Source organism: Protopterus annectens, chromosome 12.part0 (assembly GCF_019279795.1).
Source record: "Protopterus annectens isolate FY-2018-M chromosome 12.part0, PAN1.0, whole genome shotgun sequence".
Classification (NCBI taxonomy): Eukaryota; Metazoa; Chordata; order Ceratodontiformes; family Protopteridae; genus Protopterus; species Protopterus annectens.
Genome location: NC_056746.1, coordinates 530,469,604 through 530,613,782, shown reverse-complemented (window position 1 = coordinate 530,613,782; position 144,179 = coordinate 530,469,604). Strand labels below are relative to the sequence as shown.

At 40.7% G+C, this 144,179-nt stretch overlaps 1 long non-coding RNA gene across 1 annotated transcript; it reads left to right on the top strand.

Moving 5' to 3' along the window:
* Positions 1 to 52,647: 52,647 nt before the first annotated feature.
* On the top strand, positions 52,648 to 106,442 carry LOC122816699. Its single transcript, XR_006367092.1, has 2 exons — positions 52,648 to 53,007; positions 105,616 to 106,442. It is a non-coding gene; the product is annotated as an uncharacterized LOC122816699 (long non-coding RNA).
* The last annotated feature ends 37,737 nt before the right edge of the window (positions 106,443 to 144,179 follow it).

Here is a 144,179-nt window from a genome sequence, read left to right as displayed (position 1 = left end):
GGTGCCCGAAGCAGAAGCAGTTTGCAAGTGCCGGTCAGCCAACTCTTGAAATTTTCGTTTTCGAGTTTCAGAACCGAAGTCTTCAAAAAAAAAAAAAAAAAGCTAAGTACCCCTTTGGGGATCCTTTTTCTTGCTCTAAACCAATGTCAGTAAAAGATAACAATTGTATTTCTCATGGAAAGCAAATACCTCATAGAGATTTTCATTCGCACTGCATTCCTTGCTTTCGCCCAGACCATGACGTCCCTCGCTGTCGGTTTTGTGCCTTATTCAACCCCCGGACTATTCATCATCGGTTTCTTTTTGGAGCAAATTATTTTGGTACTCGGTTTAACTATCCAGAAATGGCTTCGATAAGCCATCTGACTACTGACATTCCGAAAAAAACAAAGATAAAGACAGAGACAGACCCCATAGGTCCAAAGCTGCCGACGACGCTTCCATTAAGCTAGTCGCCAGTACTCAGGCGCTTTTGTAGCCCCTGATACCCGCTACTTCAGATTTGCAGGCCTCTACTGAGACCCATTCGGAGTCCGGTATGCTGTGAGATGCTTCTTCGACTATGGAACCTGCGGATGTCTCTACCTTGAATGGGTCCGGAGCCGCTATGCAGGCACCAGCTTCTGAGGGTGTATTCAGGCCTACTGACTTGCATTTCAAACCAATGCCATCTTCTTCCTCTTCAAGGCCTAAAACTCAACCCACGCTTCGAAAACCGACGTCCAAACCGCATGGTCAGGCCCATATGCCTAAAAAACAAATAAGAATGGCTGAAGACCTTATGACTTTAATTAGAGGAAGCCAGCCTTCTCCCTCTAAGAGACCTAGAACTGATTTTCCTTCTGAGTATTCTGATCCGGTTTCTGAAATTTCTGTTTCTTCTGATTACCAGGATATGCCCTTATCTACCTGTGAGGATTCTGATGCAGAGGATTCCATTCCCTCTGCTTCCCCTCCAGAAGATTTTTCTTTTAGTGAAACCTTGCACACTTTTAGGGAGTATTTCCGTTGGGAAAGCCAGGATTACTCTGACTCCAAAAAGAGGCTTAGGGAATTCTTACTCCTCCCTCAACACAGGCCTTTAGCTATCCCTCTTGTCCTGGACATTGTAGATGATGCCTTTTTGGAATCTGGCCTATCCCCAGACATTTTACCTCCAGCTCCTAGGAAGCCTGACCGGTATTACAGAGTACCTGACTCTCACAAGTTCCTCTTCAAGAATCCTACTGCGGACCCAATGATCTTTTCCCAAGGACCTAAAAGCATTAAGGCTACTACTGCCAAAAACCCTACCCCCTTTGATAGAGATTTCAAGGCCTTGGACAGATGAGGTAAGAAGGTATACACTTCTGCTACTTTGGCCATTAGGGCCTTAAACTGCCAGTTTCATATTTTAAAGTATCAGCAGCATATTATGGGACTACTTAAACAGAAAATTATGTTGATTCCTCACTGTGCTGAAAATAAAGAATTACAGGATTTAATGCATTCTGCTGAACAAGTTTGGTAAACATACTTTGCAATGTGGTTTTGACTCTTTAGAAGCATCTTGCAGGGCTGCTGTCACTGGGTCTGTACTTAGAGGGCATGCTTGACTTAAGGAGCAAAATTTCCAGATCATGTTAAAGCTAAATTACTGGATGCTCCCTTAAACCAAGACCACCTGTTTGGCAACAAAGCAGAAGTTGTCCTTAAAAAGATGGAGGAAAAAGCTAAATCTATGCAAACTGTTAAAGATTTCCTGCAAGTACGGCCTCCCAGATTTAGCAGGCATTGGCCTTCTAAGACTTGTTTTTTTCCTGTCTTTTCCAGGCCTTCTCAGTCCAAACCCAGGAACAGCAGACCACCTACGCTACAGTCTCAAGGTACTCACAGGCCTAAGCAGTGGGGGGCTCCCACTTCCAAAGCTGGAAGTAGTAAGACTCCCCCTTATGGAAAAATGTCACAATGACTTAATCTTAAACCTTCCAAGCCCTGCTCAGCTGCCTGCTCCCTTAGGGGAAAAAAATCGCCCTGCATGCAAAAAACTGGGAACTCATTACCCAGGACAAATGGGTTTTAAATATAGTTTTCCAAGGATACAGATTCCACTTCCACACCTTACCAACCCAAAAAGGTTGGCCAGACCTACCCCCAAATCAGTGGGCAGAGGCTCAACAGCAGGTTCTCTCTCTTCTAAGTGTCAGGGCTATTTAACCTGTCCTAGCAGAAGAAAGGGGACAATGTTTTTACCCAAGACTTTTCCTGGTACCCTGAAAAGACAGCTCCTGGTATCCTGTGCTGGACCTCTCTGTCCTAAACATCTTTTTGGTAATCACAAAATTCAAAATGCTAACACTTCAACGGCTGCTTCTTATGCTAGGCAAAGATGCCTAGTTGCCAACCTTAGACTTAAAGGAAGCTTACCTGCACATTCCAATAAGGGAATCTTGCAGGAAATACCTATGCTTCAGAGCAGGCTCCATGCACTATCAGATGTTCTTCGTGTTTCACTGTTGCAGTCATTACATTTGGGTAATCTGATGGCAGGTTGCCCTCAGTCGGCCTGAATTCCAAAGTCTTGGGTCCTGCGTCAGTTGCCGTCTTTTCTTCCATGACGTCAGGTCGTCAGGGGTATAAAACATGCAGCCGACACCATTTTCTTTAGTCTTTCTTGCCGCGCGGTGCCCGAAGCAGAAGCATTTCGCAAGTGCCGGTCGGCCGACTACTGAAATATTCGAGTTTGAGTTTCAGAACCGAAGTCTTCACTAAAGCTAAGTATCCTGTTGGGGAAACTTTTTTTCTTGTTCCATACCGATGTCAGAAAAAGTTAATACTTGTATTACTTGTGGGAAGCAAATACCTCAAAAGGATTTCCATTTGTACTGTATTCCTTGCCCAGACCCTGATCACAACGTGCCTGGCTGTCGGTTTTGTGCTAGATTTAACCAAGCACTATTTAAGCGTCAGTATATTTTTGCCGCAAAGTATTTTGGAAACAGATTTAATTACCCAGAAATGTTGTCGGATAGCAATCCGACTACTGGAGTACACAAAAACGCAAAGAAAAGGACAGAGAAAGGCAGTTGAGATCCAAAACCGACGACGAAGCTTCTTCTAAGCCAGTCGCCAGTTCGCCAGTACTCAGGTGCTTTCGCAGCCCCTGATACCTGCTACCTTTTGAGTCCCAGGCCTCTACCGACACCCATGTGGAGTCTGGCTTGCCACAAGATACTCAAGGTATTGGACCGACGGATGTATCTCCCTCGGATGGGTCCGGAACCGCTGAGCAGGCACCGGCTTCTGAGGGTGTATTCATAACTCAACATTTGTATATCAAACCGACGACAGCTGCAAAGCCAAAGACAAAAGCAACTTCTAAAACTAAAAAACTGATGCATGAGCCACATGCACAGTCCTCTATGCCTAAAAAACAGATGATCAAAATGGCTGAAGACCTTATTACCTTGATCAGGGGTACCCATCCCCCTCCAGATAAGAGGCCTAGGCAAGACACTGATTATGAATCTTCAGATCAGGTTTCTATTTCTTCTGATTCCTCTTCAGGAATTATCTCTACCTCCCTATGAGGATTCTGATGCAGAGGAGTCTATACCATCTGCATCTCCTCCTGAGGATTATTCTTTTGGAGAAACCTTGCATACTTTGAGGGAGCATTTTCACTGGGAGAGTCAAGATTTCTCAGAATCAAAAAAGAGGCTCAGGGATTTCCTTCTCCCTCAGCACAGGCCTTTAGCCATTCCCCCTGTTTTAGACATTGTGGATGATGTGTTTTCAGAGTCAAGCTTGACTCCTTAACTCCGGCTCCCAGTAAGCCTGACAGATATTACAGGGTCCCTGACTCTCATAAATTCTTATTTAGAAACCCTGCTGCTGATCCTGAAACTATTTCACAGGGTCCAAAGGGAGTTAAGGCCTCAACAGCAAAAAATCCTACCCCCTCTGACAGAGATTCAAGGGCACTGGACAGATGGGGAAAAAAGGTTTATACATCTGCAACCTTGGCAATCAGGGCCTTAAACTGTCAATTTCATATGTTTAAGTATCAACAACATGTTGTGTGATTGCTGAAACAGAAAATGATGTTGATTTCTGAATGTGCAGGAATTATTGCATGCAGCTGAACAGGTTGGAAAGCATACTTTACAATGTGGTTTTGATTCCTTAGAGGCCTCCTGTAGGGCCGCAGTTACTGGATCTGTGATTAGGAGGCATGCCTGGCTAAAAGAACAAAATTTGCCTGATCATGTTAAAGCAAAATTGCTAGATGCACCTTTACAGCATGATACTCTGTTTGGTATTAAGGCAGAAGAGGTTTTAAAGAAAATGGAAGACAAAGCTAAGTCTATGCAAATTGTTAAAGACTTCTTACAAGTGCAGCCACCAAGATTCAGTAGACACTGGCCTACAAAAAATTGGTCCTTTCCTCTGTCAGACAGAGCTCAAAGGGGCAAATCCAGATGCCCTAAGGGTTCCAGATACCAGGAGCAAGATTCATACAGGTCAAAGCAATGGGACGCTTCTACCTCCAAATCTGGAGGAGAAAAAGCGCAAACCTACAGAAAACAGTCCCAGTGACTTCCCTCTGCCTACACCAAGCACTTATCTTTTGGCAGCACCCTTAGGGGGAAAATTAGCACTTTTTGCTCAAAATTGGCAGTTAATAACCCAGGACAAATTGGTACTAAACATAGTATCACAGGGATACAGATTCCATTTCCACACTCTGCCAATGGCAAATGGTTGGCTAGATCCGCCAAAAAATCAATGGGCAGAGGCACAGAAACAGGTTACGTCCCTCATGGATATGGGGGCCATTCAGCCAGTACCAGAATAGGAAAAAGGACAAGGTTTTTACTCAAGACTGTTCTTGGTACCCAGAAAGGACAAGGCCTGGCGGCCAATACTGGATTTATCGATTTTGAACACATACCTGGACATTCCAAAATGTAAAATGCCAACTTTGCAGCAGCTTCTGCCCATGCTGGGCAAGAATGCTTGGCTGGTGACATTAGACCTAAAAGAGGCATACCTGCATGTCCCAATAAGACAGTCGTGCACAAGATACCGCAGATTCAAGGCTGGCTTAATGCATTACCAATTCTCTGCACTGTCCTTTGGCTTATCTACTGCGCCCAGGGTCTTTACAAAGTGCCTGGCACCAGTAATTGCATTTAGCAGACAAAGAAGTATACAGATATACCCTTACTTGGACGACTGTCTCATTCAAGCAGAGAACAAGGACATTCTTCGACACCTGGCATTTGTGAAAAGGCTTCTAACATGCCTAGGGTACAGAATAAACAAAAATAAATCACAACTGGTACCCTCTCAAAAGATAATATTCCTGGGTGCAAGCTTGAATACAACTGCCCAGATGGCTTACCTCATGCCAGGCAAGCAAAGGCATCTGACTACTTACTTCAAACTGATGGCAACAAAAACCCAGTTATCTGCAAGACAAATTCTGCAGGCTTTGGGCTTCATGGCATCCTGCATCCTGATTCCATATGCAAGACTGCATATGAGGAAACTTCAGTGGTGCCTAAAAAGTTTATGGAGTCAACATTGTCACAGTCTGGAAACAATGATTCCTGTCATTCCCTGCCTACAACAAGAGTTTCTATGGTGGGCAAATGCATGTCACCAAAACATGGGACGGCCGTTCACTCTACCCCCTGCCAGCCAAACCTTAACAACAGACGCATCAGATTATGCCTGGGGGGCCCACATGGCAGGAAGATGCATTCAAGGCATATGGACCCCAAAACAAATGCATCTACATATCAACCAGAAAGAGATGTTAGCTGTTCAAAATGCCCTAACAGCCTTCAAGGACTTAATTCATCCAGGACAACTACTGGTAAAGATGGACAACACCACGGTCATGTGGTATATAAACAAGCAAGGGGACACACACTCTTACCCCCTTTGCAGATTAGCCATGGCACTGTGGGACACAGCTTTGACCTACCAAATACATCTTCAAGCTTAATTCCTGCCAGGAAAGCAAAATACTCTGGCAGATGATTTATGCAGAAACCTTATGGATCCTCACGAGTGGAAACTAAATCCACATGTTTTCAGCATGATAATAGAGAAATGGGGGAGCCCAGACATAGATTTATTTGCCTCTCCTCAAAATTATCAATTGAAAAGATTCTGCACAAGGACTTATCACAGACAAGCATGGAAAGTGGACGCCCTATCCTTCAGTTGGAAAAACCTATCAGTTTACGCCTTTCCTCCTCTGCCTCTTCTTCCCAAGGTCCTCCTAAAAGTCAGACGAGAAACCAAAGATGATACTAATTGCCCTGGACTGGCCCCACCAGTACTGGTACACCCAATTTTAATGAACTTGTCTCAATACCCAGCTTGGACCTTACCTCAAAGACCTCAACTACTGTCCCAGCAAAACAATCAGATCATGCACAATCAACTCCAGACACTGAACCTGGCAGCATGGCTGATCATGTAGTTATACAAACAACACCTTCTCAGTAAAGCTGTGATGGATGTCATTTTGGAAGCCAGAAGGCCTAGTACTAGAAAATCTTATGATAAATGGAAGAGATTCTGTGCTTGGAATCAAGCACAAGGAACTGATACAGCAGAACCAAATATCCCTCAGATATTACAATACTTAAATGAGATGCTTGACAAAGGCCTATCTTTCTCATCAATTAAAATTTATGCCTCTGCCATTTTGGCTCATTACAATACAGAGCCACCAATCTTTTCTCATCCTTTACTAAAGCAGTGACTTAGAGGAGCCAAAAATGTAAGGCCTCCCAGAAGATCACCATTACCTGCATGTGACCTCAATTATGTGTTGGAAAAGCTCACCCTGCCCCCATTTAAACCAGCTGCTACCGCTGATATAAAGTTCTTATCATGGAAAACAGCTCTGCTACTAGCAATTACTTCAGCAAGAAGAGCTTCAGAGCTACAGGCCCTCATGGCTGTAGAGCCTTTTATCATATTTTACCCAGACAGGCTGTCTCTGAGGACAAATCCAACATTTATGCATAAGGTGGTTTCCAGTATGGCTCTTAACCAAACAGTTCGTCTGCCAATCTTTTATCCAAATCCGCAGAACAAGGGGGGGAGAATTCTTCATTCCTTGGACGTACACAGACAGCTAAGATTCTACTTGAGCAGGACTAAAGCTCTAAGGAAAAACTGAGCAATTACTAGTGACATATGCTGCAGGATCAGAAGGAAAGGCTATTTCAAAGCAGACAGTTTCAAAGTGGATAAGTCACTGCATCCGTTTCTGCTACTTACACCATGGTAAACCTGTGCCCAAGGGCATTAGGTCTCATTCCACCAGAGCTGCAGCTACTTCAGCAGCCTTTCTCAGAGGAGTACCAACCAAAGACATATTCTAGAGGCTGCTACTTGGAGTTCTCTTCACACCTTTACAAAGCATTATCATTTGCCTCTCTACTCTAAGTCCAGGGCAGGCTTTGCCACTGCAGTTCTGCAGGGCCTTATAGCCGCACCTAATGCTGTTTAGCTCCATCCTCCCAACCATAGCTTTGGGATTCTACCCAAATGTAATGACTGCAACAGTGAAACATGAAGAACAGTACAGTTGTGTACACTTACCATAAATGTAGATGTTCGAGTGTATTCACTGTTGCAGTCCAGGTTACCCACCCGCCATCCCCCTGTCTTTCTGGAGTTTATCTTTCCTTCTCTATCTTCTGCAACCTATGTGGTGTATTTGCTTGTAGATGAAGGTAAAGTTTATATTGATGTGTGTGTGTGTGTGTGTGTGTGTGTGTGTGTGTGTGTGTGTGTGTGTGTGTGTGTGTGTGTGTATGTGTATATGTATATGTATATATATATATGTATATATATATATGTATATATATATATATATAAATATATATATATATATATATATATATATATATATATATATATATATATATATATATATATATATATATATATATATTTATATATTTATTTTTTGCTACCTTTTTATGGGCACCTGACATCTGGGGCAAGAAAAACTAAAGAAAATGGCATTGGCTGCATGTTTTATACCCCTGACGACCTGACGTCATGGAAGAGGAGACAGCAACTGACGCAGGATCCAAGACTTTGGAATTCAGGCCGACTGAGGGCAACCTGCCAGCAGATTACCCAAATGTAATGACTGCAACAGTGAATACACTCAAACATCTACATTTATGGTAAGTGTACACAACTGTACTTTCTCTGCAGTTCCCTTTGGCTTATCTACTGCGCCCAGCGTATTCACAGTGTCTAGCTCCAGTCATTGCATTTTGCAGGCAAAGAAATATTCAAATATACCCATACCTGGACGATTGTCTAATTCAGGCAGAAAGCCAGGACATGCTACTAAAACATCTGGCATTTGTAAAGAAACTTCTAACCTCACTGGAGTACACCATAAACGAAAAGAAATCTCATCTAGTACTCTGCCAACAAATTGTATTTCTGGGAGCAAGCTTGAACACAACTTCCCAGAATGCTTACCTCACGCCAGAGAAACAAGTTTATTTGACAGCCTACTTCAAACTACTGGCCACAAAGACACAGTTATCTGCAAGGAAAGTCCTGCAAGCCCTGGGGTTTATGGCCTCTTGCATTCTACTAATTCCATATGCAAGACTGCATATGAGGAATCTACAATGGTATCTAAAATGCCTATGGTGTCAACATTCTCAGTACTTGGAATCAATGAATGTTCTTTGTGTTTCACTGTTGCAGTCATTAAATTTGGGTTATCTGCTTGCAGGTAGCCCTCAGCCGGCCAGATTATCAAAGTCTTGGGTTCTGTGTCGGTTGCTGTCTCTTCTTCCATGACGTCGGGTAGTCAGGGGTATAAAGCATGCATCAGTCTTTCTTGCCATGCAGTGCCCGAAGCAGAAGCAGTTCACAAGTGCCGGTCAGCCGACTCCTGAAATTTTCATTTTCGTGTTTCAGAACTGAAGTCTTCTAAAAAGCTTAGTACCTTGTTAGGGATCCTTTTTCTTGCTCTAAACCGATGTTAGTAAAAGATAACAATTGTATTTCTTGTGGAAAGCAAATATCTCATAAAGATTTTAATTTGTACTGCATTCCTTTCTTAGGCCTAGACCACGACGTCCCTCGCTGTCGGTTTTGTGCCTTATTTAATCCTCGTACTATTCGTCGTCGGTTCATTTTCGCATCTAACTATTTCGGTACTCGGTTCAGTTATTAAGAAATGGCTTCGGTAAGCCATCCGACCACAGACATTCCAAAAAAACATAAAGATAAAGACAGAAACAGGCCGCATAGGTCCATAGCTGCCGACAATGTTTTCGTTAAGCTAGTCACCAGTTCGCCTGTACTCAGTGAGGCGCTTTTGCAGCCCCTGATACCCGCTACTTCAGATTCGCAAGCCTGTACTGAGACCCATTCGGAGTCCAGTATGCTGCGAGATGCTTTTTCGACTATGGAACCTGCAGATGTCTCTACCTTGGTTGGGTCCAGAGCCGCTGTTCAGGCGTCGGCTTCTGAGGGTGTTTTCAGGCCTACTAACTTGCATATCAAACCAACGCCATCTTCTTCTTCAAGGCCTAAGACTCAATCCACGCTTAGAAAACCGACATCCAAACCGCATGGTCAGGCCCATATGCCTAAAAAACAAATTATAAGAATGGCTGAAAACCTTATTACTCTAATTAGGGGAACCCACCTTTCTCCCTCTAAGAGACCAAGAACCAGTTTTCCTTCTGATTCTTCTGATCAGGATTCTGAAATTTCTGTTTCTTCTTATGACAAGGATTTGCCCTTATCTACCTATGAGGATTCTGATGCAGAGGGCTCCATTCCCTCTGCTTCCCCTCCAGAATATTTCTCTTTTGGTGAAACTTTGCTCACTCTTATGGAGCATTTCTGCTGGGAAAGCCAGGATTACTTTGACTCCAAAAAGAAGCTTAGGGAATTCTTATCTCCTGCCTCAACACAGGCCTTTAGTTATCCCCCCCTGTACTGGACATTGTAGATGATGCCTTCTTGGAATCTAGCCTGGCCCCAGACACCTTACCTCCAGCTCCAGGAAACCTGACAGGTATTACACAGTACCTGATTCTCACAAGTTCCTCTTTATGAATCCTACTGCGGACCCAGAGACCATTTCACAGGGGACCCAATGGCATTAAGACTACTACTGCCAAAAATCCTACCCCCCTGATAGAGATTCCAGGGCCCTGGACAGATTGGGTAAGAAGGTATACACTTCTGCTACTTTGGCCATTAGGGCCTTAAACTGCTAGTTTCATATGTTAAAGTGCCAGCAGCATCTTATTGGATTACTTAAACAGAAATTGATGTTGATTCCTGACTGTGCTGAAAATAAAGAATTACAGGATTTAATGCATTCTGCTGAATAAGTTGGAAAACATACTTTGCAATGTGGTTTTGATTCATTAGAGGCATAGCTAAATCTATGCAAACTGTTAAAAGATTTCCTGTGAGTACAGCCTCCCAGATTTAGTAGGCATTGGCCTTGTAAGAATTGGTCCTTTCCTGTCTCTTCTAGGCCTTCTCAGTCCAAATCCAGGAACAGCAGACCTCCTAGGCTACAGTCTCAAGATACTCACAGGCCTAAGCAGTGTGGGGCTCCCACTTCCAAAGCTGGAAGTAGTAAGACACCCCCCTATGGTAAACTGTCACAATGACTTAACCTTAAACCTTCCAAGCCCTGCTCAACTGACCTCGCCTTTAGGGGGAAAGATCGCCCTGCATGCAAAAAACTGGGAACTCATTACCAAAGACAAATGGGTTTTAAATATTGTTTCCCAAGGATACAGATTCCACTTCCACACCTTACCAACCCCAAAAGGCTGGCCAGACCTACCCCCAAATCAGTGGGCAGAGGCTCAACAGCAGGTTCTCTCTCTTCTAATTATCAGGGCTATTCACCCTGTCCCAGCAGCAGAATGGGGACAGGGTTTTGACTCCAGACTTTTCCTGGTACCCAGAAAAGTCCACTCCTGGCATCCTATCTTGGACCTATCTATCCTAAACACCTTTTTGGTAATTCCGAAATTCAAAATGCTAACTCTTCATCAACTGCTTCCCATGCTGGGCAAAAATGCCTGGTTGGCAACATTTGATTTAAAGGAAGCTTACCTGCACATCCCAATAAGGGATTCTTGCAGAAAATGCCTACGCTTCAGAGCAGGCTACATGCACTATCAGTTCTCTGCACTGCCCTTTGGCGTATCTATTGTGCCCAGGGTATTCACAAAATACCTAGCTCCAGTCATTGCATTTTGCAGGCAAAGAAATATTCAAATATGCCCATACCTGGACGATTGTCTAATTCAGGCAGAAAGCCTGGACGATTGTCTAATTCAGGCAGAAAGCCTGGACATACTATTAAATCATCTGGCATTTGTAAAGAAACTGCTAACCTCACTGGAGTACACCATAAACAAAAAGAAATCTCATCTAGTACCCTGCCAACAAATTGTATTCCTGGGAGCAAGTTTGAACACAACTTCCCAGATGGCCTACCTCACGCCAGAGAAACAAGTTTATCTGACAGCCTTCTTCAAATTACTGGCCCCAAAGGCCCAGTTAACTGCAAGGAAAATACTGCAAACTCTGGGGTTCATGGCCTCTTGCATCCTACTAATTCCATATGCAAGACTGGATATGAGGAAACTACAATGGTATCTAAAAAGCCTATGGTGTCAACATTCTCAGGACCTGGAATCAGTGATTCCTATCATCCCTTCTATAAACACAGAATTCCTTTGGTGGGCAGAAGCCTGCTACCTCAGCAGGGCTGCCATTCACTCTGCCCCCTGCCGCCCAAACCCTAACAGACACATCAGACTATGCATGGGAGGCTCACTTGTCAGGGCAGTGCATTCAGGGCAAATGGAACCCGAGTCAAATGCACCTGCATATCAATCAAAAAGAAATGTTAGTTGTACAGAATGCTCTGACAGCCTTCAAGGACCACATCCTTCCAGGACAATTATTGGTAAAAACAGACACCACTGTTATGTGATACATAAACAAGCAGGGGGGAACCCACTCGTACCCCCTCTGCAGACTAGCCATGGCTCAGTGGAACACAGCCTTGAGCTACCAAGTGCACCTACAGGCTCATTTCCTGCCAGGCAAGCTAAACTCACTGGCAGATGACCTAAGCAGAAATCTCATGGACCCACACGAGTGGAAACTGGAACCAAAGATATTCAACATGTTGAGAAACAAATGGAGGAGCCCAGAGATAGACTTGTTTGCCTACCCTCAGAGCTACCAATTGGACAAATTCTGCACAAGGACTCCATAACAATGGTCCCAAACAAACTGTGATATCTGGACATGTATTCGGGATACGGATACAGTTCTTTTTATATCTTGCAAGTACTAATACTGTCTTCAAAATGAGCTACTACTTAGCATGCTGACATGATCCCTGACAGAGTTATTCACCAAATATGAAACAGTATCATAATTCTCATAACCGAAGTCCTGAACATAATGTGATACCTGTACATTTGTCCAGCATACAGACACAGTTCTTTTTCCATCCTATAGCTAATAATACCGCCTTCAAAATGAGGTATCACTTATGATGAGATGTTCTGTGACAAAGTTATTTAGCACAATAGGAAAAGAAATCATAACTCTCATAACCATAATTGTAACCAAATTGTGATGTGTGTGCAGGATGGTTATTGACATATTCTCTTGTACGTGGCACTCTCCTTAAACAGTTGTTCTTACTCAGCATGTTCACCATCTCCCTACCTCAGTTATTTGCCAAACTAAGAAAAATATCATAATATATAACAATTCATAATCTGTTGTCTGTACCTACGCACAGCATACAGATAGTTATTTTACAATCTAGAAATTAAGTGTTACTCAACATGTGTACAAGTTCCCTTGCAGTTCTGTGACAATGGTGTTCATAAAATATAACAATAGAGTTTCTTACCATATTTGTCCTACTTGGTCATAGCTGTTGTCCATTCATTCTCTCTAGCTTCATGTAACCGATGTGGAGGTCAGTCAAGAACAACACAGTGCCATCCTGTGTTAGGTGAATGCCATCGCTTCTGTAAAGGTGAACATCTTCTGCTGTGATGCTGTCATGGCAGATTGTTGATCCACCGGCCCTGTGCATCAAGCCATGCATAAACCCATTCTGTAAACGTCTGGACTTGTGCATTGTCCGTTGACTGTTTGCTGTTTTCCGTATCTGGTGAGGAATTATGTCAGACCACACAAAATGACAATGTGGCCACCACAATTGCAGGTGTTCAAAAATTGTTCTGATTTGAAACCATAGCCTTCCAAGTGGGTGAGTGACGACATCATTCCCTCCAATGTGCAGCACACTTGTTGTTCTCCTGCTCACGGAACCGTGTCACTGTCACAAGGTGAATGCACCTGCACAGGAAAGAAATGCAAACAGGTTACTACTAATAATTGAAAGATGTATTGGAAGACTATACACAGACACACACATGTATGTATGTATATATATATATATATATCAGTAGCATTACCTGGTTAGCTTCTCCAAATCTTCACTCCTATCCACAGTGACATTATTCTTTTGATAAGGTACATAACTGGTGATGATGCAAAGGTACTTGCCTACCATCCTTGACAACACCAAATGACACACAATGAGTGATGCTGCAAAGGTACATACCTATTAGCTGTAAAAACACCAAATTACAAACAATAACTGACAAACGGGCACAGAAAAGGCACATGTAAAGAGGAAAAGCAGGGTAAGGACTGCCACTGTACTAAGATGCCAAGGACAGGCATGGGGCTTCAGATGGTGGGCATCTGAAGTGTCTCATGCTTGTGCTGGCTGCCCACTCAGACTGCCGGTAGCAGCAATGACTCCAGATTGCATGCATTGCCAGCACTCTGCCTTACCAGAAGACATATGAGCGTCTCTCAATTGCTACAAGTACTGTTAGACTTCAATGTCCCCTTTCCTCTTTATTTAACTCTGCCACTACTATATGGAGAGTATGTCAGATCTGGTAAAAGTATGTTCAATGTGATGGGCCAGAAAGTACAAAGTCAGTGTGTCCAACTGGGCCACTGGTGACCTAAGTTCTGGAAAAGGCTCATCTCACTGGTAGGGTTGGTAGGGGTGAAGAATGCAGTGAAGCAGCTGGAGGGTTTCAGGGAAAAGTACTGCCTGTGTGACTTTTAATGGTGACTAGGAAGCCTAATGTGGCCTGCATTACAGGGGGATGTAGCAGGATGTCACGACATTACTGCACATTCCACCTGCCTGGGGATTCTGAGTAGCTCTACACACCAAAAGATTGCTGATGCCATGTCTTGCACCTCCCTATAGGATCCTTCACTCATCAGGCACAACTAATAAGTGCCACAAGTTCAGTGCCCCAAGTAGCAGGAGGTTCACCCAGCACATCAGGAGAACACACCAGAAAACTATATAGTGACCGTGTGATACAGGAAATTACTACATGATGTGATGTTCAAGTGCAGTAGTTCACAAAAATATGAAGCATATAACCACAATCGGGAATTTACTGTGAATCAAACAAGTTGTAAAAATGACAGAAACAGGTGGGGGGATGACTTGAAATGACTCCATGTAGACAAAAACCCAAAACTGGCTTGTGCATTCATCAGTGTGATAACGACCTCTACTTATGTGAGTAACAGTGACAGCTGCTGAGAGTTTTACCTGTAAAGTGATACCGACTCAGTGCTATATTGTAACTGCAGTTATTGTTAACAGGATAATGAGCTGCATTTCATTACTTCAAAGTTCTGCGTGCTCAGTCACAGGTGATAGTTGCTTCACATAACCTGTTGAGTAGGCATTCGTTATATTACCTTGTGCAGCTGTTATGTAACATTCAGTAAAAAATAATACTTGGATATTACTGAGCCCTTCCTCCCACCTAATTTTCACACATGATTGACAAAGCAAGAAAAATGCCTAAATTAAGTGGTAGCTCCATGCTGTAGTAGGCAGCAGGTACTAACCTTTACCTCCGTCAGGCAACTGCTGAGTAAGATCAGAAAGAGAATTACAAGCAGAAATGTCAAACTTATCAAGGTCATCCATGTAAGATTTTGTCCAAAAATGAGTAATTCATGTTATCTCACCTAACCATCCCTCTGGTTAAAATAAAACGCAGAAGTAAAAAAAAGCAGAAATATTGTATATCGTATTACAGTAAAGAAGATAGCCCCCCCCCCCCCCCGTATATGCACACATACCAGAATGACACAATAAACTATGTTACCCAGTATTCATTTCAGCAGTCTGACCATGTATGCACAAGCACTTCCCTGATGCACAATGAAGTATTTGCCAAGCAGAATCCTAATTAGTCTCTCCAGGCATACACATGCACCACCATGAGACATTCACCCAAGCAACCCCTTCAATAAAAGACTGCAGTGTGCACAGTCACATTTGCTAATATGTGCAACCACCAAAATGAAGCATTCCCCAAGCAACCTGTTAAAGGAAATGATGCTAGCATGAGTGCCATAATGAAATATTTCATCAAATGACCCTTCAGTTACATGAACTGGCATGTACATGTAACAAAATGAACCCTCCACCCAAGCAATCGCATCACACCTGTAATGCAATATCTTGGCAAACACAATTCTGGTATTTCTCATAGGTTTCCATGTTTCCTGCAAAGTAACTTGTCATTTTGTTACACCAAGAATAACATGTATAGCTTTACTGTGAGTGACAATTTTGCCAGTAAATATGTGCAACAGGCAAATGCTAACAGAAGTGATCACCAAAAACTACTTCTAGCTGCTTGCATTAGCCAATTTTTATTATCAAAAAAAGCTGAGGAGTATTATATGTACAGTTTGACTCATCTCCAAATCAAGTATTTTAACTGGGTTAGCAGGGCTGAACAGCAGTTTTGGGAAAATCCTTAGTATGTCTAATCGAATAAAGGCTGCTTATAAAATACAACATCTGCTGAATACGGACGTAAGGCAAACCATGGCTAGTAATGTCCTACTGTAACAGAGAATGTCATTCCAGTCATTTATTTGCTGTCATCACATAACTCAATATTAATGCAAAAAAAAATAAAATAAAAAGGAGAGCATAATTCTAATTACATTTCTGGGCACCACTGTGCGCCAACTTTTCATGTGAAAAATTCTGGACATGTACATGAAAGCAAAAGGCATGCAATTTGGGTACCCCCCACCACACACACATACAGCAAGCCATTCTATAGTCTGACTACTTGACTAGTTCTCTATTTCTCCCCAGTTGCCATAAACACTGTTCACAACTCTCACTGTGCCTACTTTCTGCTTTACCTCTACAATGATTATAGATACTCGTATTAAATGTACACATTTTACTTCAAATCTTGTAGTACAAACACAGATGGAGATTTGCTAAACAAAGAAATAGTGTCACAGTGAGAATAGACTTGGCATCACAACTTCTTATACTCCCAAATAACGTCTAACAGATTATACCATAGAAGAAATGCCAACAGCTTGTCTGAAACAACCCATCACGTAGTTCTGAGTTTAGGAGAAGAAAAATCAGTCTAACTGTACACTACAGAAATGCAGTCATTCTACAACCATTCTGTATTCATTGTACAGTCAGTCCAGAGGACATGGCTGACCATTTTGTACAAAGCACACTTGCTTTTTTCTCAAAAGCACATGCAAATTACTAAAAACGTCTCCGTTTTCTAAGACTGCAAATTTATATATATAAACAAAAAATCTCGCTGTTGTGCTTCTTTGAGATACGATTCTATACAAATATTTTCTACTAGCACAGATTAAATATAAATAAGTTTGCATAAACAAATGCACATAAATACCAACAATAATAAGAACTCAAGAGCTCATGAGGTCCAAGGATCAGACCAAAATCAAGGGAATCAAAGACATTTGAAATTAGCAGCCAACTGCCAAGTACAACATACTCAATCTGTTTTATCAATTACGGTTTTCTGCATAAAATCGTAATCATGCACTTGCTTTAACTTGGCTGCACAACCTTAATAATTTGTTGCATTGCTCACGGAATGTGGAGAAACATGCAGACTTGACAATATTCTTCAGGGTAGGAAAGCAAAGCAACCCACCGGAGAGTCTCAATTTAACAGTCCCTGTCTTCAGACCTCATAGAAGGAACAAAGTTTTATTTATGTGGGTGCACGTATGTATATTTACATGTACAGATATAGTGCATACAGACTTGTGCTTATATACTGGAGTGTGCAAGAATTCGCTAACTACTGCAAGAAAGTATAATACCATAAACCACTTTTAATGGAGTCCCATAGTCTGTACGTAAATGACCACTTAGACATATCGACTTTTAAACTATATAGCTTTAGAACATCCACGTCTTTATATATTTATATATATATGTCTATATATCTATATATATATATATATATATATATATATATATATAAATATATATGCAAGCAAACCAAGTTGCCACCTCACTGCGGTGCGGGGGCTGTCAAATCCACACTACAATCTTTATTTACACTATTCAAATCACTAGACTTATAACATTAATAACAGATAAAAAACTGTGGGAATGACTTCTGATTATGTCCATTTAGAGAAAAAATGTAAAGAGCAACAGTTTACATAACCGCACATTTGATATAACTGCATAATTTCTTTTTTCTCTCTATAATCCGGGCATAAAAGCTATTAATACACATGATAAACCCTAGAACAATGCTGGCACTGACGCTGCTTATTACACCATAATGGTAATTTATAAATGATAAAAATCAGTTGGCTATAACCCAAGTGTCCACTAAATAAACTCGGTTAAAACACTTTCAAGCCAAAAGTCCTGCAATAACGTAGCAACAGCCTGTGGTGCATTTTTTTCTGCCATGAGCATTAACATGAAAGCAGTAAATCACATCACCTTAAACAGACTTGACTTTGAAACTTTTTTTACAGCTATTACAGGGCACAATTCTCTACAATGAGCACTTACCTTGATGTACTGAAGAGCTCCCTTGCAGTTGTACTGTACTTGCCTTTCAAGGTTCCTCACAGATGTGCATGACAAGCCGATTTTCTCGTAAATTTTAAATATAAACATGATGTTAATCCACACTGAAAATTAAGTTGAGAAGGTACCTGACAAAGTTCAGGTACTTTTTCAACTTAATTTGTAACAGTGGAGCTAAAACTTTACTACAAAGTTAACGGTGCTTGTGGAAGGCACTCTGATGGAACAGCATACCTTTTCATCCGTCTCAGAGAGCACTCTGATGTAAGCACAGAGAAACCCTGAGAAGTTACTCTGGGTTAGTGAGTTAATATAGAAGACTGTTTTACTCATTGCTGTGACTTCTGTCATGGGGGTATCTGATTTACAAGCTGTTATGATGAGTCATCCCTCCATTAGTTTTCACAAGGGCAGGGTTTCTTTGAGAACCAACCTTTCTTTTATACCTAAAGTGGTCTTGGGGTTTACCTTAAGACAAACTGTTAATCATCTTCCCTGAACCCAGTAACAAGGTAGAACAGATTTTGTAGCCTGATGGCCACAGGCAGCTCAGACACAACCTAGACAAAACTCAGTCCTTCACTTAAGTTGATTAGCTGTTTATCTGCTCTGAAGGTAAGAGGAAAAAAAACAGTGACAAAGCAGACTATTTCTAGATGGTTGTCTCACATTACTGCCTTTTGTTATACTCTCCATAAGACGCATCAGGCAGGGTTAGGCCCCACTCCATTAAGCTACATCCTTTTGTGCATGCCTTTACAAAGCACTACAAACTGGTTTCATTTTCCAGATCCAGAACAGTCTTTGCTAGGTCCATTCTCCAAGACTTTAGGATTTCTAATTTATTTTTCATTCTCATTTATTAGTTTCTAAGCCTGGTGCAGCGGTAGCATTGTTGTCTCACAGCAAGAGGTTCTCCCGTTCGATTCTCGACTGGAGTGCGGGGAGTGCCTTCTGTGTGGAGTCTGCATGTCCTCCCCGCAGTTGGGTGGGCGTTCGAAAGACATGCGTAAATGGGCGTGCCTTCGTTGAAGGTTGGACGTCAAGCTGGCACCTCGGCGTTCGTGAAAATCTACTGCCAATCATTAGCAGACCAGAGTTCCGCTGTGGCAACCCCTAACCGGGAAAATCCGAAAGACAAACAAACAAGTTTCTAAGCCATGGTAATCGACCCAAATAGCTTAGGCTACTGCAGCAGTAATCTCAATGTTGAATATAGTTCAGATGTGTAAGTAAACTTACCCCAGCAGTAGATGTTTTAATAGATCACTGTTGCAGTACCTGACCCTTCCTCCAGCCCCCTTATTTTCGTTGTGCCAAGATATGGATGTGGATGTATAGACCCTTCTGTGTGTAGTTTATTGTCGCGTTTAACATTATCCTTTCAGTGCTCTTTCTTATCTTTTTTTCTGGGCAGAAAAGCTGACTAATTTGGCATTCTTAACTGTCTTTATATTTGATATCTTCACAAGCTCCTGATAAACCACACATAAGGCACCCTTAAGTGTTTAAAAAAAAATTGCCCGGTCACTGAGGTAAAACCCAAATAGCTTAGGCTATTGCAACACTGATCTATTAGAAGAGCTACTGTTATAGTAAACTTATTTACACAGTTGTACTTTCCTGTTTCTTGCCAGTGCAGAAATAAATTGCTGGACTGTGCTGTAACTGTTACCTTTTTTGTAGTTGACTAAGGGTCTTTTGAAAGAAAATGTGCATCTGTATGTTTTTTTTTTTTCTGGAAAATTTTGATGCATTTCTTTGTGTAATAGAAGCTGCCCACTTTATCTTAAAAAGACTTTCACTGCATAAATATAACACATTGATGGGTATACCATGCATTTTTGATGCAGCTTTTTGTCAGAAAGTCCTGACTTACCTTTTCCTGCCTGCAACAACATAAGACTGTTTGAGCAAATTTACCCCACCTCTAGCAAAAGCATTCCTGTGCTTTTGAGAATTAGCCTGTCACATGTTGATATTGAGTAAAGTGCATCTGGGTAGTATGTGGCAAAACTGCAAGGATAGTTCCATTGCTAAAAAAATAAATAACCAGGGGAAGAAGCAGATCTTCTAGTCTGTGAGTACTGTGCCCATTAGGAGGGATGAGGCTGGAGCAGTTGGGCTTAGAATTCTGTCAGCTTGGGGGGGTAGGCTATGCTCGACAGTTCCCAGTCAGTCTTCAGTACATCACCAGTATTTTCTAATTCCTGGTGTAGTATTTATGGTCAGAACTGAAGAGCTGTAACATGGACTTGAGTGCATTACCGTCATTCAGAAAAAAAAATGGCAGTATTGTATTTGCAGTCAGGCTTCAGAAATGAAATGCTGTTACTTTCTGTGTGTGGCATAAATAGTTTAAAAGAAAAGTGATTTTTTGCTCTCGAAGTCCATGGTGAGGAGTTTTTATGGCACCAGGTACACAAATAGCTAGCCACACCGCTGGTTTGCTTCTTTATGAAAGTGGGTATTTCACTGTCCCTAAGAATGCTGAAAATTTTGTTGTACTGGTAGAGATTGTTGTACAAGAAGACTGTGTTCAAAACTGAGCACTCTAGACTTTTGGTAAAGTTTCTTTCAGATGCTATTTACATAGAGTACCAGCCATGGGGAAAGGGACCATATAGCTAAAGTTTGCAGTAGTACTGCTAATTCTCATACCTGTGAAAGCTGTAACCATTGAAAAGCATAGTACTAATGATGATATGCTTATGGAATATAATGACAAGCAGCAGAGACCCTCGTGAGAATACCAGTTCAACAAACATCAACAAATATTGTTAGAAAGCTCCAATGATATAAAAAAAGTGGCTAAGGCTGCAGTGAAATGAAGAACTGGAATATTGCCAAAAACATTTAACTAGAAAGCATACAGTAACAGAGTCAGTAGAAAGAAAGGTATTTCATAGTAAAATGTGTCAATATGATAATGTTGTAAAGGAGGAAGTAGAATTGAGTAGTATCATTGTAGAAGGGAAGGAATTTCTCATAAAAAGGGTGGCTTCCAAAAGAATAATATTTGAAGGTATAGAGAATGCACAGCTAAACTGTCAAGCTAAAACAGAAAGCTTCAGGAATGAATAATTCTAAGCAGTAGGGTGAATCAGCATAATGCAGAAAAAGGAAAACTCTACAGCAGGTATATTTAAAGAAAAGGTAGAAGTGAGGATGGATTTTATTCTTTGATACCATTTGCAGAAAGGAAAAGAACAAGAAAAAAATTAAAGATGGAAATAGCAAATCGCACTTGAGTACTGACTTCATCTGTCTTTCTTAGGAAAAGGTAGACACTGAGACCTCAGTACCTTCAACCTCATGACAGACTGTCACTGAAGAAGTTCCAAAGTTGACTAATCTCCAGGATTAAGGATATAATTAGATAAATTTTAAAAAGGTACAGTAGGCAAGGAAATGTATAGCTTGACTTGTAGGGAAGGAACTGAACATTGTTCCCAGTTTCTACCCATACTTTGAGTTACAATATGACAAGTTCTACAATATAAATATAGAAAGAGAAGTAGTAGTATGCCAACAGTTAGTGTCTGAACCTTTCAGAATGCTAGTAGAACATAGTCATCTACTAAGAGCGGTACATGGGAATGGACAAGATTAAAGCACAGATTCTAGCAAAGTTTTATTCACTATGAATAATGAAAGGAGTTGAACTTCTGTGCCATATTCCCCAAGTACCAGAATTCAGCCCCTTACCCAAGTTTCAAAAATCCTTTGATTCCATGCCTGCCCTATAGGTGTCATTTGAGCATTATTTTGTGGATATTCCTGGTCATTAGTATAATCCAACAATGGGTTTGAATGCATTTTGGTTATTCTGGACTATGCAACTAAGTACCCCAAAGCTATTTTGCTGTGTATGGCTACTGCTAGATCTAGAGTTTGGGATTTTAGTGTTGATTTTCAGAGTTGGGATACCTAAGGAAATATTCAAAGACCAGAGAGCCCCTTTTGTATCTAGAATAATGCACCAGCTGTGCTAGTGTTTTAAGTTCATGGAGATAAAAACCTAAGTGCACCATCTTATTTTTATTTTATTTATCCTTTGTTGACCAGGTTAGTCCCACTAGGCTAATAGATTTTTTGAGGGGAGACCCAAGGTCATATGTATATTACTATGGGAAATTTGGTGAGGGCATCAGGGAACTCCCCGTACACTTTGCAGTATGGGGAAGAGATTTGGTGTTACACATCCTGACTTCCTGTTTCTTGGCCAGGTGTGGAGGCAGCCATGAGGAACAGGGAGAAACATGGCTGCTGACTGCCAAGGCAGTTTGGAAATTAAATGTGTTGAAAATGAAGACAAAATGGTAGACTCACTACCAGAAATGTTTTCTCTGCTCCCACATCACCTGAAAACTTTGCTGATGGTGAGCAGATCGGTAAGAAGATTAAGCTAAATGCAATGGTGGAGATGAATTCAGAATACATTTTCCAGAAAAACTTATTTGAAACAGCAAAAAAAAAAAATGTGTTATTCCAACCCTCCCATCTGGAGAGTTGCAGGATGATTATCTGGAGGAGCTGGTTAACTAGAGTGAGCCAGAAAGTGGAACTGCTATGTCTTGGAATGACATTATGGAAAAAATAGAAGAGGGAGAAGAAAAGGAAAAAGAGCCTGAGAAGGTTCCAGAAAAAAGTCCTGTGTTCAAAAGGTGGAAGAAGGAGTTAAGGAGAAGACAGAGATGAAGTAAAGAAAAAAGATGTTGTTCAGGTGAGCAGTAAAAAAGAAAAAACCCTGGACAGATATGAGGTATAAGACGATGTTATGGCACCTCTGGGAGTAAAAGCTTGAAGAGGTAAAAGCTTTCATTTTAATTAACAAAGAAACTTTTTGTGACTTGTTTTTTTAAACTAGCCCTGCTGTGGAAAACTTTTGAGGGGCATATGAAAAAAGAAAGCAGACTTTCCATGGTCAGAATATGTTGTGCAAGCCTTTTTTAGCCAAAGAAAAATCTTGATTCAGTTTAGAACTGAAGTGGGAGCAAAGAAACTGAGGAAATATTTGTTGATAATATGTAAAGAAGTGGTGGACACTACTAAAATCTATGATGACAGAGGATTATGGACTGGGGGTTGGGAATGTGGAATAATTTTAAAAAATGGAAAATGACAGTTTGATACACATACCTAGTATTGTTAATGTACATGGCAGTAGAGGTTTTGTGAGGTACAGAGGAGAACCAAAGACTTGTTATTTTTGTGGAAAAAGTGATAATTTAATTAATGAATGTATGTGGTCAGACAGGTCATAATATAAAGAAATGTGAAGTGCAATTTAAGAAATGTGGTTTTACAGGACCTTCATGATTAGAATGTGAGGTAGAAATACAAGAAAGAGAAAAAATGCTATTACCAGGACACACAACACAACAAGAAAAAAACATAGAAATTCTATTTAATTTTAAAGGGAAAGACAAAGAGAGAAAAAAAGGAAAGAGAGACGGATGAGACAGAGAAAGAACAGGAAAGAGACGGATGAAACAAGTGAAGAAGAGTCAGAGTGATATATAGTTAAAGGCAAGCAACATTCAGTAGGAAAGAGAGAGAAAAAATATATAATGGTAAGAGAAGTAAAGGTAAGGAATAAGAAAATTATTCTAATAACTGTTCTATAAAGCTGAAAATATTAGCTTTGAACATGAACAGTATGATGAATAGAGGAAAATTAGTATTTTGCAATGGTGTGCTGCAGTAGATGCTCAGGTAATAGTGTTAGAAGACATTAGAATGCTAACAGAAGAAGAAAGGGTGCAAACAGAAAAGCTTTACAATACTGTTATCTGGAGTATAGGCAAAGAAACATGTCCAGGAATATGTATACTATTCCAAGAAAATATAAAAATATTAGATATTACAACAGTAGAACTGGGCCAGATAACAGTAGTAGATATAAGATGGAAAAATATGTATATAGACTAATAGCTTTATATGTGACAAAGAAATAGAAACAGTGTTGAATACTTAGAGAAAAATATATAAATGAGTTGAATGAGAGCTTGAATGATATTAACATTAATTCAACTACTGGTTTTGATGGAATTGAATATAGTATGTATAAAGAAATGCATGAATGGCAAAAAATGGTGTTTGTAGAAGTAATGAATGAATGGCTAGAAAGGGGAATTAAATATAAAGAAATTTGCACAGGTGTGATAAAATTTATATTAAAGAAATGAGATAAAGATGAAATAAAAATTGGAGACGAATTCCAGGAATAACCCAGATTATAAAATTTTCGTGAGAATAGTAACTAAAAGACTACAATGTAAAATAGAAAGATTATATGATCAGAATTTGAGAGAAAAGGAAAGGGGAGTCGAGACCTATTGTACATAATAAGGGAAATAATTGATATTAATAAAAAAAGTGGAAACAAAAATCATGATAGGTGATGTCAGTAAGGCATATGATAATATTGAATATAAAGTATTATGGGGAATTTTACAAGCATACAACATAAGTGAAAACATATTACAAGTAGTTAAATCAATATATGAATAAGAATTGTGAAATTGAATGTAAACTGTTGGATTGGACAAGATTTGAAAATAGTGTTATATAAAATAAGGATGTCCTGCTAGCAGTATGATCTTTACTGTTATGAACACAGTAATAATGGAAATTAATAAAATGCCAAGTAAATGAGGATATAGAATGAGGATGGAAATACAGTTATCAATAATGTATACTTTGATGATATTATAGTAATAGCAAAAAGTAGTCTGGATGGAAAAATATTAATAAAAAACTGATCCTTTAATGACGCACAAAAAAAAGTGCACAAAGCACCTCAGACTGAGCACTTTTGCCTGCTAACAGTCCGGCATCATCAGAGTCTTATTGGTGCAGTTCAAAATGCATTTAAATGAGAAACCAAGCACTGACATCATATCCTGCTAGTTTAAAATATAAAAAGACTTGGGTATTTAAATCCTTAGCATAGAAAAATTATTTACAAAAATGCTAACTGTTAAAATATACATAAAAATACTTTGAATAAGGTAAAATTAGCTACTATGTTTATACACAAACATAATGCCCTAAAAACATACATAGTCTTGGTTGTGCTAATTTCAAAAAGTTTATTTTCTTTGTAATAGACAGAGTACACATTGATGCCAGGGGAAGTGACCAGGATTTGTATTTGCAGGTGAAGGAAATGGAATGGCAGCTAAGGTTAAATCGGGCGTTAATGAGTCCATTTCCATGGCTGAGGTATTAAAAATGAGGGCCTAATGTGTATGTATGTATAAATTTGTGTGTTTCAGCATGCTTAAAGCATTTGTAAAATATTTGAAAGATATCAAGAAATATTTTTGAAATGTGTATATTATACATGCTATGTATTTCAACATCAGCTGAAAAATGCATTTTAATTCACAAGTGTCTCAGTAGTAAGAATTGTGTTTTTAGGGCATTATGTTTGTGCATAAACATAGTAGCTAATTTTACCTTATTTCAAGTATTTTTATGGGTATTTTAACAGCATTTTTGTAAATATTTTTTTCTATGCTAAGGATTTAAATACCCAAGTCTTTTTTACATGTTAAACTAGCAGGATATGATGTCAGTGCTTGGTTTCTCATTTAAATGCATTTTGAATTGCACCAATATGACTCTGATGATGCCTGACTGTTAGCAGGCGAAAGCACTCAGTCTCAGGTGCTTTGTTGTGTGTCATTAAAGGATCGTTTTGTCTAGCTACGCGTTGGTTTGGATTTCTTATTTCATCTTTGGGACTTAGCTCTGTTTCTACTGAGGGCCAGTTTTTGTCCTTGTTCTTGGTTCCATCACATTGGAAGAAAAGGTGGAAGAATTGACTTCCATGGTTCGTGAACTTACTGCTGGATTTAATTAATTAAAAAGGCAAAATACATTGGGACCTATCCTGATGACTAATCAAGAGGAACTTTTTACTTTACATACACCTGGTTTGGGCTCCCAAAATGCAGATCACTCAAATCAAAATATGGCTCCCCCTGCTATTTCTGGGCTGAATGTTTTATTCCAGCAGCCATGTTTGGAGTATACAGTGCAGGGAGAAAAGCAGAACAGCAATTTCAGATCTCTCAACAGACAGCTTTCCTCTTTTGAGAAATTGGCCAAGAACTAAAAATCTTTACAGTTGAACACTGCATTTTTGAAGGAATCTGCAAAATTAAAGCAAATACCGAAGGGGCTTTGGATTTGGAAGTTTCCTGCTGGAACTGAGAAGGGTTCACCTATGCATTTGGAGTTACTGGACTTAAAACTTGATTGCACAGAACTGGAGGTGATGCACATTGTCATGAAAGACAATGAACATTAAATGAATAAGTTAGAAAATGACATTAAAATTTTCAATTATAGTATTTTAAAGGATCTTTTGTTTGAGCAGGTGTCAGAAAAATATAATATATTTTCTGACATCAAAACTTTTGCTGACAATAATTATAAGAGAAAGTTGAATAAGCTGGATAGAGATAGGCAGGATTTTTTACTTAAAAGAGCATACCCTGACCCCCCTCTCATTAATATTTATGGTAATGAAAGTAACACAGAAGGTTATGTTGAGAATGTCAGTCACAATGAAAATACAAGAATGGTGGATGAAAGTGATGAATATTTTTTAGAAGAGGAACCCCCCATGAGACACTCCAAGCATCTAATGGACAGCATCAAAAGCAACGTGGTTGTTCCTTTCGGGGAGCACCCAGGGGTCATTCAGTGAGGGGGAGGAATTGGGGGAAGGGGGAGGCGTTGATGCACTTTGACAATGTTACACTGCCTTTTAATACTATATTTGAATGTGATACTGCTTTTTCATTCAGTAGTTATTTTGACAATGTGAACACCAGTAAATGTTGCTGGATCTGGAATCAGTGAAAATGTTTTGAATGGACCTACTTTGAAATGTAAAACTGGCACAATTTATAATTTAAGTGATTTTACTTTAACAGATGACTTACTTTGAGATGTAGAGTTTTAGGAAAAGGTTTCAACTTTGTGCCTGTATTTAGAACAGACATTGCAAAATTACTTGTTAATTTAAGACTGACTGTTTACACATCAGTTAAACTTAAGTTTATTTTTTCTCATAAAAATCAAGGTCCATTTAGTGAACCATTTACATTAAAATGCAGAAGTACTTTCCTACCTCCCAGCAACCCGATGATATATTTGAATTCCTTGTCAAGAATGACTTTAGGTAAATTGCAAAAAATAGCAGATTTAGATGCAACAATCTCACTAAAGAAGAGAATTTGGCATTGAAAGAATTATCAGCTAGCATGAATTACAGGGTGATGAAGCCAGATAAGGGGGTGGCATCGTGATTATGAAGCACATTGATTATGTATGCAAAATGTATCTTTTGCTGAACAACGAAGAAAATTGTGAAAGGGTGTCTTTAAATGAGATGCATAGGGCATATTCCAAAATTGACATCGTTACTTGATAACTTTATGCAAGATGCACTTACCCTTGATGAATATGATTTTTTGAAAGTGGATGTACCTAGGATTCCGATTATTTTCGGAATACCTAAGATACTTAAGAATGTTAGTGACCCTCCATTCAGGCCTAGTTATTTGAAATTTACTTATAGGGTTCATGTCCATAAAATGGATTTCCTTGATATTCGGTTAACTAAAGGTAACAATTCAGGAGAATTAGTTTCAAACATATTTATAAAGGAAACTTGTAGTAATACACTTTTACATTATGATAGTTGCCACCCGGAACATCAGCATAAGAGCATAGTGAAGGGTCACATGGTTCGACTGTCTAGATTGGTGAGTTGTGATTTAGATTTTGGCAAGGAACTTTACAAACTTTTATAGGAATGTCTAAGTAAAGAGGATACCCATGTAAGCTCTTGCTTGACACTCAAAAGGTCATTAGAAATTGGACCACTAAATTTAGACCTATTCTGAAGATTAGTGTGGACAATTCTGGGGACGATTGTGTTGGTAGGATGAATTTGGATACCAACTTGCATGGTAAAAATAGCTTTTATGCTATGGTTGTTCATACAGTCATGATGCCCCTGATCTAAGATGAAATATCAGTAGAGCTTGGAAAGGTGTATTTGATGCTGACTTTCAGAATAGACTTGGCCTTGAGCCCAAAATGGTTTATACCAGAGGCAGGGAATATCAAAGAGATCTTAGAAAAGGACACTGGTGTGACTTGGAGTTTGTCAGTATCCAAGATGCACAAGTGTGGTAGCTATTCAACATGCAGATTCATAAACGATGGACTGTATGTTCAGGTATGTTCTTATGACAAGACTTTGAGGTGTCCAGGGTGCTGTAACTGTAACACCAAGTTTGTGGTATACCTGACTACATGCACCTCATGCCCCACATTTTATGTGGGGAAGACGGTTAGGAGGTTGCATTTGAGAATTATGGAGCACAATAGAGATATTAGAAATGCAAAAACAACTAGTGCTTTATACACATATAGTGTTGGTTGTGCTAATTTCAAAAAGTTTATTTTCTTTGTGAAAGAGTACACGTCGATGCCAGGGGGGGTGACCAGGATTTTTGTTTGCAGGTGAATGAAATGGAATGGCAACTAAAGTTAAATGCCAAGGTTAAACTGGGCATTAATGAGTCCATTTCCATGGCTTGGGGTATTAAAAATGAGGGCCCAATGTGTATAAGTGTGTATAAATTTAAGTGCACTTCAGCATGCTTAAAGCGTTTGCAAATCAAGACATCAAGAAATATTTTTAAAATGTGTATATGATGCATGCTATGTATTTCAACATCAGCTGAAAAAATGCATTTTAATTCACAAGCGAGTCAGTAGTAAGAATTGTGTTTTTAGGGGATTATGTTTGTGTATAAACATAGTAACTGATTTTACCTTATTTAAAGTATTTTTATGTGTATTTTAATAATTAGCATTTTTATAAAGTCTTTTTTACATGTTAAACTAGCAGGATATGATGTCAGTGCTTGGTTTCTCATTTAATTGCATTTTGAACTGCACCAATATGACTGATGATGCCTGACTGTTAGCAGGCAAAAGTACTCTGTCTGAGGTGCTTTGTGCATGTTTATTTTTTTGTGTGTCATTAAAGAATTGTTTTGTCTAGTTACACGTTGGTTTGGATTTCTTATTTTATTTTTGTGGAGGTTGTCCATAGGAAAATTACCAGGAAAATGGGATAGAATATGTAGTAAATGTAAAGAATTGGAAACTACAGAACATGTTTTTTAATGTGAGAGAAGTCAAAAAACTGTGGAAAGAATAAGTCAACATGGTTTGTTTAAAAGTTGTTTAAATTTTGAAATGTTAAACATGAACATGATAGAGTGTGGCTTTTATGGGACAAAAACCTAGAATGAAGCTAAAAAAATTGACAGAATCATATTCTATGTAACATGAACAATATACAATGAAAGACTTAATGAAATCAGATATGATGGAAAATGGAGATTGACAAAAATAATGGAAAATGGTTTTGGTTGTGGATAAAAGAGTGGGGGGGGGTACTTAAAATGAAAATATCAATACATTGAATGGTGATAAAATATGTAAAAAATCTGAATTGTATGTATGTATACAAATGAAAAAAATAAAACTACACTTTGGAGCTGCTAGATGGTGCTAGAGAGCTTCTACAGCAGCAAGGAAGAGGCCCAAGGGAAAAGCTATAAATAGTTTTGGAGGTGGAAAGTGTGCATTTGTAGAAAAATGTGTTCAATATGGAGCTTCAGAATGTTAACAAAGATTCCTGTTTGATTGTTACAAATGAGTAGCGTTTATCTGTCTCCAAGGAGAAGGAAGTAAATGAATTGTTGAAGTGGTACAGATATCAGAACTAGCATCAGAAGGGCTTAGATGTCCATCCTTTCAAAATAATTGAGCAGGATGATCCATGCGAGATTTCTGCTGTTTTATGAGGTGAGGTGGCAGATTTCCATTCTCAGCACTTCCGAAAAAGTTATATGGAAGAGGAACCAGTTGATGTGACAGCAGAAATTGCAGGGGTTAAAACTTCCACAGCAGTGACAGAAAGTAAAATATGAAAGCAGCAACAAACTGAGAAGGTGTCTGTTTTTTTTGGCAGCAGATAATGCAGTAATTAAAACAAATCCAGTATTGGACAGCGGGTAAAAAAGGAGAGTAGCAACAAACTGTAAGTAGAACTTTTTATAAAGAGACAACCAACTGTGAAAATAAGGGCAAAAATTAACATTGTGGTTGATATTATTTATGGGACAGTTTGGTAACTTCTGTTATTTAAAGCTCAAGAAATTTGGTCTTTTATACATATTGGGACAGAAACTTTTGGTGAATTAACATTTAAAACTTATGATGACATTTCTGGAACTGTATAACAAAAAGGATGACATTTATCCAACAAACAATCATTAATTTTCTGGTAGCAACTTAAATGTTTAAAAAGTGTTACTTTGCAGTTTAGAACTAATGAACTGGGAGAAGATTATGTTAAAATGTATGCAAGGTCTTTGTGAATCTGTTGATAGTATTGTGAAAGTTAGAGAAGAGAGAAATAAAGGGGGGGCACTTTTCAATGGCTTGACAAGAGCAAACAGTAAATGAAAAAGGAGGAGGAAAGGGTAGAAAACTTACATGAAGAAGGACAACAAGAGGCGGGGGAGAAAATGAACTATGTGAAGAAGAAACTGCAAAAGAAAAAATATGGAGGGGGAAGAAATAAGGAGAAAGACTGCATGCAGGAAGAGAGACCAAGAGAAGGAATTAATGATAGTAATTTTTTTGAAGTTCTTGCCAGTGAAAAATCTGATTTTGAGGATAAAGGATTATTTGTGCATAAACCCAGGAAATTGGGAAAAGAGTGAAAATAAGAAAACAAAAATTTAAATATATTTTCCCTTAACTTAAAAAGAGAAAACAGCAATTTTACAGTACTTTCAGTGAATGTGAGCAGTATTATTAACACTGTAAGAAGGATGGGGATACCTGACCTGTGAACCAAGTGTGATCTAGATGCTGTTCTGTTAGAGAATGCAAGATTCCTGACAAGTGAAGAAAGACTGCAAACAGAAAAATTGTGGGTGGGAATATAATACGGAACTTAGGAAGTCTGGTGTGGCAGTTCTGTGTTAAAAATAAAAAGTGAAAATACTGGATATAACGTTGTCAAGGATGGGAAGGTTAACTGTTGTGGATGTGAGGTGGAGATGCAATGTTTATGTAATTATAACATTGTACACATGTACAGCTAGCAAGGAAAGAGATTCTGTTTCATCAAATATTTGACTGTGCTGGTTATAATTGCAGGGAACTTTAATTGTAGTTTGAGGGAAAAATATAAAAAAAGGAAATATGTAAAAAAAAAATACAGGGATTGATAAAATGTGGTAAATTAGCTGTGTGGAACAAGTCAGTGGACTTGTAGAAAGGAGGTGCTTGTATATGAAATTATTTTGTATTATCAGAAGGCATGGGTAGTAGATGGTGATACATTTATGACTGTTTTTTAAGACCTTTTAGCAGTATGGATGGAGGTGATTGAAGAAAGGGTGTATATTAAAATAAGAAATGGAATGAAAAGAATGAGAAATTATAGGAAGAATTTAGAGAGTGGAAGTGTTGCAGTTATGGAAGGAGCATGTAATCTTGAAAGATTTCTATAAAAACTGGTCTGAATGGTGGATTGAGTTTAAAAAGTGCCCCCCCCCCACCACCACCACACCCAGTGGTAGGATGATGCAAGAAAGTGAAGTATGGGAAAATGTATAAAAATATATTAGAAAATAATACAAGAGAGTATTATGAAATGGAAAAAGAAATATGTAAAAGATATCAAGAAAAATTAAGGTATCGTTGTTTAGGCAGAGATTATTTACAAGGGAGGAAATGTCTGTATATTTGGGTAAAATAGTAAAGGGACGATATCAGTATAATGAGGGAAGTGAAAAATGTTAGAGATTATAAGAAAAAAGCACACATTGAATAATATAGTACAGCATGTAGAATTTAGAGTGTGGGAAGGTTTGCAGTTGTGGAAGGATCATGTGACAGTGAAAATATTTCTATAAAAACTAGTCTGAGTGATGGATTGAGTTTAAAAAAGAAGTATAAAAAGTGGTGCCCCCCCCCCCCGTGCTAGGATGATGCAGGAAAGGAAGAGAACATGAAGTATGGGAAAATGTTTAGAAGTTTATTAGAAAAATAATACAAGAGAGTATTATGAAATGGAAAAAGAAATCAAGAAAAAGTAAGGCATTGTTTAGACAGAGATTATTTACAAGGGAGGCGATATCTGCATATTTGGGTAAAATAGTAAAGGAGAATATCAGTATGAGGGAAATGAAAAATGTAAAAGAGATGATTAAAAAAAGCACTCATTGAGTAATGTAGTATAGCATAAGAAAGAAAATCAAACAGAATGGAAAGTAAAAAAAAAATTAGAACAAGTTAAAGAAAAATTTGGAAAAGAAATTACTTTTAGCAAATTGAAGTACTTTGGAAAATAAACATTGATTCAGTATCTGTCTCTGATGGTATAGGGTGTGGAATGTACAAGAAAGTAATGGATTGTTGAAGAGTATTTTGTAAATGTACTGAATAAATGGTTGAAAGAAGGGTTTGTTTGTGAAGGGTTATGTAGTGTGATATTAAAAAATTTATATGAGAGAAAGATGAGAAGAACAAAATAAAAAAAAATGGAGACCCGCTCACACTAAATAGATTATAACATTTTTATTAGAATAATAGAGGACAATGGAAGGAATGATGAGAGAGATTATAGAAGAAAGTATATATGATATAAAAGGGATAGGATGTCAAAAAGTGTTATTGGCGGTGAGATAAATTGTGGATGATGTAAAATACAAGGGAGGATGTGAAACTTTTATGGTAGGTGATATTAGCAAGACATTTGATACAGTAGGACATGATGCTCTTTGGAATGCTAAAGAGATAGAATTGAGTATGTGCATATATCAGCATATTAAAATAATACAGTGAATGTGTTAATGAATGGATATCCGAGTAAAGAAACATGCATGAAGTATGGTATAAGACAAGGATGTCCCATGAATGGAATATCATTTGCAATAGTGATGAGTACAATAGTGAGTGAAATAGCTTATGAAATGAAAGATGCTAGATATGTGATGCAGAAGAAGGTGGTGATTCTAGTAGTTTTGACATACACAAACAATATAGGCATTGTAGTACAAAATATGTCTGAGAGAAGTGTTGGTTTGTCAGAATAGATGTTGAAAGGAAATGGGAATGACCTTGAATAAAAATAAAAGGGTTTGGGTGATGTGGTGAAAATTGGAGATGTGCATTTTTCAGTGAATGAAGTCCCTTTGCTAGGGATACAGTTTGGAGAAAATAGTGTAGTTATGATGCAGTGGGGAGGGTTTGATAAAAGAAATGAAAGAAATATGTCTTCTGTGGAGGATACATAGATTAGCATTTAAGAAAAAATGTTTATTTGGTGAGTTATGTATTAATGAGAAAATAACATATAAGCATTTGACACATGTGATCCCAGAAAAATAGGAAAATGTATACAGTGGTTTCATATGGGGTTCAGGATGAATCCCAGTGCAAAGAAGTGTGTTGTATATGAGAAAAGTTGAAGGGAGAATGTGGTTATTAAATCCAGTTATTTGTTTTCCTCCTTTAAACTTTAATTTAGTATTAAAGTGGGTAAAGGAAGAGAATGGGAAATTAATAGCAAGAATGTTTAAATACAAGTACAAAACATTCTGGTAGATAATGAGAATAAGAAAAGAGAAATATGCAAATTAAGAGAGTAAAAATTATCCATAAAAAATATGGAGAATATAAATTAATATAAAGAAAGAAACATGTGGTATAATTTAATGAAATAATAGTTTATTATGTAATTCCATTGGGAAATTTGACCAGTAAACATGATTAAAACCATTAAAGTAAGGATAAAGTGGTGTACCAAGATAGCAAGTGTGTCAGAATCTCTTGTGAGGACTGGTAATAAGTTACCAGTAAAGGAGACTATGCCATAAAAAAAAAACTGAAAGAGTGTTTATTTTGTGGGGAGGAAGAGACAACAGAGCATGCTTTTTTGAAATGTAAGATTGGTGAAATTCTGGAAAACGTTGTGTAAAGAATTTTTTGAAAATATTAGTGACCTAGACAGTATAGATAGGAATGTGATAAGAGCAGGAAGAAAGAATGTGTAAGAAGGGTAGATTAATTTATTTTATGTAGTATGGATTATTTAGAGTGAAAATTGAATACATTTGGTTTAATGAGAAATGGATTTTGCCAGATATATTGTGAAACATTAGATAATGGTTGTAGGAGGAGGAGTGGGGGTCAGTTACGGAAGAATAACAATGAGGATGTTGCAAGAAACATGATAAAGTAGAAGTATGTATGCAAGAAAAATTATAAATAGTAAAACAAAATAGAAGCTGGTGTGGGAATAGAACCCACAGCCTTCTGCACCAAAGGCACGTTTGCTACCTCATTCTCCAAAGATACTGACATCTTCAGTCAAGTGGGGCTGGGGACCATTTTATCCAAACATTGAGTAGTGTAGAGTGTGCAGAGAAGACTTCCGAGATGGCTGCACACAGATCAGTAGCATGATTAGTGCTCCCCAGTGTGAACACACACTATGAAGCATAGCCAGCAAAAGCTTTTAACTTAGGTAAAATTAATTTGCTGACTGATTACATTGTAACTGAAATACAGTAAGATTTTACTGAAGAAGGTAAGAGAAAATCAACCAAAAAAAAGAAGAAAAACTCTGGGAATAGTCTTGTAGCTTTTCAGCAAAAAGCAGTTAAAGTTTCAGCTTGCTTTGATACAGGAGAAAGGCTTCCAATAATTTAGAGGAAAAAATAAGTCAGGTGAACTTAGCGATGTCCAATAACTGAAACACTGGAAGACTAAAGTATGAAAACAAAAGTTTGGAAAAAAAAATAGACGCTTTTAACTAGCTATTCAGATGAACAGATAAAAACTGCAAAAATTAAGAAAAGGCTGGCTAAGCATGAGGTGCTTCAAGAAGAACTTTTCCCAAATAAATAAATAAGTACAATTAGAGAGCGGACTGAGCATACTTAGAATGTCTTGAGGTTTTTTTTTTTTTTTTTTGTTTGCTGTACAAGAAAAAATGGAGTGAACAGACTTCATTAATTTTATGAAAACGCAATTAAGCAATAAGACTGATTTTCCATTGCAGGATTTGTTAACTTAGAGGGCACATCTTGTCTATGCTCCAAATCTGGCCATGAGAAAGCAGCTAAGTCCTATATTAAATATGCAGTCATACCAGCAGAATGAGTTGCTCCTGGAAAAAAATGTAAAAGGGAAAAGTTTTTAAAAATGGGGACAGCAAATTGTTTGGAAAACAATTAGTCAGTGTACACCAGGCAGAAGAGAAGCAGGTTTATCCCAGCAATCAAGGAATGTTGAGAGGCAGGTTTGAGATTCTAAGAGTTGTATCCAGCTATTTTCAGAATTTTTTACTGGATCATCAAATACATTTTTTGATGTAGAACAGACCAAGGAGGAAATAAAAGTATACCTAACAAATAATAGCTAGCAGGCAGAAGTGTACTCTGCTACTCACTCTTCTGACATTAACAATGCCAGTGAAACCTTTTCCATTGTCAAAGAAAATGCTTGGAGTGAGAGAAAGAGCAAGCCAGGAGCTAACTTGAAGAATCAACCAAAGCTTGGACTTGAACCAGAGACTATTTTTGAGAGAGAGAGAGAGAGAGTTGATCAGGAAAGCAATCATCATTGTGAAATTAGCGAATAAATGGGAAACCATATGTCTCATTCATTGGATATAGGAATAGACATATGAAATGTGGCTTTGAAAAAAGAAAGACTAGAATTCAGTTCATTGTGTTAATGTGGATGAACTGTAAAGCATATACCCCACTTTGTCCTGATTATTTAGAAAGACACTGAAAGGATATTAACTGAAGTAAAACAAGGTTTGCTGTTAACATTTTTATAAAATTTTATGTGTATTGCATGTTATATTGCATGTTGTATAGTCAGGGGTATTTTAAATATGAGGAGGTTCACAAAAATCCACACAAGAAAATACGAGGAGGTGGAAGTCTTATCAGTGACTGCTATTGATATTAAAGCAAAAAAAAAAATACTTTTATAAGATATCAAAGAATTACAATGTGACCAGGAATGAAAGGCTGTACAGAAGCAAGATAAATAATGTAGTGATCTTGGGCTGCTGGGAAATGTAAAAACATGTATTTATTTCATTATATGTAATAATATAAATTCCATCTTTTATACAGGTGGCTATCCAAATTTGTCTTTGGTTTTGCTACTGACAAGCTTTTTTTAAGCAAACAAGATTGAAAAATAAGGTAAAATGATGAGTGGCACTGAAATTGGTAGTTATTTCTTTCTTATGTAAAGTTTTTAGCTACCTTTTTTCTATTGGCAAAGGCTTCCAGCAGGAGACAAGAAGCCTACATTTGCAACTAATTAAAGAGAGGTCTGAGCAAATTGAACAAAGATTCTTTCACACATCTGCAAAGTTGCTAGTTTTTTTTTTGTTTTGTTTTTTGTTCCAGTTGCTGTTACTTTGAGTCAAGAAATCTGTGGGTGCAAGCAGTTAATCATGAGAGATCTGAACACTGCTGAGTGAAGAGTTCAAATTACAGTGTAATTAGTATATAAAGGTACAACACTGCAAGCAGATCACTGAAAAGTAAATAAAGTTTGAAACTGTAGGAAGTAATAAGTTATACAAGTAGTTGCCTCCCCATTAGCTTTAATATTTTTATGCATGTAATGTAGCAACCTAGTTTGTTTATATAAAGGGTAGCTAGTACGCATTTTCTTAGAGCTAAAAATTAATGTTTACTAAAAGCATACATGTTTTTTAACATCTGGGAGGGGAATAGAGTTAAGAGAAGATGGCATTTAGTGTAAGTGAGAACCACTGGCTGTAACATGCACTTTAACACGGGTACCCTTAATTTTGGAATACGTAGTGTCTGGTTGCAGCTAACCATTTGGGGTAACTGTTGAGGAGTCATGTTCTTTTTTGAAAGTGTGCAGTTTTGTGTGTGTATGTATTCTAAGTAAAAAATGGATGGGGTGGTTCTGAAAAAAATCTATTTAACTTTTTGTTTGAGTATTTTTATTGAAGCAAAAACTCTGGAAAAATGTGACATAGATTCAAATGGAAGTGAGAAGAAGCAACTACACGAGATCAGCCTGACAAATGGTGGTTACATATAGGCTAAAAGCTGGAAATACATATTTAAAAGAGCTGTCACATATATTAAGTAAGCTAATTGCTTTCTATTTTAATGGCGACTCTCTCCATACTATCATGGAATATAAACAGTCTTACAGGTGTAAAAAAGTAGAGTGTTGAATTATACTAAGAAGTGCTTGGTGCAAATAGTAGAATTACAGGAGACACATTTAGATAGAGAGGAGTATGGGACTATGACAGATAAAGGGTTTCAGGGTAGACATTCAGCAGAATATCAGGGATAAATGAAAAGGGGTGGAACAGTAGTGATAAAAGACAAAATACTAGTCAATAATGGCAGATTTACGGTAGCAGGTTGCTAATTAACAGAGGAGGGGGGGTTGTGTTGGTATGTGTTTTTCACCTAAAGTTGCTGTTTTGAAGCATTTGAGAATTTTTGGAAAAAATAGTTGTAGCAAGGAATATTATTTGAGTGGGGACTGGAACCCGGATTGCTGTAGTGATGGTATGTACGGGGACCTAGAAGGCAAACATAACAAAAGATGCCTAGATTTCTGAAGGACATGAGAATAGTTGGTATGGAAGATGTGAACTCAGTAGTAGGAGCATGGACAGAATTTACAGATTACTCCCCAAGGTACAGTACCAGGGATAGACTGGATATCAGTTATGTTTCATAACAGCATGTGTGTTTAAATGAAAGCTTTTTACACTCATCCACTGACTATTTCAGATCATGCACCAGTAAAAACTAGGATAAAAATGTAGGGCAATGAAGTAAAAGAGACAACAAAGGTTTTGTACTTGTCTGTTAAAAAGAGTTTAATTCAAAGAATGGGTAGTAGTAGAAATGGTTCTAAAGTTATTAGGAAAGCTTGAGATTTCTTCAGAAGGGCAAGCTAGTGAGTAGGACAGTATGAAAATGGAGTTTAAAAACATGGCAGGAGGGGGGCAGAAGTAATGGGAATTATTTAGCAGGGTTGACAAAGATTAAACTGTTGTGTAGTAAGGGGAATGTCATAGAACAAGAAATGGAGCAACACCAGAATGATAGAGAAAATAATGGATTATTTGGGTAAGTTAATAGTGCTGTTTCTTGAGGAGGGTTCAGAAGCTGGTATATGTCTTCCCAGCACCTTTCGGGGTTTAGCTTAATATTGCTAACATGGACCTTCAAGTTAATTTAGTCGTGCAATATGAAGGAGAAACCCAGTCCATCCTAGTTTCGGATCCACAAATGACTACCTGGGTGGACGTGGAAGCCATGGTATAAATGAGTTGTTTCTAAGGTAGGGGACTGTTTCATTTGGCTCTGATGATGTCCCCAAAGTGTCATACGGGGACGAATGTGCTTAACCTTGTTTTGTGGATTATATGAATAAAGATTTTACAGCACTCAACTACAAGGATTTACCTGCTGTGTGGAGCTTATGATGTAACTACTGGCTATGGACATTCCTTTATTTTTTCTTGGTAACTTGTTTGATGCCCTTTACAAATTGATTTCTTTGAATTACTGGTGATTATTTGGGTAATATGCATGAGTTTAGAAAGGTTGCTGTTAAGCAGCTATTTTTTGCGAACTCCAAAGTACAAAAACTTTTAATACAACAACTTTGGCAACAGAAAGATGAAAGAATTGTTGCCAAACTTAGGGAGTTTGCAGCCTAAAAAATATCAAGAAGTCCTGTAGAGGTATTGGAGATATTTTGGAAATTTTAATAAAATTTGTATAAAGCATAGTAATGTGGAAACCAAGAAAAGGCACAAAGGGAAATATTTATGGAAGACTTGATTATTCCAAAGTCACAGAAATATTAGCCTCAACAGTTAACGGATAATATAGGAAAAGATGAGAGATAAAAATGGCAATAGGTTCATAGGGAAATACTAGGCTAGTTGCCCTTTTGGGCTATTGTAAGCCTAGACAATTTTCCATTCGGTGAGTGAATTATAACTATGCCATTTGTTGTTACATTGGTCTTACCCATCCATGAGCAATAGTTATATATTACATCTAGTGAGAATATCTGGGATCATGCCTTGGATAATGTGAGGAGACCCAGGCATGGGATAAAGCATATTGGAGATTTTTGCCTATTGGGATAACTGCAAGTATGGGTATACAACCTTTCCACAATCCCCCTTCCAGATTGTTACACGTCTTCTTGGATAGACCTGGTAGACCTAGACCTAAACTTTAAGACTTTCTCCATGCCTTCTCAGTACCGTGGTAATTGATGAGGGCAAACTTGATCTGAGGAGTAGTAGAGAATGTACTACATTATGGGAGAGTGGAGGAGCTCAAGCACTGGAGAGGCATTTGTGTAGAAAGTTGCTGGCTCAAATGTGCAATGATGACAAATAATCCATCAGTTGAGATGGACAGAGAGGAACAATAAGGATCCATTGTTATATTAAGTACACAACTGTTGATGTTAATTTCAGCGTTGTAATGACAGTATGGGATATCTTTGCTGTGGTAGTCCTTGGCGTACCCAAACACCAGAGACTTTATCCCCTCCTCCTTGACCGGCAGACTCCCTGTAGCTAACGTCAGGACACCTGGGTATGAGTCATCAGCCGGTACCATGTTATCAATTCATTCTTGCCATTGGATCCAGTTTGTAGTGTGTGTCAGTTGGTCTGTGCCAGAGATCTTCCAAAGCTAAGTGTCCCATTATGGAACCATTTCTTGTTTTCATTGAGTTGTATAATTAGATGTTCTGTAAGAGAAATTGTTGTTGAGTGTGGAAAGAAAATTCCACATTGAGACTTCTATACTCTGTATCTTTTTTTTGCCTGGGACTGTTCTCATTTTAATAGTCAAACTGTTAAGTATAGGGCTGAAGCATTAGCTCAATTCTTAGACAAAGAAAAAAGGTTTTGAGGTATTTTGTGCAGTATGTCATCTGTTAATTCTATTGACTTTGACCCCTCTCCTAGACTAAGAGAAAAGCATCAAAATCATATTAGGGTAGCAGGTGAGTGTTTTACCATCCACCAGTCTACCCAGCCTCTCTAAATTCTCTCTGTTTGTACCACAGTTTATGCTGACCTGGGTCTACAGCACTATTAGGTAGCCCTAAATACTGAACCAACCCCCTAAAACGCTAATATATTCGCTAAATTAAAGTAGCTATCCCTAATGAATACTGGACGCTTTAAACAAGTATTTACCCCATGTTATGCATTAAATTGCAAGCAAAAAAGAAAGTGTTACCAACCCCTAAATTGCTAAAGATACACTTTAAGCAGTAAAATAAAACATAAAAAGCCTTCTATAAATCCCTTACTATAAAATTCCAGTGTACTTCCCTATATTTGCCAGCTCTAAGATCCTTGTGTCTGGTTAAAATCACATCATGGCTCTCTAAAGATACCAAATCAAAAATCACACTCAGAAATAAGGCATGGGCTACATGGCATGCTACTAAAACCCCTCTAGATCAAATTAAACGTTTGGCACTTAAGAAATGAGACAAAAACATCCATTTTACTAGATAAAAAAACTACTACTTCCATCTCCAGCAGGGAAATCAAAATAACCCTCAAAAGTTCTGGGCAGGTATAAATAAACTACTGCACCCAGGACCCACTCCAACTCCCACAGCCTCTACTGATAAACTACCAGAGGATGTCGCTAACACCTTCAATAGTTTCTTCACCAAGACTATCCAGGCCCTAGCTAGCCAGTTAACTCTGAACTCCTCTAATATACAGGATGCCATTCCCAGTACTCAGCTCTCGTGTAGCTTCCAACCAGTCTCTACATCTTTCATTCATACCCTAATCAAAAAATTAAAACCTACCTACTGATCTTCTCCCTGCTGAATATCTGCAGAAAGCTGCAGATACCATAGCATACCCCATATCCATTCTAATCAATTGTACCATATAGAAGCTACAGTCCCCTCTATCTGGAAAATATCTCCTGTCATACCTCTCCATAAAGCTGGTAGCTCTACTGAACTGTCTAATTTTCGACCCATAACTGTCTTGTCACCTCTGGCTAAAATTATGGAAAAGTGCATCCATAAACAACTTCTGCACTATCTAATCCAGAACAACCTACTGGCTAACTCTCAGCATGGCTTCAGGCCACATCATAGCACCACCACAGCCCTCCTCACCTTCTCCAATGCTATAAACTATAACAGGAACAATAACAAATTATCCTCAGCCCTTTTCTTGGATCTCTCAAAGGCTTTCGATATGGTTAACCACCATCTACTCATCCACACCCTGAAAACAATGTCTTTAGGCAATCGCTCTCTCCAATGTTTCAATCTTATCTGTGTAATAGACAACAAGCCGTCCTATGGCAGAACAAACTATCCAACCTCCAACACCCTAGATGTCCCCCAGAGGTCTATTCTGGGACCTCTTCTGTTTTCCATTTTCATTAATGACCATCACACTGTCATCCCAAAAGCAAACTGCATTCAATACGTGGACGACACCACGTTGATCTGCTCTGCCACCTCCCAGCCAGATTTGCAGACAATAACTCAGAGTACTTTTAACTTAGTTGAAAATTGGCTTTCTGATCGTTGTCTGATTTTAAATCCCAACAAAACAAAGCTACTACTTTTCTCCCCCATTCAAAGGTCCCCGTTGTTATCCTTCTCCAGTAAGTCTAATAATGGTACCATAATCTCCCCAGACGTCCACACGAAACTCCTAGATGTTATTGTAGACAACAATCTTAAATTTGATGTGCATATCAATAAAACTATCAAAATCATTAATGAAAAAACTTGGCTCACTATATAGGATTAAGCCATTCCTAACCCCACCTGCTAGAACTGCCATTGCCCACTCCATCTACTCTCTACCCTTGTCTCTGCCTCCCCTTTACTTACCAACTTAAACAAAACTGAACTTAAACTCTCTAGCTGCTATAATCACATAGCTAGATTTGCCACTGGCCTGCCTACAGAACACATCACTGTAAAAACCTAAATAATCATGGATGGCTTGAACTACCCAGGCTAATTCAGTATCCTTCCCAGGCCTCCGCTGAAAATGGACATGTATCCAGTCGGACTATCCCGGTCAACAAATGTAAAATAAAAATAAATAAAAAATAAATTGTTGGGCAGGAGAATCTTTTGCAGTCCATTACACTGACTGAATGTGTGTCTGAGGCCCCTTCAGAAACCATTTTGAAGTCTGATATGCCAGCAGCCCCCTCTAGATCTACACAAGTTGAATGTCTTTTGTTATTGATTGGGTCAGGAGTCGCTTTACAGGCCTCTGCTTCCATCGCCCACATTAGGTCTTCAGAGAGGAAGGGCAGAATCCCTCAGGCTAAAGGAGTCATCAGCGGATTGAGCACTGGATGCTCCTGTTCACAGTAATTTGGACGACACACCCAGACCCAGCCTAAGGCCAAGATTAAAAAGACTGCATGTAGCTTGCCACAGCCTAGGCCTTCAGGCTCCCAATCCCAACAGGCCTAACAGCAGAATCTACTCAGACTGCCTGATGATCTTACTCGGTTTGAGACATCTTGACAGCATAGTCCTGCTAGAACCCCTGCTACTGTGTCATCGCTTGGGAAAAGGATGTGGGATATTTCCCTTGGAAATGCAAATTAATTAGCATATGTTGACCAAATTTCTGCTGGTTCATATGCTGATTCAAAGTGAAAATCTTGCTTCAGCTTCACCGCCTGAGGATTTCCCTTTTGGGGAGACACTCGTTAAAATGAGACAGTACTTCCACTGGAAATTTCAGGACTACCCTCAATCTCAGAAGAGGGTTAGAGAATTTTAAAACTCCCTGAGCATAAATCCTTGGCCAATCCTTCTGTACTAGAGGTAAAAGATGATGTTATACTTGATTCTTCTGCAGTCTGACTCCCTACCATATGCTTCTAGGAAACCAGACTATTTTTTTTACAGGGTTCCTGATTCCCAACAACAGCTGTTTAGAAATCCTGTGGCAAATTCTGGTGTCTCAGGGTCCCAAGGGAGGTAAGGGTTGGAATTCTAAGAATCCTTTTCCAAATAAAAAAGAAGAAAAGATCATTTTATAAATTTGGCAAAAAAGTATACACCTCTACCACCCTGGCCATGAGCACTCTCATTTGCCAGTTCCATATAGTTAAGTTCCTGGAAACTCTAAGGTATCAAGTGAAAGAAAAACTGGAGGGGGGTGGAGGATATAGCTTTCTCCAAAGAATTACTGGATCTCTGTAACTCTTGTTCACAGGTTGCTGTACTTTTGCTGCCTTAGAAGTGTCAAGCAGGGCAGCTGCTTTTGGGTCAGTCATTCATAGGTATGGTTGGCCAAGAGAACAGCCCCTCCTTGAGCATGTTAAGTCTTAACTCCTGGATGCACTTCTGGACAATTGGGTTTTTGTTTGGGCCTAAAGCTGAAGCCATTTAAAAAAATGGAAGACAAGGCTAAATGTATGTAGACTGTCAGACTTTTTGCTGGTTCAGTCACCCTGATTTAGCAGGAATTAACCTATCAAACCATGATCCTTTGCTTCCTCTGAAACCAGACAAAGAGATGGAAGGATCAGAAGAGACAGACAATGGAAATGGCAAAAAAGATGGCAAGCTGTCTAAGGTAATAGGTCTAGTGGGTCCCAACCCCAGGGCTCCCACATCAGCCATTCCCTTTTCATGTCTCTTTCTGTCTGCCCTATCCTGCTCCTTCAAGACTAGGGGGAAGGCTTTCCCTATTCTTCAAAAACGGACAAATATTGCTTCGGACAAATAGGTATTAAACATAATAAAATTAGGCTGCAAACTTAAATTTACCTCTCTCTCAAAACCAGCAGGTACTCTTCTGTTCCAAAGGGTCAGCTACAGGACATTAAGTAGTACCTGTTATTAGCTCAGGATTCTATAGAACCAATTTCTGTAAAAGAAAGGAGCACAGGATATTACTCAAGACTGTTCCTTGTTCTAAGAAAAGAAGGAACCTGGGGGCATATCTTGGACTTTTCCAGATTAAACAGGTTCATGCTAGTCCTCAAGTTCAGAAGTTAATAACCCTCCATAAGCCCCTGCCCATTTCTAGGTGTTAATTGTCACTTTACATCTAAAAGATGCTTACCTCCATATTCCCATAAAAGTGATCATGTACATAGGAGGTATCTGCACTTCAGAGCAGGTGGGAAGCACCATCAGTTCTCTGCTGTGCCATTTTACTCGTCTACTGCACCCAGAGTTTTTGCAGGTGTCTGGACCCAGTAATTGCCTTTTGCAGGACAAAGGGCATTCAGATTTATCACAGTCTGGAGGATTGCCTGATTCAGACATCCTCTGCGAAGGATCTGCAGGCTTCTCTTCATCTGACCATGACATTTTTCAAAAAATTGGGGTTCAGTCTCAAATTGAGGAAGTCCTGTCTGACCCATAATGCAAGTTAGTGTTTCTAGGAGCCCTGCTAGACAAATGTAGAAATGGCCTTCCTCCTGGAGGCATAAAGTATCCTTCCTAATCTCATTCCCTCCTGGCTCAGATGCCCTGAAAGTTTGGAATATATGGCTTCATGTATTCTGATTATTCCTGTTGGTGAAGTTACTCATGAGAAAGATGACTGGTGCCACCGCTGTCATTCCATCAACCACAAGATACAGCTTCTCGCTTGTTTAAATAGAAGTTAGAGTGGCAGGTTCAAGCCTGCATTTTAAATACAGGGGTTCCATTTCAGATACAGCCTCAAAATCAAACTAACCTCATGTGTCAGACCTAGTGTGAGGCACACATTCTAGTAGCGTCTAAGTACAGGCAAAATGGGACCAAATCTTAAGATCATGTAAAACAAAAGTAGATGTTGGCAGTACTAAACTGCATATTGCCATGCAAGACAACCAGGTGTTCTAGTGAAGACAGACAACACAAAAGTGATGTGACATATAAACTGACAGGGAGGAACGCACTCCTACCCCACTTGATGGCCAGGTACCTGTCAGTGAAAAACGGACACTTAACAGACCACCTCAGCAGGTCAGATGCAGACTCCTACAAGTGGACTCTGTGGATAACTCAAAAATAGTGTGTACCAGAAAACACCTTTTTACTACAAATCTAAACAGGCAGTTGGAAAAATTTTGCACAGGAGCCGCAGACAGCAAAGCCAGGAGCAGATGCCTTATTTTGATGGACAGGTCTGTTTCTATATGCCCTTCCCTCCAATAACTCTCAACCTCAGGTTAGTACTAAAAAACAGGGAGGAAGGGTTAAGAGTGATCTTAATCATACCTCTTTGACCAAGGCAGCATTGGTTTCCTCTGCTATACATCCTGAGCAAGCAGTAATAATTGCTGCCACTTCAGAAGGTAAGCCTTTTTCCCCAGAACAGGGGAACTGTCATATTGACTGCATGAGTGATTTTGTACTTCCCCCTCAAGGGATTTCTTTTGATAAGGATGTTGACTGTCTTGAAAGAGGCTAGAAAACCAGTTACTAGGAAATTGTACATAGCCATATGGTAAAGTTTCTGTTTGGTGCCACTCTGAAGGCCAGTGACCTCTTGTTGCAAAGCTGCTTTTTGTGTTAAGTGACTTAACTGAATTATTTAACTCCAGCCTTCTCTCATCCTTTTAAGATTTATGCTTTGGTCATTTTTGCCTGCCTTCTTATGCAGCCACCACTTCTTTTTTTTTTTTTTTTTTTTTTTTTTTTTTTCCTTTGACCTCTCTTGAAACATTTTCTGAAGGGCATCATTCACCTCGGGTCTCCAAGTAGAGTACCTTCTCCTAACTGGGATCTCAATTTTGTTTTGGAAGAACTTGCCCTAACACCTTTTGAGTCTGTGGCCGCTACTGACATCAAATTTCTCTCTTTGCCTTTCTGGTGGCTATTACCTCAGCTAGGAGAGTCTTGGAATTGCAAGCCATAATGTGCACCAAGTCCTTCTTGATCTTCCACCCTGACAGGATCGGACTGAGGACAAATTGAAAGTATATTTGAATTGGTCTGTATACCTTCCTGCCTTCTTTCCTTGACCTCAGAACAAAGGAGAGCATATTTTTTGTTTCCTAGATGTTCACAGACAGCTTATATTACATTGACAAAAAGCAAGAACATTAGGAAAACAAATCAGCTTTTTGTGACCTTTGCTAGCAGCAAGTTGAGAAGGCCTATAAGCAAACAAACCAGTTTCAGATAGATTCCTAGTTGTAATTTCCTTTTCTACAGACACCATGGTAAACAGCCCCCTAAGCATATCAGAACACATTCTGTTATAGCTACTGCTGTTACTACAGCCTTTCTTAGGTGGGTTGCCACCAAAGAAATCATGGAAGCTGCCACCTGGTCTTCTCTCCACACATTTGTCAAGCCCTCTCCAAAAGTACAATTGGATTTACCTCTTCTTTTTTGCAAGGCATTCTGGCATTAGCTTAATCTGTTTACACCCACCCCTTTCTTTACTTTGTGATTCATCCCATTGCGTCTTTACTGCAACATTGAAACATGATGAACAGTGCAGTTGTTTCTATTTGCCATAAATGTAGATGTTAGAGTGTCTATACTCTCCATGTTCTCTGCCACTTTCTACCCCCTTCTGTTATCCCAAATGATTAGGGAGGGCTCCTTCTCCTTTCCCTTAATCCTCAGTATTCACCCCCCAACACACACACACACACATCTTCATTAGTATAGTTTTCAAGTTTCCATATTCAGATGCTCATTGGAGACAGTTTGAGTGTCTTGTGCTCCTGTCTTGAGGTTCAGATTGCAAGGCTCCATTTTAAGGTGGTGCAAGAAATACCTGCTAGCCTGGCATCAGTGACCATTATACCCAGATTTCCTGATGTCAGACACGGGGCCTTTTCTGGTCCAGGAAGAGGAAGATGAGAAAAAGTCTCTGGTATTCTGTCTGGCGAAGGTCTACCACATCAAGGATATCCCATACTGTCGTTTCTGCAACAGTGAAGACACTGTAAATCTGCATTTATGGTAAGTAGATATCATTGTAATTTATGTCATTGGTAAAAGAATTGTTAGGCCCTAGAAAGAAAAACTTGAAGCTGTAAGAACCTGGCTTCTTCTTGGCATGAAGAAGCAAGTGAGGACATTCTTGAAATTAGCTGGGAACTGTTGAAAATTTGTACCAAATTTTGCATCTTTAGCCTGCCTTCTTGCAGGTTTGACAAAAGGGAGATGACCCTTAAGGTGAAGTGGAAATTAGAATCAAACTGTGTTTTTAATCATAGAAAAGAGTACTGCATTCAAATCCTGTATTAGTCTCTACAGAGTTCAACTGACCTTTTCATAGTATATACTCATGCATCAGAGATAGGCCTACTGGCTGTGTTACCATAGACCTTTGGGAAGGAATTTGTGAGTCGAAATTTGAGTAGAGCAGACAGTAGGTATTTCCCTGTTGAGAAGGATTGATTATAATTGAAGTATTACCTTTTTGGCTGAGAATATGCAATGGTTACAGACCCTGCCCAGCTGTTCTGGCTGAATAGACAATAGGATGAGAATGCAGTCCTTGCAGCCTAGCACAGACCTGGCTCAACACACTGCAGTGCAGATGGTCCTGTCTGTGACATGCAGCCCATCAACTGTACACAAAACTGAGGGCTTTGAACTTGGGGGTGTCATTGTAACATGATGCAGTGGTGTGGTAAGAATGGCATCTTAGAACGACATAAAATGTCAATGTTATCATTAAATAGAAGTGTTGCTTTAAAACTGCTAAAAATAATGTGTATAAAGGTGCATGTCGAACTACTGTGTCACATACCTGTTGGTATTAAGCATATGGGATTTCTGTATGGTTCAGTTGATGGAAACAAATATGTAGTTAAATGGTGTATAAAAGAAAGGGCTATAGCCATTCCAAACCAAAAAAGTTGGTGTCGCAAAGAGAGGCAGAATGGTTGTCTGGAATGTACCCCTCAGCTGCCTCTGATTTTACAGATCATCGCTGATTTTGCCTCATTTTTTTCTCTGTTCCTTTTAAAAAAATTTAATTTTCTGTTAGATTATTGAGGATTATAGTCTGTCAGTAATGCCTTACAGTAGGGTTTCATACTACTTTTTGTTCAGAAAATGCAGTGTTAATGCAAAAATAATTCTTTAAGTTAGAGCAGTGTTTAAATGTTCTTCATGTTTCACTGTTGTAGTGATCACACTTGGGTTATCCTGCTAGGGGTAGCCCTCAGTCGCCCTGAATACCAGAGGCTTAGTATTTCTGCGTTGGTTGCTGTCACTTCAGGACTGACGTCAGGTCATCAGGGATATAAAAACAGGCAGCCGACACCATTACATCAGTCTTTCTTGGGGAGGATCCCGAAGCAGAAGCAGTTCGCACAAGTCCCGAACTATTCATCATCGGGCCCTTATTGTAGCTAAATACTTTCATTCTCGATATCCGTATTCCGAAATGGCTTCGGTAAGCCATCTGACTACCTATCTTCCGAAAAAACATAAGGATAAAGAAAAAGACAGACCACACAGGTCCAAAACTGCCGACGATGCTTCAGTTAAGCTAGTCGCCAGTTCACCAGTGTTCAGTGAGGCACTTTCGCAGCCCCTGATGCCCACATCGATGGATTCGCAGGCCGCTACCGAGACCCATTTGGAGTCCGGTATGCCGCAAGACTCTTCTGCTGATGTCTCTACCTTGGATGGGTCCCGGAGCTGCTGTGCAGGCACCGGCTTCTGAAGAAGCTCTTCGCATTACCGATATTCGACACAAACAGACGACTTCTTTCACGTCTTCAGTTATTTCTAAAACTACCGAGTTTCTAAGGCCAAGAGTATGAGCTACATCTAAAAAAAACGACTACTCAGACTCAAGCGCCTGCTTCCTTGCCACAATCTCAGATGCAGAAGACCTGATCATGCTGATTAGGGGAAGCCAGCCTTCCCCTGCTAAAAGAAAGACTTGTCCCCAGCAGCTTTATCTGACCAAGAGTCCAACGACTCCGAGGTTTCTGAATATAAAGACATGCCCTTATCTGCCTATGAGGATTCAGATGCAGAGGAATCCATTCCTTCTGCCTCCTCTCCGGAGGATTTTTCTTTTGGTGAAACCGTACATACTTTGAGAGAGCATTTCCACTGGGAATGCCAGGATTATCCTCAGTCCAAAAAGAGACTCAAGGAATTTTTAGATTTACCGCAGCACAGACCCTTAGCTCACACCCTCTCATCAAGCAGCTCATGAGAGAGGCTAACAACTTAAGGCCACAAAGAAGAGCCCCTACCCTGCTTGGGACCTTAAGTTTGTGTTGGAAAAGCTCACACTACCCCCCTTTGAAACCCCCCCCCCCATTATTTGTGGCTTTGTCCAGATTTCTTGAGGAAAGAAATTGGACAGTATGGCTTAGAATATTGGTTCTGGGTGGTAAGGAAGACCATTCTGAGAAGGAATTGAAAGGGAGAAACTCTACAAGTATTCTGCTTTTTCCTTTATTTCAGAAAGTTATTTCGGTGCTCTTGTTTGTGTATGAAAGTTTGCACCACTGGCTTTCATTTTATCGTGAAATAAGAATGGCAAATTGCCGATGATCTTTGGACCTTTGTTGCATTTACAGACTAATAATTTGTGTATGTGTGTGTTTGTGTACATTGGTTTATATGTATTTGTATATTTGATGGAAAAGAACATCCAGTATGTTTTTTGAGTCAATACATATGTATTTCATTGGGCTGTATAATTGGATGTTCTTGTCTTGAGTATGGAAAGCAAATTCCACATCAAGACTTCTATACTCATTGTCTTTTTTGCCTGGGCCGGCAACATGACGTAGATGACCTTGTTTAGTGGTATAAATTAGGCCATTTGTAAACTGGTCATTCAGCTACTGAGCATCCAGTAGTGTACTCTGCGTGTTAGCTTGTGTGTGTATTAGGGTTAATGTCTTGATTTGAATAAGGAAGTGAACTTTGTCAGCATGAGATGTTATATAATGACAAGAAGGGTCAGTTATTTAGTGCATGTAGATGGTTTTCGCCCCAGTTCCATTACAATCTGCAATGTTTCTAGAGGATGCATGGATAAGTAAGCTATATAAAGTACCGATTGACACTAAAGTGGAGAAAGTTAGGAAGAAGTTGAAGCAGAGTTGGGAGAGGGAGTAGAAAGGTGAAATAAAATATGTATGATCTTAAGGAGAGTCATTGTATCTCCAAATTACTTAGCCATTCTGCAGGAAGGTTTATCTCAAATAACTGATGTAAAAATCATGGTCTGAAATTAAATGCCAAAAAATGCATAATTGTATCCTTTGGGATGTCATCTACCCAAGGGGACTACTGCATTGACATTACATCCGTAAGAGTTGACCCAGTTGTTTCGGGCTTTAGGAACTAATGTCGACAGTGACCTAACTTTTGACCAGCATGTGTCTCTTGTAAGAAACTCCTATGTTGCATGGCTTATAAACAAACAGATTGTGTCTAGATCTAGGGGTGTCATTGCTCCCCTTTACTCAGCCCTCATAAGGACAGTCATTGAATATAATGACCCCTTTGGCATGTATCTCTCTAGGCACGTGCTACAACTGGAACGTGCACAGAGAAAGGATACAAGGCCTAAACAATGTGTCCTACCTTGACTGACTCAGAGCCCTGTCATTTTACTCTGTATCATACAGACTGCTAAAAAGTGACCTGTGTCTTTCATACAAGGCATTCTCCAACCCATTACCGATGGATTTACTGCACATCAGCAAGTCAAATGACATCTGAAGTACTCTGTCTAGAGATCTAAACCTCTTATGTAACATCAGCAGAACAGTTTGAAGGGACAGGTATACTTCACAGAGGATACCGCTTCTATGGAACATAGTCCCCATCCACATAAAATAAAGTTCATCCCTGTCCATTCTCAAGGGTAATTTAGATCTGTGAATGGGGAAATGAAAAATTTTCTACAAGACTGCCTACTGTACTACTAATGGACAGATGCAGTTCCTAAATGCTTTATCCCATGCATGGGTACCCTCAAATTAAATGTGGTATAATCCCAGTTATTCTAATTAGGGGTAATATATAATTGGCCTTACCCATCCCATGGTCTGTAATCTATTATCAAATGGGATAGGTTATTTTGAGCACAAAAAGGAAAATTGTGCATGCTTAAAATGGCCTGCAAGGGCAGCTACCGTAGTCCTTACATATGAAGCAAGTCAAGGAAATTTGGAATATTGGGTTGGAAATGTTTATACAAGTATTTCTGCACTCCTAGTAGGCTATTCCAAGTAGGCAGGAGGTGCTGGGTATGCAAGTAAAAATCATCCAGGAGACTGCACATATGTTTTGAAGGTGTAGGAAGTTGGAGAGATCCTGATAAGCTGTATTGGGATGGGATTAATTAAAAAAATACTACAACACATATGGCAACTGAGAGAAGTAGATTTTTACTTAAACTAGGTAGGATGGCTGCAGACTGGGAATACACAAAGGTATTGGTAATCCTGTTAATAATAAAGAAAGCAAACACAAAAAATGGATGACAGACCAAGAACCTACAATTAAAGTATGTGTTTAATGAACAATGTGAAAGAACAGGAAAAGAAGTTACATAGAGGAGATAGTACAAACCACATAGGAACAAGTGGAGGAGACTGCAAGCAGCTAGAGAGAGACAGAAGAGAAAACAACAAAAAAAGAGACAACACATCAGGAGACAGATAAGATGAGACCCACAAAATTAGAATAAATCTTACTAAAATAGTGACAAGAGTAAATCGGAGGCTAATGAGGGTTGAAACCAAGGCGAATAGAATGTTATTTTAAAACTCAGAGAAGGATGAGCTTGCATTACTGCAAAGTAATGGTTGTAATCACTGATATTAGGCTGGTACTGCTGTATTAATAGAAAAAGTGGCAAAAGGATCACACAGTAAAACACAAGAGATCTAGGCTAGCCATTGGAAATGTAAAAAGTGCACCATGCATGAGGATGGCACAAGACTGAATTGCTAAAGAAATAAAGCTGCTGAAGAGTAAAAAAATGAGTGTTTTTTAAGAGATGCAGAGTCAGAAAGAGCATTCTGCTACCTTTAATGTAGTAGAATCATAAAAAAGCCACATGAAGTTGAGTGTATGTTTATGTGGAGTTAATAGCTCTTGTAAGTTTGGTAATTCAGTGCGCTTATTTGAAAATTGGGCTATCTGCACTTCATTAAAACACATGGTTAATGTAATCTTTTTTTTTTCAGCTTTTCCCGGTTAGGGGTTGCCACAGCGGAACTCCGGTCCACTAATGATTGGCAGTAGATTTTTACGAACGCTGAGGTGCCAGATCGACGTCCAACCTTCAACGAAGGCACGCCCATTTACGCATGTCTTTCGAACGCCACCCAACCGCGGGGAGGACATGCAGACTCCACACTGAAGGCACTCCCCACACTCCAGACGAGAATCGAATGGGAGAACATCTTGCTGTGAGGCAACAATGCTACCGCTGCACCACCGCGGCATACATGGTTAATATAATCTAATTTGCAAAAAAGTGTATAAAATCTGCAATGATTTCATTGCTTGCCTTTGAATAGTAATATCTGCTACCCATCGGTTGTACAGGAAATTCCCCATTTGTTTGTAAGTTGTTGCAAATTTCTTCAAATGTAGTGACCTGACTAATCCAGTAGTTGATTTCAGTGATTGTTTAATGAATCAACATTGATAAGAGAAATATGTCTTAAGTTGCATATTGCAGATGGAATCACTTGCATTGTTTTTCTTCTAGTACCTAGATCGGATAGGACAGCTTTTCTTTGGAGTACCACCCAAACAGACATCATCATACGGGGGAATATTAGGTAATTTTGAGATACATTTTACTATTTTTTTACAAGTAATCGAGACTGTATACCCTCAGAACTACAGTAATTAACTTTAATGTTTATTTTTACTCAGTGTCATGTAAATTCACTTGAAATTTTGTCACAGCCAGTCTGCTTATTATTTAGGTCTTTGATCTTGTAATGTTGAATGTGTTTGTGAATTATATTAATAAAGATTAAACGGGATTTTTGAAGGGTCATGGGCCATAGGCATTATAGCTCTCAACATTTCTCCTCCAAAATTTGGAACATGATCTCTCATAATGTGGAGCACTTACTAACAGCTACAACTAGGAAGCTCTCAACATAATTAAAATGTACTACTTTATATTTACAAATTGTTTTGCTGGTGAGTTGGTATGCTTCAGCATTGTTTACTATAGATGTATGACAAGAAAAAAATCTCAGCAATGTGCAGCAGGATGCAACATGGAAGTTTAAGATCAAAATGAGGAATATTCCTCTTAATGAGGCACAGTTGAGAGGTATGGCCACAGGCTTACTTCTCATTACAGTTCTTACTGGAGACGGGCATGTCTCTTTGTTGTTTGTGTTACACGTTTCTCTGTGTGTTTACTTGAGTGTCATGTACTGCACATGCAGGAAAAAACAGTACCTTCTTGTGAAATTACAGAACAGACAAACCTTTGTTTCCTGCAAAACGTTATAGCGCTCACTCTGCACATCATTTTCCCAGTGTATATTCCGAGGATGTACTGCACATTAGACACAAGTCTAACAAATTTATTTTATTGCATATGAATATGTCCTTCCTTATCAAAGTTGCAGTATTCCTTATTGAAGGAGTATCCTCCCGAGGATAGCTGTACATCATCTGGCCAGCAAACCAAATCCTTAAGCCCTTCCATGCACCATACATCAAACGTGTATACTATGTCCAAGACATAAAGTATATAAGTGCCTTATAGATTCCTAATCCCCAGAACAACTTTGCTGCCAGTCTAAACACACTTTTTTATTTCTGCCTATCAAGTCATTCTCGTTGTTTCAGCTTCCAAGCCTCTGTGAAGTAAGTACCCTATTGGAGACTTTCTTCTTTCTTTTTGTTGGGTTACTGTTTTACATGTCAAAAAGAAAGGGAAAATTAGTCTGGGAGGCATATACCCCTTAAAGATAGACATGAGAAGTGCCTTTTCTGCTTAGGTGCAGACCTTGATCATGATCGGTGTGCTGTTAGTCAGGCTTTTAAACCCAAGACCTTATGAAGCCATTTGTCCTCCCTTTCTGTGAGTCTTGAAATCTGAAGTTATTTGCCGAGGGAACCATGGCTTCTGAATCCACGTGCCCAGACGTTCAGCTGCCTCTTAAGAAGTTGAAAAAGTTAAGAGACTTCTGCTTTCCATGCTGTACCAGACACCAGAGTCGGGTCATATGAAGAACCCGAGAACTGTCATGAACCAGTTATAGGTCAACATGGGATTGGTTTCTCACACGTCCGCTGAGGTTGAGTATATATTTGCTTCAAACAAGAAGGGAGAGCCACGGCTGATTTCAGAAGGGCCTAGGGGATTCCCCAGACACTTGTGAAGGAAGAGGTTCCTGGTTCCCTCATTGAAGTCAGGCAGGGCTCTGAGCCTCCTATACTTTTTAGGACTGAGGTTTCTCTGAAGAAAAGGCAAAAGTCCCAGCATGCAGCTCTGGTGACCAAGGATCCTCATAAAGAGTGACAGGATTTCACTTGGGTCTTTATAAGGCCCTTATGGCCTTGAACACCCGCCCCCCCCCCCCCCCCCAATTACTTGTGCCTTCTACTGTTACTTTTTTCTTCCACTCCATCTAAAAGACTTGGGGAGTCTGACTCTTCTGATGAACATTGTGGGATTGGATTCTGGGGATGAGTCACTGGCATATTCTTCTCAAATCCATTCTCCTGTTGCTGTAAAGTCAGACAATAAAGGTACTCTTTCTCTGGATTTCCCTATTGAGAAGCTTTCGTTTTGTGGCACCATTATAAAAATGCTGGACCATTTTCAGTTGGTGATTTCCCTAATTTCTGAAGTCCAAAAAAAGGTATTATGCTCTTTTACAAATTAATTTTTCCAGGCCTTTTGCAGATGTTCTTCGTCTTTCACTGTTGCAGTCATCACATTTGGGTTATCTGCTTGCAGTGGCCCTCATTCGGCCTGATTATCAAAGTCTTGGGTCCTGCGTTGGTTGTTGCTTCATCTTCCATGACGTCAGGTAGACAGGGGTAGAAAGCATGCAGCCGATGCCATTACATCAGTTTTTCTTGCCCCAGATGTCAGGTGTCCCCCTAATGGGAAGCAATTAAATATATATAAACAAGGTTATACCTCCAACAAAAAAGCAAATACACCAAAAAGCTTTTAAGCATAGTAAAAAGGAATAGAGGTATAGCCAAAAGAAGTCAGGGGGCTGGAGGGAGGGTAACCAGGACTGCAACAGTGAATACACTCGAACATCTACATTTATGGCAAGTGTACACGACTGTACTATGTTCTTTGTGTTTCAATGTTGCAGTCATCACATCTGGGTAGATTCCCAAAGCTAAAGATGGGAGGAGGAATTTAGATAGCATTAGGACCAGCTATAAGGCCCTGCAAGACTGCAGTGGCAAAACCAGCTCTGGATTTAGAGAAAATTGGCAAATGGTAATGCTTGGTGAAAGTATGTACAGAACTCCAGGTAACAGCTTCTATGATGTCCCTGGTAGGGACACCTCTGGGAAAGGCTGTAGAGGTAGATGCAGCCCTGGTTGAATGAGGTCTTATCCCCTGTGGGATAGGTTTTCCATGGTGCTTATAGCAGAAGTGAATGCAATAGCCTATCCATTTAGAAATGGTTTGCTTTGAAATGGCCTTCCCCTCTGCCCCTGCAGCAAATGCCACCAGCAGCTATTCAGATTTCTTGAGAGGTTTAGTCCTGACCAAGTAAAATTTTCTGTGCACATCAAAGGAGTGCAGTATCTGTTCCCCTTTGTTCTGTGGATTAGAAAAGATGGTTGGCAAATGAATGTACTGATTAAGAGCCACACTGGATACTACCTTGGGTATGAAGGAGGGATTGGTCCTAAGGGACACCCTGTCCGCATGAAAGATGCTGAAAGGCTCCACTGCCATAAGGGCCTGTAATTCAGACACCCTTCTAGCTGAAGTGATGGCTAAAAGGAAAGCTGTTTTCCAAGAAAGGAATTTCAGCTCTGAATTTGCAGCTGGCTCAAAAGAAGGTAGAGTAAGATTTCTAATACAAAGTTAAGGTCCCAGGCTGGAGTAGGAGCTCTCCTGGGTGGTCTTAGGTTTTTGGCTCCTATGAGGAACTGCTTGAGCAGAGGATGAGAGAAGAGGGGTGGATCTGTGTTGTAATGAGTTGAAATGGCTGAGGCATAAATTTTGATGGAGGAAAAGGAAAGGCCCTTGTGAAGCATTTCAGTTAAGTATTGAATAATCTGAGATAAATTGGACACTGCTGTGCCCATCCCCTGAGTTTGATTCCAGGAACAAAATCTTTTCCATTTTTCAGCATAAGATTTTCTAGTACTAGGCCTCCTTGCCTCCAAAATGACATCCAACACTTGTTTAATGAGGGATGGTAATGGAGAGATCAGGTAATTAGCCAGGCTGCCAGGTTCAGGGTTTGAAGCTGTGGGAGCAGAATCTGGCCTTTCTGCTGGTACAGCAGGGTAGAGGTGTGAGGCACGTGCCATGGTACCAACAGATGTCCTTCAAGGATGCATCTGCAGTCATAACATATGGGTTGTCCTGCCTCAGGCAGCCCTTCGGTCGGCCGGATTCCAAAGTCTGGGTCTGGCCTCGGCTGATGTCGCACTTTCCCCGACGTCAGAGCATCTGGGGTATAAAAGCATCAGCCGACGCCATTTTCCCCAGTCTTTCTTGCCGCTTGGTGCCCGAAGCAGAAGCTGTTCGTAAGTGCCGGTCGGTCAGATCCAAGTGAATTCAGCTACCGAAGACTTTGAAAAAGCTAAGTACCCCGTTGGGGACTCTTTCTTGCCTCAGCCAATGTCAGACAAAGTAAATAATTGTTTTATAACTTGTGGGAAACAAATACCTCATAAGGATTTCCATTCCTACTGCCTTCCTTGCTTAGGCCCAGACCATGACGTATCGGCCTGTTCAGCCTGTGCTTCCTTCAACCGACGAACTCTTAGACGTCGGTCGGAGTTTGCAGAGGAATTTTTTGGGGCCAATTTCGCATATAAAATGTCGTCGGAGACTCCGACTTCGCATTTGGTGAAAAAACGGAAGGATAAGGACCGACACTCGCAGCCCGCGGTTTTGGCTGAAACCATGGTAAGGCCTACCGCGAGTGTCTCGGTTTCGGCCGAAACCGATTCCTCGGAGATTCCTTCTTCCGAATCCATTCAACCGACCACCGCGGCCCGGGAGGCCCCGGCTGAGTTGGCTACCGAGCTACCTACCGAAGCCAGTGTCCAGGAAATGTCCGACACTATACCTTTGGACATTTCTATTCCTGCACGTGGGGCAGCTAGGCCCCCTGCTTCCATGTCCATTAAGGCCTTTTCTAGGGCTAAAGCTGCTAAACTTTCTAAAGCTTTGCCTCCCAAGACTACCTCCCAGAGGCCTTCCTCTAGTTCTCAGATCCTCAGCCTTGCAGAGGACCTTATTTCTTTAGAGGTTCACAACCTCACCCAGACAGGGCCTCTCACCCTCCACCAGACAAAAGGCCCAGGACAGACCCCTCTGACTCGCACTCTTCAGATGAGTCCACGGATGGATCTGAGTTGTCAGACCACCAAGAGGAGGCTTATTCGCCCTATGAGGATTCTGATGCTGAAGAATCTATCCCTTCGGCCTCCCCTCCTGAAGAGTTTTCCTTTGGTGAGACTCTACACTCCATGAGAGAGCATTTTCAATGGCAAGGTCAGGAATTCTCTGATTCTAGAAAAAGATTAAGGACCTTTTTACATTTGCCTCAACATAGGCCCTTAGCTATACCTCCTGTTTTGAATGTAATTGATGATGTGTACAATGATGTCAGTACAGCCCCTGATACTCTCCCTCCGGCCCCTGCCAAACCTGATAGATACTACAGGGTCCCGAATTCTCATTTCCATCTGTATAAAGCCCATTCTGCAGACCCAGAAACTATTTCGCAGGGCCCTAAAGGGGTTGCAGCCGCCACTGCCAAAAATCCTCTACCCTCTGAAAGAGAGTCTAGAGCTTTAGAGAGATGGGGAAAGAAGGTATATACTTCTGCAACTCTTTCTGTCAGGGCTTTGAATTGTCAATTTCATATGATACAGTACCAAGAGTATTTGTTAGATGAACTGAATAAGAAACTTTCTTCTCCTGAACCCCTTAACCGTAAATCCCTTCAGGATTTGGTACACAAACTCACAGCAGGTTAGTAATCATTTCTTAAAATGTGGCTATGATGCATTGGAGGCTTCATTTAGGTCAGCTATGACTGGGGCAGTCATTCGTAGGCATGCCTGGCTGAAGGAACAATCTTTGCCAGACCATGTTAAAGCTAAACTCCTGGATGCTCCAATGGAGAAACAAAATTTATTTGGCTCCTCTGCTCAGGAGGTCTTAAAAAAGTTTGAAGAAAAGGCAAAATCTGTGCAAACAGTTAAGGATTTTCCTGCAAGTACAACCACCGAGATTCAGCAGAAACTGGCCTACTAAGAATTGGTCCTTTCCAGACTCGGACAGAGCCCAGAGAGGCAGGAACAGATGCCCTAGAGGCAGAGGCCAATCGAAGGGCTCCTACAGAGGCCGTCAGTGGCAGCCTGCCAACCAGAGGAGTAGTGCAACAGCAGCAACAACAACTACTACACCAGGACAGGTTCAATGACTTTACTCTGATTCCGCCTACCAGGGATCAACTGGAAGCACCCTTGGGCGGAAAGCTGGCTTTATTCTCAAAAAACTGGCATTATATTACAAGGGACACATGGACACTGCAAATAATAGACAAAGGATACAGGTTCCACTTCCACACTTTGCCAAAAAGAAACGGAATGCCAAACCTACCACCAAATCAGAGGGCAGAGGCTTTAAGGCAGATCAACAACTTGCTTCAAATGAAAGCTATAGAAAAGGTACCTCTTTCAGAACAAGGCCAAGGATTTTACTCCAGACTATTCCTTGTACCAAGAAAAGAAAAACAATGGAGGCCTATTCTCGACCTGTCTGCACTGAATACTTAGCTCATTGTGCCAAAATTCAAGATGCTGACCCTACAGCAACATCTTCCCATGTTGGGCAAGGAGTCTTGGCTGGTGACTGTAGATCTCAAGGAGGCATACCTGCACGTCCCTATTCGACCAAGTTGCAGAAGACACCTCAGATTTCTTGCAGGATCAGAGCATTATCAATTCTCAGCATTGCCCTTTGGCTTATCTACTACGCCCAGAGTATTCACGAAATGCCTGGCATCAGTAATTGCACACTGCAGACTTCAGGGGATTCAGATCTACCCATATCTGGACGACTGCCTTATACAAGCGGACAACAAGGGAAATTTGATAAAGGACTTGGCCTATGCCATCCACCTGCTACAGGCTTTGGGATACACAGTCAACATCCAAAAGTCAAGACTTGTGCCATCCCAAAGAATGACCTTTTTGGGTGCAGATCTGGACACAACCACCCAAATGGCTTTTCTCACAGAAGAAAAACAAAAACAACTTCCAGATTATTTCATGATTCTGACAAAACAAACTCAGCTTACTGCAAGGAAAATCCTGCAGGCCCTAGGTTACATGGCATCCTGCATAATTCTGATACCACAGGCCAGGCTGCATATGAGAAAATTACAATGGTACCTAAGGAGTGTATGGTCTCAACACAGTCACAGTTTAGAAACTTTGATACCAATCATTCCTTGCCTTCAAAAGGAATTTCTGTGGTGGGCTCAGGCCTGCCAGTCCAACAGAGGGTTGCCTTTCAACAAACCAAAAACAAAACAAACCATCACCACGGACGCTTCAGACCGAGGATGGGGAGCACACATGGAGGGCAAATGTATCCAAGGCCTATGGTCTCAAGGTCAGCAATGCATGCACATAAACCAAAAGGAAATGCTGGCAGTGATGCATGCAATCGAGGCTTTCAAACCCTTCCTCCATCAAGGCCACCTGTTAATAAGGACAGACAACACCACAGTCATGTGGTACATAAACAAGCAGGGAGGCACACACTCCTACCCTCTCTGCCGGCTGGCTATGAATCTATGGGAACTATGCCTGAACCTCAATATCCAACTACAGTCCCAGTTCATGCCAGGAAAAAGAGAATACACTGGCAGACAGCTTAAGCAGAACTACCATGGATGCACACGAATGGATGCTGCACCCAGACATCTTCCAAATCATAGCAAAGGCATGGGGAATGCCAGAGATATATCTGTTCGCCATCCCCCTTAACCATCAGCTGAAGACATTCTGCTCAAGGACATACCACCCACAAGCTTGGAGGGTGGACTCTCTCTCTTTCAGCTGGAAAGCTCTAAAAGTGTATGCCTTCCCACCTCTCCCATTGATGTACAAGGTTCTACTGAAGATCAGGGAGGAGCAGCCAAGAGTGATTCTGATAGCTCCAGACTGGCCAAGGTATCAATTATTGAGAAGCATGTCACAGGCAAAACCATGGCCTCTCCCCCTATGGCCTCTTCTTCTGACGCAGAACAATTTCAAGATCATGCATCCCAACTTGAAAACATTGCAGCTAACTGCCTGGAAAATTCCTTAAATCCCAAACAAAATGTTTTATCACAGAGAGTGAAGGACATCATCTTGGAAGCTCGCCGGCCTTCCACAAAGAAGACATACTCAGCTAAATGGAAAAGATTTCTCATTTGGAACACATCAAAAGGCTCAGATGTGACAGTGGCAAGCATGACACATATTCTGGAATACTTAGCAGAATTGTTCCACAATGGCCTGTCCTATTCTTCCATTAAGATTCATGCCTCAGCAATTTCAGCAGAATACAATGTGGATCCACCTATCTTCTCACACCCTCTCCTCAGGCAATTTCTGAGAGGGATCAAAAATATTAAACCTCCAAGAAAACCCCCTCTACCCGCTTGGGATCTCAACTTTGTGTTGGAGAAACTAACACTTCCTCCTTTTGAAGCAGCAGCATCAGCAGATCTACAGTTTCTGTCTTGGAAAACTGCATTCCTTCTGGCAATAACTTCAGCAAGAAGAGTATCTGAGTTACAAGCATTAATGGCAGTACAGCCATTTCCTATCTTCCATCAGGACAGAGTTTCACTAAGAACCAATCCTACTTTTATGCCAAAGGTGGTATCTAGGGTATCCTTGAACCAAGCTATTCACTTGCCTACGTTCTTCCCGAATCCACAGAATAGAGGGGAAAAACTTCTGCACACCCTGGATATACACAGACAACTACGCTACTACTTGGACAGAACTAAAACTAGCAGAAAGACTGACCAACTATTTGTAGCATATGCTACTGGGGTGCAAGGAAAAGCAATTTCCAAACAGACAATTTCAAAATGGATAGGAAATTGCATTCGATTTTGTTACTCCTTTCATGGAAAGACAGTTCCTGAAAACATCAGGCCTCATTCCACAAGGGCCACGGCCACCACTACAGCCTTCCTATGAGGGGTGGCTACCAAGGACATTTTAGAAGCTGCTACTTGGAGCTCCGTGCATACATTTGCCAAACATTACAATCTACCTTTATACTCCAGATCCAGAGCAGGTTTTGCTACTGCAGTCCTGCAAGGGATATTAACTACACCATCCTTTTCTTAGTACCTCCTCCCCCAGATTGGCTATGGTATTCTACCCATATGTTATGACTGCAGATGCATCCTTGAAGGACATAGTACAGTTTTGTACCTACCATAAATGTAGATGTCCGATTGGTATGCATCTGCAATCAGGTTTACCCTCCCTCCTTCCCCTCTGTGGTATTCCTAGGGTGCTTACCCTTCTATTAGCTAGCTGGGGGATCTATTATGTTATATTTGTTTGTATATATGTATATATTTTTGAAAATGTTTGGAATGTATTGCATTCCTCCAAATTTAGCCTTCCTAGAGGGCACCTGGCATCTGGGGCAAGAAACACTGAGGAAAATGGCGTTGGCTGATGCTTTTATACCCCAGACGCTCTGACGTCGGGGAAAGTGCGACATCAGCCGAGGCCAGACCCAGACTTTGGAATCCGGCCGACCGAAGGGCTGCCTGAGGCAGGACAACCCATATGTTATGACTGCAGATGCATACCTATCGGACATCTACATTTATGGTAGGTACAAAACTGTACTTTACACACTGCATAAAAGGGGTACCAGTGTTGGCGTGGCCAGTCTGGTGCAATCAGTATCGTCCTTGGTTTGTCCTGTTTGATCTTTAGTAGTACCCTGGAGAGGAGAGGCAGAGGAGGAAAGGCATAAACTGATAGATTTTTCCAGGTGAAGAACAGGGCATCCACTTTCCAAGCTTGTTTGTGGGGAGTCCCTGTGCAGAATTTGTCCAACTGGTAGTTCTGGGGGAAGGCAAATAGGTCTATCTCTGGGCTCCCCCATTTGTTTATCAACATGTTGAATGTCTTTGGTTCCAGTTTCCACTCATGTGGGTCCATGAGATTTCTGCTTAGATCATCTGCCAGTGTATTTAGCTTTCCTGGCAGGAACTGAGCCTGTAGGTGCACTTGGTAGCTCAAGGTTGTGTTCCACAAAGCCATGGCTAGTCTGCAGAGAGGGTATGAGTGGGTTCCCCCCCTGCTTGTTTATGTACCACATAACAGTGGTGTTGTCCGTCTTTACCATTAATTGTTCTGGAAGAATGTGGTCCTTGAAGGCTGTCAGAGCATTCTGTACAGCTAACATTTCTTTTTGATTGATATGTAGGTGCATTTGACTTGGGTTTCAGTTGCCCTGAATGCACTTCACTGCCAAGTGAGCCCCCCCCCCCCCCCATGCATAGTCTGATGCGTCTGTTAGGGTTTGGGCGGCAGGGGGTAGAGTGAAAGGCAGTCCCTTGTTTTGGTGGCAGGCCTCTGCCCACCAAAGGAACTCTAATAACTGTAGGCAAGGTATGATAGGAATCCTTGCTTGTAGATCCTGAGAATGTTGACACCATAGGATTTTTAGATACCATTGTAGTTTCCTCATATGCAGTCTTGCATATGGAATTAGGAGAATGCAGGAGGCCATGAACCCCAAGGCTTGCAGTATCTGTCTTGCAGATAGCAGGGTCTTTGTGGCCATTAGTTTGAAGTAAGCTTGAAGATAACCCAAATGTGATGACTACAACAGTGAATACACTCGAACATCTACATTTATGGTAAGTGTACACAACTGTACTTTCTTTCCATTTTAGAAGCCCTTTTGGACACATTTGCTGCTGCCTTCCAGGCTGCTACATCACAACCTCTTGCACCTAAGAAACCTGACAGACTTTGCGATGTACTTGAATCTCAAAAAGTTGTTCTATAATAGGATCTTTGATTGGAAGTGTTTACAACTTATTTTTATATCCCAAGTAGACTAGAGTCCAATGAATTTCTCCTCAGGTAGACAGCAAATGTTGGGGATGCAATAGGGAAGAAAGAGGTAACTGGGAACATATTTTCTGGGAGTGTAATGAATTGGCATACTTTAAAGATTCCCTGCAGACTGCTGTGTCAGAGATACTGGGTGAGCAACCTGGTGTAACATTTTATACAGATCGGAATTGCCTAAACATAGTAAGGTCTTGCTTAGTCTAATTATGGTGACTGCCAAAATAGCAATTACTAGAAAATGGAAATCAAAATGTAAACAAACTTTACAAGTAGTACTGAATATATAACAGAGAGAAAACTCTGAAATTGGGATCTTTAGAAAAAGGGTAAGAGCAAATTGCATAGGAAAAAATGGGAATTATGGGAACAGTACATGCAGAGGAGGAACAAGGTTTAAAAGAAAGCAGGATTTGAATGAGCAATGTAATGTTTGACAGCGATTGAGTAGATTATAAATGATGTATAATGTGCAACTGCAATTATGTCAGTATAGTTTGTAATGTATATTTGCAACTAAAATTATGTTTTTTTCATTTACATAAATGGATTCCCTGTGTCATACATGATTGTTTAATAAGGATTTCTTGTTTAAAAAAATCTTCTATAAGAATCCTTCCACTAACTCTGCAGTCATTTCTTTTTCAGCTGATAAACCTTCCAGATTATTGTCTTCTTCCTAACTTCTCTCTTCTAAAAAGGCAGTGGAACTGTGGCTAGGCAAAGGAAAAATATAAGTTTATACCTTGGCCACTTTGGCTTTCAGAGCCGTAGACTTCCAGACACATATGACAAGGCAATGTGGTTGGCTGTTCTGTTTATACATTGGAAGGGTTTTGACTGACATGCCTGATTCCAAAGCTAAGACTTCTGCTTTTGATTTTGGTTGTCAGGTGGCTCTGCAGTCTGTCGAATGCAGTTTTGATGCTTCTGCATCTTCTAGGGCTGATGAATCAGGTTCTGTTTTACACAGGTACTCCTGGCTTGGATTGCAATTTCTTCCTGATTATTTAAAGGTCATGTTGTTGTATTCTGCCTTGGACTCCCAAATTCTGTTTGGTTCTGCAGCTGCAGAGCTTTTTAAAACCTTGCAAGTTAAAGGGAAGGTTATACAGAGCCTCAAACATTTTTTTTCTATCCCAATCCCTAAGTTTCAAACAAATTAAGTTTTTGTTTGTGTATAGACGGCATAATCCTCCGTTTAGCAGTAGGAAAGCTTCCAAAAGGATTTTTTTCGGACTAACCCACTTGGGATTTTAGGGGCCCTTTTTCCTGACAGATCCAGATCTTGTTTGTTTATCCTTCCCTGCCCCTTGGCCACATTCCTCTTTTTCTCTGGTTGACTCTGTCCTACCCCATCTGGCAGCAGATCACCACAGATTGATGTTTGTTTGTTTTTTTACATAATACAAAAGGGTTACTTCATGGTTTGGAAATACCTTCTACCCTTTTGAAGGATTCCTCAGCCTCCACTGTGCCATCTTCCTTATTTACCTCCAATTCTTCAGGACCTTTTGGCTTAGGGAACTATTCAGCCTGTCTCCCCCCCCCCCCCCCAGAGAGGCACAGGATTTTATTTCAAAATTTTTCTGGTGCCCAAGAAGGCAGGCTCTTGGCCCATTTTGCATCTCTTATTTCCCTACATTTTTCTGAGGGTCACCTCTTTCAAATTATTCTTTCTCCAGTCCCTGTTCCCTTTGCTACTTCCTCAAGCTTATCTGGTCACACTGGACCTGAAGAATACTTATCTACACATTCCTATTCACCATCTCTTTGGGAATTTGTTACGGTTCTCTTTCTTCCTCATATCCGTTCTCTGTTTTGTCTTTTGGTCTTTCTGCAGCTCAGTCTTTACCAAATGTCTTGCTCCAGTCATAGCGTACTGCAGACACCAAGGTATCCAGATTTTTCCCTGTCTGGATGACCTAATTTAAGCTCCTTCAGAATCTAGACTTTGTCATGCTACTGTGACAAAATGTGGGGTTTGCCCTCAATCTCAAAAGATCTGTTCTGATTCCTTCAGAAGGTTAAGTTTTTTTGCGATGCAGAATTCTAAACTTGCCTTTGGCTTTTCTTCCTCCCAAAATCACTTTCATGACAGCTGGCTTCCAGTCTCTTATTCCTTTAAAAGTGATGTCCACAAGAGAGTTGCTGTGGGGTACATGGTTTCCACCAATTCCTATGGTTCCTTTTGTCAGACTCCACATGAGTAAGCTTTAGTGGTATCTAAAGACAATCTGGCTTCAACTTTGTCATTTGCTGAAATTTTCCATTCCTCTCTTGCCTTGTCTCAAACAAGAATTTTCTGTGTTGGACCTCTGATATCTCTGAATCCAGGGTTACCTTTTCAAGCTGTTTCCCCTCTCTAAGGAGTTGTATACAGATGCTTCAGATCTGGGGTGGGGGACACCTTCTAACAGTACTAGGGTCCAAGGAGTATGGTTCTGTCCAGGGTGAAGAATCTTCTGATTTGAAAAGTGTATGCCATGTCTTTGTAGGGAATGTTTCTGCATGCTTATCCCCCTCTTCCTGTGTTGCCCAAGGTCTTATACAAGATCATGTGGGACAGACCCAAAATGTTACTGGTGACTCCCTTTTGGCAGTGACAGCATTGGTTCCCCCTTCTGTTTCATCAGGCCAGGGGCAGTCTTCACATTACCTTGCAGGATGGATCTCCTCACATAGGGCAAGAGCATTCTCATTCCCCCTCATCTGCCTGCCATAAATTTGACTCTTTGGGTTTTAGGGGTTTCATTCCTTTTCAACACCAGTTTTCTCAGGAAGTGTTTCTGGAGGCCAGGAGACCCACTACTACAAAATCCTGTATTGCTTAATGGAAAAAAAATTCTCATTGGTGCCACAGGCATGACCAGAACCCTGTTTTAGTGGGTTATTCCTACCGTTCTTCATTTGTGTGAGTTGCTCAATTTTGGACTAGCATATGGTGCAGCAGCAAGAAGTTCCCCGATTCATTTCTCAGCTTGGTTCTGTGCCGAGTCTGCATAGCCTCCCTCTGCCTGCATGAGTTTCCTCTGGGTGCTCCTGTTTCCTGTCACATTGACATGCAGTAGATGGGACTGGACACTCTAAATTGGCCATAGGTGTGCGTGTGCTTTTGTGAGTGTATGATGTGGAGGAATAGCATCAGCATGGCTAGCCACTTGGCATTGTAAATCTTGGCTCTAGATGATTGTCACTGTCGAAGTGACACCCTGACCACATGTTCAAAAATGGGAAAAGGGGTTGTGGATAGATGGTCATCTGTTAAAGTTAATTTGTCAGCCTCTTCTGCTTGTCTGCCCTTGGATCTGCCACTTTACTCTAGGTTTGAAGTTAAAACAATTTCTAAAATGCGTCCTTCACATTAGGCTCCCAAGAAAGCCCATACGACCTTCTTGAGATCTTAATTTTGTTTTGGAAAAAATTAACTTGGCCTCCTTTTGAATCTACTGCTTCCTCTACTTTGTAGTTCTGTACTTGGAAGACTGTTTTGTTGGTGGCTATTAATTCTGCCAACAGGGTCTCAGAACTCCAGGCTTTCATGACCATTCTTCCTTTGATTTTTCACAGAGATAGTTTCTCTCCAAATCAGTCATTCTTTTATGCCCATAGAGGTTAATGACTTGGTCTTAAATTAGCCCATTTACCTTTCTTCTTTTTCCCTTCACCTCAGAATTCTGGAGAGAGGATTTTGTGTACTTTAGATTTGCATAGATAGCTCATATATTATCTGGAAAAAACTAAATAAGTTAGAAAATCTGAGTAGCTGTTTCCTTTCATGCCAAGAAATTGTATTGACTTTGAAACCATCTCTTGAATTTCTAAGGCCATTTTCTTTGTTATTTGATTAATGTTAAATCAGCTTTCTTCCCTTTGTGCTCATTCTGCAAAGGTAGTATCCTCTTCTGGTGCTTTTTTTAAGGGTCCAAATGCTAGATACATTTAGAAGCAAGTGTGTGGTGTTCTGTACATACTTAACACAAGTTGGAAGAAGTGTCTAAGGCCAGAGCTGGTGTTGTCAGGGCCATCCTTCATGGCTTTTTGGAGGGTTCTTTGGTTGCTTCTTCCTCCTGAACTGTGCAGTAGCTTTTGTACTCTTCCTTCAGTAAAGAATAATGTAACGGTGATAAGTAAGGACATGATACAGTTGTGCAAGAACTTATTGTCATAAATGTAGATGTATTATGTTTCACTGTTGCAGTATTCCTTCCCTCCTTCCCCTTATTGGTTTCTGTTTTCTTGCCCTCTGGCTGATGGGTCTTTCTTTCTCCCCTTTATGGATGGACATGCTTTTTTTTTTTTTCCTCTTGGGTTGCTCTGGTTCTCCTGGGGAAATTCAGTACTGAGGATTAAGCACCCATATATCACTTATGTACCTTACATCCTAAACGTAGGACATGCATCTGATGTAAGGTGCCTGGAAGGGCCTAAGGATTTGGTATGCTGGCCTGACATATGGCTATGCTTGTTAGGTTATCCCTTCAGTAAGGAATGCTATTATGCTAAGGTGTCCTTCTATTCTCATGTTGCAGTATTCATGACTATAGAGGAGGTTGCTGCCTGCAGCACTGGACATCCGGCCAGTATACCAAAGTCTTGGGAGCAGGGGTACATGCAATGCTTGATGTCAGAGCCATAAACTGTCGTTGGCTATAAAAGTGACGTCTGCGTGTACCCACTTCAGAACTTTTTTACCGCAGTGATCTTTGAACCTCTGATCGCCAGTTTCGGGAAGCAGTTTGCCCATTTGACTCGGCCGTCTGCTTCAGATAAGTACCCTTTGGGCTGTTTTATCTATTCCTTAGCTTTTAAGTCATACATGTCAACTAGAAAGGGGAAGTGTGCTTGTGGAAGACAAATTCCACACAAGGACACTCATGATAAGTGCTTATACTGTTTAGGGGAGGCCGATGACCATGCATCTTGCGACATTTGTATATCGTTTGTGCCTAAAATACTTTGCAGTCGTCTGGCTGCATTAAAACTTTATCTAGAGAACCAGAGACTCTGGCATCTAGCATTAGGTATGGAGGGAGGGGTAGGTACTTCTAATGAGCCACCTCGGAAGAAGGCCAAAAAAGTTGAGCATGATGCCCATGCTTCACCTCAGGAGTCAATTGAGACTCTCAAGGCAGATGTTAGCCCAGGATCCCATCAAACATCTGTTTCTCTGCTAGACCCGGGAACTGTGATGGAACCCGATTCATCAGATATGCTGAGTACGTCTACTGAGCTAGATCAGCCATCCGCTCCTGATGGCGAAGAAGAACCATGGCTTGTGGTATTGGAAGGGCCTCTCCATGCTCTGCCTTCCTCCCAGACGTCGGCTTCTAAATCGACCCATCCTCCAACTCTGAAGAGGAAACCAAAATCAAATTTATGGAACAACAACTTGCACCTGGATGGGAAGTTTTTTCCCAAACACTTTTCAGGGCATTCTAGGCCCTCTAGTTTCAGGTACCTCAGTCTGCTCTTTCTACAATGCAGGCCTTTGAAGAATCAGAGGAAGAGCACTCCTCCTCTGCAGATTCCCTTACTTACTGCTCTCAGATTGAATCCCCCAAAGACTTCAGTACCCCTGAGGAAGAAGACTCGGTCAGTCCTGAATCTTCAGGGGAAGAATTTTCTTTTGGAGGTACCATCTCTCTCATGATAGAACACTTCAAATGGCAGGCTTCAGATGTTTCAGAAACAAAAAAAGAGGTATTTTGAATCATTGCAAATGGATTCACGCCTTCCCATATGCAGTCCCTCCATGGCTTCCGACCTTTCAAGATGCATTTTTGGCTGCTTCACAGGTCCCTGACTCTCAGCCCCCGTCTTCCAAACTACCAGACAGGTTCTATAAAGTCCCTCAGGCTACACAGTACTTGTTCAAGAACCCCCCCCCCCGCAGTCATAGCAGTCTCAGTTGACAAATCCTCTAGACAGCTGCCTTCAGCCTCTCTATTCCCCACTGACTAGGACAGCAAGTTTATGGATAGGCTAGGAAAAAAGGTCTATACCTCCTCCACACTTGTCATCAGAGCCCTAAATTATCAAACCCATATGGCCAGGTTTGTTTTGGACACCCTGTCTAGTGCTTCAGCTCTCATACCCTGATGTGCCAGACTCACCTGCTAAGACCCAACTTAACTCCCTACTCTCCAACACCTCACAGGTGACTAGGCACTCTATTAAGTACAGTTATGATGCAGTGGAGGCCTCTTCAAAATCTGCAGCTTCAGGCTCAGTCCTTAGGAGGTACACTTGGGTGAGGCTCCAACCCCTTCCTATGGATGTACAGAGCAAGTTGTTGGATGCGCCACTAGATAATAAGGCCCTTTTCGGTGAAGCTTCTGCAGAGCGCCTCAAATACCTACAAGAAAAGTGAAAGGAGTTGCAAAATTTAAAACATTTACTAGTTTCACCTATCCCTAGGTACCATAGGAACTACCCTCAAAGGACAACCTTTGTTAGGAGAAGGTCATCTCATTCTGCTCCATCACAGGCTAAGGGATGGAGGCAACCTAGGAAACATTCCACTCCTAGACTGCCTTCCTCCACTAACACCACTTCCTTTCGGAGGCAGCCTGACCAGGACAGAACCCCTTCACTGTGACTCAACCCCACCCTTTACCTAGCATTACAGATCTTCCGACAAGTCCTCTTACCAGGCACCTTGAAAGTAGTCACAGACAATGACTGTCTTGTGGTACATAAACAAGTAGGGGGAGACAAGGTCTTACCTCTTTGCAGCCTGGCCATACAGATTTGGTCCCTAACATCAACACTCCATATCCACCTGCAAGCAGTGTACATTCCCTCAGCAGAGAATGCAGTGGCAGATACTGTCAGTAGAGACTCTGCGCCATCTTATGAATGGATGCTTCACAGAGAGGTGTTCCAGGATCTTGCACACAAGTGGGGTGTTCCTCAGGCAGATCTGTTTGCCTCCTTCCATAACAGGCAGATGCCTCTGTTTTGTACAAGGGATCCACGTCCCCAGGCTTGGAAAGTAAACACCTTCTCTTTCTCTTGGGCAGGGATGTATCTTTATGCCTTACCCCTTTACACTGATTCAGAAGGTCCTTCTGAAGATCCAGGGGGACAAACCAAAAATCCTGCTGGTTACTCCCTCTTGGCCAAGACAGCATTGGTTTCCCCTTCTTCACGTATTACCCAAGGGCAATCGCCACAGGTTACCCCACCATTTCAACCTACTCACACAAGACAGGGGGTCCCTAATACACTCTCAGGTGACCAATCTCAGACTCACTTTATGGGTGATAGGGTTCTGATCCCCCATCAGACACCTATACTCAGAGGACGTACTCAATGTCCTGCAGGAGGCCAAGAAACCTAGTACCAGGAGAGATTATGTGGCAAAATGGAAAAGATTCTCCAGGTGGTTTCAAAAGAAAAATCAGGACCCTTTACTCATTCCTGTACCCATGATCCTTCCTTACTTGTGTGAGCTTCTACATTCAGGATTTGTGTTAAGGTCCACTTGTTTGTCATATCCACTTGTCTTCCTTTGCTACCTCCTTTGACATCCAGATTAGAGGTTAAGCTCTTTTTGAAAGGGGTCCTTCACATCAGACCCCCTCGTAAGCCATTTCCTCCTACATGGGACTTAAATTTTGTCCTTGAAAAACTCACCTTACCTCCATTTGAGCCAGCACACTCAGCATCACTAAAGCTATGCACCTGGAAAAAAGTACTGCTGGTGGCCCTCCCATCCGCCAGGAGGGTATCAGAAATTCAAGCCCTGGTGGCCATCCCTCCTTACCTCACCTTCCATAAAGACAGGGTCTCCCTCAGGACTAACCCTTAATGCTAAGGTGGTTAATGAGCTATCCTTGAATCAGACCATTAACCTTCCTGTCTTTTTTCCTCATCCTCAAAATTCCTCTGAAAGAACTCTACGTTCCTTAGGTGTCCACAGACAACTTGGTTATTACCTGGACAAAACCAAACCCATTAGAATGTCTGACCAGCTGTTTGTCTCCTTTCACCCAAGAGCCTTGGGGAAGGCAGTCTCAAAACAGACCATATCTTCATGGGCTTCAAAGGCTATCTCTGCATGTTACTCCCTTCATGGGAAAGATCTAACTGAAAATGTGAGAGCTCATTCCACCAGGGCAGCTGCTTCTTTCATCAGCCGCCTTTAGGGGGCTAGACTGTGCTTCTATTCAAAAGCAGCTACCTGGTCATCAGTCCATTCATTTACCAGGCATTATAAACTAGATTTGGTTTCTCGAGCCAGAACTGGATTTGCTAGATCTATCCTATATCTATCCTACATGGGCTCATAGACCAGGGACCTCATCCTTCCTCCCAGGCTCATACCTAAAGCTTTGGTACTTTCCCTGCAGTCATGAATACTGTAACTTGAGAATAGAAAGACATAGAATAGTTGTGTAAGAACTTAACCATACTTAGATGTCCTTCTCTTCCATGTTGCTGTATTCAGTCCCACTGTCCTACCCCCCCCCTTTACCTGTTGGTCTACCTGATGGGACATCTCTCTCTTTCTCTATCAGTAAAACCTCAGCAGCAGGCACATACCTCCATGAGGCGCCCCCTAGCCTGGTCTCCCATGTGGGTCTGAAAAGCTTCCCACTTTTCCACTTCCTTGCTTACCAGGGGTACTACTGTATGCGGCAGTCTATTCTGAAGTGGGTACTTGCAGACATCACTTTTATAACCAAAGTCGGTTTATGGCACTGACATCAAACGTCGCATGTACGCCTGCTCCTAAGACTTTGGTATACTGGCAAGATGTCTGGTGCTGCAGCCAGCAACCTCCCCTACAGTCATGAATGCAGCAACATGGAAGAGAAGGACATCTAAGGTTATGGTAAGTTTTTACGCAACTATTCTTTCTTACATTAAAAGAGTACTTTCTGGAAAAAGTGTACACATATGTGCGACATTTTCAGTGTGTTGTGTTCTCCCAGGCTTGCCCAATAACCAGAAGCAAGTAAATAATTTGAGTTTGTGTTTTAACAGTACACAATTTAAAGTACTGCTGTTGCAACACAAAACAAAATTATAATTTAATCTCTGTATATCACCTATACATACATGTTTTCATGTATCTAAGTCACCACCACTCTTGGTTGAATGGTGACTGTTAAAATCGTAAATGTTCATCATGTGATCTCTACTCCAGTAGCCTTAGATGTAGGGGGTTATATCCTCCCAAGGATATAAGAACCAGCCAGCTTCCAAAGCTTAAAGGGATCTTCCACACACACTAACTGTTGCCATCTCAAGTAGATCAAAAAGCAAACAGTGGTTTGGGTATAAAGGCATTCAGAATTTTCCTGCCGCCAAAAAGTGCTCCTGTTTCAGGCTTTCGGGGCATGGTGGTCAGCTAACTGTTCTACAGTGATGGGCAGTTAACTTCTCTTCAGAGGTTAAGCTAGGGTAAAGGGTTATAAGTGACTGTCACATGACTTTTAGACACTTTTTACTGTGAAGTACGAATTTGTTAATTTTGTTGAAAGAACTTAAACTTTGTTTTTCCTAATGAAAACATGCTAAATTAACTTGGAGGGCTGGGGTAAGTATTTGTTTAAAGTACATTTCACTGAGTTTTTGTTTTGGTGGAAAAGTCTTAATACTTGTTTCACTGACTGCTGCCAGTCTTTCTAGGGATTCAGACAACATTTTCAACTTCACCATGGAACAACCTATTGAGTCCTCAGTTCTTCCTTTTTTCAGACACAGAAAAGAAACTTTCCAGCCTTTGCCCCTTCAGCAGGTAACAGATTTGCAGTTGGGTGACTCTGCGGTGACGATTTCTGGCTTCTCAGACCATTTATCCCTCAGGTATAGCCCCTACAGTCACCATGTTCTTTGTGACTGTTGGAGTGCCCTTTGTGGGCAGGGGAGAATCACTCTCCTCACCCTCTGAGGACCGAGCAGGGAATACCTCTCTGCTTAACCAGACTGGGTGCCTGTCCTTGGGGAGGATTTGCCTGTCAAAAGTAGGTCTGTTTCTTTAGAAATTCCTGTCAAAAAGAAGTTAGACATCCAACTTCTCCTAAATCTATTACATTTGACAGAAGTGATGTATTGGGCTTAGTTCAGGCTCTTGACCTTTCAGTTTTGGTGTTAATGCTAAGAGAAAAATCAATTTTTCATTGTCTGAGGATTTCCAGGACATAAAACAGGAAAATGATTGTGAGAGGGACAACTTCTGTTTCCTCTCCTCAGGTTTCTGATTCTGGCTTTTGAGTGTTTCTTCCGATACCTGAAACCATATCCAAAGAGAATCAGTTGTTTAAGTAAAACCATAATAATATTCCACCATCTTTAAAGGAGTATTATGAGTTATGGTAACTGGAATTTCCTGAACTTATTCAATTTCCTTCTGTTCCTCCAGTATTGGAAGATGTTTTTATTACAGCCTATAATTTGCTTGATAGCCTGCCCTCTGCCCCTAAAAAGCAAATAGATTGTGTAAAGTTACTCAGTGTTCTAAGTTTTTCTCTTCCCATATTTGAGCCAGCAGTGATTTCCCTGGTAAATCCTGCTGCTGCTAAACATCTGTTTAAATGCTACTCCCTCCCTCTCTGGTAAGGATGGGAAGGGCTTTGAAAAAATTGGGGAAAAGTGTTATCTTCTGCAACACTTTTATTTTTAGAATGCTTAATTGTCACCGGTAAATGTAGTGTTTGCTTGCTTCTTTTGAGAATGAGGAACATTATAGCTTCTGTTCCCTCTTCTGAGGAACACTGTTCTTTGTGTTTTCTTATTGGTCCTATCTCTCAAGTGACTAAACACTACATGAAGTGCTTTTATTTTTCAGCTGATGCAGTTGGAATGGTTGAAGGTTTGCTAGGTTGCATACACAAAGTTTTCTTGAGGATGTTGAAATTCTCCTTTAATTAGAGGGGTTGTGTTTTAACCATCTGCTGTAGAGGTCCTTAAGAACTGTGATGAGAGAGGAGAAGGGGATTCAGGGAGTTTTCCAAATTTTTCAACCTCAGTTCTCCACATCAAGGTTTTAGAGCTACCTCTGCACCATTTTATATATATATATATATATATATATATATATATATATATATATATATACACACACACACACATATATACATATATATATATATATATATATATATATATATATATATGTATGTATATGTATCTAATCTCTCTCTCTCTCTCTGTCTATATATATATATATATATATATATATATATATATATATATATATATATATATATATATATATAAATGTCCGGCACCCCAATTGCCCGACAGTTCATTTGCCTGACATTAAGAAAAAGACAGATAACAGGTATATGTCCTTTTCCCCACAGTAGTGTGATCCTGGAGTTAGAATATATAGTTGGGGGGTGTGGGGGGTGAAGCCCCCCCAACTAATTTGGTTTTATATTGTCCACTTTGGTGTTTTATTGTTCACTAAAACCAAAGTAGGTGGGGGGCTGTGCGCCCCACACACACCCCTTATTATGTATTCTAACTCCAGAATCGCACTACTGTGGGGAAAAGGACATATACCTCTTATTTGCCTTTTTTAATTGTTGGGTAAATGAACTGTCGGTCAATTGGGCTGCCTGGAAATTCTGTTGGGCAAATGAACTTTAGGTCAAATGAATGTGACCCATATATATATATATATATATATATATATATATATATATATATATATATATACACACACACACACACACACACACACACACATACATACACATGTCTAGATATATCTATATCTAATCTATATACATACATATATCTATCTGTATATGTACATGTATAGATACACACACACAGAGACACTGGTCCCTGTCAGTTGATCAAGTTTTCAGAACCTCGAAATTCATATGGTTGAGACCATATGATCGAGTTTTTGAAAACTCAAAGCTTTTGAATGGAGATTACGATACAATGCAGATCTGGAAATGTACCATTTTCCTCACTGTAGTGTGATTTCAGAGTTGGTATATATAATTTGCTGGAGTGCAGGGGGGGGCTTATCCCAGCTGCAGAAATGTAAAAAAAAGGTAGATTTTTGTGTGTTTTGATGTTTAAGTTTTTGGAAACTCGATCATGTGTCTCGACCATATGAATTTAGTTTCTGAAAACTTGATCATCTGACATAGACCTATATATATATCTATGTATGTAAATAGATATGTATATCTGTGTGTGTGTGTATATATATATATATATATATATATATATATATATGTGTGTGTGTGTGTGTGTGTGTCTGTGTGTGTGTGAGTGACGAGAAGACTCCAAAAAGAAAGGAGTGAACCAGTTGATAGGAGGTTCTTAACATGGAAAACAGTTTTGTGATTGTTCTGACTTCTACAAGAAGAGCGTCTGAGTTGAAAGCTCATATGGTGGTCAACCTTGACTCATTTTCCACAAACATGGGGTTTCTTTGAATACTAATTTTTCATTTATGCCTGAAGTGGTGTCTGAGTTTACTTTGAGCTAAGCTGCCCATCTCTGTGTTCTTTCCAGAACCTAAAACAAGGGAGAAAAGATTCTTAGGTTCATAGGTGTGTACTAGGCTAATAGCCCTGGAGCCTTTACAAGCCTAGCCCATAGAAGTGCCCTGGCGTTGTGCCGCCCGATGTTAGTTCCCAGTTCTATCAAGTAGAGCCACTGGAGTAATCCCCAGGGTGAACTTTCTATTTCCCATCCACTCATCAAGATTTCTGTTGAAAAGGGCCAATGAGGTGCTCTGCTTGACATGTATGGGAATTCTGTTCCAGAGAATGGGCAGTCTCTGGGTTATGAACCTGTCTCTCCAGCATGTTCTGTTGATTGTGGTAATGAGGTTGAGGTCTCCGGAGTATGTGGTGTGGAGGGATTGGGATTTCTTTAGATTTAGCATTTCTAACAGAGCTGGGTCAGACATGGCTTTGTAAGTCAAGCAGAGATCGCCTCTTGGTAGACGATATAAGACAAAGAATATCAGGAGTTTTTTTGAGTCTGTTCCTGTAAGACATGTGTTTGTGAGGTACTTTTGTGGCCATTCCAGTTGTTGCATGTGTTAAGTGAGGTACATGCCAAATGGGGCATTATACTCTATGATTGGTCTAATGAAGGAAGAGTAGAGAGAGAGATTATGATCTCTTTCTTCCTGGATGCAAAATCCTTGGTAATGAGATGTGCCACATAGTATGACTTTCTGACCACAGTGGCAATGTGGTGGTCGAAGAAAAGGTTGCTGTCAACCTGTGTCCCCAGATCTCATGCAACGCCTTTGGTGTTCAGTGGGCTCCCATCGATGTGGGAACTGAGTTTTTCCCAAAGGGGTGACGATGCATTTTTTGGTATTAAGCTTAAGGCCATGGTTTTGACACCAGTCATTGGTATCAGTGAGGCATTTCTGTAGGATGCCTACATCACTTGGGGAGTTAATAATGGCTCCCAGCTTGCAGTCCTCTGTGAAGTTGGTCAGCCAGATTCCCTCCATGTTGGCCTGGACTTCTGAGAAGTAGATGCCAAACAAGAGAGGACCCAAAACCGATCCCTGTGGGACTCCACTTGTTAGTGGTCAGCAGTCTTACTTGGAGTCTGCTACTTTCACACTGTGGGTTCTGTCTGTGAACCAATTTGCAACCCACCTAGTGATATAGGGGTTGATGCCTAGTTTGGTGAGTTTATCAATAATTCCTGAGTGGGGAATGGTATCAGAGGCTTGGCCAAATCAAGGTAGGCTGTATGAACTGCCTTGCCCTCATCTACAGCTCTGGTGACTGACTCAAAGACATTAACCAGGTTGAGCAGGCATTATCTACCTTTCACAAAACCAAATTGCATGGGATCTAGAGTTTGGAGATTCCCTATATCCTTGTTAATTACGTCCATGATGATGCGCTTCATAGCCTTACATATCAGACCTGTCAGGCTAATGAGGTGATAATTCCCAGGGTCTGCAGTTACTCCCCCTTTCTGGAGATGGATGACTGTAGTAGTGCGCCATTCGGTAGGGACAAATCCTGAGGTGAGGCTGTGATTGAACAGGGCACACAGATGTGGTGCCAGTTTACTTTCTTTGTAGTTCATGGAGAATACATCCAGGGATATTGTCTGGTCTCATGGAAGCTGTATTCTTAACATTTGACAATGCAGCGTTAACCTTTGCTGCAGTAATGCTGGGTGCCTGACATTCCTCCTGTATTGTGATTGGTCCTGGGGGGGGGGGGTAAAGTTGGCACTGAGTCTGTCAGCCATTATGTTGGCAATATCTGTTGGCTCATAGGAGGTACCATTATGTAGTAACTCAGAGCAAACCTGTGTATTGCTTTAAAGATTCTTGATATAACTATAGAAGACTTTGTAGTTATTTTTAGTGTCTACCGCAATTCTGCCTTCATAGCTGGCTTTAGAGGTTTTGATGAGGGATCTCAACTTTTTGTTGAGGCTAATAATTCATACTGTGGATGGCCAAAGATGACTTGTACTATCTTGACATAACTAAAGCTGTCAGAAACTCTGACCAATTGTTCACTTTTTATGAAGGTGAAAAAAGGATCAACTTGACTTCTAAGATGGCTGCACAGTGAATAACAGCTTAATCCTAGCTCTCCCAATGTGAAAACAGAAACTTTGCAGAGAAGGACAGTAGATTTGTATTTATGGGTAAATTTCATTAGCTGGCTAGTAAGTGTACTCCCTGGATGCCAGGAAAAATGAAACACAAAGGACCAGTAAAAACTCTGCTACAAAAAGTGAGGAAGAAACACTGACAAGGGAAAGTTCTGCAGCTATTAAGCAAAAACGCAGTGCAACCTCCAGACATGAATTCCAGTAATCTACAGGAAGATAGAGGGCAACTGCACATAGACCTAGTTAAAATAAGCAAAACACTGGTGACTATATCAACACAAACAACAAAAGGCTGAAAAAATGGAAGAAGCTTTAAACAAATATCCAGATGAGGTAGTAAAGCTGTAGAAATCAGAGATCAAAATGAAGAAAAGACTGGCTGACTGAGACTGCTCAGAAGGAGATGTTTAAAAAAATAATAGAGTTGTAACACAACACGCTGGGAAAACCTGAGATTTTCAGCTGTACCAGAGAAGCTGGAAGGAACAGACTGCATTAATTTTATGAAAGCACAAATAAGCAGCTGGACTATTATTCCACAGCTGGAGTTATTAGTTGAAAGGGCACATCATCTGTGTGCTCCAAACCTGGCTATGAGAAAGCAACCTAGACCTTTAATAGTAAAGATGCAATCCTACTAGGAGAAGGAGTTGATTTTGACAAAACTGTGCCAGAGGGGCAAAGAACTAAAAGTGGGTGACAGTAGAGTGTTTGTGGAGAATAATTGCTCATTGTGCACCAGGCAGAAGAGGAGCAAATGTATTCCACTATTCAGGGAATGTCGAGAAGCAGGTGTGAGATTCAAACTGCTGTACCTAGCTGTCTTCAAAGTATTCTTCCCTGTAGGAACAAAGTCATTTTTTGATTATGTACCTGCTAAGGAGTAAGTACAGAAGTATGTCCAACAAAAAGTGAGATTCTGCTTCTTGTTCTTCTAGTAATAGACCACAGAGAGACCTTACATGTGAAACTTTTTCCAGTGTTTAAACAGATTAAACAAACAGTGTTGGAGTGAAGGAAGGGAGCAAGAGCTGACTTGAATCAAGATGAATGAAGCAGTGACAGGATTTTGGAGATGGAGATGGACAGTAATAAAACCAGTAACTTAATGTGGGATTGTAATGCAATAATTATGTCTGTGAAATATGACAGGACAAGAAAATCTGGAAATATTAGGATTTTTTTTTTAGATTTTGTTGGGCTCGTGGGGGACTCTAAAGCATATGCCTTATTTCATGTCATTAATGTTCAAGAAATTCTTCAGGAGGGGAAGAGGAGGGAGGCAGTTAACTCTAAGTAAAGAATTTTTTTTCTTACTAGCACTGTTTTTGTGGTTTATGGTTTTCTTTCCATGCTATAAACTAAAGTGTTCTCAGTTATTTTTATGTGTAATGGGGATTGCAAACAGATGCTGCTGTTTTTTTTTTCTTTCTCCATTTTCTCTCTCATCTTGTTCAGTTTTAAGAAATGTAGGCAATGCAGTGTGAAAAGGCCTGGTTAAAAGAGCATGACAAAAGAAAAATGAATGTGCTTTTTCTCACTCTTGCATGGGGAAATGAATGGATTACGGACATTTGATTTGGTAACAAGTTTTAAGAGTAAGCAAGTAAATTAAAAATAATATTGAATATTATGAGGCTTTTCCTAGGAAAAACATGAATGCTCAGTAGCAATTCTGCAGCTGGTCTTCGTGTTTCCATGGAAACATTCAGATAGAGAAACTGACTGGCTGGCTGGTTTTATTGACTCCATGAAGATAATCTGATAGAAACTAGCTACAGGCTGGTGAAGATTGATTGGCTGAAGGAAAAAAAACTGAGAAGTTTGCTAGGACATAATGTTCTCTGAAAGCATTCAGGGGTTTTCCTAGGTGAGAGAGCTATAAAGAAAAACAAAACCAATTAGCACTTAATAGAAGCACAGGCTGTGCCAGGCATCGCAGCATGTTTAACCTTTTTTATTAGGTTAACTGAAGTCTGTGAGTGCGGCTTTCAGTTTGGGACTTTTGTTCCTATTAGGAGGGTAAAACTTCAGTGTTTGAAGATGTACATAGTGTTGTGCTTTAGTATTAAGTTAATAGGTTTTAGGGGGTATTGGGGTGTGTGTTTGTTTTTTGTTTGAGGGCTTTCAATAAAACAAAAGTGTAAGATGTGACATAAGCTCAAATGGATATGGCAAGGAACAGCTTTATAAAAGTTCAACCTGTCAAACAGTGTATGTATGTAACACAAAAGCTGGAACTAGACATTTACCAAAAAAGGTGATATACATAAAAGGTGGGAATATTTTTTAATGCATGATGCTTGTCTTTAAATGTCAGAGGTCTCGCAGATGAATACAAAAAAGAAAAGTAGTGAGCTGTATTAAAAATGTGGAGTGCAAATAGCTATGTTACAGGAGATACACTTAGAGCTGAACATGTGAATTTGATAAAGAAAGGCTTTCAGGATGGTTCTTCAGCGGAATACCTAGGACAAAAGAAAAGACAAGAACTTGTATTAATTGCAAAATGAGCTCCAATAGTGATAGAAGATTATAAAAAGGATGATAATGGCAAATTTGTAGTGCTAAGGGGCTACTGGGAAGGGAGGAGGATTACCAGGCATACATTTATATTCCACCTAAAACTGCTATAATGGAGCTTAAGAAGATTTTGGGAGAAATCAGTTTTCAGCAAGGAATATTACTTATAGGTGGGGACTGGAATGTGATCTGCAACAGATAAGATGTGTCTGGGGGGACCAGAAGGGAAAGGATAACAAAGGAGGGTAGATTTTTGAAGAAATTTATGAAAATATTTGGCATGGAAGATGTGAGTTCAGTAATAGGAGATCAGAGTGAATTTACATGTCCCATTTACATGTCCCCCAAGATATAAAAAGTGGGTAGGCTAGACAGAATTTACATTTCACAGGAACATTTTCATTTAATTGAAGGTCTTGATACGTGCCCAATAACTATTTCAGATCATGAATACCTAAAATAAAAACACAGGGTAATGAAATAAAATGAGAGACTTACACTTTAGGAATTTAAGAACTGGGTAGTGGAGCTCATTTGGGAGCTGTTAGAGAGGATAGAAAAATCTTCTGAAAATATAGCTAGGAAGTGGGATAAAATTAAGGTGGAGTTTAAAAATAGGGAAGAAGTAGAAGAAAGGCAGATATGGTTAGGCAGTAACAAGAATTATTTAGAGGGAATGACAAATGTTAAAGTATTGCAGAATAGGGGGAATCTCACAGAACAAGAGGATGAACTGCAGAATGCTAAACAGAAAATGTGGGATTACCTGGATAATATGCACAAGTTTAGAAAGATTGCTGTTAAGCAACTGTTTTTGATAATATCAGTAGAGCACAAAAACTTTTAGCACAACGATTCAGGCAACAGAAAGTAGAAAGGGCTGTCACCAAGCTTAGGGAGCATGTAACAAGGAAGGTAACGACATACTGTAGTTTTATTAGAAATATTTTGGAAATTCTGTGAAAGTCTGTATAAAGCAGAGAAATATAGAAATCGAGAAAATATACAAATGAAAATGTTTATGGAAAAATTAAATATGCCAAGGTTAGAGGTAGATGAGACTCAATTACTAATGGTTAGGATAGGAGGAGATTAGATAAAAATTGTGATGTATAACCAATCTACAGGAAGGTCCCCAGGAGTAGATGGTATTCCTGTGGAAGTTTGGAAGCTGGAGGGAGAAGACTGATAATGTTCTGGTACCAGCATCCTGGAAGAAAGCAGTGGTACCTGTAATACCTAAAGAGAGTAAAGATCTATAGACCCAGCTTCATACAGGCCCATTTCAATACTAAACCATGATTATAAAGTGTTCATGTCTATAATGGTTAAAAGAATGACAAAAGTATTGCCAAAACCGATAGATATGGATCATTGTGGTTTTGTGGTGGGGGAGGTAAACATTTGACAACATAAGTTATTAAACATTATTTATTTATTTTACATTTGTTAACCGGGCTAGTCTGACTGGATGTATTTCCATTTTCAGCAGAGGCCCGGGGAGAAAAGCTCCTCATAGAGACAAAACAGTTACATAATATGCAAAAAATGAAAAGAATAATATATGGTGGGAATAGACAATATACAATATTACATCATAGGATTCAACAACATTAACAGAACGAACCACTGATGATTCAGAGGGAAGCAGAATGTAAGAAAGTACCATTTATAAATGACCTACAAGTATCTATACCCCTAGCCACATGCATACAATATGCTGCTGACTCCACACTTATTTGTTCTGCTAAAACCATGTCTGAGTTACAAACAATTACTCAAAATGTATTTTACACAGTTGAGGCATGGTTCTTAAAACGTTGTCTACTTTTGAATGCTAAAAAAACAAAACTCCTCCTCTTTAAGCCCACTACTAGGTCCCCCACATTAGATTTCTCTATCTCACCCAGTAATGGCACCCTTATATCTCCTGACTCTACCACCAAGCTGCTAGGTGTCACAATTGACAACAGCCTTACCTTTGATAGTCACATCAATAATACCATTAAAACTGTAAACAGAAAATTGGGCTCCTTCTACAGAATTAAAACATTCTTAACCCCTACAGCCAAAGTTACACTTGCCCACTCTCATCTTATTTCCACTCTTCTCTATGCCTCACCTATTTATACTAACCTGAAGAAAAATAATCTCTCTAAACTGGCTAACACTTACAATAGTATCGCTAGATTTGTTACTGGTAATCAATTTAGAACTCACCACTGTCTGAACCTACAGCAACTTCACTGGCTTGAACTAAAAAACATGTTGTTTCTTTCCCAACTTACCTTTGTCCATAGGGTATTCTATCAACCTAATAACACACCTGTACTTTCCAACCTTTTTACCCCTTACACTAACCTCAATTCACTTCGCTCCTCAAGCAAACTTCTAGTAACTTTAACTAAATCTAATAACTTTGCTGGTGACTCCCTTTTCTCCAACACCATTGGCAAATACTGGAATCATCTTCCTATTGAACTAACTTCCATTCCATCTCCTGCTCTCTTTAAACAAAAACTTAGAATTTACCTTAAAAAACACTGGTTATGCCCCTGCTTTAACCCCGACTAAAACTCTGACTTCCACAATTTTCTCTCCGTTTCTCTCTCCCTCTCCTTTACCTTCTCATTACTTTAGTGGTATACTACCTCCACTTTAAAAGTTTTTCCTCTCAACTATCCTCCCTCCAAGTGGTAACTCTCCTAATCCACAAATAATGCAGATAGTATATGAATTTAACTAATTTTTTTACTCTGTATTTACTATTAATGTCTTTTCTTTTTACACTATCTTTTTATGTCTTAAATGTTAAATAAAGTTGTGCTTTTTTTATATGATATGTATGTTGAATCCTATGATGTAATATTGTATATTGTCTATTCCCACCATATATTATTCTTTGCATTTTTTGCATATTATGTAACTGTTTTGTCTCTATGAGGAGCTTTTCTCCCCGGGCCTCTGCTGAAAATGGAAATACATCCAGTCAGACTAGCCCGGTTAACAAATGTAAAATAAAATAAATTGTTGTTGGTGGGTCTTAATGCAGAGAAAGGATTTGACAGAGTAAGCTGGGACTTTATGAGCCGAACAATGGAAGCTTTTGCTTTTCCTGAAAAAAATTATAAGGTTGATTAAAAGGATATACAAGGGATTGGAGGCAAAAATTAAAGTGGGTGGGGTCCTCCCTGATAATTTCTGCTTGAGCAGAGGAACCAGGCAGGGTTGTCCTCTTTCGCCTTTATTTGCATTATATTTAGAACCACTGGCAAAGAAAAGAAGGGACTCAGAAATTCAAGGATATAATTGGTATGGTATTCAAGAAAAGCTGGCTGTATTTGCAGATGATATTTTATGCCTGACAAAACCAAAAAGAGACATTACAGTGTTGTGGAACATTTTGAGAGAGTTTCACATCTTTTCGGGATACAAAATTAATGAAGCTAAAACAAAGGCAATAGCGGTGAATTATGTACCCACACACAATTTGTTTCAGCAATATTCATATTTATGGGGACATAATAAAATGAAACATTTAGGAATGTGGATTAAAAATTATTCTGGTGTGGCAGCTAAGGATATATGGGAAGAGACTAAAAAGATAATACAAAAACCAAGAAAGTGGAAGTTTTGTGATATGGATTGTAGGATACAAGCAGTCAAAATGTTTTCACTACCTTTAGTCTTGTACATAGGTCAGGCATATTTTTATCAACCAGAGAAGTTGTGAGTAGCAGTTAAAGAGCTGAAGGACTTTATCTCGGAGGGGAAGATGGCAAGAGTCAAGTGAGATAAGCTGATTCTTCCATTCGAATAAGGCGGCTTGGGATTACCCAATTTGAAGAGGTATTTCAGAGCTAAACAGTTAAGGCTTCTACACATAGCACAAGCAGAAAACTATAATTCAAAGTGGAAAGGGTTGATGTTGAAACAGGGGAGAAGCTCCAGAAACATGGAGAGACTGGAATTTTGGATGCAGGCTTTTAAGGAGTATAACAATCATACAGAATATTATATCCTTAAAGTATTCTAAGAACTAAGCCAACATGGGAATGGAGAAATGAGATTCTGCTGATAGGGATGACTGCAATTAGGGTTATATACAACAGGCAAGAGGGGGCTGGAATTTATTGGAGAAAACTGGCAAGGGAACAAAGGTATTGGGAGCAAATAACTAGACAGAAAGGTAATAGGTTGGGAAGAGGCCAAGAATTTATTTGGATTGCCGGTTAGAGATTGCCTTCCTTATCAAGGGTTGATATCAGAGTATAGACAGAGAAAGGATTAGGGGGTTCTAAATGAAAGACCAATACTGGTAGAGTTTTTAGTATAATCTAGAACAGAATCTGCCATTCAAAAAGGAATAATTAGTAGAGCATATAAAATATTGCATGACCACTATAAGTAACAATCAGAGGAGGTTAGAAAGGATTGGGAAGAGAGTTTGGATAAGCAATTCACAAAAAAACAATGAGAGGATATATGTACATCTCCCAAATATGGAACAAAATCTAGAAGATACCCCACGTGGACAACAAAGAATTTTTCCTCAGGTAGACAGCAACTGTTGGAAGTGTGACAGGGAAGAAAGAGGAACTTGGGAACATATTTTCTGAGAGTGCAGTGGGTTGGCGGACTTTAGGGATTCCCTGGGAGATGCACTGTCGGAGATGCTGAGTGGGTGGATTGGTGTGACGAAGATGATTTTTCTGAGCTATGATACAGAATCGGAATTGCCTATGCCATGGCCATGCCTATGCCATGGTAAGGCCTTGCTGTGTCTAATTATGGTGGCTGCCAAAAAATCAATTGCTATAAAATGGAAATCAAAATCTAAACCAACTATATTAGAAGTAGTCAATATAGTAACAGAGATAAAACATCTGAAATTTAGATATTCAGAAATGGGGTAGGTGCAAACTATATGGGAAAATGGGACTTGTGGGAACAGTGCATGCATGGGAGGAATGAGGTTTAAAAGAAGGCAGGACTTAAATGAGCTCTGCAATGTTTGACTGAAAATGGGTATTATGTGATGTATAATGTTTGCAACTGGGAGTGTGTCAATATGGTTTGTGGTGTAAAATGCTTGCAACTAGAATTGTGTCGGTGTGGGTTCATTTTCATTTATATAAATGTATGATTGCTTACGTATGTTGTAAGTGATAGTTTACTAGAGGTGCTTTTTGTTTAAAAAAAAGGGGCAGGGGTTGAATAATTTACGTAATGTTGCTTAGGTTATATGATATATATAGCAATATATCTGAAGTAATGTTAATTTAATATAGTTTGATTACTTTTGTATAAATGTAAAATGTTAAGTTGTCAATCTCGCCTTCATTCTTGCTTGATGGGTTCGGAGACGATCCCTCGGCTCCGACTCGGCACTTGCTAAGCTCGAGAGTCACTTTTACCAGCTCGAGGCAGCCCCATATCCCATGATGCAAGGCGGTAAGTACCCAGATCTCATTTGCCGCTTCGCTTATGAGGTCCTCCTTTTACCAGCTCCTGGTAAGTGATTCACTATTTTGATATTTAAGCCCCTTTTTGTTAAAAAAAACTTTAATTTTTAGTTATAAGTTAATTATATAGATTTTCTGACAGAAAATCCCTGTCTCTTCTAATTTTTTTTTAGTCAAACTTTACCCATCCCATCCCCTCCCTGTTAGGGTGTGTGTGTTTGTTTTTATAGTAATACCTTTTGGTATTTTATTTAATTTAAATTTTGACTGGTGTGTGTGTGTTTTGTGAAGCACCATGTCAAAGGAGAGGGTCTCAGGTTTTAAGAAGTGTGACTCGTGCTGTCAGAAGATGTCTCTGACAGACGGTCACACTTCTTGCCTGTATTGCCTGGGGCCTCTTCACCTGCAGGACTCCTGTGCTATTTGTCATTCCTTCAGCCAGAGAGTCCTGCAGGAAAGACGTAACAAGCTGATACTTAGGGGCCTTCTTAAGCCGGAGGGCTCTCCGGCTAAGTCGGCTCCATCAAAATCAGCCAAATCTTCCAAGGCCCAGGCTTCTGTGTCTAAGCCTGCGGCCTCGGCTCCGACTCGTTCCGAGTCGAGATCGGCTCCGGCTGGAGCCGATTCTGGCTTAACAAATCGGTGCCGATTCTGCATCGACCAATTCGGTGTCGGCTCCGATCGGTTCCGACCACCATGTGGCACAGGCATCGGTGTCGGCTCCGATCGGCTCCGACACCGTTACTTTTGTGGCTGTATCGGCTCCGGCTGGAGCCGATGCATCGAGGCTTCCTGTCGGCTCTGATAAGTCTTCGGCTCCGACAGGATCTATAGTATCGGTTCCGATGGCTCATTCCAGGAAGAGGTCGAGGTCTCCTTCCTTGGAGCCGATACTTTCGGCCCGGCTTCACCTCTCCTTCGGAACGGAGCCATCGGAGCCGATCTTCAAGGTCATCCAGACTTTCAGACCATGACCTAGAGAGAGTGGTCAGCAGATTACTTAAGTCACAGGTACTGGCCCAAATGTTACATAGTCCGTCTCAACAGACGACTGTTGGTCCACACCCGTTACAGTTCCTCCTTCAACTCTATCCCAGAGCTTGGAGTTGGAGTCTTCGGGAATGGTTACTGCTACGGCTGGAGGACGGATACCCCTTCTGTTCCTTCAGCCTCTACTCTTATCTCCTCTTCGAGACCTTCCTTAGAGGGATTCGTGGTCGGGCTTCCATGGTCTCCTCCGAGGGGTGAGTGGCATCGGACCCTTGTCCGAACCCGCTCTTCCCTTGGAGCCTCGGCCTTGGTGAGCTCGGCTCCGACATCTGCCTCGGAGACTTCCCTTCGGTGGTCCCTGGAGTTCCTAGTTCTTCGGAACGGGTTCTCTCGGACCTGCCTGGGAGGGGAGCATTCGAGGTGATGAAGAGTGTGCTGGCCACTGGTATCAGTCAGCAGTCTGTTCCCGTAGCTCCTCCCTCTATAGTACCTGTTGACATCTCTGCCACTTCTCTTGCTACAGGACCCAGAGATCCTCCGCCTCAGGTTTCCCCATTGGGAATTTCCCCCCTTCCGAGGATTCTCCTGATGTTTCGGGAGATCCTCCTAGGAAGAGGACTTGTAAGAGGAAACATGTAGACTCCCCCGAGTCTGTCACTTTGGATACTGACTTTGACGAGTCAGAGGGATCCCCTAGATCCCCCTCTGAGGATGTCTCCTTCTCAGACATCCTAGAACTCCTTAAACAGAGGGGAAACTGGCCCACCAACAATCCCTCTGAGGATGAGTCAGTATACCTAGAGGCGTTTGGATCTCGGCCCTCCACCTCCTGGGTGTCTCCGCCTTTCGACCCCCTTATGCAGGTTATTGCACAAAAGGCGTGGGCAGCTCCTGACTCTGTAGAGCCAGTCCCTAGGAGGCCTTCAAAATTTATCACTGCCCCGTGTGACAAGCAATTCCTCACTAAGGGTGTCCCGCTGATGCCATGGTGGTGGCTGCGGCCACCAAGAAGGAACTTGCAGATCCTTCCGTACCCGTCCATCCTCCTAATAAGGACTCTAGGACCATGGATAGGTACGGTAAGCGGATGTTTTCCTCAGCGACCTTTGCTATGCGTTCGCTGAATTACCTATGTCACTTCACCAGACTCCAGAGGGATATCCTTAAGGAGCTGGGTGAAGTAGTACAGGGTCCTACAGCTGCAGGGGCTCAAGAAAAATTGCTTCACAGCTAGGAACCCTTAATTCCATTGCAAACTCCTCCATGCGGCTAATATCTTATGCTGCTGATGGAGCGAGTAGAGCCGCAGGTACAGGTGTGGCTCTTAGACGCCAAGCCTGGATGCGGCTATGTGATTTTATGGATCCCTTTAAGACGTCCTTCACAAATTCTCCCTTTGATGGGTCAGCTTTGTTTGGCCCTCAGGTGAAGGAAACTTTGACCAGGTGCGAACAGGACGGCAAGACTCTTTCTGCTGTAGGAGTCCGTTTTTCCACCCCTTGTAGACCTTATCCCAAAGGACAGAAAGGTGGGAAAATGTGGTTCCGTAAATCCCAAGGAGTCACGCCGGATTCACGTGGTCAGTTTACCCCTAGAGGCAGAGGGGTAACAACAACAGACGCCGCTCTAGAGGCAGAGGGGGTCCAAAAAACCAGGGAAACAGAGAGCCTCTCTCTGACAAGCCCTTTCAGCATCCCTGAGATGTTGCCCGGCTGTCCTTCCTTGGAGGCAGTCGGGGGAAGATTATCACTGTACCCAGAAGCCTGGCATTCCCTCACTCAAGACAGATGGGTACAGTCGATCATATCCAAGGGTTACATAATTCCTTTCGAGGAAAGTCTCTTCCCCTCAAATTCCCTTCCAGATGTACCACCCGGTCTAAGGGAAATTGCAGAGTTAGAAGTCTCAAAACTACTGCAAAAAAGAGCCATTCAGCCAGTTACAACAGACCATTCAGAGCCGGAATCTACTCAAGGTTCTTTTGGTCCCCAAAAAGACGGGAGACTGGAGACCAATATTGGATCTCAGCAGACTCAACAAGTCTGTCAGGAAGACAAGATTCCGAATGGTCACTCTTCAGTCAATTCTGCCCTTCTTACAGAAGGACAACTGGATGTGCTCAATAGATCTTCAGGATGCGTACTATCACATCAAAATTCACAGACGCTCCAGGAGATTTCTCCGCTTTCGGCTGGGGTCCAGTCATTTCCAGTTCAGAGCCCTGCCCTTTGGTCTCACTACAGCCCCCAGAGTGTTCACCAAATGCATGGCAGTGGTCACGGCTCACCTCAGACGCCAAGGATTCCAGGTGTTTCCGTATCTCGACGACTGGCTCCTGTCAGCCACCACCAGGCATCAGCTTACACAAGCCAGGGATTACACAATAAACCTTTGTTCTCATTTGGGCATCTCGATCAACTTCAAAAAGTCATCCTTATCGCCCTGCCAGTCTATTACCTTCATAGGCGCAAACTTAAACACTGTTCGGATGTCAGCTACCCTTACAGATCAAAGAGTTTCAGACATTCAGAGTCATGTCAGAATCATTCTGGCCAACAAGAAAGTACAGGCCAGAATGGTTCTAAAGGTATTAGGTCTCATGGCTGCGGCCATTACTCTTCTTCCCCTGGCTCGATTCTACATGCCTTCTTCAGTGGATGCTGTTCACACAATGGTCATACCAACAACTTCCAATGCGTCACCAGATTCTGGTGACACAGACATGCAAAGAGCATCTTGCTTGGTGGATCACATCTCCTCAGGTTCACCAAGGCAGGTACTTTGTACCCCCATCCCCGATAGCCACTGTCACCACGGATGCCTCCCTGATCGGGTGGGGGGGTCATTATCAGGGCAGGATGGTTCATGGGACGTGGCAGCCGTTCGAGTACCATCTGCACATAAATGTCCTGGAGATGAGAGCAGTGCTTTTAACGTTGCAAGCCCTCAACGACTTTCTTCCCGTAGGGACAATTGCAGTCCACACAGACATGTCTGTAGTTTGGTATATCAACAAACAGGGCGGAACCAAGTCCTACCCCTTGTGTCGAGAAGCGCTCAGACTATGGCAATGGGCGATCTCCTCTCATCGGTTTCTGGTAGCAACGCATATCCCTGGGAAAACCAACATTGTAGCGGACAGATTGAGCAGAGCTATTCTCATGCCTCACGAGTGGTCTCTCAAGCAATCTATAGCGGAAGAGATTTTTCTGGAATGGGGTCGTCCATGCTGCGATCTTTTTGCTACTCCCCAAAACAGCAAATGTCCAGACTTCTTCTGCCTCTTCCCTCCATCAGGCCATCCCCCCAGAGACGCTCTGACCCAGGATTGGCCCCAGGGACTTCTTTATGCCTTCCCTCCATTTCCTCTGATCCCTCAGGTTATCCAGAAAGCTACCGTTTTGAGAGCCAAATTGATTCTCATTGCCCCTTACTGGCCTCGACAAGTTTGGTTTCCATTCCTCCATCATCACCTTTTGGTGCAGCCGTGGCATCTGGACCCAGTGCCAGATCTTCTGATTCACCAATCGGGTCAGCTGCACCGGTCAATCCCTTCTCTCAACCTCACAGCATGGTTGCTCCACTTCCTTCCTTAGCCAGGCTTCCTTTGATCTCTAACCCAGTTAGAGACATCATAGTAGCTTCGCTAAAATCCTCTACCAGGAGGATTTATACAAGCAAATGGAAACGTTTCTCTTATTGGGCTAAGGCCAAGAATATTGATCCTTTTACTGCCCCTGTTCAGGCAGTCCTGGACTTCTTAGCAGAGATTTTTCATGCAGGCTCCTCTTCTTCCACAGTCAGAGTTCAATTGGCTGCTATTTCCAATTTTCATGTCGGTATAGCAGATCATAATATTATGTCCCATAGGCTCTGCAGGGCCTTCTGAAACGGAAGTTTCCTACTAAACCCACCAATCAGGAATCCCACTCCTCAGTGGGATATAAATTTAGTGCTGCCATCCTTGATTCTTCCCCTTCGAGCCAGCTGTTTCTTGTTCCCTGAAATATCTTTCTTGGAAAACTTTATTCCTAGTGGCTATTACATCGGCCAGGAGGGTGTCTGAACTTCATGCTCTTTCGGTTCGACCCCCCTATTTGGTTTTTCACAAAGACAGAGTATCTTTGAGAACTAACCCAACCTTTTTGCCTAAGGTCGCTTCAAAGAACAATTTGAATCAATCCATTGATCTCCTGTATTTTTCCCCAACTATTCAGATAGAGCTGAACAAAAGCTACATTATCTTGATGTCCACCGTCAACTTAGATATTATTTGGACAGAACAAAAAAATTTAGAAAATCTGATCAACTTTTTGTTTCCTATGCGGATAATAAAAAAGGCCTTCCTGTTTCTAAAGTGACTTTGTCTAGATGGCTTTCTTCGGTCATCTCTGAAATTTATCTGCTCAGGGAAAACAGCTGTGCTCAAAACCTAAAGCACATTCAACTAGGAGCTTAGCTACTTCTACAGCCTTTCAAGCTAGACTTCCTTTAGACACTATTTGTGCAGCGCCAGTTCGGCCACTCCTCACACTTTTGTTTCCCATTACAAATTGGACTTGGCCTCCAGGGACAGAGCCAGTTTTGGCTCTACAGTCCTCAAGAGTTTGTTCCATTGAGCCACCCAGGATAGAGGTGCTAGGGACGCGGTCCCATCAAGCAAGAATGAAGGCGAGATTGACAACTTAACATTAAGAAGTTATGTACCTACCATAACGTTCCATGTTAGTTGTCTTCTCGCCTTCTTTCTTGCGACCCTCCCTCCTTCCCCCTGGCCTGGACAGACCTTGTTATAAGAAACTGTTATGCTGAAGACCATTCAGACCTGGTCCTTCTTCCATCTGTAGTTTTCTTTCTTCCTTTGGGAAGTATTTTATGCTTGGTGCTATTGCCCTTTGTCATCAAACGAGATCTGGGTACTTACCGCCTTGCATCATGGGATATGGGGCTGCCTCGAGCTGGTAAAAGTGACTCTCGAGCTTAGCAAGTGCCGAGTCGGAGCCGAGGGATCGGCTCCGAACCCATCAAGCAAGAAAGAAGGCGAGAGAAGACAACTAACATGGAACGTTATGGTAGGTACATAACTTCTTATTTTCCTATGTCACAAGTGATTATTCAATAATGTTTTTTTTTTTTTTTTTTAAAAAGGATCAACAAAGTAGACTCTCTCTCCAGATGGTTGTCTGATGCTATTACTTTCTGTTACACCCACCACAGTTAAGGCAATTCCAGGCATGGTCAAATCTCACTCTATTGGGGCCTTGTCATCACAAGTGGATTTTTGGAAAGGTTGGGATTCCAGAACTGTTCTAGTAGCAACAATGTGGTCCTTTACAAAGCACTATAAACTAGATTCCTTCTCCTGGTGTAGAGCAGGCTTTGCTAGCCCTATTCTGTAGGAGCTTCTTGGCCCTCGTATTTTCTCTTCCCAGTCAGTATATGTTCTGGGTAGTCTACCCATATAGCTCAGGCTACTGCAACAATGATCAAGTGACGAATGTAATACAGTTGTGTAGGTAAACTTATCATAGCAGTAGATCCAATGTTGTCTATTTTCATCCAATGTTTTGTTGTCAGATCAGACCTTGGCACCTTTTCTCAGAGCTTTGGCTTACATACTCTTGACTCCTCCCTTACCCACAGTTCTCGCCTTTCTGAATTACTTTGTATCTTGTTTGCTACCTGTTCATCCAGATGTGTTCCAGAGTGCTCGTTTTTTTGGTCACAGTAAGTGAAGATTTTTTATCTTTAAATTTCTCCTTGACTCCTTTTAAATTGTTTATTGTTTTTTTATAATATAGCTTAGTATTTGGTTAGGTTGTTAGGTAGTTTTTACATAGTCCTTAAAACTTTTAGCATGATATTTCTAGATCTTTCTGTTATTACTTCATATATTAGAAATAGTATTAATACTGTGTGTGTGTGTGTGTGTGTGTGTGTGTGTCCACAAAACCCTGAGCCCAAAACCACATACACTACACCATACATACACCACAACAACTACATCACAACATAAACATATACTACACACATACACAACTTATACACACATAAGCAGGGGGGGCAAGCCTCCCTGCACACCCCTCCCCACTTATGTAGACTAACTCCGAGATCGCACAAACAGGAAACAAAAGCAAACTCACACAGGCACATTCACCAGTCCCTCACACACACATCAAACATATCAGCACACTCAAACACACTCTAACCCCCACTCAAATCCCTTACAAAATACCTAGATCCACACACTGCACCACACACCATAAACACACAATCCCGGACATCACGTAGCGTAAGGCCATAACCGCAAATTTGAGATATTCAAATTTGCAATTATTTATTTTCGCTATTTTAAACATTCGGGTTTATAGTCTCGAGATACTGAAATTCGACATTTCAGTATTTCGAGATTATAAACAGCTCCCATATAGATATGTGTGTGTATGTAAAACATTTTTCTAATAGTGTGTATAGATTTCTTTTTCTGATGTTAGACAACCCATCAGGCTTTAAAAAGTGCAACCTGTGGGCACAAGATCTCTTCCTCAAGATCCCCATTCTTTGTGTTTACTGCTTGGGTGCTTTTCATCTTCAGGGAAACTGTGAAATTTGTGCTGCTTCTGAGACCAGAGCCATTTAAGGTCAGTGTGAAAAACTAATAATCATGGGCTTGCTTCCCCCACAGACAGGGTTTCCCACTATGTCTTCTAAAGCAGTATTTCCATCTGCTTCTCCAAGTACTGAAAAGAGAAAGATAAGGACAGGCTTAAAGAAAAATGCAGAGAAGTCTGTAGAAAAAAAGGACTTCGGATAAGAGATCAGAAGAGAATAGAAAAAACAAGAAAATGGTCTCCAGATCAGTCTGGTATGTCAGGTCCAATACCAGGCAATTGGATCCACTTGTCATTCGGGTCCGAAATCCCTTCCTTAGGGCTACTTTTTCTCTGGAGCCAGTGAGCCCTCAGCTATATTCACCAATTCTGCAACATAATCAACCCTTTAGACCTACATCAATAGCTTTGTCACCGAAGTTGGGATGATTCACTAGAAGTCTCACAGAAGTAGAAGTTGACTGGATGATGACAGAATTTTATGGACACAGATCCAAGTGCAAGTCCTGCCATTTCTGTCCTCCAGGGGAGGTCCGGAAACAAGCCCATTGACCCTGTCACACTTTACACCAGTACCACTCCACTACTTGGATCCAGTTCCCACGAGTCTTAACTCTTGTAGTGTAACCTAGTCAGATCCAAAAGCCCAAGAGACTTTGGCTTAAACTATGTCCCTAACTGTTTTAACTGATGTTATCAGGTCAAGATGAATCCATAGTGAAGCACTGGTGTTGGAGTGCCAACAGTGGAGTCTACCCCAAAGTTCTTGGAGCCTTTTAGCCCTCTCGCTGCTTCAGCACTTGACAGCTGTATTCTGAAGTCGTCCTCTGAGCCAGTCTCTATTGGAACAGGGAAGCTTCCAGAGTTGATTGACAGAGGAAGTTTTTCATCTGTTCCAGTAGTGGAGTTAACTTTCAAGGCTGTGGAGAGGGCCTTAGCTGAACCAAGAAGGCAGGTGCATGTACAGAGTTCAAATCTGTGCTGACACCCAGTGGAATCTGTTCTTTATACCTTTCATTTGGTTGACAGGACAGTAAGAACCCCATAGGCTTTGCGACAGGTTGACACTCTAGATACCAGTCTGATTCAAGTCTGTCTCCATCAGAACCCCAGAGACATATTCCAAGAAAACAGATATGCATACATAAGCACATAGTGACAGACTCAGGAGAGGCATCTGAGAATGCAGATTTGGATGAGGAAGATGGTCCCCTGATCCTTCTTGGAAGATGTCACATTTGGGGACATCCTAGAATTGATGAAACAGAAGGGTGGATGGTTCACGCTGAAGCTTCTCACTGTGAGTCAGTGTTTTTTTTTAGTCTTTGTGTATGGCTCATCTGTGTGGTTCCCCTTCCTGATGCACTGGTATATCTTATGGCACAGAGGGTGTGGAGGGACCCTGAGGTTACAGCCAATCCCTTTTTTAAAAAAAAAAAAAAACAGCATCGTAACAGCTCCAAAAGATAAAACACTGGTCTAAAGGATCTCCGGTAGATACCATGGTAGTAGCAGCCATGAAGAAAGAACTGTCTGAGGAGAGGGGTTCTTTCCATCCCCCTTAGAAAGAGTCAAGGGTTTTAGACAGACAAGGGGAAACGGATTTGGTCTTCAGCAACTTTTGCAGTCAGGGTGTTGAATTACCTTACTCGTTTCCAAAGGGACGTGATGAAGGAGATAGTCTCTTTCAGGTAACTTATCTTCATACAGAAAGCCATGAGGTGCAAGACCAAAGTGATCTTCATTACCCTGTTCAGAACCCAACAGATTTGGTTCCCTTTCCTTTGGGCTCATTTGCTATACCCTCCCTGGATGCTGGATCCCAACCCTGAGTTAACCATGTGTTTTTTTTTTTTTTTTTTTTTTTTTTTTTAGTATTTTAGTTTTAACAGTAGCTGGAGATGCCAGGCTGTCTTCGGTAGTTCACATAATTTCTTCTTCTCAAAAGCTGTCAACCAAAAAGACTTATAAAAGCAAATGGAAAAGATTTTCTATTTGGGCATCATGAAAAAGGATCCGTTATCTGCCCATCTTCCATTGATTCTGGAATTTTTTTCAGAACTTTTTCACTAGGGTTTCAGGTTTTCTACTATCAAAGTTCAAATGGCTGCCATCTCAAATTTTCATACAAGCCATAATGACTATTCCCTTGTTTCTCTTAGGATGTCCAGCACTTTCCTCAAAGGAACCTTTTTACTGAGACTTCCCATTCAGGAACTGTTTCCTCCATGGGATCATAGAGTCATAGGAAGTTACTAGACTAATGGCCCTAGGGCCCTTACAAACATAGCCAAGTTCTTACCCTCATTTCCATGATGAGCACCTGTTGCCCCTGTCCAAGAGGTCACCCATCCAATCGTTCAGAGTGTGTTTGAAGAGGGCCAGTGAAGTGCTCTGTTTGACATGAAGTGGAAGTCTGTTCCAAAGGTGTAGTAACCTCTGGGAGACAAATCTGTCCCACCAGCACATTTTATTAATGTCACATACCAGGTTAAGGTCTTTAGAGCGAATAACCCATGTACCATTTGACTTACGGATATGAAGCATTTCCAGTAACGCAGGGTCGGCGGTGGCCTTATATGCAAGGCAGAGATCACATCTGAGTAGTATGTATGAAATAGAATAAAGTGACAGTGATTTCAGGTGATCCCCATAGGACAGATAGTGAAGACCTTGAATTTTCCTTGTGAGGAACCTTTGTGGTTTCTCCAGTTGCTGCAGGTGCTTAGAAAGGTATATACAAAAAGGGGTGTTGTACTCTACTTTGGCCTGATGAGGGAAGAGTACAGGGAAGTAATAATGTCTTTTTTTCTGGAGGCAGTGCCCTTACTTATGAGATGAATATAGAATGCCCTTCTTACCACTGTGGAGACATGGTGGTCAAAGGTAAGGTTGCAGTCAACCTGTGTGCTCAGGTCTCTCACCAGTGAGTGCATACTTAAGGTGTTGCTATTGATGTGGTAGTTAGCAGGAACATCGCTTTTACCAAAAGGAATGATAATACCTTTTTTGCATTGAGTTTAAGGCCACGACTTTGGCGCACCAATCATTTGTTTAAGACCCTCTTGTAAGATGTTGACATCATTTGGAGATTCTATGACTGCTCCCAGTTTGCAGTCCTCAGCAAACTTTGTCAGCCACAGACCTTAAGTTTCTGCTTGTACTTCGGAGAAATAGATTCCAAAAAGTAGAGGTCCCAGGACTGATCCTGTGGGACACCACTGGTTACAGGTCTGCTGTTGGAGTTTGATTCCCCTATTTTGATTATATGAGTTCTATCAGTGAGTCAGTTAGCGACCCATCTAACGATATAAGGGTTGATGCCTAGTTGGGTGAGTATGTCAATGATGCCCGAGTGGAGGATATTGTCAAATGGCTAAGGCCAGGTAGGCTGTATGCAAAATTTCCCCTCGTGCAGGGCCTTAGTACTGTCTTGAAGAAGTCCACCAAATTTAACAGGCATTATCTCCCTTTGACAAATCCAAACTGAGTAGGGTTAAGTGTTTAGAGATTAACTATATCTTTGTTGATTTGGCCCATGAAGATTCACTCCATGGTCTTGCAGATAAGGCTAGTCAGGCTAATAGGGCTGTAGTTCCCAGGGTCAGTAGAAGCACCATTTTTATGCAAGGGACTAATGGTGGCTGTTTCCCATTCAGCTGGTACAAAGCCAGTGCTTAGTCTGTGATTGAAAAGAGTACCCAATGGCTAATTCGTGTTGGAGCCCATGTAGGATGTAGCCTGGGATGTTATAAGGTCACATAGATGCTGTGATGTTCTTCGTGTTTCACTGTTGCAGTCATTACATTTGGGTTATCTGCTTGCAGGTTGCCCTCAGTCGGCCTGATTAACAAAGTCTTGGGTCCTGCGTCGGTTGCTGTCCCTTCTTCCATGATGTCAGGTCGTCAGGGGTATAAAACATGCAGCCGACGCCATTACATCAGTCTTTCTTGCCATGCGGTGCCCGAAGCAGTTTGCAAGTGCCGGTCGGCCGACTCCTGAAATTTTCGTTTTCGGGTTTCAAAACCGAAGTCTTCAACTAAAGCTAAGTACCCCATTGGGGAAACTTTTTCTTGCTCCTTACTGATGTCAGTAGAAGTTAATAATTGCATTACTTGTGGAAAGCAAATACCTCATAAAGATTTTCATTCGTACTGTATTCCCTGACTAGGACGTACCTTGCTGTCAGTTTTGTGCTTTATTTAATCAGCGTACTGAATGTCGTCAGTATATTTTCGCCTCTAAATATTTCGGTTCTTGGTTTAATTATCCAGAAATGTCGGTTAGCCACCCGACTACGGGATTCCGAAAAAATGCAAAGATAAAGACAGAGACAGGCCGCCGAGGTCCATAACTGCCAATGACGCTTCTCCTAAGCCAGTTCACCGGTACTCAGTGAGGCACTTTTGCAGCCCCTGATAACCGCTACTTCTGATTCGCAGGCCTCTAGTGAGACCCATTCGGAGTCCGGTATGCCGCGAGATGCTTCAACTATGGAACCCGCGGACCGGCTTCTGAGGGTGTATTCAGGCCTACTTGCATATTAAATCGACACCTCCTTCATTACTTGGGCCTAAATCTCGATCCATGTCTAAAAAACCGATGCCCAGGCCACATGCTCAGGCCTCTATGCCTACAAAAACAAGTGATAAGAATGGCTGAAGATCTAATAACTCTATCAGGGGTAGCCAACCCCCCCCCTTCTAAGAGGCATAGGACTGAGGTTGATTATGAATCTTCTGATCAGGATTCTGTTTTTACTGCCTCTTCTGATGATCTGGATTTGCCCTTACCTACTTATGAGGATTCTGATGCAGAGGACTCTATTCCCTCTGCTTCCCCTCCTGAGGATTTTTTTCTTTTGGGGAAACCTTACATACTGTAAGGGAGCATTTCCACTGGGAAAGCCAGGATTTTTCTGATTCAAAAAAGAGGCTTAGGGATTTCCTTCTCCTACCTCAGCATAGGCCTTTAGCTATTCCTCCTGTACTAGACATTGTTGTTGATGTTTTCTCGGAATCTAGTTTGGCCCCTGATTCCCTGCCTCCTGCTCCCAGAAAACCTGACAGATACTACAGGGTCCCTCAGTCCCACAAGTTCCTTTTCAAAAATCCTTTGCAGATCCAGAGACTATTTCACAGGGGCCCAAGGGCATTAAAGCTTCTACTGCTAAAAATCCTACCCCTTCTGATAGAGACTCCAGGGCGCTGGATAGATGGGAAAAGAAGGTTTACACTTCTGCAACCTTTGCCATTAGGCTTTAAACTGCCAGTTTCATATGTTAAAATATCAGCAACATGTTATTGGACTGCTTAAACAGATGTCGATTCCTGACTGTGTGGAAAATAAAGAATTACAGGATTTAATGCATTCTGCCGAGCAAGTTGGAAAACATACTTTGCAATGTGGTTTTGATTCATTAGAGGCCTCTTGCAGGGCTGCTGTTACTGGGTCTGTGCTCAGAAGGCATGCTTGGCTTAAGGATCAATCTTTGCCTGATCATGTTAAGGCTAAATTGTTGGATGCTCCTTTAAATCAGGACCGCCTGTTTGGCAACAAGGCTGAGGAAGTTCTTAAAAAGATGGAAGATAAAGCTAAATCTGTGCAAACTGTTAAAGATTTTTTACAAGTTCAGCCTCCTAGATTTAGTCGGCACTGGCCCTCTAAGAACTGGTCCTTTCCAGCCCCTTCCAGGTCTTCTCAAGCCAAACCCAGACACAGCAAATACCCCAGGTTTCAGTTCAGAACTAAGCAGTGGGGGGCCTCCACTTCCAAGTCTGGGAATAATAAGACTCCCCCCATGGTAAACTATCTCAATGACTTCCTTTTAAAATTTCCAAGCACTTATCAACTGATTGCCCCTTTGGGGGGAAATATTGCTCTTCATGCAAAGAATTGGGAACTCGTTACCCAGGACAAATGGGTTTTAAATATAGTGTCCCAGGGATACAGATTTCACTTCCACACGTTGCCAATACCAAGTGGGTGGCCGGACCTACCCCCAAATCAGTGGGCAGAGGCCCAAAAACAAGTACTTTCCCTCTTAAGCATGGGGGCTATTCAGCTGGTACCAGAAGAGGAAAAGGGACAAGGTTTCTACTCGAGACTTTTCCTGGTACCCAGAAAAGACAATTCATGGCGTCCTATCCTGGACCTGTCTACTCTAAACACCTTTTTGGAGAGTCCAAAATTCAAGATGCTGACTCTTCACCAATTACTTCCTATGCTAGGCAAAGATGCCTGGTTGGCAACACTAGATTTAAAAGAAGCATTCCTGCACATCCCAATCAGGGAATCTTGCAGAAGATACCTACATTTCAAAGCAGGCTACACGCACTATCAGTTCTCTGCACTGCCCTTTGGCTTATCTACTGCGCCCAGGGTATTCACAAAGTGCCTAGCTCCAGTTATTGTATTTCGCAGGCAAAGAAATATATACCTGGACGATTGTCTAATTCAAGCAGAAAACCAGGACATATTTTTGAATCATCTGGCCTTTGTAAAAAGGGTTCTACCTTATCTGGGGTACACCATAAATGAAAAGAAATCACACCTGGTACCCTATCATCAAATTATATTCCTGGGAGCAAGCTTGAATACAACTTCCCAGATGGCTTACCTCACGCCAGAAAAGCAAATTCATTTTACAACCTACTTCAAACAAGTGGCCACAAAAACCCTGCTGTCTGCAAGACAAATACTGCAAGCCTTGGGGTTCATGGCCTCCTGCATTCTTCTAATGCCATACGCAAGACTGCATATGAGGAAACTACAGTAGTATCTAAAAAGCCTATGGTGTCAACATTCTCAAGACCTAGAAACAATGTTTCTTATCATACCTTGCCTACGCCTAGAGTTCCTTTGGTGGGCAGAGGCCTGCCACCAAAACAAGGGGCTAGCTTTCACCCCACCCCCTGCTGCCCAAACCCTAACAACAGATGCATCAGACTATGCATGGGGAGGGGGCTCACCTGGCAGGGAAGTGCATTCAGGGCAAATGGAACTCAAGTCAAATGCACCTGCATATCAATCAAAAAGAAATGTTAGCTCTACAGAATGCTCTGACAGTCTTCAAGGACCACATTCTTTCAGGACAACTAATGGTAAAGACGGACAACACCGCTGTTATGTGGTACATAAACAAGCAGGGGGGTACACATTCTTACTCCCTCTGCAGACTAGCTATGGCATTGTGGAGCACAGCCTTGAGCTACCATGTGCACCTACAAGCTCAATTCCTGCCACGAAAATTAAATACACTGGCAGACGGACTAAGCAGAAACCCCATGGACCCACAAGAGTGGAAACTGGAACCAAGGATTTTCAACTTGTTGACAAGCAAATGGGGTAACCCAGATATAGAACTGTTTGCCTCTCCCCAGAACTACCAGTTGTATAAATTTTGCACAAGGACTCCCCATAAACAAGCCTGGAAAGTGGATGCTCTGTCCTTCAGCTGGAAAAACCTATCAGTCTATGCCTTCCCCCCTCTGCCTCTGCTCTCCAAAGTACTACTAAAAATCAAACAGGGCAAACCAAGGATGATTCTGATTGCTCCAGACTGGCCGCGCCAACACTGGTACTCTCTCCTGCGCAGTGCGTCACTGTTATCTCCATGGCACCTGCCTCAGACTCCTTCCCTGCTGTCTCAGCAGGAGATCCAGATTCTGCACCCTCATCTTCCAACACTGAACCTTGCAGCCTGGCTAATTATGTAATCTCTCCTTTACCATCCCTTCAGCAAACCTATGATGGATATCATTTTAGAGACAAGGAGGCCTAGTACTAGAAAATCTTTTGCTGAAAAATGGAAAAGATTGTGCCTGGAAGCAGTCTCAAGGGATGAGCACAGCAGCACCCAATTTACCTCAGATTTTACAATACTTAACTGAGATGCCTCACAGGGACCTGTCTTTTTCCTCCATTAAAATCCACGCATCAGCCATTTCAGTTCATTATAACACAGAACCTCCCGTCTTCTCTCATCCACTGCTCAAGCAGTTCCTCAGAGGGGCCAAAAAATTGAGACCACCCAGGAGAGCTCCAACCCCAGCCTGGGACCTTAAGTTTGTCTTCGAGAAACTCACTCTACCTCCTTTCGAGCCAGCTGCTACTGCAGACTTAACATTTCTTTCTTGGAAAACAGCTTTCCTTTTAGCAATCACTTCAGCTAGAAGGGTATCTGAATTACAGGCCCTTTATGGCAGTGGAGCCTTTCATCATCTTTCCTGTGGACAGGGTGTCCCTCAGAACCAATCCATCCTATATTGCCCAAGGTGGTATCCAGTGTGGCTCTTAATCAGTCCATTCGTTTGCCAACCTTCTTTCCCAATCCACAGAATGAAGGGGAACAGATACTGCATTCCTTAGATGTGCACAGACAACTTAGATTCTACTTGAACAGGACTAAACCTCAAAGGAAATCTGAACAACTGCTGGTGGCATTCGTTGCAGGGGCAGAGGGAAAGGCTATTTCAAAGCAAACCATTTCGAAATGAATAAGCCATTGCATTCATTTCTGCTATAAGCACCATGGAAAACCTATCCCCCAGGTGATCAGACCTCACTCCACCAGGGCTGCATCTACCTCTACAGCCTTTCTCAGAGGTGTCCCTACCAGGGACATCCTAGAAGCTGCTACCTGGAGTTCTGTACATACTTTCACCAAGCATTATAATTTGCCAATTTTCTCTAAATCCAGAGCTGGCTTTGCCACTGCAGTCTTGCAGGGCCTTATAGCTGACCCTAATGCTATCTAAATTCCTCCTCCCAACCATAGCTTTGGGAATCTACCAAAATGTAATGACTGCAACAGTGAAACACAAAGAACATAGTACAGTTGTGTACACTTACCATAAATGTAGATGTTCGAGTGTATTCACTGTTGTAGTCCTGGTTACCCTCCCTCTAGCCCCCTAACTTATTTTGGCTATACCTCTACCTTCCTTTACTATGCTTAAAAGCCTTTTTGGTGTATTTGCTTTTTTGTTGGAGGTATATCTTTGTGCTTTTATGTTTAATTGCTTCCCATTAGGGGTACCTGACATCTGGGGCAAGAAAAACTGATGTAATGGTGTTGGCTGCATGTTTTATACCCCTGACGACCTGACATCATGGAAGAAGGGACAGCAACTGACGCAGGATCCAAGACTTTGTTAATCAGGCCGACTGAGGGCAACCTGCAAGCAGATAACCCAAATGTAATGACTACAACAGTGAATACACTCAAACATCTACATTTATGGTAAGTGTACACAACTATACTTTTTTAGCCTTAGAGGGGGCATTTATGACCTTCTCTTTAGAGATATAAGATAGGGGACTGGTTGTAGAGATGTCATAGGATACGTGTGGTGGCGACAGGGGAGTGAAGTTTTCACAGAACCTGTCGGCCAACAGGTTAGGTATGTCCACAGCCTCAGTATATGTGATGTCCATTAACTACCTGTTCTGCACAAATCTGGGCCTTTCCCTTTAGGTTGTGGATGTAACTATAGAATGTCTTGCAGTTGTCCTTAGTTGAGAAAGCTAATTTGGACTCGTAGTTTGCTTTGGAGGACTTCACAAGAAGTGTCATTTGCTTTTTTATGCTGAGGAGGGAGCGTTTCCAGTTTAGGATGACTCTCTTACTCTTAGACAGCAATTTCTTCCTCTTTGCCTGTTAATGGCAGTTGTCCACCAGGCAAGTTTGCTCTTCCTTGAGGAACTTGTTTTGGTCCTATCAGGTATGGCTGAGTCAATGCAGTTATACAAGTGTTTGTATAAAGCTTTGCTGTAGAGCTCGGAATAGTTGCCGGTTCCATCTGAGGGAGAAGCTATTTATACCATCCTGTAAAAAGATATAATCTGCTTTGGAAAAGTTTTTTTAGTTTAGTTGTTGCTGAGGTGGTGTTAGGGATGTCACATTGTTACTCCAGTCCTTGATTCAGAATCCTTTTGAGCCTGCAGCATCAACTGGCTTGAAGTTTTTCTTGGAAAACTGCCTTCCCTGACTGCCATTACTCTTATAGATGAGTTGCGGAATTACAGCTGCTTTCATGCAAGCCGTGTTTTCTCATCTTCCACACAGTGTCATTGCGAATGAACACTACCTTTCTCCCAAAAGTATCATCTGAAGCAAATCTGAATCAATGCATTGATCTGCCAGTATTTTCCCAGTTACTCTAGCAAAGGACAACATGTGCTTCATAAGATTTTAATTGCACCATACCAAGGATGTTAGAAAATAAGATCAATTTTTTGTCTCCGTTTCCAAAACAAAATTGGGATCCCATGTGTTAAAAGTTAAATTTTAAGTGGCTGGCAGACTGCATTTCCTATCTATCTATAACTCTAAGGTTGTCTCTGCACTCAAAACCCAAGAATTATTCCACTAGAGCAGTTGCTTCTTCTTTGGCATTCAAGATAAGAGTTTCTACTCATGACAGCTGTACAGCAGCAACTGGGTCAACACTTCACACCTATGTATCTCATTACAAGTTGTATGTGCAATCTAGAGGTCACACATCCTTTGCATCTTCCATTCTCAGGCATGTTCTTCCTTGAGAGTATTCAGGTCTTTTTTAGGCAGCTTGGGAATCTGTACCAAATGTTAAATCAGATGAAAATGGACATCATTGGATATGAAAATTTTGTACTTACCATAATGATCGATCTGTGTTATCTCATTGCCTGGTTCAACATCCTTCCCCTTCCAAATTACCATATACAGTCTTCTGGTGCTCAGACAGACCTCCACTAAGACCCTGTGTGTTTAAGGTCACCTTTTCAATGCTTAGCACGCTTAATAAGTTATTTTTCCATGTTTTTATCGTTATAAAGATCTTTCCATGATTAGAAACAAGTCAGCAAACTCGATCTGAAGTAATTCAGACAGAAGGAGGGTATTGTGGGTAAGGGAGGATTCAGTGTCTTAGTTCCAAAGCTCTGGGAGAAGGCACTAAAATAATACCCGATTTGAGCTGACAACCCAAACATCGAACCAAATAAAAATGAGACAACATGGATCTGTCATTATAGTAAGTACATAACTTTCATATGTTCGAATGATCATTGCTGTACTAGTTGCTTCTTCCCTCCATACCCTTTATTTTTATGTTTGCTGGGGTGAGCACTTTAATTTTTCCTAGCAATGACCTCTTTTTTAACCACCCTTAGTTGCTATAAAAGCTTTGAAGGGCTTGAAGTCGCACTGCTGCTTTTCTTAACCTCTGCTGGAGCTGATATCTGGTTTGGCAGAATCTCTTAAACTTTGGAAGCTAGCTGGCCGTTGTATCTTTGGCAGGATTTAACTTTGTATAGCTAAGGCAACTGCAGCAATGATCATTTAAACATCTACTGTTATGGTAAGCTTATATGCACAACTGCAATTTCCTTTGTAGACAGATAGCTTTTCTTTTGGGAGCCACATAATAATGCTAGTTTGGTAGAAGTCAAGGACCTTCATTTTACATCTGTAAAAGATTAAATAAGATGTTCTATAAAACAAAGTATGTGCAGGCATAGCATTTTTAGATATGAATAATTTATATTGGTGTTTTCAGCAAGTAATTGCACCACTTCTCTTTGGTGCATGTTGACCCCACAAATTCATGAGTGTTCATATGCAGTCTTTTGCTTAATTAAAACATTAAAGTCTGATTTTTAAATTTCATTATGTGCTACTGCAACATTTTGTTTGAATATTTTTGTTTTGTGGTTGAAAGACGTAATTGATGTTGTGATGAATTTGAGGTGCACATGAGTTCATTCAAACTTCTCTGACATTCTGGGATTCTGGAACAGATACTTGACTATCCTGATGGCTAAATGGTAGCTTAGTCAAAATTTGAGTTAAGTATGTGTCTTTGAATAGTCTTTTGCATAAGAATTTGTTTCTGTGTTTTTGTTTTAGGCAACATTCTTAACAGCCTTATGGGAAGTGAAGATGATACAGAAGGACCAGATGACAGCAGTCCTATTGAACTTGACTGAAAAAGAATGTATGATTTTTGTTCTTCGCTGTGCTGCATGAATTTTGAAAAATAATTGGAGTTTAAAACAGGATTGACTGCTGTCTTGGACTGCTGAGATGTTGCCATTCCGTGCAGCTGTAAAAGGGCTTATCTCTGCCTTTAAGAGAGAGTTGTGCAAGATGTTCATCGGGTTGTTTTGTGTAAACTTGTATTATTTATGTAAAAAAGACTGAGAAGCTGAATATCATGTGCTTTTTTGGTATGTTTTAGTTTACTAACTGGGCCATTACTGTGGGGAATTGCTATTTTAAAGACTGAATTCAGTATTCTCTTTTTCCATGACCTTTATGTATAATAAAAGTCTAGAACAGAACAACCTGCTTCCTTTTTAAAGGACATTTCTGTACAAGTTATATTCTTAGAAGCAAATTAGAGAGTTTTTTTCATAGGTGCTCTGTAACCCCTTATGTCATAATCACATGTAAAACAGCCAAATAAAATGTTACCTTCACTGTTGATACTGTGAGGTGTGATTAGAAAAGGGGAAGTCTGCTGTAGAGCACTTGGTAACCATACAGTAAAAGTTCAGTTATAACCGCATTTCCTTGCAGGACTGCATCCAGTTTAAATTCCAGTATGTCTTCTTTGTTGTTAGTTTAAAACCAAGACTGTAACCTGTTGCAGACCTGCAACAAAAGTGCATGGTAACAACTGGCATTTATTTTCTTGATTGGCAAAATAAACAGAAATGTTGATTCTGTGTTAACTGAAACTTGTGTGACCTTTGAGTGGAAGTAGCAAAGACAGAAATGTTTAATTCTTGTGTGTACATATATATATATATATATATATATATATATATATATATATATGTATATGTGTGTGTGTATGTGTGTGTGTATATGTGTAAAGTGTGGCTTCAGGGTTAGGAAAGGTTCCTTTCTTGATGAATGGTTTGTGTGTGTGTGTTATGTATATATGTATATATGTATATATATATATATATATATATATATATATATATATATATATAATGTGGGTCTACTTCAAAAGAATGAAAATTACATTACAGAAAATGACATTACAGAGACAACATCACCAAAACATGGAGTATAATGAACAATTACAATGCCGAGAGATTTCACAGTGTTAAGTATCCAGTTTGCCACCATCTGACAATGAAACACACTGCACTGCACTGCCTCAAACCCACGTCCCTCACCCCCCCCAACTAAATGTACCAACTCCGGGATCGCACTACAATAGGGAAGAGGGCACATTTCCCCTTGTTGGCCACCAAGTAATGTGGGGTTTCGTTCTTTTGAAGTAGACCCATATAATGTACACATAAATATACAAACTAAAACATTGTTTGGTTGATAGATAATTTACTGATTTAAATGTAATCAACTGCTGATTAGTCGACCACTGGCATGGTATGTGAACATTACTTGCTCCACTGTAGGACCCATAGTGAAGCCTGTGTCAGTGATTCTAGTGGGTGCATTGTTCTGTCTTAGCAGTAGCTCAGCCAGGCCCACTTCCAGCTGCTAACTATGCCCCCCTTTAGCAATGTCCCTGGCTTTCCCTGGGATTGTCGTCAAGAGATTCTTACATGCCACCCTTCCCCCAGGATGGGCACTCCCATCCCTCCCTGCTGCACTGTCAGGTTCCTGTGATGCTAATCAAACCCAGGTAACCTGGTTCATAGTCAGGGCTTTATATTTCATTGCTTCCGGAGCAGCTTTTTCAGTGATTAAAGAAAACTGGTTCAATATGTTTGGCGATTTATGTAGAATTTGAAATCTAGGAATAGAATTTTGTGTGTGTGTCTGTGTGTGTGTGTGTGTGTGTGTGTGTGTTGTAAGGTTCATCAAGCTCTGGTTTATCAAGCCGTAGATTGTTGAGTCCATTTTATTACAACCCGGCCCATCGAACACTAGGAGCAAGGGAAAGCAAACCTTGCACCACTACTTTGGTTCCAGAGTTAAAGCTTTTCACTGACGTTTGCTGATGCAAGTTCATAGGTACTTACTAGGTTATTGATCTGTGAGTATCTATAGAAGCCTAGGCTTGCATTTCCATGAAGTTTTTAGTCCTTGTCATTGGAGTATGAATAATCCTAGAGCCTGGCAGAACATATTCACATGTTACACCTATCCATAAAGGACAAGGGTGTTAAAGTAGGGGTAAATTTGCAGTTTTTCACCCATTTGTCTACATTACATTTGAATAGAGTAAGAGAAGTACTTTGCTTTATTCCAAAAAAGTGATATTCTCTGGTACATATATATTTCTTCAGCACGTTCTATTCCAGAGTGTCTTTGTAGAGAGTTATGTCGTGTTCTGCAAGACTCATTGGGAATTTCTTTAGTAGCAAGCAACTGTAAACATACTGTTGCTGTTACGCTGTACTAATTTGAGCTACTGAATGACTTCCTTTTATTAAATCACTTTTAAACTGAGGCATCAACTAATCTATTACTTGGTGATTTTGGTATTCTATCTTTGAGTGGCATTTCATCCTTGAAAACTTAGCAGCATACCGCTCTGTTGTCCAGATTTTCACAAATTGTCCAGAAGTTTGCGACATAATTTTTGTCTGATTTTCTAGCAATTCATTGAGAATCGAAGTCACTAAATAATGACAGACTTGAGTTTTAGACTTCATATCCTTCAGAAAATGTATGATAACACTAAATCTATTATTTTAGCAACTTTTCTAAGTCTATATGAGCAATATTTAAAATTTGCTCTGTTTTCGGGCCTTTGTCCCCCCATTATTTGTGGCTTTTTCCAGATTTTGTGCATTAAGAGGTTGAGAGTTATGCTTAGCAGTGTTTTCATACATTCTTTAACTGTAATTTTTCAAAATGACCTAATTAGTTTTGTTAAGGTAGCAAATTTTGACTGTGACATCCCTTCTCCCACTGTATGTCCAGATGATCCTTGTAAGAAACATTACTTGTCACATAGCCAAAAATAGTTAGCAAAGCGACTGCAAATCTGGATGCAAACAGGAAGTGGAGAGCTATTTAAATAATGGATTTCTTTGTATGTGGCAGTATTGAAGTTGCATTTGGAAATAAAGCATTTTGTTATGTGAAAGATTTGAAATTTTGCTCGAGATTTCTTAAGTTAATCGGACTCTGCCTTGGGATGATGCTGTTATATAAAATTTCTTAGTTTTGTAACAGAGATCAAAATGTCCAAGGGATAAACCGTAAACTGAGTAGGCAGTTGTCTGCCCTGTCTTTTTATAATAGGTAGGTGGTATTTTTCATACATCCATACTTTTCTGCGTGTCTTAGCAAAGCTTTAATATTTAGCCCACTGTAGTAGATGGAGTCTGCTGGTATAGGATGATAAAGGGGTGTGAAACCTCTAGCACTGCTGGTGGCATTTGTCTATTTTACCAAGGGCTTGCATAGCCTCATTTCTGGGTATTTGACCGAGGATTGGCTTAAGTTTCACAGTAAGACCATTAAAATGATGGACAAGCCTTAAATGCAAGTTTTGTCTTCATTTTAATGCATATGTCCTCTGTCTTCAGCCTATGTGCATGTTCCTGCATTAATTGCTAGAACATTGTGTGCCAGTGTGAAGGCAATTTTAAAGGACCATGTCTGTGTTTGTGTTCAGACTCCTGTTTGCTGACTCCCAAACTGTAGACATGCTGTGTGTCATTTTCATCAACCTCCTTTCTCCCATTTTCTACATGGAGTTCAGGGTGTAGCATCAGCTATCGCCATCTCTCTCATTTCAGTGCTACTGTCCCACCCTCTTCAGTATATTTGCCTGACTGATGCAGTTTTCTCTCTCAAAATCCATCCATCTCTTTTCTGGACATCATTTTATTTTGCCTTCTTACTTCCTTTCCCAAATCTTCACCAAATTGTCTTCTGCTTTCCTGTTCATGTTCCCAAACCACCATAGTCTGCTCTCTGAAAATTTCTGCAGTTAGAGCTACTTAGGCTTTTGCTGCAGTGTCATCACTTCTTCAGCTGTCCCATAGAGTGCATCCTATTGTCTTTGTCAGGCACTTCATCTCTAGCTTCCTCAACTGCTCTGCTTCACTGCCCATGTTTCTGTAACATACAGAAATACTGGTCACACCATTGTTTTGAGAATCTGTTCATCGTCTTGGCATTCTTTATTGCCCAGTACCCACGCAGTCTTTGCCAGTTAGTAGCAGCCTCCCTGATTCTAGCTTTGACCTCCTCATACAAACTTCTCAACCACTCCTCCCATATACTTGACTCTTAACTTGTTAGACTGTTTTCCTTTCTATCTCAGTTTTTAGCTGAGTTCCCTCATTTGCTGCCATGACATCTTGTCTGTACTCCATTTCATCCCACGTATTTTCAGTTTTGCATTCCATTCTCTTATTTGCCAAAGTTCCTGTTCAGAATCTGCTTGTAATGCCACATCAACTACCTACAGCAGCTTTTGTTGATCTGTCCCCTTTGACCATTTACCAATGTAATCCATCACCAGTATGAACAGCATTGGGCATAGAGCAGAACTCTGATGCACAGCCACACCAACTGGGAACTACTCTGAGAGTTCGAGCATTGTGTGCACATGTCATTGAGCCATTGTACATAGCACTAATTCTGCCAATGTTTCTAGGACTTCATACCATCTCAAGACTGTCTAAATCATCTTTCTTTTGTGACCTTGTCATATGCTTTTTCCAAGTCTAGGAACACCCAATAGGACTCTTCTCCAGCTTCTGAGCAATCTGTCTCACTGCAAACATATGGTCATAGACCCCTTCTACTTTTAGCATGGGTCCCTGGCATAAATCAGAGTAGGATATGTCCTTAACCTAGTTATTATTGGCAAATACCCATGCCCAGTTTTTGACATCAGTTAACATGCCCAAATCACCTTAGAGCCACGTTTAACACTGTCGAGTGGCTTGCCTGAGAGTGAGAAGTGTGTGATTCATGTTCTTACTTCGGTAGGATACTGTGCACTACAGTTGATGCTAAAACTGTTGGTCTACATAACTCTTCTCCCAGTAGGCACCACCTAGAGTCTGTACTGCTGCCAATGACTCCACTGGGTGGTTCTGAGGTGGAAACCGCCAGCATGTTTTTGCGAGGCAAGAGAAACTCTACAGAGGAATGGAGAGAACATGCAAACTCTTCACAGACATTAGTCAAACCCTGTACCTTGTGCTTGGAAGATCTTGATCTTTATGCATGTCTGCTTTATCATGTTGTATGTAGAATTTCGGGGCTGAACTTGCATGCTTATATGTGGATGACAAATGGCAGATGCCATACTGTTAAACTGACAGAGGTGGTGGCTTCATTGTACTCCAGAGCAAATAAAATTTCAGTTTTCTTTTTCTTTTAATAAATGAACGATTTAAACTGTAGCAAGTGCTATGCAGAACAAATTCACTGTTTTTCTGAGCCCATAAGAGATTTCACAACGGGAAGGAAAATGAAAAGGCAGAAAACATTTATGCATAATTAACTGGTGTAAGAGCATTAAAAAGTAAAGTAATTTAAAAAAAGGGAGATTGAGAGAGTTAAAAGAAGTGTGCAGTTAGATCAGTGGAGATCTGTGGTATTAGAGACATTACTATAATTGTGGTTGGACTGCATTCTAGAGCTGCAAATCTTCAGTACCGATATGCTGTTTGCTTCTGCACTGAAGAAGGTGAGGTTTTATATCTGTATACTCTGGCTCTTTAATGTGCATCTGAGGAATTTTTCGAAGACTTTATCACTGTGCGCATCTTGCTTTTGTCCTTTTAAATGAGTTAGCATGAAATGGTACAGAACACCATGTGCAAAAGAATGATCACTCTTAACTAAGCTGTTCACAATTATTTCTATCTGCCCGTCTGTGGCTGGGAATGTGCAGTGCAGCAGTTGGGCACAATCCTGCAATATTAGATAATTTTAATGATTAACTAAAGGAGTATGCAGATGTCCTTCAAGGATGCATCTGCAGTCCTAACATATGGGTTGTCCTGCCTCAGGCAGCCCTTCGGTCGGCCGGATTCCAAAGTCTGGGTCTGGCCTCGGCTGATGTCGCACTTCACCCGACGTCATAGCTGCTGTTTATTGGGTATATAGGCATCAGCCGACGCCATTTTCCTCAGTCTTTCTTGCCGCGTGGTGCCCGAAGCAGAAGCTGTTCGCAAGTGCCGGTCGGTCAGATCCAGAGATTTCTACTACCGAAGACTTTTAAAAAGCTAAGTACCCCGTTGGGGACTCTTTCTTGACTCAGCCGATGTCAGACAAAGTAAATAATTGTTTAACTTGTGGGAAACAAATACCTCATAAGGATTTCCACTCTTACTGCCTTCTTTGCTTAGGCCCAGACCACGACGTATCAGCTTGTCTAGCCTGTGCTTCCTTCAACCGACGGACACTTAGACGTCGGTCGGAGTTTGCAGAGGAGTTTTTCGGTCCCGCTTTTGCATACAATATGCCGTCGGAGACTCCGACTACTCAGCTAAAAAGCGCAAGGAAAAGGACCGACATTCGCGGCCCGTGGTTTCGGCTGAAACCACGGTTAGGCCAACCGCGAATGTCTCGGTTTCGGCTGAAACCGAGCCCCCGGTTCTTCCTTCGGCCGAAAGCATGTCTGCGATAGTTGAGGCCTCACAGAGCATGGCTGAATCTGCTACGGAATTTACTGCTACAGTAGCAGGCACCCAGGATTTGTCAGACACTATTCCTTTAGACATATCTACACCTGCACGTGGGGCTGCTAGACCCCCTGCTTCCATGTCTATCAAGGCTTTTGCCAGGGCTAAAGCAGATAAATCTTCTAAGGCCTTACCTGCCAAAGCTCCTTCACATAGGCCTACCTCTAGTTCCCAAATACTCAGCCTGGCTGAGGATCTCATTTCTTTGATCAGAGGATCCCAACCTCACCCAGACAGGGCCTCTCAGCCCCCTCCAGACAAGAGGCCTAGGACTGAACCCCCGGAACCTGTCTCTACAGATTATTCCTCGGATGACTCAGACATTTCAGACCCTCACGAAGGCCCATATTCTCCTTATGAGGATTCTGATGCAGAAGACTCCATTCCTTCTGCTTCTCCTCCTGAAGAATTTTCCTTTGGGGAAACCTTGCATGCTATGAGGGAACACTTCCAATGGCAGGGCCAGGATTTTTCAGATTCAAGGAAAAGGCTAAGGACCTTTTTACACTTACCACAGCATAGGCCTTTAGCCATTCCGCCAGTACTAACAGTTGTTGATGATGCATATAATGATGCCTGTACTGCTCCTGATTCTCTTCCTCCGGCCCCTGCCAAACCAGACAGATATTACAGGGTCCCGGACACACACTACCATTTGTATAAGGCCCCTGTTGCAGACCCTGAAACCATTTCACAGGGCCCTAAAGGTGTGGCAGCTGCCTCTGCCAAAATCCCTCTTCCCTCTGAAAGGGAATCTAGAGCATTAGAGAGATGGGGTAAAAAGGTTTATACTTCCGCTACTCTTTCGGCCAGGGCCTTGAACTGTCAATTTCACATGATTCAGTACCTGGAATTTTTGTTAGACCAGCTAAATAAAAACCTGTCTTCTCCTGAACCTTTAGACCGCAAGTCCCTTCAGGATTTGGTACATAACTCTCAGCAGGTCAGTAACCATTTCTTAAAATGTGGCTATGATGCACTGGAGGCTTCCTTTAGATCAGCTATGACTGGAACAGTGATTCGAAGGCATGCCTGGTTAAAAGAACAATCCTTACCAGACCATGTTAAGTCAAAACTCCTAGATGCTCCAATGGGGAAACAAAGTTTGTTTGGCTCCCCTGCACAGGAGGTTCTAAAGAAGGTGGAAGAAAAAGCAAAATCTGTCCAAACAGTCAAGGATTTCTTACAGGTCCAACCTCCGAGGTTTAGCAGAAATTGGCCTTCGAAGAATTGGTCCTTTCCAGACAACTCCAGAGCACAGAGAGGCAGAAATAGACACCCAAGAGGCAGAGGTCAATCTAGAGGTGCCTACAGGGGACGTCAGTGGCATCCTGCCAACCAGAGAAGTACTGCCACAGAATCAACTACAACCACAGGGCAGACACAATGACTTGGCTCTAGTTCCGCCTACCAGGGAACAACTGGAAGCACCCTTGGGCAGAAAACTAGTCTTATTCTCCGTCAACTGGCATTACATTGCAGGAGACAAATGGACTTTACAAACAATAGACAAGGGCTACAGGTTTCACTTCCACACTCTACCAAAAAAGAGAGGAATGCCAAACCTACCACCAAGCCAGAAAACAGACGCTCTAAGACAAATCAACAACTTACTAAGGATGAGAGCTATAGAAGAGGTGCCACCTATGGAACAAGTCCAAGGATTTTACTCCAGGCTTTTCCTTGTACCAAGAAAAGAAAATCAATGGAGACCTATTCTAGACTTGTCCGCACTGAACACATACCTCATTGTTCCAAAATTCAAAATGCTGACCCTCCAACAGCTTCTTCCCATGCTGGGCAAGGAGTCTTGGCTGGTGACTCTAGATCTCAAGGAGGCATACCTGCACGTCCCTATATGACCAGATTGCAGAAGACACCTCAGATTTCTTGCAGGATCAGAGCATTATCAATACTCAGCATTGCCTTTTGGCTTATCTACTGCGCCCAGAGTATTCACAAAATGCCTGGCATCAGTAATTGCTCATTGCAGACTTCAGGGAATTCAAATTTACCCATACCTGGACGACTGCCTAATACAAGCGGACAACAAGGCAAAATTAACAAAAGATTTGGAAAATGTCATACAACTGTTGCAAGCCTTGGGATACACAATCAACATGCAAAAGTCAAGACTAGTACCATCCCAAAGGATAACATTCTTGGGTGCAGAACTAGATACATCAACTCAGATGGCTTTTCTCACAGAAGAAAAACAAAAGCAACTACCAGTCTACTTCATGACATTAACAACACAAACTCAGCTTACTGCAAGGAAAGTCCTGCAAGCCTTGGGCTACAAGGCATCCTGCATAATATTGGTTCCGCATGCCAGGCTGCATATGAGAAAGCTACAATGGTACCTAAGGAATGTATGGTCTCAACACAAGCACAGTCTAGAAGCCCAGATTCCAATAATCCCATGCCTGAAGCAAGAATTCCTGTGGTGGGCTCAGGCCTGTCAGTTGAACAGAGGCTTGCCTTTCCACAAACCTCAGCCAAGCCAGACCATCACCACGGACGCCTCAGACCTAGGATGGGGGGCACACATGGTGGACAAGTGTATACAAGGCCTATGGACCCAAGACCAGCTGAATCTACACATAAATCTAAAGGAGATGCTGGCAGTGAAACATGCGATCCAAGCATTCAGACCACTCCTTCAACAGGGTCATCTGCTGATAAGGACGGACAATACCACAGTCATGTGGTACATCAACAAACAGGGAGGTACACATTCATATCCTCTATGCCGGATGGCAATGGACCTGTGGAATGTGGCCCTGAATCTCAACATTCAACTTCAGGCCAGATTTGTACCAGGAAAAGAAAGTTCTCTAGCAGACACCTTAAGCAGAACTACCACGGATGCTCACGAATGGATGCTGCATCCAGATATCTTCAAAGCCATAACAAAGAAATGGGGACTACCACAGATAGACCTGTTCGCCTCCCCACACAACCACCAATTGAAGAAATTCTGCACCAGAGCATACCACCCACTTGCTTGGAGGGTGGACTCCCTTTCCTTCAGCTGGAAAAACCTGACAGCATATGCATTTCCACCTCTTCCCTTGATGTACAAAGTTCTACTGAAGATCAGAGAGGATCAGCCAAGGGTAATTCTGATAGCTCCAGACTGGCCGAGGCAACATTGGTACCCGCTACTGAGAAGCATGTCTCGGGCACACGCATGGCCTCTACCTATATGTCCCTTACTACTAACACAGGACAATTACAAGATCCTACATCCAAACTTGAAAACACTGCAGCTAGCTGCTTGGAATATTGCATAAAACAAAATAACCCAGGTTTATCTCGGAGGGTTAAGGACATTATCCTGGAGGCACGCAGACCCTCCACAAGGAAGACTTATTCAGCCAAGTGGAAAAGATACCTCATTTGGAGTGCAGCAAAGGGAGAAAATGTCTCATTGACAAACATAGCACACATCCTGGAATATTTAGCTGAGCTGTTCCACAATGGCCTGTCTTACTCCTCCATTAAGATTCATGCATCAGCAATTTCAGCAGAATACAACATGGATCCTCCTGTCTTCTCTCATCCTCTACTCAGGCAGTTCTTGAGAGGAATCAAAAATGTAAAACCTCCAAGGAAACCACCTTTACCTACATGGGATCTCAACTTTGTGCTGGAAAAGTTAACACTTCCCCCTTTTGAACCAGCAGCAACAGCAGAATTACAATTCTTGTCTTGGAAAACTGCTTTCCTGCTAGCAATTACTTCAGCAAGAAGGGTATCTGAGTTACAGGCATTAATGGCAGTACAACCCTTCCTTATCTTCCATCAGGACAGAGTCTCTCTGAGAACTAAGCCTACCTTTATGCCAAAAGTGGTCTCCAGAGTATCATTGAACCAAGCGATTCATTTACCTACATTCTTCCCCAACCCACAGAACAGGGGGGAAAGACTGCTACATACCTTGGATGTGCACAGGCAATTACGCTACTATCTGGACAGAACTAAGACCAGCAGAAAAACTGACCAGCTTCTGGTAGCATATGCAACAGGAATGCAAGGAAAAGCAATTTCTAAACAGACAATCTCAAAATGGATAGGAAATTGCTTTCGATTTTGCTATTCTTTTCATGGAAAGACAACTCCTGATAATATCAGACCTCATTCCACAAGAGCTACAGCCACCACTACAGCTTTCCTACGAGGAGTGGCTACCAAAGACATTTTAGAAGCTGCTACTTGGAGCTCCGTGCATGCATTTGCCAAGCATTATAATCTTCCCTTATACTCTAGATCCCGAGCAGGGTTTGCAACTGCTGTTTTGCAAGGGTTCTTAACTACACCATCTTTACCTTAGTGCCTCCTCCCCCAGTTTGGCTATGGTATTCTACCCATATGTTAGGACTGCAGATGCATCCTTGAAGGACATAGTACAGTTTTGTACCTACCATAAATGTAGATGTCCGATAGGTATGCATCTGCAGTCAGGATTACCCACCCTCCTTCCCCTCTGTGGTATTCCTAGGGTATTTACCCCTCTTTTAGCTAGCTGGGGGAATCTATTATGGTGTATTTGTTTGTATATATGTATATAGATATATATTTTCATATTGTTTGCTCTCTACTGTTTGGAATTATTTGCATTTATCCAAATTTAGCCTTCCTAGAGGGCACCTGGCATCTGGGGCAAGAAACACTGAGGAAAATGGCGTCGGCTGATGCCTTTATACCCAATAAACAGCAGCTATGACGTCGGGTGAAGTGCCACATCAGCCGAGGCCAGACCCAGACTTTGGAATCCGGCCGACCGAAGGGCTGCCTGAGGCAGGACAACCCATATGTTAGGACTGCAGATGCATACCTATCGGACATCTACATTTATGGTAGGTGCAAAACTGTACTTTTCTTGTATGCTGGAGCTAGGGGAGGGAGAGAAACTGGTAAAGTTAGGATACTGCTAATATTAAAAGTTTCTGTTTAGGTAGCTGGAGGTTTGTAGATAATCACAAGTTTAGATGTTTGGCTTTGAGAAGTTGATCCTTTTTTCCTTCCCTCTTAACTAGCGCTGTCTGTTTATTTTTTGGGAATAAAAGAAGGATGGGCTAAGCTCTGTTGCATGCTATGGCAGAAACACACACATCTGTTTTGATGCATTCTAGCTTTGTCTGTATGTTACATTCCATGATTGAATTGTGCTGCATTTATCAATGTTGTTACCCCATGTTCATTGCCACCTGATGATATAGCATGCTAGTGAAATCTCCTGTTAAAATAATGCATCCACCATTTGTAGTGATATTATTTAAAAATAAATGTTGGAGAGCTCTGTTAAATCTTCAAAGGCATTGGCATTCCCTACAAAAGAAAATTCCTTGCTATTTATGGTGCCTGCATTTGCTGGTGGATATCTTCTCAATAGCAGTGTCTGTCTGCAACCAGAAAGTAACCATCAAATAACACACAAAAAGGAACCACCAACAGCTTGCTCCTGGAAAGTATTGTTTAGCACTTTTGTCTTGTATCAGGCTTCATCAGAACAGTTCTCCAAAGTGGGGTTCCTCACCAAAAGAAAGTTATGTTTGTGAAGTCATGGGATCATATTATCAAATCTAATAACTACAGTATGCAGTTTACATTATAAAGTTTTAGTCCTTAACTTTTTATAAATGTATGTAATGTACACATGTAAATAAAACATAATTAAAAGGCAAATCAGCACACTCCATATAGTATATAATTTAAACCAAGTGTATTACTTGCATTTAGTTTCAGTTGCCATAAAAGTTTATTTTATTGAAGTTCATCCCCTGTCGCTTTCACTTAAGTTAACTCTATACAAAACCAAAAGGCAAACTTTTTAAAGTTGTTGCATATTAATGAATGTTTTCTAGGGGTATTTTATTAGCATCCCTTGTTAATACTGACATAAGTCTCAGAGCAAAAGCTCCTCTTGGTCTTCCTGACATAAAAAACATCACAGAATAAACACAGGGTAAATATGCCATCCATTTAGTTCTGCAGCTTTTGTTTCCTTTTTGTAATGGAGGTGTACATTTTTCAAGTTGTTACTACTTAGAGTGTCATTGATATAACCACATTGTTTACACAGTTGTCAATTTTGGGTAGTCCTAGGGGACCTATAGCATTACCTTTTGTTACTGTAATCTAATTTCTCATTATGGCCAAGTGCACCTTCAAGCATTTCTACAGTTACCTCCTACTGCATCTCTAGGCATCAAATATTACTTGTTCATCTTAGAATGAATAATTCCAAAACCATGCTGCATACAAGGTATCAGAATATTTTGTCTGGAACCGTACATGGTGGCAAATACAATTGTATTGATATTTGACCTCTGTGAATGATTATTTTTAGAACTGTAAGGTGATAACTTCATTTTTCAAAGGCTCAAGCCACACCCACTGGGAGTTAAAGGTACACACTCAAAAGAGCTGTATTTTATTTTTTTAAATGGGTGGGTGAAAAGTTTTTCTAGGATGACTGCACACTGATCAACACTTACTTTCAGCTCTCATAGTATGAAGAAACTAATATATAAGGGACAGTAATTCTGCCTGTTTTAGTAAAAACTACACTGCTTGATTGCTAGCAAAAAAAAAAAAAAAAACTTGGGAGTTCGAAAGAAAGTCAGCTAGAACATGTGACAAGATAACACTCACTGGGAAGAATGCTGCAGTTCAGCAAAAAGTAGTTCAAGCTTCAACTTTGATAGAATAGATAGATGGCTTCCGGTATTGTAGAGGAAACATAGTCAGATGTGCTCAGAGTTGATTAAAATAAATGAAACATTGGTTGAGTATATAAACTTAAATAATAAAAGGCTGGAAAATGGCATAAGCTTTAAAAGGATTTCAGATGAACTGAATACTGCAAAAATCAGAGGCTAAATGAAAGGACTGGCTGAGTACGAGACTAATCAAGAAGAGCTGTTCCAAAAAAAGGTAGAGTTTGAGGGCAGAGTATGCAGAAACAACCTGCGATTTTCTGCTGTACCAGAAAAACTGGAAGGAACAGAGACTGTATTAACTTCATGAAAGCACAAATAAGTAACTGTATTGGTTTTTCACAACAGGGTTTGTTAACTGAAAGGGTACAAGTGTATTCTTCAAACCTGGCCACATGAAAGTAGCCAAGACCTGCATTAGTAAAGATACAGTCATACCAGCAGAAAGAGTTGAACCTAACAAACTGGCAGAAGGGCAAAATATTAAAAATTGGGGATGGGTGTTTGTGGAAAATGATTATTCATTGTGCATCAGGCAGGAGAGAGGCATATGTATCCCAGCAGTCAGGGAAGGTCAAAAGGTAGGTGTGAGATTTCAAGCTGCTGTATCTAGCTGTCTTCAGAATATTTTTCCTGTTGGATTAAAGTCATTTTTGATGCAGAACAGGCTAAGGGGGAATATGAAAGTTTATCCAACAAGAGGTGAGTTGTCAAACAGAAGGGAACTCTGCTTCTCATTCTTCTGATGTTAAGGCTAATAGAGAGACTTTGTAGTGAAGCCTTTTCCAGTGTTACAATGGAAAATGGGAGACATTAAAAAGCACAGGCGTTGATTTGGAGAATCAGGAATACATTGGAATTGTACTGGAGCCTGGGGTTGGGAGATGGAGATGAACAGAAAGAAGACCAGGAGCAATGGATTTAGTGAATAAATGTGAAACTATAAAGCATCAGTCACATTTGTGAAATATGACTTTACAAGAAAAAGCAGAAAAAAAGTCTGGATTTTTGTTGATTATGATAAACTTGTTGGAGGACTGACTGCCATATGCTCCACTTCATGTTATTAATGGTTGCAAAGAAGAAAAAAGGATGAGAAAGAAAAAAGTAACTAAGTAAAATAATTTTTGTCCTAACAGTATTTGTATAAAACATTTTATGATATAAATTGCATTTTATATAGTAAAATATTTTCAGTTAATGTGGTATGTCAAGAGCTCTTTTTTTCTCTCTCATTTTAAGAAATGTAGGCATTAGAATGTAAAAAGAGAAGAAAGGCCGGAAAAAAGCATGTTCAATAGGTTGTAATTTGGGGGTACTGGAGTGGGGAATGGAATGTAAAAGTGTGATGACGACAATATATATAGAATTGAAATGTTTTATTTTTGCATAGGTGACTGTATGGCTTAATGCCCTTGTTTTAATCAAATGGAATTTTTTTGCGACTGCAAGTGGGTTTTTAAAAAAATGAGACCGCAGTGTAAAAATAGTTTTCTTTAAGCAAATAAATGTTCATTGCCAGCTGAGTTTCCTGGAAGCAAGCTGACTATAGGTGAAGGCAGTAAATCCAGAGGTCAGGGCATTGTTTACTGAGAGAAATGTAAAATTAAAAAATACAAGAGCAAGCAGTTTAATTAAAAGTTTAGAATTATTGGAAGTGAATAAGAGAGCAGCTTTTCTGAAAACGAAATACTTAAATGCATTTTGTAGAACAGTATATACTTTAGATTTATTCAAAGATAGCCAGTTAAACGTTAATGTTTTCTGAAAAAATACAAACTGTTTTTCACATCTGGGTGTGGAATAAAGATAAAACAGGAACAGACAGCCATTAGTGTAAGTTGGAGCACAGGCTGTAAAGTGTCTTAGCACAGATAACCTTTATTTTAGGTTAATTTTTCCTGTGTTTGCAGCTGTCAGTTTGGGACAACTACTCCTGTCAAGAGGGTTAAAGTTCATTATTTGAAGACATACATAGTTTTTTTTGTCTTTGTTTTAGGTTAATAAGTTCTGAGGGGGTATATTTAGTTTTTGAGGGTTTTTATTAAAGCAAAAATTCTTGCAAAATGTGGCAAAGGTTCAAATGGAGATGATGAGAAACTGTATAAAAATATTAACCTGACGAACAGTAGTGTGTGCATGTAATGCAAAAGCTGGAACTAGACATTTTAAAAAGCTATTATACATAAGCAGTGGGAATAATAGCTTCTTATCACACTGGCTACATTAAACATATTCTGGAATGAGAATAGCCCCACAGGTAGATAAAAAGGAAAAAGTATTAAATTATATTAAGAAATGCAGAGTACAAAAACAGTGCTACAGGAGACAAAACTGGAAAGAAATGAGCATCTGAATTTGATAAAGGATTTCAGAATATCTATTCAGCAGTGTATTCTGGACAAAGGAAATGGTGAGCACTTACTGCTAGAGGAGATCCAATAGGTGGTATAAGAGGGGGGATAGTAATGGTAGATTTGTGGTAGTAAGAGGCTACAAGGGAAGAGGATTACACTGACATGAATTTGTATTGCATCTAAAACTGCTTTTATGGATCTTAAAATTTGGGAGAAATAACCTGCTTTCAGCAGGGAATATTACTTGGGGAATGGAACTTGATCCTCAACAGTGTGGATGTGTCTGGGAGACCAAGAAGGAAAAATATAGAAAATTGGGTAGATTTCTGAAGAACTTTATGAAAATTATTTCGTATAGAAGATGTGAATTCAGTAGTAGGAATTTGGAGAGAATTTGCATTAGTCACCAATGTTCAAAAAAGGTTAAAGTATTCCAGAATAAGTGGAGTCTCACAGTAGAAGCGGAACAACTGCAAAAAACTGTGCTAAAGAGAAAATAAGGGAGTATCTGTGTAATATCCTTGAGTTCAGAAAGATTGCTAACCCAACTGTTTTTAATAACTCCAGAGCACAAAAACATTTATCACAATGGGATAGGTAATAGAAAGTTGAAAGTGTTGCTGCTAAACTTATGCAGCCAGTAACAAGAAAAATATCCAGAGATATTGTAGATGTATTAGAGACATGTATTAAATTTTTTATACAGCAGAGGAATGTGGAAGTCAAGAAAAAGCACAAATGGAAATATTTATGGAAGACTTATGTATGCTAAGGTTAGAGGCAGATGAAGCTCAACAATTAACTGTTAAGATATGAGGTAAAAATGTGATGTATAATCAAATCTTCAGGAAAGTCTTCCGCAATGGATGTTATTCCTATGGAAGTTATAAAATAAGGAGGGAAGATGGTGATAAAGATCTGGAAGGTTTGTTTAACAGTGTTTTAAGAGGAGGGGAAGTACCAGCATTCTGGAAGAAACAGTGGTGCCTGTAATACCTAAAGAGAGCAAAGGCCCATCTAACCCAACTTCATATAGGCCCATTTTGAATTTTTAGTCAGTACAAGTATTTGTCTATAGTTGTTAAAAGAATGGTAAAGGTGTTGTCAAAATTGATAGATGTGGATCAGTGTAGCTTTGTGGAAGGGAGGCAAACATTTGACAGCATTAATAGAACAATGATGATCCAGAAGGAGGTAGAATGTAAGAAAATACTGCTGTTTTGGGTCTTGTTGCAGAGAAATTATTCAACAAATTAAGCTAGAATCAGATGAGTTGGGAAGTGGAAGCATTTGAATTCCCTGAGGATGTATGAGGTGATCAGAAGCAAAACTCAAAGTGGGGAGGTTTCCTCTAATAAGTTGTTTCTGAACAGAAGAAACAAGCAGGGATGTCCTCTTTCCCTTTTATTTGCATTATATTTAGAGTCACTGGCAAAGAAAATAAGGGACTCAGAAATTCAAGCACATCATTGGTATGGTAATCAAGAAAAGTTAACTTTATTTGCAGACATTTTGTACCTGATAAAGCTAGAAAAGGACATGTCAAGTGTTTGGAACATTCCTAGACTGTTTCAAATCTTCTGGATATAAAATTAATAAAGACAAATCACAGGTTATAGCTGAAAACTACGTACCCACACATTAATTTCTCCAGCAGTACCCATATTTATGGGGACATAATAAAAGGAAGTATATAGGAATATGGGTTAAAAATGATTCTGTTAAAGCAGCTAAGGATATGTTAAAATAAAATGCAAAAACTGAAAAACTGGAACATATTGTTTATGGATATGGATAGTGAGATATAAGCAGTGAAAATGTTTAGTCCTTTTAGATTTCCATCTATATCACTGTTGCAGTATTCCTTACACTAGGGATCCCCTGCCAAGGGTATTCCAATGTCTGCCCAATATGTCCAAGCCTTAGGTTGTTTATAAGAATGTCATACATCACATATATGCTCCCCACTCCTGGCATAGGACATAAAGGTGATGTGCATATGTACCTTCCTTAGAACTTCTTGGTCTCCAGTCCGAATGCCATCTTCAGTCACTGGTCTGAGCACTGAGCACATCTTTGCTGGTCACAAAACCGTTTCAGATAAGTGCCCCATTGGGATTTTTCTTATCTTGCTTTTTACTTTTGGTTGTAAGGTTGCATGTCATCCAGAAAGGGAAAATGCTGGTATGGGAGACAGATTCACCATAAGGACCATCATAAGCAGTGTTTGTTGTGCTTCGGTGCTTCAACTTATTTGTCAGGTGTTTGTCCCTAAAACTGTTCACAGTCATCTCTCCTCTTTATCCATCTACCTGGAAAACCATTATGTTAAGTTGTTGGTGCAGAGTACAGTGGTGGAATCATCCCAGCCCAAGGGTCAGCCTTCTGCCAAAAACTTAGGTTGGATTCTACTGCTGTACCGCCTCCCTGGATGTCTCTGTCTAGGCTGGTGAAAGCCAGTAGGATCACCCGGCTTGTCAATCAGATTCCACTGCCATAACCACTTCTAAAGCCAGCATGGATCTGGCTTCTTTCATTTCCTCAGAGGCTCTGCAGAAGTCTGTTTCAGATGTTTAGGGGGGAGCCGCTGCTGATAATATCCAAGGGAACCAGGGGTATTTTGCATTCTCGTTAGGGAGGAGATTCCTACTGAGTTGATTGTGTTGGCAGGGGTCTGAACCTCCTAAGATGTTTAGGGCTGATGTTCCTCTAAAGAAGAAGCAAAAGACAAAGCATATCTCTCCTGCTCCCAATGATCCTCAGTGTGAAAGGCAGGATTTTACACAGGGGTTATTTAATGTTCTCATGGCTTTGAAGCCCCCTCAGGGAGTCTCTGTTCCTGCCCCCCTTGGTCTTCTACTGCTCTTAAGAGGCACAAGGGAGCAGGACTCTTCTGATGAGGACTTGGACTCTCATGAAGAGTCTTTGGTGTATTTCTCCCGGACTCTCCATTGGATTATGGTTCTGAGGAGGAAGACTGTTAATCCAAACTCTCCTTTTGAGGAGATTTCCTTTGGGGATACTATCGCTCATATGATATAGTTTTGTAAGTTGGACTGCACCTAGGTTTCTGATGTTCAGAAAAGGTATTATGAACTCTTTTAAATGGAGTCTCCTAAGCCTTCTGCTGTTACTCCTGTTCATGCTGCTTTGTTGGACACACTTTCAACAGCTTCTTAATCTTCCTGATTCCCAGCCCCCCTACTCCTAAAAAACCTGATAGGTTTTATAAGGTGCCTGATGGTTGTAAATTCCTTTATATGTCCCTCTGCTGAATCCTCTGTTATTTCTGTTTCATCTGATAAGCCTTCCAAGCTTTTGCCTTCTGGTAAACTGACAAGGACAGTAGGGCTATGGAAAGACTTGGCAAAATGTGTACACTGCTGCTACCCTGTTCTTTTGGGCTGTGAATTACTAGACCCATATGATGAGGTAAGTGTTATCCCTTCTCTCTCAGGCCTTTCAAGTTATTTCAGACCTTTCAGATTCTGAGGGGAAGGCTTTGGCCTTGTCTTTGTTTGGGGTCCTCTTCTCAAGTTGCTCGCTATTCCATTAAATGTAGTTATGATGCAGCTCATGCCTCTTCTAGAGCTGCTGCCTTTGGTTATGTGTTCATAGGTAGGTACTAGGCTATCGGCCCAAGGGCCTATGCAAGTCTAGCCAACAAGGTTCCCTGGCGTACGCCACCCAAGAAAGTTATTTTCCTGTGCCACTGACGAGCAGAGACACAGAAGTGATCCCTGGGGTGTATTTCCTATTTCCCATCCACTCATCAAGATTATTCTTGAAGAGTGCTAATGAAGAACTTTGCTTGTCATGGATGGGTAGCCTGTTCCAGAGTATGGGAAGTCTCTGGGATAGCCTGTTAAGGCCGAATTGATGGATGCTTCTCTTGACAATAAAAATCTCTTTGGTTTTGCAGCTGAGCTTTTTACGTCTGTTCAGGAGGTGGTAAGGCTATGCAGGAATTGAAAAATTTTTGTTTTCCCTGTTCCCAAATTTCAGAGGAATTATCCTACCAAGTCTGCCTTTGTACGTAGACAGTCTCACCCCCCTCCCAAAGGTAAAAAGGGTTCCAGAAGGGCTCCTTCTATGTCTAATTAGACTCCTACACCTCAGAAGCCTCTCTTTTCTAGACAAACCAGGTTCAGTCTATCTTCTTACCTCCCTCCCTCCCAAGCCAAGTTCCTCTATCTCTTCATCTTTTCCTGGAGTAAGGATCGCTTAGGATTCTTGGGTTCTGTCCATCATTCATCTGGGATATTGCATGGTATGGAAATTCCTTTCTCCTTTTTTGGGCATTCCTCAACCTCCTCAGGAACAGCTGCCTTTTTTTTCCAGATGTCTCTTCAGAGCCTTTTGTCACTGGGCACCATCCAAGCAGTTTCTGCTCCTCAAAAGGGGAAGGGGTTTTATCCTAGAATGTTTCTGGTTCTCAGAAAAGAAAGCACCTGGAGATGCATTCTGGATCTTTCCCAGCTCAACACTTTTTTAAAGGTGCCTTCCTTTTGAATGCTACCCCTTCAAACCTTGTTTCCTGTTCTTCTGCCTCATGCTTTCCTAGTCTCTCCTGATTTCAATGATGCCTCTCTCCATATTCCTGTTTATCCGTATTCCAGGAAATGTTTACATTTCTCTATTTCTTCCTTGCATTTTCAGTTCTCTGCTTTGTCCTGTGGCCTCTCTACTGCCCTAAGGGTCTTCACCAAATGCCTTGCTCCTGTGATTGCTTTTTACAGGATGAGGGTAATACCAATCTTTCCTTATCTGGATGACCTACTCATTCAGACTTCCTCTCCAGAGACCTTACTTCAGCACCTTCACTATGCTGTTTGCCTCTTGCAGAGCCTAGGGATTATAGTAAATTTTCAAAAATCTTTCCTGACTCCTTCTCAGGATCATGTTTTTTTCTGGGATACAGGCTCCAGAAAATTCCTATGCTGGCATACCTGCTCCTCCCAAGGCTTTAACTCTGATTGCATTTTTTGAATCCCTTCTTCTTCTTCTTCTGGTCTCAGTTACAACCAGGACGTTTCTAAGGGCTCTGGGTTATATGGCTTCTACCATTCCTATGCTTCCTCTATCCAGGCTTCATATAAGAAAGCTACAGTAGTTTCTAAAGTCATTCTGGCTTCAGCATTGTCATCCTTTGGACTTTACAATTCTTATTCTTCCATGCCTCAAGCTAGAGCTTTAGTGGTGGATTCATCAACTGTCTCTCAACCCAGGGCTACCTTTTCAGCCTCCAGTCCCCATCTCAGGAACTATTTCCAGATGCCTCAGATGTGAGGTGGGGGAGCTTATTTTGGCCTTCTAAGAGTTTGAGGTCTTTGGTCCCCTGTTCAGAAGAAGGACCATATATACATCAAAGAGATTCTTTTTTTAAGGCCTTCCATTATATAGTCCTTCTAGGGTCCCTTGAAATCTTTACAAACAATACCACAGTGATGTGGTGCATCAAGCGGGGGGGGGGGGGCATGGTCTTACCTTTTGTGCAGACTAGCTCTTCAGGTTAGGGATCTGGTTGTCCAATATCAGTTGACTCTTCAGGCTGTTTATATTCCTGAAGAGCAAAACATTGTGGCAGACTATCTGAGCAGGTCAATAACACAGACTTATGAATGGATACTTCACAGAGATGTGTTTCGGGCCATTGTCCACCAGTGGGATGTTCCTCAGATAGATCATTTTGCCTCCCTTCTGAACAGATAACTTACTGTCTTTTGCACCAGAGCCCCCATGTCCTCTGGCTTGGAAGGAGGACACCCTGTCTTTCTCTTGGAAAGGAATATTTGTCTTCCCTCCCCTTTCTCTCATACCAAGTTTTTAGTTCAAGATAGAGCAAAACTCATCTTGTTGATTACTCCTTTTTGGCTCAGACAACATTGGTTCCCTCTTCTGCTGCACTTAACCCAAGGGCACTCACCACAAATTACCTCACAGGGTGGACCTATTCACAAAAGACAAGGGGTCCCTCATCCATCCTCATGTGTCCACTTTGACACTGTGGCTGATAGGGTTTTGATCCCTTTTAGGCACCTTTTTATGAGGGCATGCTTTGGGTTCTGTAGGAGGCCAGGAAACCCACTACCAGGAAATCTTATTTGTCCAAATGGAAGAGATTTTCTGTTTGGTGTCTTGCTTGGGTTCCCTCTTATTTGTGTGAATTGCTCAGTGTGTGTTGGCATACTCTTCAGTTAAAGCCCACCTTTCAGCTATTTCTGATTGTCTGCCTTTGACTCCTTTGGCTTCTAGATTTGAGGTCAAACAATTCTTTAAAGGTGTCCATCATATTAGGCCTGCCAGGAAGCATCTTTCTTCTTCTTGGGACCTTAATTTTGTTCTTGAAAAATTTACTCCGGCTTCTTTCAAGCCTGCAGATTCAGCTTCCTTGTAGCATTGAACTTGGAAGAGTGTTCTTTTGACCCTTACTTCAGCTAGAAGGGCGTCTGATCTTCAGGCCCTTATGACTGTACCTCTTTTTTTTTAGTTTTTCTTAGGGACAGGGTGCCTCATCATACTAATCCTTCTTTTATGCCCAAGGTAGTTAAGGAGTTCTCTTAATCAGTCTGTTCATTTGCTCACTTTTTTTTTCCCTTTTCCACAGTCTGCTAGTGAGAAGGTTCTTCACACCTTGGATTTGCATAAACTCAAATTTTATTTAGATAAAATTAAAGCCATTCATAAATCTGAGCAACTTTTTCTTTTCACCCTAGGTCTTTAGGTGTGGCTGTTTCTAAGCAAACTATTTTTTCCTGGATCTCTAAAGCCATTTCCTTTTGTTTTTCTTTTCATGGGTAAAGCCTTTCTACTTCGGTTAAAGCTCATTCTACCAGGGCTGTAGCTTATTCTGGTGCTTTGTTCAAAGGATCGGATACCAACTTATTCCTTGAAGCAGCTACTTGGACTTCTGTGCATTCTTTTACCTAACATTATAAGTTGGATATGGTTTCCAGGGCTAGAGCTGGATTTGCCGGGGCAATCCTGCATGGATTTATTGAGAGCTCTGCAGACCTTCCTCCTCCCAAGTTTCCAGTTGAGCTTTTGTCCTCTCCCTAGTGCACGGAATACTGCAGCAATGGAAGGACATAGTACAGTTGTGTAAAATCTTTCCATAACAGTAGATTCAATTCCCTTCACTGTTGCAGTATTCACCCCCCCCTTTTTCTTTTTTTCCTTCTGGATGCACATATTCCTCTTTTACTCTTTGGACTGTTGTCCTTCTGTTCTACTGTTGCTGTATTCATAGCAGGAGGAATTCCCTGCCAAGGGTGACCTGACGTCTAGCCAGTAAACCAAAGCCTTTTACTGTTTACAAATACATGGCACATTGCATGTATGCTCCCTGTGTACGTAGGACATAAATGCGACATCCGCACATGCTATCTTCAGAGCTTCTCTGCTACCAATCTGGATGCCATCTTCAATTGTCTGTCTGCTTGCCCAAGTTGTTTGCTGCTGTATCAAGCCTTTTCAGATAAGTGCCCTGTTGGGGGTTTCTCCTTTTTTGCTACTGTGTTTGTGATTTTTTTTAATTTCATCAAGAAAAGGCAAATGCCAGTGTGGGAGACAGATTCCACATAAAGATAGTCATAACCAGTGCATATTTTGTGTGGGGCCTATCCACAACCATAAAACTAGTTCCATTTTCCAGGCCTTTGTGTAGCCACTGTCCTTGTTAGCTGTTTATCTAGAAATCCATGGATCCAAAAGGCACATCCTTGGAGGCTCTACAAATATCCACTTTGTTCAGGGGGAACCAAGACTCATGATTACAGAAGGCTCTAGGGGGATCCCTCAAATACTAGTTAGGGAGGAAGTCCTGACTACAGTTGTAGAGTGTAGGCCTATGTAGAACCCTTCCACTTTTCATAGGTGGATGTCTGTATTAAAAAGAAGCAAAAGACCAAGCGTTCCACTCCCCCTAGAGATCCACAAAGTGAATGGCAGAATTTTACTCAAGGATATTTAATGCCCTTATGGTCCTCAATCCTTCTTCTGGTGTCTGTCTCCACTCTGCCTTGGACATCTTTGCCACAAAAGCGAATTAGGGAACAGGATTATTCTGAGGAAGAAATTTCTTCAGATGATGAATCATTAGCCTACACTACTCAGATCCTTTCTCCTCTGGAGTATGCTTCTCCAGAAGAGGAGTCTAATGCTACTGGTTCTCCCATAGAAGAGATTACCTTTGGTGAAACTATTTAAAAATGAGTTCTTCAAATGGGATAGTTCCCAGGTTAGTGATATGCAGAAGAGATAATATGACCTATTGCAAATGGAGTCCCCTTCTCCTGTTCCTCCAGTTTTGCCTGCTTTCTTGGATGCTTTCATTTCAGAATCCCAAACTCCAGATTCTCACTCCCAGCCCCTAAGAAGCCAGACCACTTTTACAAAGTGTCAGAGGATAAATTTCCTTTTAGGTGTCCATCTGCTGATCCTGCTGTGGTCTCTATGGCTTCAGATAAACCTTCCAGATTATTACCATCTACTTCACTTCTCCCTTCTGATGAGGAAAGCAAGATTATAGAAAGGCAGGAAAGAATGTCTTTACTTCTGCTACCCTAGCTCTCCATGCTATTATCAGACTCACGTGATCAGATATGCTTTGGGTGTTCCTTCACAGGCCACTCAAGTTATTTCTGATCTTCCTGATTCAGAAGGAAAAACTAATGCCTTGTCCTTATTAGGAGCTTCTTCTCAGGTAGCAAGACATTCAGTTACATGTAGTTATGATGCAGCAGAAGCATCTTCTAGGGCAGCTGCATCAGGCTGTGTTTTGAGAAGGTATTCCTGCTTAAGACTTTGAACATTGCTAGATGACATTAAATCTAAGTTACTGGATGCTCCTCTAGATAGTAAAGCTTGTTTGGTTCTGCTGATGATGATTTAAGTCTGCAGGAGAAAAGTAAGGTGCTAGAAAATTTGAAACACATTTTTGTCTCAGCTGTACATATGTTTCACAAAAATTATACCCCAAAGACTGCTTTTGTGTGAAAACAGGTTCACACTACTCCATCTAAGACTAAAAAGGTTGGTAGGAGACCTCCTCCACCAAAGACTTCTCAGTCTGCTTCTGCCCAGAAGCAGCCCTTTCCTGACAAGCCAGGTAGTCTGACTACCACTGTCTCCACAGCCTTATTCCTGTTTCCCTTCATCTTTCTCTGTCTTTTCCTGTTTGGGGAAACATTACTCAGGACACATGGGTTCTTTCCAGTATTAATAACTGTTATTTCATGCTCTGGAAATCCATTCCTTCCCTCATGGGCATTCCTCAGCCTCCTCTGGAACAGCTGCATTTATTTTCAGAGGTTCTTCAGGATATATTGAATCGGAACAATTCAGGAGGTTCCACCCACCCACAGAGAAAGAGGGTTTTATTCTAGAATGTTTCTAGTTCCCAGAAAGGATAGTCCCTTGAGACCAATTCTGGACCTCTCACACCTCAACACCTTCTTAAAGGTTCTTATTTTCCTCATACTATCTCTTCAGACCTCAAGCTTTTATGGCATCACTGTATGTCAAGGATGCCTACCTTCACATTCCTATTCATCAACTTTATAGGAAATGTTATGTTATGTTTCTCTGTTGCTTCCTTGCATTTTCAGTTCTCTTCTTTGCCCTTTGGCCTTTCTACTGCCCCACCAAATGCCTAGCACCTGTAATTGCTTTCTGTAGGCTTCAAGGCATCCAAGATTTCCTTTACTTCAATGACCTTCTGATTTAGGTATCTTCCACAGAGATCTTCGTGCAGAACCCACACTTTACCATTTCCCATGTGGAATGCCTGGGGTTCACCATAATTTCACAAAACTCATCCCTCACCCCTTCTCAGGAACATGTTTTCCTGGAGTGCAGGATACAGACAGACCTTATGCTGGCCTTTCTCCTTCCTCCAAAGGCTCTGTCCCTCATTTCTTTCTTCCAATCTCTTCTCCCTCTACCCTCTGTCATAGCCAGGGAGTATCTCAGACTTCTGAGATTCATGGCATCCACCATTCCAGTGTTACCTCTGGGCAAACTTCACATGAGGAAGTTTCAGTGGTTCCTGAAAATAGTTTGAATGCAGCATGCACATCTCCTAGAGGTTTTGGTTCCCCTTCTTCCTTATCTGTAGAAGGAACTCCAATGGTGGATTCAGCAGGTGACCCTGAACACAGGTCTCCCTCTGCATCCTCCTCTTCCCTCAAGATCTGTTCACAGACACTTCAGATGTAGGTTGGGCAGCAGCTTTCAGCTCCATGAGGGCACAGGGGGTCTGGTCACCTTCCCAATGAAAGGAGCATATCAACATCGAAGAGATGAGTGCTTCTGCTGGCCTTCAGTATTTTCATCCTCTTTTCCTTCCAGGTCCTCTAAAGCTGTTGACAGGCAACAATACATTCCTCTGGTATGTAAACAAACTGTGTGGGGTGAAATCTTACCTTCTTTGCAGACTAGCTGTCATGGCTTGGGAGCTTGCAGTTCAGTGTCATGTCACTTTTTAGGCAGTGTACATCTCCTCCAGTTAAAATTAAGTGGCAGACACTCTGAGCAGGTGTTTGACTCAATCCCACTAATGGATGCTTCACAGGGATGTGTTTCTGGACATTGTCCACCAGTGGGCTACCCCTCAAGTAGATCTATTTGCCTCCCCTCTGAACAGACATTTTCCTCTATTGTGTGCCAGAATCGCAGGTCCTTTGGTTTGGAAGGTGGATGCCTTAGTTTCTTCTTGGAAGGGAATGTTTCTTTATGCATACCCCCCTCCCCCATTCCGAAGGTGCTGTTCAAGTTTCAGCAGGACAAACCCAAAATCTTGCTGGTGACTCCCTTTTGGCCAAGACAGTATTGGTTCCCTTTTTTCTGTATTTAGCCAAGGGCAATCATCACAAGTTACCTCACAGGATGGACCTCACACAAGAAAAATGATCTCTTATCCATCCCACCTGTTGACTCTCCAATTGATTCTGTGGGTGATAGAATTTTGATTCCTTTCAGACGTTTTTCTGAGAAGGTGCTTGGGGTTCTGCAGAAGGCCAAAAACATCAATACTAGGAAAGCTTACTTATCTAAATGGAAGAGGTTTTTTTATTGGTGTCTTTCACATAACTTGGCTCCATTGACTGTGGATATTTCATTGGTTCTCTGTTATTTGTGTGAATTGCTGAATGCTGGATTGGACTCTTCCTTTGTCAAGGCCCACTTGTCAGCTTTCTCTGCTTGTCTGCCTTTATCTCCTCCTTTAGCTTCTAGGTTTGAGGCTAAACAATTCCTCAAAGGCATCCTACATATTGGACCTCCCAGGAAGTCTGTTCCTCCTCCTTGGAATCAATTTTGTTTTGTAGAAATTGACTTTGGCTCCTTTTGAGCCGGCAACTGCAGCTTCCTTGCAGAATTGTTCTTGGAAGATTGTTTTGTTGTTGACTTTGACGTCAACTACATGGGTGTCTAAGCTTCAAGCCCTTATGCCTTCTCTTTTTTTGGCTTTCCATAAGGACAGGGTGTCCTTGAGTACTGATCCTTCATTTATGCCCAAATTGTGAATGAGTTTTCACTTAATCAGTCCACTCATTTGCCCACCATTTTCCCTTCTCCACAATCTCGTAGTGAGTAGGTACTACACATCTTGGATGTGCAGGGATAACTCAGATTTTATTTAGATAAAACCAAGGCTGTCAAGAAATCTGATCAGCTTTTTGTTTCTTTTCATCGCAGGTCATTGGATGTGCTTGTTTCTAAGCAAAATATTTTCTCTTGGATTTCTAAGACTATTTCTTTTTATGTTTCTCACTTTTTTTATTTCTCCAAGTCTTTTGGATTTCTAATACCATGATGGGAATGGACCCCATTCCTAAGTCAAATTACAACAAAAGTTCATAAAATTAATATTGTTCCAATCTCTGATGTCAGCCAGAAGTGCTCTTTGCAGCACCCATAATATGCCCAGTAATTACTCCTGCAATTCTTATGGAGTTGTATGTATTGGTAACATATCTAAATATGACTGTAGATTCTTTTTTATAAGACCTGTTGCTCCTACTATTATTGGAACTGTCTGGGTATCTTTCTTCCACATTGCTGTCATTTCTGCCTGCAAATCCTGATATTTTATGACTTTGTGTCTATGCAAGAGACTGTAGTCACTGGGTGTGGGGATTTAAGTGAGCAATGCTAATTTTGTTTTCCTTGTCATAGACCACTGTATCTGGTTTTCTTGCTTCTGTCTTTTGACCTGTTGGTAATGGGTGATCCCATGTGATGTAGACCTCATTTTCTGTGATGCTTTGTGGTTCATGTTTCAAGTGTTTTTCAGCCACTTCAATATTATAATGTCATGCCACATTATTATGCCTTTCAGTATACAGTCCTTCTGCCATTAGTATGTCACAACCAGCATCAAGGTGTGTGACTGTTTCCAATTCTGTTTTACAAAACCTACTTTTGTCTGTTTCTCCCACATGTTCAATATTCTTTGTAAATCAGCATGTACATAGTCCACTGTCTTGGGCCACCAATATTAACCTTTCATCTTTTGGTTTGAATTTGCCTCACCTTAACCATTCCTGCATTCAGTCCTGATCAACATGAGGTCCTTCCAGAAGTTTTCTATTCTTGCAGCTATATTTAGGCATTTTTCCAGATTTCTTGCCTTCTCATCTGATCCTTCATCTTATATTCTTCATTTTGTTTTTGACACATTCAGTTGCTACCTTATTTTTATCTACTTCTGGTTTGATTTCCAATATGCTTCTGCTAGACTAAGCAGGGAAGTCATCTTAGATTTATTCTCATTTTTCAAAACTTTCATTACGTTTGGATCTTGTGAGGTCAGCAGATATGTGTGCGGTCCCACAATTGCAGATCTATACATGTAATCAATTTTAAGGAGCCGCATACCTCTTTGGGAGCGAGGAATATATAATCTTGATATGCACTGATTTTTTATAAATCATTTGAGCATGAAGCATCCTTCTTGTTTTCCTATCTAATCTATCCAACACCAAATCTGTAAGTTAGAACAGGAAGAGCAAATTGGTTTATAGCTTGAATTTTATTCCTAGATATCAAAACTTTTTCAGAATTAAAGTCTAAAATATTCTTTACCAAGTTTTGTTTGCATTTGTTCATGTTTTATTGTTGATCCTTCATCAATTCCCAAACATTTATACACTCCCTCTTGCTCAAGTTCTTTTATATTCACATTCTTGTCCCTAACTGATGTTTTATTGGTGCTGCAGTTTTCCTGCTTTAAAGGTTGCATTTGCACATTTATCAAAACCAAATGACATTGTTATATCATCTGAAAAAGTTTTGACTACCTGCAGTTGTGCTTTCAGTTCCTCATCTGATGCGCTATACAGTTTTAAATCATCAACAAAGAGAAGATGAGAAGTCTTTACACTTTTTTGTTTCCTAGAAGCCAAATTATAGCCATGGCCTAATCTGTTAAGTAGACAGCTTAATGGGTTAAGGGCAAGATGGAATAGCAGTGTTGACAGGGAGTCACCCTGGAATATCCCCCTTTAAATTTTTATCCCTAGAATAATTGTCCTTTATCATGGCTTAATTGCACAGTGGTCTGCTACTGTTTCATGGTCACTGTAATGTAATTGATCAGTGTAGAGTATATCTTGTACATTTTAAGCACTCTTTTATCCATGAATGTGAGATACTGTCAAATGCTTTTTTGTAGTCAATCCATGCCATACTTAGATTCTTCCCCATTTTGCAGTTCTCCATTATGACTTTATTTAGCAACAAATGATCCTTTGCTCCATATGACTTTCTTCTGTTGCCCTTTTGTTCTGTGCCATGATTGAATTTTCTTCTAAATGACTATAAACTCTGTCGGCATCAATTCCGGTATGTAGTGTATATGTCGTCAGAAGGCAAGTTATTGGTCTGTAATTTTTAGGATAACTTGCAGGTGCACTCTTATGTAGGAGCTTTGCTTTTCCTGTTGTTAGCCATGTTGATGTCTGGTCGGGATGCGCATATAAATAGTTCTTACTCTTGGCTAAATCTTCATACAAAGATGTTAATGCTTTTTGCCAGAAGTTCGGTACTGCATCTGGGCCTGGGGGTTCCAAGTGGGGGCTTTTCTTAACTTTATTTCATTCTCTCTGACTGTTACTTAATCCCATTTCATATCCTGTACCTTTGAACTTCTTATTCTTTGTTTTACTTCTGTCCATTTACCATCTTTGTGCTCCACGGGAACTTCATAGATAGTTCTCCAAAATCTATTTCTTCTTTTTTGGGTGGTCTTTCAATTCCTTTTGCCTTGTTTCCCAATTCTCTATAGTACTTTTTGGGGTCATCAATAAATTGCTTACTTTGTACTTTTCCTTTATATTTATCTGTGTATCTAAGTTTTTCAGCCTGTGCTGAGATTCTTAGTTTATTTGCAATAGTGCAAGATAGATCCTGATCTGTTACAATACTGTGCACTGCTTTTATCATGTCTATCTTTGAATATTTTTGTTGTTGATCTGTCCTGTTTCACTGGTTTCTCCTTAATTTGGATGTCCATTGCTCTATCCTGCTGTGGTGCTTTCTAAGTTAGATTTTCTACACTGAATCCTTTACTTTCTAGTTACTCCATAACCTCAGTTTCTATTTCTTTAACATTGCCATCACTATTCTTCTTTTCTACTTATCCTTTTTGTCTTCTTAATTTTTATATTGAAAAGTTTTCCATGTCTGGATTCCTTTGCCTGTATTTCTCTTCAAATATCTTTAGTGCTGCTCTTTTTGTATTGATTAGTTTTGCTTTCTCCTTTGCATGAATATTACACCATATTAAATCTTTTTCTTTCCCATGTCCATATTTCTTCTTCAGATGATTCCTGATTTTGTTTCTCCTTACTTTGAGGATTTCTTGCATCATGCTGTGATGTAACCTGTGTTAGACCTTCTACACCAAATCCTTCACTTCGTAGGCATTCCATAACTTCAACTTCTATTTTTTAACTTCTACTTTGCTAAACTTCTTTTCTACATTCCGTTTGTGATATTTTTTATTGTGAAATTTTCTATCTCTGGTGCCTTTGCCTGTATTTTTCTTTGAATATCTTTGGGGCTGCCTTTTTTGCATTGATTAATTTGACTTTCAGAGGCTCTTTCTCATGGTAAAAGCCTTCCTTTTTCTGTTAAGGCTCATAATGCTAGGCCTGTGGCTTCTTCTGGTGTTTTCTTCAAGGGTTTGGACACTAATTCAATTCTTGAAGCAGCGACCTGGATTTCTATACATACCTTCACTAAACACTGCAAGTTAGATGGAATCTCCAGAGCTAGAGCTAATTTTGCTAGGGCCATTCTTCGCAGCTTTTTAGGGAACTGTACTGCCCTTTCTTCCTCCCAAGTTTCATCATGAGCTTTGGTACTCTCCTTCATGTTATGAATACAGCAACAGTAGAATAGGACATAGTATGGTTGTGTGAAATCTTAGCATAACGATAGATGCCCTTTTTCTTCACTGTTCCAATATTCTATCCCTCACTTGTAACCCCCTGGGCATTGCTTTTTCTTATGGATGTATGGTTTACCTCCTTGTTTCCTTACACTGACATTCTTTCCATGCAGCCAGTTCTGAGGATAGTATGTGTGGATGTCATATTTATGCCCTACATACATGGGGAGCATGTGTGTAATGTCCCATGCACTTGCAAGTAGAAAAAGGCTTTGGTATACTGGCTGGACATTGGATCACACTTGGCAGGGAATCTGTCATGTTATAAATACTGCAACAGTGAAGAGAAAGACATCTATCATTATGGTAAGATTTTTATACAACTATGCTTTTCTCCTGGGACTTTTCATTTCTGAGTAAGGTACATCTATACTTCACCTTTATGCCCTACGCTGTGAGCGGGGAGCATATGTGTGAAGTACGATGTCCCTATAACAACCTAAGGCTTTGGTATATTGGCCAAATGCCAGGCTACCCTTGGCAGGGGATCCCTAGTGTAAGGAATACTGCAACAGTAAAGGGAAGGACATCTGTTATGGTAAGATTTTACACAACTGTACTTTTTATATACAGGTCAGGCATATTTTTTATCAACCAGAGGAGAAGTTGTGGACAGTAATTAATAAAGAGATGAGTGATTTTATCTGGGAGAGGAAGAGGGCAACAGCAAGTGGGAAAAGTTGGTCCTTGAAGAAATGCTTGGTCAGGAACAATTCAAGAAAAGGCAGCGGATACCTATGGAGAACAAAATGTGTGGTAAGCAACAGCTTTCGTTCTTTATTCCAGTACAAATGGAACTTCATCAGACCATGTGATTTTACAAACAAGGTTCTTATATAACCAAGAGGATCATACCAATTAATTCAAATCATCCAATGAGGGACAGACTTAAAGTCATAGTCCATACAAGTAAATACCAAAACAGCCTTTAAAATAAGTATGTATTAAAATAATATCATAACAAATTGAAATCAATTTTAAAAATCATTTAATCTAATGTTGTCAGTTTTCATTCTGTCCTCAACCTATAGATTCAGATCCGATCCCTTGGATCTGACGTAGCCATTACAATAGCTCTTGCTAACCAAAAACCTCTCTAACTTCTCCTTTACCCATAATGCACCCTTCCCAAGTACCTCAGATCTCGTTTGCCACTATACGCGTTAGACATGGTGACCAGTTGCTCTCAAACAAATAAGTGTATTTAATTGAATTTAAAAACTGCCTTTTTCTTTTAAATGTGTTTTTTGCATTTTCTCAGTTTATCTGTCTACCCTAGATTATATCCTTTACCTAGTGACTGCTTTCTTGCTGTTATTTCTTTCATCTTTTGTTTGAAAGTACCTCTGAATACTGTCACTGGTATTCCTTCCCTTTACACTTATTGCATTCCCCATTACCATTGTTGGTATTCCCCCCCTTTTTTACTTCCTTTTTCTCTTTAAGGAAAAAAAAGCTTTCTATCCTTATTTTTTGCTTATATTTTTCTCTTTTATCTTTAGTATAGCAGAAAAACAAAAAGGGATGTCTGGCTTCAAGAAGTGTGGAAAGTGTCAGAGGAAAATGACTTATTCTGAGTCACATACTTTGTGTGTCTATTGATTGGGACCCCATCATTGCCAAGATGAGTTCTGGTTGAATACAAAAATAAATTGATTCTTAAAGTTCTATCAGCATTCAGTGATGCATTATCTGGAGCTTCCCCCTCTTCCAAACAAAAAATGGGCAAGTCAGCATCATATAGCCCTTCCTCTTCTTCATCAAAAACTTCTGAAAACTCAAAGAAGAGTCTTCTGTCAGTTTCGACTTCTCTTTCAGCTCCATCAGTTAAAAGATCAAGCTTTCAGAACCTCTTTGGATCTGAAAGTAATGAAAAAGAAACATATGGATCCATCCACCTCTTCAAATCTGACTTTGAACAAGACTAAATCTTCACCGGATCAGACACTAATTGTTTTAACATCAAACCTACCTGCATTACCAAAAACCCAATACTCACCATCACTTGACCAGGTTCCAGTAAGAGTTCCTTCTCCTTTTCTGGAATGATCAAAGTCACCTTCTCTGATGTCTACCTATTCTTCTAGGAGTTTAACCAAAGAGGATGTAGAGAGACTGATGAGAAAGATTCTCTGGGCACACAGTATGCCAGGCTTTCCTCAGCTTCTACCGCTTCAGTTCAGGAGTTCCATTCAGTGACAACTCCTCCTTTACATCCTCCTCTGACTTCTTTCAAAACTTCCGAGTTCTTGGATCCAAGCCACCCAGCTCCATCTGCTTCAGATCTGAAGATATCTCTATCATTGGATCTACCACTTGCTCTGAGTTCTTTGGTTCAATTGGAGCCAGAGACCTCTTGGAGCTGTAGTTGTCCTGAAGTTTTCTGAGCCATCCCCGCACCTAGGGGTTTGGCTGGGGTTAGCTCAGCTCTGGCTCTGTCTTGGGATGATTGTTCACAGAGCAGGGGGGACTAGGATCCAGAGGCTTGCCCTCTCAGATCTGGAGTCCTGTCCCTCTCAGGGAAAGTCAACCTTTGAGGTGTTGGAGAGAGCCATGTCTGACTCTGCAGCTCAGGTGGCCTCTGCTTCCTTAGATCTTCAGCCCCCAACCCTGTCATCTCTACATACAGAGACTCAATCTTTTTCCTCCACAGGGACAATGAGTACCGAAACCCCAGGCTTCCCAGCAGGCAATTTCCATTTCTTCTGATACCTCCCCAGAGCATCCCACTGATTAGGTCCCTAAAAAGAAATGCAAGAGGAAGCACTTGAATTCCCCGGAAGAATGCATCACTGAAGACACAGACTTCACCAAGGTCACCTTCTGATGTCTTCTTAGGAGACATCAGGGAAATTCTAAAACATGGAGGTGGCAATTCTCCTCCTGCGACTTCCAAGATGGATGCACATTGAGTAACAGCTTAATTCTGGCAAACCAAGTCTGAAAACAGAAACTTAGCAAAGAAAGCCTGTCGACCCATATCTCTGGGTAAATTTCAGTAACTGGCTAATAAGTGCACTGCCTAAATCCCAGGAAAAAAGTACAAAAGAACCTGGAGGGAAATCAGCTACAAAAGGTGAGGAAGAAACTCATACTGAGATGAGTACTGAAGTTCAGCAAGAAACAGTACAGGTTCTAAACATGACTTCCAGTAACCTAGAGGAGAGTATAAAGCAGCTGCACACAAAACAGATTAAAATAAATGAACCACTGATGGAGTATATCAACACAAACAATAAACAGCTGGAAAAAATGGAAGAAGCTTTAAACAGATATTCAGATAAGGTGACAAAACTGCAAAACTCAGAGCTGAAATGAAGAAAAGGCTGGCTGAATATGAGACTGCACAAGAAGAGATGTTTCAAAAACTAAGAGTTTAAGGATAGAGCACTTAGGGAAAACCTGAGATTTTATGGTGTACCAGAGAAGTTGGAAGGAACAGACTGCATTAATTTTATTAAAGTACAAATAAGCAGCTGGACTGATATTCCACAACAGGAACTGTTAATTGAAAGGACACATCATGTGTATGCTCCAAATCTGGTTACTAGAAAACAACCTAGACCTTTAATAGTAAAGATGCAATCTTATAGGCAGAAGGAGATGAGTCTGACAAATCTGTGGCAGAAGGACAAGGTGCTAAAAGTGGGAGACAGTTGAGTGTTTGTGGAGAATGATTACTCAGTGTACACCAGGCAAAAGAGGAATGAATATACTCCATTATTTAGGGAATGTCAAAAAGTAGGCATGAGATTCAAACTGCTGTACCCAGACATCTTCAAAGTGTTTTTCCATGGAGAGATAAAATCATTTTTGATGAAGTACATGCTAAGGAGGAAATACAAACGTTTGTTCAGCAAGGGGTGAGCTGTGAACCAGAAGGAGGTTCTGCTTTGTATTCTCCTGGTTGTAAGGACTACAGCTAGACTAAGCCCATGAAATCTTTTCCACTGTTTCAGTTGCCTGAGAGAAGGAAGAAAGCATAAGAATTGTCTAGAAGAACTGGGAATATGTTGGAAATGAAACAGAGACAGGATTTGGGAGATGAAGATGAACAGGATTAAAGCTAGTAACTTGGAAATCAACAACTGTGGGATGATAAAACAATAATTATAATTGTGAAACATGACAGAACAAGAAAATCTGAAGATATTGTACTTCCTTGGACTTTGTTAAATTTGTGGGGGGCTTTAAAGTTTATGCCCTGCCTCATGTTATTAAAGTTCAGAGAATAACATCAGTAACTTGGAAACAGACAAATTTGGGTTTACAAAACAATAATTATACTTGTGAAATATGGTAGAACATGATGATTTAGAAATATTGGATTTTTGTGAACTTTGTTAAACTTATAGGGAACTCTAGAGCATATGCCCTACATTATGCCATTACTCTTCAGAGAACAACACAAAAAAGCCAGCAAGTGTGGGCCGCAGTCACATCCAAATTTCTTTATTGAATAAGGTGAAAAAAATATATCACCTTATAAGTCCATAGTGGAAAAAACCACAAATGTTCAAACCGGTTTCGGCTCCTAGGAGCCTTCTTCAGTGAAATACAAAAAAGTAATGCAAAACCAGAGTATCAAAATACATGCATATATAAATGATTAAACAATACCTAAAGGCCAATCACAACCAAGCATGAAAATTTGTTATAATTGGTCATTAAGGCCAGGTGAAAACAAAGCTCCAAGTTTTATAATCCACCTTCTTTCCTTGGAGCTTAACAATTGTTGCCAAAAATGTTTGTCTTTACATTTCCCCTTAATACAATCAATAACAACAAACTTAAATGAAGCAGTAACATGTGTTAAACAATGTTTATATAATGCATTACTTATGCGTTTGTGTTTGATGTCACTCAAATGCTCACAAATTCTAAGGCGGAAGGCTCTAGAAGTCTTTCCGACATAGAAAGCAGAACAATTGCAGGTCACCAAATAGATGACCCACTCAGTATTGCAATTGGCCCAAAAATTGATGTCAAAAACATCTGACGTATTTTTACTGCTAAATTCACAAGTACGTAAAACCCGTATACAAAAGGAGCAATGCCCACATGGCATGCATCCAACAATAGGTTTGCCTGAAATAGACAGCTGTATAAAAGGGGAAGCATCAGAACCAACTCTTTTATAATGGCTAAGTTTGGAGCCAATAGTCTGTCCCCTTCTAAATGAAAACGAACATGTCTCAGGAAGTAGAGAGTTAAGTTTCTGATCAGCTTTCAGAACATTCCAATGTCTGTTTATAATGTCTTTGAAACCCTGTGTGTTACGTCCATATGTAGTAACCAAACGTATTGGTTGTGGCTTAGGAGTATCATTTAGATCTTTATATAGTAACAAATCTTCCCTGTTTATATTGAACACAGATATTTTGGCTAAATGCACATGACCTGGACGATAACCCCTGCTGATAAATCTACGTGTCAAATCCTCCTGAGCCTCAAGGAATGATTTATGGCTAGAACAGATTCTTCTTGCTCTTACAAATTGCGATTTGGGTATGTTCTGGATGACATGTTGTGGGTGGAAGCTGGTAGCATGTAATAATGAGTTAAATTCAAGGAATTTCCTGAACATACTGGTTGACAATGTATTTTCCCCATTTCTCATGATTTCCACATCGAGAAATACTATCCTGGACAAATGATAGGTCAACTTAAATTCAATCCCCCATACATTGTCATTGAGATACTCAAGAAACTCCATAAGATAAGATTCATCAGCTTTCCACACCAACCAACAGTCATCCAGATAACGACGCCAAATGTCCATCTCACACATATAGATATTATGATTGTAATCATAAATAATGATTTCTTCTATATATGCCATGAAAAGGTCTGCGTATATGGGTGCAAAAGATGCACCCATAGCAGTACCCTTTTTCTGCCAGTAACATAAATTTTGAAAATAAAAAACGTTGCTGGTCAAAACATATTCAGTAAGGCAAACAAGAAATGTGTTGAATCCAGGTTGGTATAAACCTGATCTAGTGGTATGACATTTCAATTCAAACCGACCAAAATATTAAAGGTTTCAAAAGCACAGCAAAAAATGCTGTAGCTGAATTCCAACTGTAAATATATGAAATTCAAGAAAAACCTGTGAAAAATGTACATATAATAAAATCATATACTAAAGGCCCAATATAATCTGTACCGAGGCATTATAAGTGCCAATTGTAAAGTGAACACCAAAATACAAATACTAGTTAAGTAGAATAAAAATACAAGTACACAGTAATATCAATTGAAAAAAGCACATTAACAAATGTAGCAATAAACTTTGGAAAGCCAGGAATGAATAACCCAATGATGCACCTAAACTATCTGGAGCGGACTAATATTTATGACCTATATCAAATTGTCACCACCTAACAATGAAAAAATACTAGAATATTTAATCCTAAAAAATGTATATAGATATCTAGGATGTTTGCTGTAACAACGAGCACCATACCCGGTCAGAACGACCCTATAGGAGTGTCAGCAACATCAAAAAATGACAGCATGATGTATATGATAACAAAATATGCTGGCACCACATATTAATGTTGGCAAATTAGATATTATCAACAATTCCCAACTTGAACCACAATGGCTACTATGCACCTTGGACATTACCTCCCTGTATACCAACATTCCTCACTGGGCAGGTTTACAAGCGTTGGATTATTGGTTGGCTAGATCAGGTTTATACCAACCTGGATTCAACACATTTCTTGTTTGCCTTACTGAATATGTTTTGACCAGCAACGTTTTTTATTTTCAAAATTTATGTTACTGGCAGAAAAAGGGTACTGCTATGGGTGCATCTTTTGCACCCATATACGCAGACCTTTTCATGGCATATATAGAAGAAATCATTATTTATGATTACAATCATAATATCTATATGTGTGAGATGGACATTTGGCGTCGTTATCTGGATGACTGTTGGTTGGTGTGGAAAGCTGATGAATCTTATCTTATGGAGTTTCTTGAGTATCTCAATGACAATGTATGGGGGATTGAATTTAAGTTGACCTATCATTTGTCCAGGATAGTATTTCTCGATGTGGAAATCATGAGAAATGGGGACAATACATTGTCAACCAGTATGTTCAGGAAATTCCCTGAATTTAACTCATTATTACATGCTACCAGCTTCCACCCACAACATGTCATCCAGAACATACCCAAATCGCAATTTTTAAGAGCAAGAAGAATCTGTTCTAGCCATAAATCATTCCTTGAGGCTCAGGAGGATTTGACACGTAGATTTATCAGCAGGGGTTATCGT